The following is a 138,309-nucleotide window of genomic DNA, read 5'->3' as shown; positions in this document are numbered from 1 at the left end:
TACAGCTCCCGAAAGGCACTGCGCGCGCGTGCGCGTGGGGGAAGAGGGGCTTGTGTTTCCCATAAGGCATCGCGCCAGCAGGTAGTCAAGCCGCGTAGACGTTGCCGCTCTCTTAAGTAGACTCAGGTGTACGGAGCGGCACTACAGATCCCACGGGGCAACGCGGTCTGAGGCGCCTATCAAACGAGGAGCGAAACCCAAAGGGGGTTCGGTCGTGATGGTTGTTTGCATAAATTTCTGGTTCCCGATTGCAGGTGGCAAGAACCTCGGTGTAAGAGGCAATACCGGTGGAAATAGACGCGAACGTGGAAAGCTCGGACCAGGCAGGGACAGGTGTTCCCTTTCGCTTGCTTAAAAATGATGTCCTCTGTTAAGTTGTGGGTAGACATAGCAGACGACGCAGCGATTTCTCCAAAGCACCTCTTTATTTGTAAGCTGGAACAGAGCTGAACAACAAACAGCTCAGCCGGCCTGCTTTTATAGGCAGCCAGCTATCAACATTGTAGCAACAACAACCCAGGGTTTCCCGCCTAAAGTAACTGACATAGACCTGAGTGAAAACTATGTACATGATACTCCTGGTGGCCAGTGTGAGAACTTCAATACATAACATCCTCCATCCCCAAAACATATTTAGCGTGGTGGGGCTACTTTTTATTTTATTTTTTTTAAAAAAAATATTTATTAAGCTTTTTGAATACAATGCATAAATAATAAACAACATTACTTATATCATGACATAGTTTCATCACTTCTTTGAACTCCCTCACGTCTCCCACTCCCACTTACATCTTTATAAAAAAATTTCAAGCAAATTATCATCTTGTTTGGAACCTTATATATATATTTAACCATTTCGTCTTGTGTGTTCCATTTCAACAGCAAGTTATACATTCTTGAAAGTACCTTAGTCTTAGGTTCTAACAGTTCTGTTTCCAACTTCAATTTCTCCACCTGGAACCCTAACTTTTTATCGTTTTTAAATACTTTTTAAAGGCTGAAGGAATAGCATAGATCCGTGTGGTGCAGCTCTCCCCGACATTCAGATGTAGGGAGCACTACACCTGTTGAACCGTGTTTCACATTCCAATCCTATGCAGATTTAAGCAAGGCTAAAAGTTCATTGATTTTCATGGGTTTACCTCCCCTCAACATTCCTGCCAACCTAGGAGTTCGAAAGCACACAGTGGAAGTAGATAAATAGGTACTGCTCTGGCGGGAAGGTAAACGGCATTTCCGTGCACTGCTCTGGTTTGCCAGAAGCAACTTAGTCAGCCGGCCACATGACCCGGAAGCTGTATGCCGGCTCCCTCGGCCAATAAAGCGAGATGAGCGCCGCAACCCCAGAGTCGGTCACGACTGGACCTAATGGTCAGGGGTCCCCTTTACCTTTACCTCCCCTCAACATAAGATTATGTAACTAAAACCCTCAACAAGGAATCTTTGCTGTAGAAACATACTACTAGGTGTGCTGTTGAACCATCATTTTATATATAGAGAGAGGCACTGTAGGAAATCTTCAGGTGTTGGCAAGGCAGATTTTAACTTTTTATATGGTTTTTAGCACATGGTTTTATGTGCAATTGTTGTAAACTGCTCCAATTTTTTTTATGGGTGTTTGCTGTTGTGCCACACCTACTGGAGTGAGTAAAATTTAGTGCAGCGTGCCAATATATTGGTCAAATGCCACAGTTCAGGACTGTCAGAAAATGGGGCAGAAGTTCTAGCATTATACTGTAATCAGGAAAACTCACACAATACTGTCCTATCTAAATGCACCCTTCAAATCTGGGGCGCCCCACCCTTTTTTGTCCCCATGACTGTTGTCTGCCAGGTGCTCAAAAAGATGAGTGGGACCATTTCCTAAGCAATCCAAAGTTCACAGGTGGAGTCGTATCACCAAATCTTAACAGGTACTTCTAAATTTTATGTAAGTCTGGTTACATATTACATACCTGGAAGGGAGCCAAGTGGGCTCTGCCTGTTGAGAAATGTGGATTTTCTACTTGAAGACTGCCAGAGAAAATGAGGCAATCCTTGTCAAAAAACGCAAGGAAGTAGGAATTGTTGTCCACCTTCCTCCATCATGGCCTTATCCTCCAGCAACAGACTGTCTTGCCATTTAGAGGGTTAAAGTGCAGAGAAACAGGCTCTGGGCCTCCATATGACGTTGGACTCCAATTCCTATCAACCCTAGGCAGCATTGCCAATGGTGAAGGATGATGGGAGTTGTAGTCCAACAACATCGGGGGGGGGGGCAGGTTCCCCATCCCTGCCCTAAGGCAAGCAGAACAGCCAGAACTCCAGCCTATGGTCTCTCTTTTGGAAATGAGGATTTCCGACCAATGCAAATAGCACTTTCAGAGGAGGGGTTACAGTATTTGTGTTCTGTAAGGGCTTATTCTCTGAACATGAGAAGAGCAAGCATGGCAATAGAGCAAACCTGTTTGTTTATTTACTTTGCAAAAGCAAACAAAGGACAGCCACAAATTCTAAAATGGAACAGGAACTGTTAAGTTGTGGGTGAACATTCATTTTAGGTAGGCCTTGCTTGTGGCATCAGTCCTGTATTGTACTGAATGCAGGTCTAGTCAGGACTCCAGGCCTGTTGTTGTGAAAATCCTGATGTGGAGCATAGAGGTGAGTTTATATCTCTGTGCGAAAGTTCAGGCCGCTGCCCTTCAGTAACTGAGCGCAGGTGTCATCTAGCCATTCACTCTGAGCCACTGTGAAGTGTTTCTTCCAGTTTCCAACAGTGCCTGCAGGTGGGAAACCAGGTCAGAAAAGAAAAACATTGACAGCCTGGTTTTGCCAGGCACCTTTCCTAGCAGTCTTGTGTTTCATACTCTGTCTTTATGGGACCCTGAACTTCTGCCACAATTGCAGTTCACTGCAGAGCACCTGGGAAATGTTCCAAAGCAAACACAGCCTACTGAGTCTTACTGTTACCCTCTTAGCAAGAGCAGAACCACTAGGTAATTTCAGATCCTGGTAATTTAATTGTCTTACAGGGCGGCCTTATATGTTTGACCTCACCTAACAAATAACATTTCTCATCTCCCCAGCCCCCTGTTCGCTTCTACACTTCTGATATTGTTGAACAAGAAGCCAAAACCAGTTCCTAACCCCAATAAAAAGAAATAACTTCTGGACTTTGCTTTTGCCCCATTTAGAATGTGACAACACTCCCTCCCCCTCCTGCATTCTGCAGATTCTCCAGACGGTCCCCTAAGACCTGTTTTCTCTCACCTTTTCTCATGAAGGGTGACACACTATGGTCCACGAGAAAGGAGGGCAGGGTGCTGTAATTAGCCATCGGGTTTGCTTTCATGCTCTCAAACTTTGTGTGCTCCACAATCTGGTTCAGAACTGATTCTGGGAGTTCTAGGCCCATAAATTGGATCACTTTTCGGATTTCCCGGGCTGGGTTCTAAGGAGAGAAAGACAACATGGGAAGGAGGATTCGGCCTGTTAGTGATAGAAAGTTTACCTTAAGGCACCTCCCTGGCTTTAAGGAGGCTGTGTCTCCTACTTAACAGAGGGCAGTCCTCTAGCCGAAAGGCTGTCTGGCCCAAGTCCAGGTGGAAGATGGAGAAGCACAAGAAAGGAGAGCGGGGGCCTTGAAGATGCCCATCAACAGCATCAGAACAGCAGACTAAGCAAACACACAGGCCGCCCGATTACAGTCTTCCTCGCAATGGTGAGTTATAACTGTGTTGCTATTTAAATTACAGTAATTGTTTAAATATTTGCAGCTATGCATATACATCAGCATGTCCACATTGTATGCAAATCAATGTCCTCTTTTTTGTGATGCATGTCGTTTTTTGGAAACGCCTAAGTGCCCCCCTCACATTTGTTTCTTGCTAGACTGCGGCACTGCCGTCAGAAAGTACCGTCTTTGAGATGTGTGTGTGTGAGAGAGAGAGAGGGAGAGAGAGAGAGAGAGAGAGAGAGAGAGAGAGAGAGAGAGAGAGACCTTCTTACCTCTTTCATATCTTCATAAAAGAGGTAGAGGACTGGGTGACGGTCCTTGGCCTCCCACCAGCCACGAACATGGTCAGACCAAGAGCCCCAGGCAACTGCAAAAAAAATGGACCAGTAGAAAGTGAACATGGCACCCTCCCTGTGTCCTGATGCACAGACTATATTTTAGTTATTTATTATTTTTTAACATTATATTTCTACATCACCCTTCACCCGGGGATCACACAAAAATGCATAACATAGTACCTAATATCAAGGTAGGAAAGAATATAGTGAGGGGCTTTGTGGATTCACGTAATTTTCTCCTTCTGCGCTACATTTATGTTTCTGTTTATTTTTAAATTTAAAAACTGATCTTCATCCAAAAGGATTGTAGCATAGAGTGCAATAACCACCACTGCACAGGTATCTCAGTAGGCCCGTTCTCATCACATCACTGAAAACTGAGCCCAGGGATCCTGGCCTCTTTCCCTGGCCTTAGGAAGGCTCTTGAGGGTAATGTCTTCTTTCCTCCCACCTCTTCGCCTCCTCCACTCACCCTTCCCAGCAACAAAATTCTCCAGAAACTCATTCCAGGTTCCAGTCTCTGGCATTATCTTGCTCATGTGGTGGAAATGGAAATAGGAGACCACATTGTCCTTGGCATTTCTGGCCACATAAATGACCTGCAGAAATACATCCGAAAGAAAAGATGACAGGGAAGTCCGAGCGCCAGGCCTCTTGCTCACCCTCTCAGCTCCAATCTGTACTCCTCTCATTTTGCCAGCAGTTATCTATGCCTTGCTTTTAAATATTAAATGAAGTGATGGTTCTTAAATGGAAGCCCATGTGATGCAATTTTTATTAAGAATATTATTTGGGTTGGGTTGGAGTGTGTGTGTGTTAGTTCGTTCGTTCATTGCTCAGTGGAATGAAACAAGAAGCAGCCATACCACCAACCCACCAACCACCTCATGTGGATTGTGCTGGTGTTTAATTCCTTTTAGTGGAAAGAGGTTATGAAGGCTCAAAGCTGGTCTGGAAGGACAAATTCACACAAGGCCAGCCCATTACTCAAAATATCGAAGTCTAGAAGCTAAAATTATTCCGTGATAAAAGCAAAAGCAAGACAATGATGAGGGCAAAAAGAAGAGACCCGTGCTCTTGAAACATCCTCTCTTTTGGTGACAATTCCACATGATCATGGCTTCATGCCAGAATATCAAAACAACAGAACTGAGAGATTAGCATTGGTTTAGATTAAACCTTGCCCTTTCATCAACCTCACCCTGGTGAATTATCCTGACCTTGCATTTCTGTTCCCAAAAAGAAGCAGGAAGGAGCTGAACCGGGAGGTGACTTTTGAGTATACGTGGAGAGGGCATTAGGTCTGCCTGTTCAACACCTGAAAGAACAGAGGGCACAATCCAGCCTCATGATGATAAGCCCTTCACTCTACCCTCACCGCTCTCTTCCCAAAAGTTAAACAGTACCCACTACTCACCAGAAACAAAAGGTTTCATAGGAGGCATGTCTATGAAGGGCATCCGCTCATAGATGGGTTTCTGATTACATTTCTCCAGGTCACCTCTATGCTGAACCATGCTCACTATTTGCTGGATCCAGGTGGTCCCTGCCAGAGGAAAGTGGGAAAGCTTAGTAGTTAGTAGTGGAGTGGGAAGAGGAAGCTCTAGGGGGTTAATGGGGGGATGGCAGGGGGTTGGCGAGCAAGCAAGCAGGGGCACAGCCCCTAGTATATTTGCAGGTAGGTATGTTATAGGACCCATGATAGTCTTGTGATTGAAATTTGTTTTGAACTGTCTTTTATGCTGCTGCTCAAATTAAGCACCACCACCATTCATCCAGTGTCCCACCATCCCTTATGTTCCCTTAATATCTCCCCTCTGCCATGCTCAGTTTTCCTTATTTCTCTCTTTATGAACCCCTTTACCTGCTTTGGGGTAAGTGCAGATGAGAAGATCGTCAGGTCGGGCTTTAAAGCCCTGTATGGTACCCCAGTGCTCGTGTAATGTATTGGGGAAAAGGACCCCTTCAATCTCCTCCAGGGTTGCTCGCTTGGGGTGCATGGGGTCAAAATCTCCTGGCCCTGATTCACGATCCATCACCTGGAAGCAAAATATATTGTAGTCAAATATGACCCACTCCTTGTCCCCCCCCCCCAAAGAGCTGCTGCTGCTTCCTTTACTTCCTTTTGGGCCAAATCCTAGTAGGGGAGTAAAACTTCATGGCCACCTACCAGCTCTCCTCTCCTTTCAGACAGCTGCACTTCTCTCCTTTCTTCTGTCTTCCTCTTGTTTCCTGAAGTTAGTTCTTGACCCAGGAATTGCAAATTGAGAGAGCAGGGTGTGTACTTCCCCAGTTGAAGTCTCCTGTATGCTTTGGCTGGGCATCCAGCCAGGACCTTCCCCTAAATTGGCAGTAATTCCCCTAGTTGGCTAAAATTGTGTGAGATAACTCTCTCTCTCTCTCTCTCTCTCTCTCTCTCTCTCTCTCTCTCTCTCTGTGTGTGTGTGTGTGTGTCCCATGATACTTTATCAAAGGCACTGGTATGGAACCTCAGTCTCCACCCTAGCTAATTTAACCCCTTAGCATGTGTACACAGGTAGCAAACCCAGGTGTTTCCTGACCAGCCCATGATAAGCTTAGTCCTACCATATTCCTTCATACCAAGGGAAGGGCCTTCAACCTTTGATCTGCAGTTACTGTACTCAGTTCACGGCAAGGAATCCTGCAGGTCTAGATAACAAACGTTTACAAATTAGTACTTCCCTGTCTCAAGTCGTGGCTCTCTGGAAGGAATGGGGCAGGAGATGGACCTGGAGGTGATATTTGAGCATGCAGGAAAAGGACATTGCCTCCACTTGTTCCACAACTGCAACTCCAGAGGGTGAACATCCAACCTGGTCCTAAGAAGCCTTTCACACACTCAAACTCTCACCCATTATATCATTGAATCGATACCTATTATTCACCCGAGGGATGGATTTTGGAAGGCACATCTCTGTGAAGGGCATCTGAGCGCATTTATGTAGATCTCTTCCTTGTCCTATCAAGTCTACCATTTCCTGAAATCAAGTAGTCCCTGGCATGAGGGTGGTCAGAAGAGGCATAGAGAGGGCGTAATAGTCAGCCAGTGGCCTTATCTCAGTATCCCCCTCCAACTGCTGTCTCTCCCAGAGGGAAGGACTAGACCACGTGAAAAATGAACATAATATTTTAGCTGCAGTCCACTCATTTTCAGCTTTGTATTCTTGTTATTTAAAAAGTGTGCCTAGACATTCCATTGTTGTGCCCATAACCTAGGTTTAAGGTGCCATTTAGCTCCTAGCTTTCATATCTCAGTTTCTAATACTGCCTGTAAACCATATTTTCTTACAAAGAATCCAGGTGTCCTGCCTGATAGTTTGACCTTTGCCCCAGGGGCGCAGCGTGAGGGGGTCAGGGGGCCGTAGCCCCAGGCATACAATTTTGAGGGGGCATGAACTAGGCACCCCCATGCAGGGATCCCTGTCCCGCCCTGCCTTCCGCCTGGGGTCTCTGGACCCCAAAGCCCAGCCTGGCCTCACTACCACATCCCCTGCTCCCTCACTGAATGGCTACCTGGCCAGTGTCTGGGGGGAGCGGGATTCACACACCAAGGGTTGTGTCGGCTAGCTGGGCTCCCCCCTGCATGGGTGGGCCGGTGGTGCAGCACAGACCCACTTGGCTCTGGTGGTGAGAGCTGGGCTGGTGCAGCGGGTTCTTTTCACCCTCTGCCCCCTCCCCCCCCCCGGTGGCAGGCGCCCTGGGCACCAGCAAACCATGCAGTGCCACTGGTTTCCCCCACTACATGCCACAATAGAAAAGGCTCAACCTTTGTTTGTTCAATTTAGAGCAACACTTAAATATCATTTGCTACTGCCCACCCCATGGTGTTTTATTGTGGACATGTTCTTGACACAACAATTGTACATTCCTGGTGGTCTTATTCTGCTTTGTTAGTTGTTCTGTGTTGCTTTCCTGACGATACCACATTATTGCTGTCTGGAGGGGTGACGTATAAGCAGGTGGTGGCGACAAGGGAGAAATACGACAGGTCACCCATTGTTAGTCGGTTGACGCTGCAAAAACCCCACAGCACTGCCCTGGAAATGTTTCGTTGCTCAGAGAAGAGAGGAGCATGCAACAGAAATACGTTTGTTTTTCATAAACAAAGACCCACTCAAGCACAAACTATGCAGGAAAATGTGGGACCCATTTGCAACTGCCCCATTTAAGACCAGAACAAAGCGGGGTACAATTTAAAACACCCAAATGTCATGCGGTGAGGTGGTGATCAATCTCTCCTGCCGCAGCACTGCCTTCCCCCAGCCAGAATCACTTCTAGCATCAGCCGGTGAGGAAAGGACTTTATAGGACCATGTAGATATGGCGAATGGTGGAGGACAGGTGCCAACAAACCCTTTCCTTGTGATCCTCTGGCATTTGACCCATTCAATTTAGATCTGATGAGGAAAAGCCCCTGCTATTTTTAAGGCTGTGCTCATATTGCTGCCTTAGAACTCAGTGCTTGTCTTCATCAGTGCTTTTCACAGATCCTTCCCCCACCTCAAGCTGTTCACATCAGCACTGTTTCGTTAGTTTCAGATTCGTTTCTGTTTGTGTACACACCAAGGGAGGTTGGGAAGTGGGTAGGAAGGCTCTAGGACCCCATCGGAGCCTCGAGCCCCCTTCCCAAAGTCCTAGCAGGCACCTTGAGGGCTGTGGCCAGGGTGTCAAATGGCCTCACACAGGGTGGCATATTACCAAGGTCCACCCCTGTTCACACGTTTGCTGGACATGAATTAGGAATGGCTTAAGGACTTCCAATCGGTGTGGAGCTGGTTTAATTATTTATTTCATTAAATTTATACACTGCTTGATTGTAAAATAACAACAACAACTGAAAAGCTGTCTGAGAAACAACACCTCAATCAGTAGTATTGTATAACAAAGAGATTTTCCCTTTATCAATATGGATCTTTTATTCAGCTCCTCTTCAGTTGAAAGAGTGAAAGTCTCTCTGTGAGGCATGGAGAGATGCTTACAGCTGTGTGCGGAAGGTCAGGTCGCTGCCCTTTAATAACTGGGCACAGACATGATCTAGCTGTTCACTTTGAGCCACTGTGAAGTGTTCCTTCCAGTTTCCTACGGTTCCTGCAGGTGGGGAAGACAATCCAGAAAAAATTAAGCTGTTTAACATCCCTTCAACCATCTGTTTTCCTATCTTCTTTTCTTTTTCTTTTAACTCAGCAGATTTCAAACTTTCTCCGTTTAGGGAGCCCTTCCTCAACTTAGTAAATCTGCTCAGGAACTCTTGCACAGGATTCTGGGAAGTAAAGGTAAAGGTAAAGGTACCCCTGCCCGTACGGGCGAGTCTTGCCAGACTCTGGGGTTGTGCGCCCATCTCACTCAAGAGGCCAGGGGCCAGCGCTGTCCGAAGACACTTCCGGGTCACGTGGCCAGCGTGACATCGCTGCTCTGGCGAGCCAGAGCTGCACACGGAAACGCCGTTTACCTTCCCGCTAGAAAGCGGTCCCTATTTATCTACTTGCACCCAAGGGTGCTTTCGAACTGCTAGGTTGGCAGGCGCTGGGACTGAGCAACGGGAGTGCACCCCGCCGCGGGGGTTCGAACCGCCGACCTTTCGATCGGCAAGCCCTAGGTGCTGAGGCATTTACCCACAGCGCCACCCGCGTCCCTCCTCATTCTGGGAAGTAGTCTAGGGCAAACCTTTGGCTGATGTGAGGGACTACTGGCCCAATAGTTTCTCTGCCTGAAGTAAAAATCTCCCTCCTGCAAGCTGTACATTTCATTTTGGAGCCAGTGTGTCATTCCTACTTCGGTTATGAATTCACTGTTTGGCCTTGAGCCTTTCACCATCTCTCAGCTCTGGTACTCCAACTGGAAATTAGGAGTGATAAATACTGACCCACCTTACAGGGTTGTTGTGTGGAGGCAAACATGTTGAAGATTTTACAATCTTAAACGCACGGTCCTTGTTACCCACTTATATCTGAAAGCAAATTCCTGGCTCTTACTTTTTGAGGCAGATTGAGCATCATGGGACAGAACAGTGGTGAGTGATGGGAGGGCTACAATTATCTCCCAACCGTTAGTTTCTACCAGCTGACTGGCTAAGGGACAGGATCAACATCCCCCCCAAAAAATGAAGCACAATCCTCATCTCCCTTCTCAACATTCCCGAGTTCAAAATGACTCCCAAAATCTCTGAAGGTAGTCACTTCCAATAGCTATTTCATAATATTGCTGAACTACCCTGAATGCAGGGCACCAAGTAGGCCCCCCCGGGGGGGGGGTCAGCCAACGAAGGGCCACATCCCCAAAGTCTGATGGGCACTGCCATTCAAAGTGTGCGTGTGTGCCGTGCCATGCAATCAATTATGTGAGGCAGGACTTACCTGCCCCCCAAATATTTTATTCAAGTTGGCACCTAAATAAGAATATTGAGGGGTCCCTACAAGGGGTTCAACATTTTAAGGAAGACTGGACCTTTGGAGACAGCGTACCTTTTAAGGCTCAAACTGGTTAGGAAATTTGAGACCAGACCAGGATATACGACAGCAAAGTGGCTATAAGCCTGATCTTTATTAAAGCTGTTGCAACAGGGTGCTCACCCCACACGCAGGAGAGAGGAGGAGGACCCCAGACAAAGGTGTGCAAGCCCTTATATAGACTGTGAAATTGCCCACCCTGTAGCTCAAGACCACCCCCCAGATACATCATACCTACAGCACACAAGGGGTGTAGCCCAAGACCACCCCCTTAATACATCAGAGAAGGGGCGGACTACAACAGAAATCTGAGTGCATTGTTTTTTCTCCTGTCTGCTAGGTTACTTGATTGGATTACCTGGGCATCCTGGCCACTCTTTTGTTATGATAACTACTCCTGAATCCAGGTCACAGGGCACAGGCTCACCCTTTTCACATCTTAAATGTGCCCTTGAGACAGGATTTGTGAGCAAAGAGACAATGGGAAGGCTCCCCATTTCCTTTGACCTTGCAGAGAAATATTTGAGGTCAATTTGGAAGAGAGAAAATGGTTTCAGGGCTTTTCTGTGGGTTTCAGACATGTGGTTTACATATTTGTATGTGTTTGTATGTATAAAATATATATATATATTATATATAAGACCTTAAAATTCTTATAACACACCCCTGACTGAAAGTGATTGTGCACTGCTTGCTTTCACTGTTGCCCCTATCAGTCCCCTCCCCCCCTCCTGTCAGATGGGTCTTTGGTTCCCACCTTTTCTCATGAAGGGCGAGATGCTTTGGTCCAGGAAGGCAGAAGAGAAGGTGGTATAATTTGTCATTGGGTTTGTTTTCATGTTCTCAAAATCTGTGTGCTGCACAATCTGGTTGAGAACAAATTCTGGGAGCTCTATTCCCAGAAACCGGGCTACCTTCTGAATTTCCCGGGCCGGATCCTATAGAAAAAGAAAGGCAACTGGGAATTATGTTCACATGTGGTGGGGGTGTAAATATGATTTTTTTTTCTGGCAAAGGGTGTTGAAGGAGATAACACAAATCACTGGTTTAAAGCTGACCAAAAGTCCAGAGATAGCATTATTATCAATTTATGATGGGGTGGAAGGTTTGCAGGCTATGAAGGACTTGCTTACAAATTTATTGACAGCTGCACAAATTATAATAGCTAGGAAATGGAAGGGGCAAGCAGAATATAAAATGGGGGAATGGTATAAAGAGGTGTGGAATATAGCTATTAATGATAAATTAACATGTGTCATTAAGGTAAGACAGGGAATATGCAGGAGTAATGATTTCAAGGAAATTTTGGGAGGTTGGATAATTACAATGGAATGGTCTTGGTGGTGTGGTGCACATTTTTATTCTTATATTTTTATGATCATTCCTTTGTCATGATCATCATCATCATCATGAAAAAAGAAGAAGCAACAGCAGTTAAAGGAAGGAAGGAAGGAAGGAAGGAAGGAAGGAAGGAAGGAAGGAAGGAAGAAAGAAAGAAAAGAGTTGTCATGGGTAGTGTGGCAAATCAGGTTGTGTTCATCTAGAAATCTAGTATTCCTAAATCATCATCAACAGCATCATCATTAAATTTAGTGACTACTACTAATAATAATCCCACTTTAAGCCAAAGGAGCCCAGGGTGGCAAAAACATCAATTTTATTTTTTTTTTAAAAAGCGTTCTCCAAACAGTTAAAAATGTTCTCAAAGCAGTGATTTCAGAACACGCTGTGTTTTAGACTTGCTGTTTGATGTTCTGTAGCTGGTACTACCAGAGAAGAAGCCAATAAAGCCTGGTAACCCATTCAGTCCCTGTGTGTGATTGATTAGAAGCTTGGAGGGAGGACTTGGGAAAGTGACCCCTTCCTTGACGGTCTCTAGCAGCAGCACCACCAGCACAACATTTCCCTGATGAAAATAGGGACATCCTATTCCTATTCCTATTATTTACTTCTCTATGATTCTGTGAATTCTCCTCACCCCCAGGGATTGCCTGCGAGATGAAATACATTTTACCACATGATGGAATCTGGCTCCTTATGACTTGGAGTCTGTTATGTTATGCTCACTGAATTTGTTTCTGGCTCTTTTGGGGCCCTGCTGCCAGAAGCCCACGGCGTCAGAATATTTCTTCAAAGCATTTCTAGTGCAAATAATCTCCTTAGTGGAACCTACAGCCTTATGTGTATGTTGCCTCTTACCTCTTTCACGTCTTCGTAAAAAACGTACAGAATTGGGTGACGTTCTTTGGCCTCCCACCATCCACGAACATGGTTGGCCCATGAGCCGTAGGTCACTAAAAAATAGACCGAAGGGTTAGAGCAGGGGTCAGCAACCTTTTTCAGCCATGGGCCAGTCCACCACCCCTTAGACCATGTGGTGGGCTGGACTAGATATATATTTCTGGAGGGTGGGGAATGAACAAATTCCAATGCCCCACAAATAAAAGCACATATTTGAAATGAAAGCACTCATTCCACTCATGTAAAAACACGCAGGTTCCTGGACCATCCGTGGGCTGTATTGAGAAGGCGATTGGGCTGCATCTGGCCCCCGGGCCTTAGGTTGCCTACCCCTGGGTTAGAGAGTGAAGCATGGTGCCCATACCTGTGTCCGCCTCTTCCCCATAGTGTAACTTTCCCCATGGCTGGAAAAACAACAGCAAATAACTTTGCAGGTTCACATGACTTGCCCACTTGCTTCAGAGGATTTTTCTGACTCTCCATCCTTTGCACTAACCAATAATCTCATTTCTCTTCCTGTATTAGAAGACTTAACCTATGTACACTTTAGCAGCTTAAAATGCAGCAAAGTCTTTTACCCCCCGCTGCATTTCAAGGTGCATTTCTTACCTTGCTATACAGACCAGAGACTGGGCAGGAATGTCTTTGTCCAATGTGCATTACCTATCTGGGCTCTCCTTGGCTTCACCCTCCACCAAATCCTGTTCAATGAAGCTGTCGTACGTACATGTGCAATAGCTGTCACGAATGGTCACACTTCAGCTTAAAGGTGCCTTACATTTTCAAATTAGGTGAAAATGCAGTATTTCTCAAGAATCTACAAGATAGTTATGAATTGTGGCTAATGTCATGTGTATACAGCTTCAGACGCCACAGACACTGAGAACAAAGCCGTAGCTGGGGGGTGGGGAGGTCTAGCCAGGGTTTCTGCCCTGGGTGAAGCCTCCAGAGGGTCGCCATTGAGGCTCCCAGCATGTCTGGGCTTCAGTCAGAGAGAAAGATGAAAAGGCTGATTTACAACAAGATGCAGGGAGAGTTGGAAGATCTGGAGAGGTTGCGTGGCTCTCCCCAGTGAAGCATAAGATAGGATTCCCTGTGGGTTTGCTACTGTGTGAGAAGGAAATTCTGGAGTGACTGAGGGAGGGGTGGGAAACTGAGGAAGAGAATCCAACTGATGATCCTTGGGGTCTCTTCCAACTCTACAATTCTATGAATCTATGATCCCTTCAGAACCTGGACTGTGCTTATATACTGTATTTTTCGCGCTCTATAAGACACACCAGACCACAAGACGCACCTAGTTTTTGGAGGAAGAAAACAAGAAAAAAAATATTTTGAATCTCAGAAGCCAGAACAGCAAGAGGGATCGCTGCGCAGTGAAAGCAGCAATCTCTCTTGCTGTTCTGGCTTCTGGGATAGCTGCACAGCCTGCATTCGCTCCATAAGATGCACACACATTTCCCCTTACTTTTTAGGAGGGAAAAAGTGAGTCTTATAGAGCAAAAAATACGGTAGCTAAGGTTGAGTCATTTTACAGGCTATACATGATCTACACACAGGAAAGTAAGGGGTGTGTGAGCATTTTTCCTGCCAGAGGCAGTTCCCTGGCAAGTTCTGGTCAGCTCGGCTGTGTTAGGCTTGTAATGGAAGGGCACTTTCTACTTTAGTCTCACAAAAAGCATTTCTTCACTTTACAGGGAACCTAAAATGACTACAAAATGATCATTTCCTGAAATGAGTAATCAAACAAAAATAGAATGGAAAGGAATGTTGTTGAATCTTACTTGGGAGTAAATTTACATGTCAAAACTCCTTGAAAGGGTTTGCACAGAACCAAGAAGAGGGGTGTGTGGCAAAAAGCCTCAAAGAGACAAAATTATTTTTTAAAGAAAACCAGAGGGTCTTGGCTGATCTTTTCAAGAAGTGTCAGGAAATGCAGTCTTTCAATGATCCTGTGACTCTGGAAGTTCTATTTTTGACAAACAATTTGCTTTTATTGGAAGGGATGCTCTTTTTTCCCTTTGGTCATACTGTACAGTCATAATACTTCTTAGGATTCATTTGTATTCAAATGATACCGGTATATTGCCGACATTTTATGCCCTTTATGATTAAATGTGTTGAGGGGTGTGGGTGGGTGGGTGGGTGGGTGTCTGCATGCATCCAGGCGGAGGGGTGGCAAACTGGGTCTTTGACCCGGGTGACAGAAAGCCCAGATTCAGCCCTGACTGGGAGCATGCTGGAGCTGGAGTAAACAGTAGTATTTACACAGATATAACTCTGCTAGAACAGGCAGGCCTCCTGAAAAGGAGTGTCTGTTCTTCTATTCTTGTCCTCTAGTCTCCACTTACCTCCCCCTGCAATGTATTTCTCAATAAACTCTTCCCACGTTCCAGGTTCTGGAAGGAATTTGTTCATGCGGTGAAAGTGAAAGTAGGAGACTGCATTGTCCTTGGCATTCCTGGCCACATAAATGATCTGTGGGTCAAGAGAGAACCCAGGAGTCCTAGTCACAAGCCTTTTACTCTGCGCTGTTCCAGTCCATATGAATCACCTCGCCTTCCCGCTTTTTGTAGTGCTCAGTTCTTTCGCAAAACAGTTCTAGGCGTGTCTACTCAGAAATAAGTCCCCGTGAACTGAATGAGAATTATAGCTAGATAAGTATGTTTAAATCTACAACAAAGCCATATTGAAGACACAAACTCAGCTTGGCCACACCACTATGAGTGAGGAGCAGGAGTTGCACTGATGGCACTCTGCTAATGCTCAGAGGCACTCCTTCACTTCTATCTCGCATATTCTGAAGCAGAATCTAGCACTGCAAACAGGCTTAATGCAGGATCAGATTAAGCTTGCAGTCTGAACATGTTTAGAGGCATCCTCTTTTTATTTTAGCTTTACATTTTCCAGGCAGTGGTGCAGGTAGGTAATTTAGACCCTAGACATAATGATCTAACGAAGCTCCTTAAGATGCTCATGTGTATCACTTCAGTTGCAATGCATACAATTGAGCATTTCTCCCCATGACAACTACCATTCCATGCTTCACATTTTCTGTACTGTTTTCCTGATAACGTTAGCAGACAAAAACAGCTTGCCAACCTTCAGATTGGCTGCTCCCTAGGCTGCATCACTGGTCCCAAGGCAGAAGGGGTGTAGCTCAGCAGTGGAACATCTTCCTTGCGTGCAAGTTTCAATTCCTGGCATCTCCAGGTAGGTCTGGGAGTGACCACTATTTGAAACCCTGGATATAGGCTGCTAGTCAGTGTGGATTGTCACAGAAAAAATATATCGCCATGGACAAGTGCTCCACAATAAGGAGTATAGGCAAGCAGATAAATATAGACATAGACTTTTTCTTTACAATCACTTGTGTATTTGACAGAAGTAACATCAACTCCTACATCAAGACCCGGACGCTGTTGTACAGCTCAATGATTAAGCCCCTTTGTGGAAAGAAATGCTGAGTTTACCGGAACAGCATTTGTCTGCTTGTCTATACTGTACTCCTTCTTGTAGAGCACTTGTCCTTGGTGATATATTTTTCTGCGACTTTGCATTGTGCTATAATATCACCACCCTTTGTATTGTCTGTCGAAGTCAGTGTGGACAGCAACTGGACTTGGTAGACCAATGGTCTGAATAAGGCAGCTTCCTACATTTCTAAGGTTGAGCCCGGAAATTGAAATTGAAACCCAGGGTGGAATCTCAGCTCCTATTAAGCCATCTACATTGCCCAACTTCTTCTGACCTTGCAATTTTGTTTCCAGAAGGAAGGCGGCAGGAGCTGGACTGGGAGGTGGGATTTGATCGTGCGTGGAGAGGGCATTCCCGCCGCCACTTCCAAGCCTGCAAAAGCAGAGGGTGACTTACGACCTTGTGCTGAGAGAGTCTTTGGCCTTCCTATCCTCTCCCTGAATCAGTGCCTGTTACTCACCTGAGGGTACGGGCTCTGGGGGAAACAGGTCTATGAAGGGGTTCCGCAGGTAGATTGGCACCTGAGCGTATTTCTGGGGGTCTCCTCCTTGCTGGATCATGTACACAATTTCCTGCATCCATGTAGTCCCTGCCAGTGAGGTGTGGATAGTAACAAAGAAAATCTGCTTAGGCTGAAGCCAGTAGCCCTTGGTCTCCCCTTGCTCATCCCCATGTGATTTCTCTCCATTTACCTGCTTTGGGGTAAGTGCAGATGAGAAGATCGTCAGGGCGCGCTTGGAAGCCTTTCAGTTGATCCCAGTTCTCTTCCATTTCTCTGAGCATAGGGACTCCCTCAACTTCCACCAGCATTGGACGACGCTCGGACTTCAGGTCAAGACCTTCCAGCTCACATTCGAGACCCATCGCCTGCTAGTGGAGCAACAGGAATAATATAGTGTGGTCATTTCAAGAGGGGCCTGTTCCCCACAGCAGTGCAGCCCTGGAATCAAAGGCATCTCTCCTAGCCAGACTTCAGCCAGCCTGCCTAAGATGCATCCCAGCCTTTTTCACCCCCTTCTTCTTCCTAGGACACCTTGCTCTCAATACAGTGGTACCTCGGGTTACAGACACTTCAGGTTACAGACTCTGCTAACCCAGAAATAGTACCTCGGGTTAAGAACTTTGCTTCAGGATGAGAACAGAACTTGCGTGGGGCAGAGGGAGGCCCCATTAGCTAAAGTGGTACCTCAGGTTAAGAACAGTTTCAGGTTAAGAACGGACCTCCAGAACGAATTAAGTTCTTAACCCAAGGTACCACTGTACTCTCTTTTCCTGACACCTCAAACACAAACCCCATCACCATGGCAACCTCTGACTGTCCAGGTCCAAGAATTCCTCTCAGGTGGGCCATCAACACCTTTTCTCATGTCTAATATCCCAGGTGAAGCCCTGCCTTGGAAAGGAAGCTTAGCCTGTATTTTTCCACTGGCCTGCAAACTTCCCTTCAAATAATCAAAAATCCTACCATTGTTAATGTATGGGGTTTAGCTACTGCTTATCCCCACTCTCCTTCAGCACCTGCTCTCCTTCAGCACCACTTGCTGACCCTGGAAGAACAAAACTTGCTTCACTCGTTACTCCAGTTACGAACCTTGGTCGTTCTTTACTTTCTTTACCCTGTCTCTCTTCTCTTGCCTCTGAAAGAAACTGCACTGTACAGGACCTGCCTGAGGTGTGTCTGCTTATATGACAGAGTCCAGAGGGGTGAGGAGGGAGGTGCTTCTGACTGCTGTTTTTCTCATGCTACACCCAGGCATCCAGCCAAGAGCCGTGACTATAGGAGAGTGTTGACTATAGGAGTGTGTCCTTGAGGATTAAAGTTGGGGGGGGGGGGGAATCAAAGCAGGACTTTGGGGCAGACACCCAGAACTGCACTGAGCAAAATGAGCCCCACCCCTTGGCTTCGGGTTCTTCAGATGCAGCTGGGTTGGCGTACCACGTTTTGAAGCACGTGGAAGCTTAGGCATGCCTTCTGAAAGGGGGCCTATTCCTGGTAAGACTCTTCAAGACGAAGTTAACCTTACCTATACGGAAACCAGCATGTGGGATAAATGTCCCTGCATATCCCTTGTGAAAAGCACAATCAGAGAACTCTGACCTGCACCCTGCATCATTTAAGTCCTTAAAGGTTGGGCCCTTCTAGAGATTTGTTTTGGACTACAATTCCCATCATCCTTGACCATTGGTCCTGCCAGCTAGGGATGATGGGAGTTGTAGTCCAAAAGCAGCTGGATACCCAAGTTTGGGAAACCATGGTCTAACCGATCTCCACAGGGCTGTGGTAAGGATAAAATGGGGAGGACCATGTATATACTGCCTTGAGCTCCTTAAAGGAAAAGTGTGATATGACTGTAATAAAAAAATACAAATAAAAAAATAAATAAGCCGTGTAGGGCTTTGTAAGTTAAAATCTGCACTTTAAATTGGGCCAGGACTTGAGACTGGGAAGTGCTGGCAGGATGTGATTAAAAATCCCCACTCCCAGCTAATAATCTTGCAGCTCTAGTTTGACACAACAGCAGTTTCCAGACCATTTTTAACAGCAGCCCCAGGTGCAACACATTGCTGTTGTCTAAGCAGGAGGTTACCTGAGCACTAGCACTGTAGCTCAGCTGTCCCTATCCAGGTATGGTCACAGCTAGCATGTTGGCCCAAAAGCTGATAAAAGACACTTTGAGGCCACTTAGAAAATACTTGAGCTCCTGTCACCTGTGGGAAGAACTCTGGCAGGAGCTGGCCTTCCTCCTGGCCTGGCCATTGTGCCCAGTTCTGCCCTTGGCTCTGATCCGAGGGGAACGGTGCTTGTGGGGAGGGCAAGATGTCCAGGATTGCCACTAATACTGATGTGGGAGGAGGGAATTCCACCAAGCCCTCTCCTGTGAGGAGCCCAACTGCCAATATGCCAGCTGTCTGTGTGCGAGTGTGGCAGGAGTGTGGCTTTGCCCTCCAGGTCTGGGTGTTGCCACTAGCTCTGCTTTTAGATCTGACCTGCGGGTGGAAACAGTGCTTCAGAGGAGGGACTGCTCATGATCCCAGGTAAAGAGAGCCAAAACCAACATTGAAATGGGTTGAAACTTGAGCTTACTCCCCCCCCTCCTCTCATTCATTTTTCCTCTTGTGCCATGTCTCTGTGAGCCTGAGGGTAGAGGGTCTTAGAGCCGACTCCTGGCGGCCAAGATCCCTTCACACACACCCCAATAAAACATTTGAGGAGGCCAGCTCCACGCCCCACTCCAATGGATAGCTGTTGCAATTCAAATGGATGGCAAACTGGAACATTCAAACTGGAACTTCAAATGGAAGTTCAAACTGGAACATGTCCAGAGGAAGGCAACCAAAATGGTCAAAGGCCTGGAAACGATGCCTTATGAGGAACGGCTAAGGGAGCTGGGCATGTTTAGCCTGGAGAAGAGGAGGTTAAGGAGTGATATGATAGCCATGTTCAAATATATAAAAGGATGTCACATAGAGGAGGGAGAAAGGTTGTTTTCTGCTGCTCCAGAGAAGCGGACACAGAGCAATGGATCCAAACTACAAGAAAGAAGATTCCACCTAAACATTAGGAAGAACTTCCTGACAGTAAGAGTTGTTCGACAGTGGAATTTGCTGCCAAGGAGTGTGGTGGAGTCTCCTTCTTTGGAGGTCTTTAAGCAAAGGCTTGACAACCATATGTCAGGAGTGCTCTGATGGTGTTTCCTGCTTGGCAGGGGGTTGGACTCGATGGCCCTTGTGGTCTCTTCCAACTCTATGATTCTATGTGTGTGTATGACACATCTTGTGAAAGATTATGTGAGGCGGGGCTTAAACACACACCCCTCATATTTTGTTCAAGTTGGTCTTAGAAATGATTTTTGTAAGTTGCTCTTTAAGCCTTTTGAGGTTAAAGGGCTTGGCATAAATGCTGAAAATAAGGAATTATGAGCTCAATTCCGCTGTCCCTCTGGCCCTACTTACTGGCAAGGAAATAAAAATGGTACAATCGCCTACCAACTTCCCTCCCTTCCCCAGTTAGCAGAAAGCGCCTTTTTGTTCCCCTGTACTGCTGTTTGTCTGTACGGTGGTACCTCGGGTTAAGTACTTAATTCATTCCAGAGGTCTGTTCTTAACCTGAAACTGTTCTTATCCTGAAGCACCACTTTAGCTCATGGGGCCTCCCGCTGCTGCCACGCCGCTGGAGCACGATTTCTGTTTTAATCCTGAAGTACTATTTCTGGGTTAGCGGAGTCTGTAACCTGAAGCGTATGTAACCCGAGGTACCACTGTACTGTACTGTTTGTCTTGATACGGAGGGGGGGGGCATGTCTTCTTCACCTTCTTCTTCGCTACAATATATCAATTTATTTCCAATTGTCAATGTCAAAAGGGACTAAAATCTATAAAATCCATAGAAAATCAACGTGCCAATTTGCTCAATTTCTCTAGGACTCCATCACACCTCCCCTGTCCTCCATAATCCCTCAAGTAAGGTGTCAAGACCCTAATCCTGTCAAATCACTCTGCCAAGCCTTTCCTCCGGGCAATGCCAGGTGGCAGACTATGCATACATGGACCATTGTCTTCCCATCACCGGCACTCAGGAAGCGCTTATCTGCGCATATCTCCAGCTCTGCATATTCCCCCCTCCCTCCTCCATATGTTAATCCGGTGTAACCCAACCTCTCCTTAATGTATTCATGATGTAATCTGTGTAACCCAACCTTTCCTTAATATATTCATGATGTAACTGGGATGTATTTTGCACTGTATTCTGGGACATGGAGGGAGTTTCAAAAGTTCATGTTACCCCTTTCTCGCTGTTCAATCTCGCCTTGAACCTGTTGCGCAATAAACTTGGATCTTCTGCAGTTTGCTCCTGTGCCCGGCTGAGCTCATTTTCTTCCGCAGGGACCCGCGGACTTAGTCCGACGAGCTGGGTGGCAGAGCAGCCTCGCACCCAGATTTTAGCCGTAACAGTCTGTACTATACTGTTTGTCTGTACTGCTTGTTCTAGTCAGGTCTGGCTAGAATGCCTGTGTTTTTTGGTGAGGTATTTTCTCCTGCCTCCGGTTTCTTGTGCTCCAGGGCTGGGTTCCGTCTGCTGCTTCCTGGCTTTGCTGTGCAGATTTCACCATGGCCATATATTTTGTGGAGGTTAATGTGGGCTTGAGTAGTGATACCCTACGACATCTGCAAACGGAGAACACTGATTCCAACCTCACGCCACTACCTTAAAATGCCTAAATCAGCTGGCTGTTGTGATACCCTCTGATCTTCCGCTCACGCCAGCAATCTGTGCTGGAATGTAAACAGACATGTGACATGTAACAATCCACAAATCTGCAGCAAAGGGTGGAATGGAATTCCCAACAGGCACCACCATTATCCTGTTCTGCTGGGGAAAGTTGCAGTGATTACCAGAGCCTCTTTGAGCCGCAGAATTACACCGGCTACCAATTCAGCTACTGAGCGTAAGAAGGGCCTGCTGGATCAGGCCAATGGCCCATCTAATCCAGCATCCTGTTCTCACAGTGGCCAACCAGATGCCTGTGGGAAACCAGAGCAGGATCTGAGCACTAGAGCCCTCTCCCTTCCTGCGCTTTCCAGAACTGGTAGTCCGAAGCACTGCTGCCTCTGACTGTGTCTGCAGAGCAGAGCCATTGAGGATAGCAGCTGTTGCTGAAAACCCCAACACGGCCTCTTGGTTTGAGATTGAGGAATTAAAAGAGGGGAGACTCACAAAGGCTTTTGCAGGGCTCTTCCCTTTTCAGTCCCCATCCTATTCTGATTTTTATAGGGGTGGGAGAATACAAGAGAAAACCTGCTGTTGAGTTTGCTTGCAAAATTCAGCTTTCTTTCTCCCTTCCTGGTCAAGTGGCATTGAAAGGAGAAAAATAAAAGAGCATAGGCAGCAGATCCTGTCCTAGAGGGCTTGGCTAAAGTGTGTTTGAATCAGCCCTCTTTTAAGGAGACAAATAAAATGATCATGGGTTGTGGCCAATTAAAACCAATTCAGAATAAGTCTGTTTGAAACCATTGGACCTAATTTAGCCATGGCTATCCATTTAAATGACTCTACTTTGCATAGAACTAACCTCATAGTTTCATAGTTTCTCAAACAAAATTCCCTTTGGTCCTTCCATTTGGTTTCATTGCTTATTTTATTGAAATCAGCCAAAATGTCCACTCCAGGAATGTTATGGAGAAAATATCAATGGGTAGCAGAAGGATGTTCTTACAACTCTGTGCGGAAGACCAAGCTGCTGTCCCCTAACAACCGTAGACAGGCATCATCAAACCGCTCACTTTGTGCCGCTGTGAAGTGCTCTTTCCAGTCTCCTACGGTGCCTATAAACAGGAGACACAATTCAGACAAAACTTCCAGTTTACTAGTCACCTTTCCTCCTACTCTAATCTAGTGTGTTCCTATTTTCATGGAACCCTCTCTACCATATTAGCTTGTCTATCATTTCCTTCTACGTCTCCCACACAATCTCAACTGGATTGCAGAGGTTTCCGGGAAGTTTCCTAGGGTAAACACTCATTTTTTATCAGGCATCATCACTGTCTTCCTAAAACAGATATTATGATCTGTCTACAGCACACACTGCATGACAATCTTGGGTTTCATCTCCATGTCAGTGCTGCTAAAGCATTACTTTCCTCCAGTCCTCTGGAAGCTGACAAAAACAGGTTTTCCCACAGCACTGCTTATAGTGTATTGTCCATCAGTGTCCATCCACATGACCAATATCATACTATAGGAAGCAAGTCCAATTCAGAAAAGTCTCTTGCACCTTTAATTAGAAGCTTCCTCACAGTGGAGATGCAAGTTTATTGAACTGACCCTTAATTATTCTATTATTATGTGGTACATCTATAACACTGCTGCAATTCTGAAACTGAAAGTGTTTGCTCCCTGAACGCTTTCACCATCATCCCAGTACCACAATTCCCCTCTTCTCTCCGATGTGAGCTGGAACTCAGCATCTAATCCCCACCACCAATAACAACAACATACCTTTTCGCATGAAGGGTGACACAGTTTGGTCAAAGATCAAAGACGGGATGGAGCTGTAGTTAGTCATTGGGTTTACTTTCATGTTCTCAAACATTGTATGCTGCACAATCTGGTTCACCACTTGATCAGGGAGTTGTAGGCCCAGAAATTGGGCTACTTTCCGGATTTCCCGGGCCGGATCCTAAGGAAGAGATGAAACTGTTGTCAGGGAAGATTTGGGCTGTGATTGTGCTTCTTGATTGATTGGGGCCCACAACTGCAAGCTTACAATATCAGACTCATTGGCCACATTCTCACAGGGAAATTAAACAGATTTCCTGGTTTTTTGTGCTTTACTGTGATTGAGCAGCATAAGATACAATAACTCACCATTCCCTAATTCTTTGACAGAGATAAATAAATGTGTGAGCCTTGGCTTTCCATTATGGCTAAAGCAGGCACTGTGATTTTTTTGCTCCATAACTGGGCACATGACCAGCAAGCCAACGGTGGCTGGTGATCATAGCTTGGCAGGGAGCTACAAACCATGATCACAGTAGGCCTCCTGCTTTGGTTTTCTCACTTGTGCTAGGAAAGCAGAAATAGCTGGGCAGTATGTGTGGGATACCCAGCCTCATATAAACAACATGCTTAACTAATTAATGCATGAAAGGGTTAAGACCATAGAGTAAGCAGTCCTGCCAAGCTTAGCTAGGTCACCAAACTCTTTGTTGTTCCGTTCTACCATGTGAACCCTACCAGTAAGGAGGTCTAAGCTGGATGCTCCAAGCTTAGACCGTGTTTCTATACAAATGATTTGTGTTTCTATACATATGTGTTTCTATTTGTGTTTCTATACAAATGATTTGGAAACATTTACTATTTGGGACCCTGAGTTATACTTTCTGTCTTTTTCTTGCTGCTGAATGGAAAAGCACATGACTCAGACCTTTGAAGAGTTTGTCCCAAACCTGGATCTAGGCATCCAGGAATTCTTCTTCTTTAAAATTATACCCTATATCTATCTATTCTTTTCCCAAAGCCAACGGTCTGAACCAGCAGACTGCTCAAGCATGCCAAACCACAATAAATCAGGAGCTGTGCTCTGCAAATGCGGCAATTGCTTGGAGCAGTTTAGCAGCAGAGTGCTTTCATGGCTGAAAACACTACATACTTTGAGGGAATGCCCAGGGAGCATATCTAACTAGATGAGCAGCCTTCTAGATGAAGTACCTTCTAACACTGAAATGTTATTATTGTCTTCCAAGGCCAGCAGCTGACTAATCCTTCTCCTCACCTGCCTTACCCTCCAACCCTCAATTCTACGTTGGTTGGGTGGGTTCTTATCCTTCAGTTTCTCTTCATTTCCTTTATTGAAATGCTTTGTGTTTATTTCTGAAGCTCTTTGTGACTGCCTGGTTTGCGTTATAGCCAGACATGCATGCTAATTAGAAATTGGGGCCCTCAGAAATTACTTTTTAGATGGAGCCTGGGATCTAGTAACAGCTGTTCTTTTCACACGGGGACCAGAGGCCTAGTTTTAAAGCACTTTGGGATCCTATTTCATGGAACTGTGTGAAGTTCTGAAATGACAATAAGAAACTGGGGCTGCTTAATTCTCCGAGGGCGGGGAGGAATGTGTGGTGAGTTTAAGCCAAGCTGGCTGCAGATTCAGATAGTTAATTTCCTCCAGTCTTCTTCAAGGTCCTCGGCTCGGATTGCATTGCTGAGAGGGGGAAGTGAATCAGGTCAGCCCTGGGTCACTTCTTGTTTTATCCCCACAGAGTTCTGCAGAAGAAGAAAGTTCTGCTGCCTAGAGCTATCGGGGATACTGGAGTGGGGAGAAATAGCCGGAAGTGGCATGGGGCAGGAAAGGCCCTTGTTGCCTCTTGCTTCCTGCCCCCCCCCCCACCTCACATCCCAGGCAATTTCCCAAATACCAAATTAGACTCTTAGTTTGGAAAAAGAACATACAATGGATTTGATTCTACTCAACCCTTGCTGCCTCTTGCCCGCCCGCCTCAAATCTCTCCAATGCTGGAGTGCAAGAGACTCTTGAAGAGGTTTGGAGAAAAAAACAGCAAGAAGAGCTTCAGGGGGCTAATTTGATTCAGCTCTCTTTTCTCAGCAACTAGGCTGGCTCACAAGGTTCTTCCCTCGTGACATCAGTTAGGGGGAGATGGGAGAAAGTAATTTTCTTGATCTACACAAAGCACATGCACCCACCCCGACACACACAGAGCAGGCCTATGTCCCAGTCTGTTCTTATGGTTACAGGTCCTGCGCAGTTCTGTTAAATCAGGGTTGTACGAAAAGAACAAAAACAGCCTCCCACAAAGCAAACTGTAATTTAATACTGTGCCAGCTAATTAAGGGAAGGGGGTGATTAAGCGGAGAGCCAAACAAGCATACCCAGGGTATTTTCTGCCAAATTCTGCCCAGTGGTTGGGACAGCAAGTAGAAGGACAGCAATGAATATGTTGAGTAAGAAAAAGAGGTGGGTGGCAGTTGCAAACAGAGGAAAATCAGGTCAGCATGACCTGGCTGCAAGATAATGCTCCCATCTGGACACAGCCTAACTCTCGGGGACCAGTCTCTTTTTCTGAATGCTGTAAGGTAAAGCAGGTGAATCTGACCTTTGGAGAGTTTGTAAGTAAACTATTTTAAAGCTACCAAGCATGTGGTCTTTTTCTACACTAGGGGAAGAGGGAATTTTGAAACTCAAGAGCATATTTTTGAAGGTCTGGCAACCTATATTTCCATGCTTTAGTTTGCTGCGTATTTTGTGATTTTAAATCTCTGCTGGGATTCTTTCACCAAAGAGTACTTGCCTCAATCCAGGAAGTCTCCTTTCTATATAACTTTTTTTTTTCTTGAACCAATTTGGAAGACACCATGTTGGGGGTGGCATAATTTACCCTCCATCTCCCCACCCCACATTTCAATAAGCTTGCAATTTGAGTTAGATGTCCCTTGACTCCCTGGCCCCAGGAAAGGGCATCTTTCCTGCCCAACTTCATGCTTAGGCTCCATCTGGACCGTGTGTGTGGGTGTGTGTAAATTGCTTACCTCTTTCATGTCTTCATAAAAGAGGTACAGGATTCGGTAACGTTCTTTGGCCTCCCACCATCCACGGACATGATCAAACCATGAGCCCCAGGCAACTGCAAGGAGATGCAAAAGGAGAAGAAATGCTGACACACACACACACATAAATCAGCACATCAAAATGTTCTGCAAACTGGCGCTACTTTTTGCCCTCTTCTTTTCAGAACTAATTAATTGAAACAGAAATGCAATAGAGCCCCAATGTAGTGGGGGAATCTGTCCCCACATGATCTGCTCCATGTCTTCTCGGTCACTGTCCAGGTGTTAAATGTAGGTGAACTACCTGAAGTCTCCTCCTGCATATAGCCACCCTAGAGCCTGGATAGCTCAACTGGTTAGAGCATGGTGCTGATAATGCCAAGGTTGCTGGTTTGATCCCTGTATGGGACAGCCACATATTCCTGCATGGCAGGGGATTGAATGAGATATTATTATTATTTTATTTATACCCTGCCCATCTGGCTGGGTTTCCCCAGCCACTCTGGGCGGCTTCCAACCAAATATTAAAAACAATACAGCATCAAACACTAAAAATTTCCCTAAACAGGGCCGCCTTCAGTTGTCTTTTAAAAGTAAAATAGTTGCTTATTGCATTGACATCTGCTGGGAGGGCGTTCCACAGGGCGGGTGCCACTACCGAGAAGGCCCTCTGCCTGGTTCCCTGTAACCTCATATGATGGGATAGTGAGCTGCTTGTGCGTAAAAGCTTGATCCCTCTGGGGTTTGGCTGGTCATCCAAACCGAGGCACTAACGGAGCCCCCAAAACATGACTCCGTCAGTCGCTGGTAGAATCTGACAGTGGGCGTCTACGGAATTTACGCCAACATAAAAGCTGTTTGACGGACATGCGCCTTCGTGACTCTCTGCGTGACAGTTTCCGGCGAAGGGTGGGAGTTCCTAATGGGGGTTTTGTTACCTCTTCGCTATTCTCACTAGAAGTATCCCAGAGCCTCCCCTCCGCTGTGACTCCTGCACTCCCCCTGCTGGTTCCTTCCTCTGCTGCAGATTCTCTCCTATTCTCCTGGAGCCTGTCCACCACCTGTCCCTCCGATGGCAGTTCCCTGACATCCACCTCCCCCCCAGGGCCCCCTTCACCCCCTCCCGCCTCCTCTCCCACTGGCGGTGAGGGCGGAAAGCCCCTGAAGGAACTCTCCTCGTCATCCGAGGATTCAAACACTTCTAGCCACGGCGTACCGTCTCTCTCCCCGTCTTCCTCTTCTTCGTCGGAGTCGGCTTCCTCACCCACCCCTGACTCTGGGAACCCTTCAAACTCTCCTTCCTCATCGGTGGTCCCAAAGTGTTCCCTTCTAAATCGTGCTACGGGTTGCGGTTTTCTTGGGAAACGCTGATGAAATGTTTCTATTAAGACCTCGTCATTGACTACCTCTGCTGGTACCCAAGTGTTTTCCGACTCTACTTCCCCCTCCCATTCTACCAGATATTCCACCTGATTCCCCTTCCACCTGGAATCAATGATTCCTGCCACGTTCATGTCGCGCTCTCTCTCTTCTATCACGGGCGTTTGGGTGGCCTCTCTCGCACGCTCCCCCCACTCACGTCCCTCTCGGTACGGCGACAGTAATGACCTGTGAAATACTGGGTGTAATTTCATGTGACTGGGCAGCCTGAGTTTGAATGCTACTGGGTTGACCTGCTGTATGACCTCAAAGGGTCCCAATCTTTTGGGTCTCAATTTCTTACTCCCGCCCTTGAACGGTAGTCCTTGGGTGGATAACCACACCCGGTCTCCCACCCTTATAGTTTCACCTTCCCTCCTATTTCTGTCTGCTTGCTTCTTATATTCTTCCTTGGCTTTCTCTAAGTTAAGTTGAAGCTGACGGTGGATCGCTTCCATCTCTTCAAAAAAATATTCCGCCGCCGGCACGCTCCACCTCTCCCCTCCCTCTCCTGGGAATGCCCGGGGGTGACACCCATAATTTGCCAGAAAGGGACTCATCCCTGTGGACACGTTCTCCGCGTTGTTGTAGGCAAATTCTGCTAGAGGTAACTTATCCACCCAATCATTTTCTCTGTCTTTTACATAACACCTCAGGTATTGTTGTAAAATCCCGTTTGCCCTTTCCGCTTGCCCATTTGTTTCTGGGTGCCGGGCAGTTGAGAAATTGAGTTCTACGTGCAGTAAGCTCATAAGTTTCCTCCAGAACCTGGAAGTAAATTGTTTCCCTCTGTCGCTCAAAACCCTCAAGGGGGCGCCATGCAACCTAAAAATATGTTCTACAAACAACTTGGCGGTTTCCTCCGCTGTGACCGCATGTGAACAAGCTATAAAATGACACATCTTGGTTAATAGATCTACCACCACCATGACAGCTGTTTTGCCTTTGGATTTTGGCAGGTCCGTCATAAAATCTATGGATACTGCCTCCCATGGCCTTTCTGGCGTGGGTAAGGGTTGTAATAGCCCCGCTGGCGCCACCCTCTCTCCTTTCGCTCGCTGGCACCTGTCGCAACCCCTGACATATTCCCGTACGTCCTCCCTCACCTTGGGCCACCAAAACTCCCTGGTAACCAACCACATGGTTTTGTGCTGTCCAAAATGTCCCGCTGTGGGGCTGTCATGCAACTGCTTGAGTACTCTGCCCCTCAGTTCCCCATCGGGTATGTACAGTGCCCCTTTGTAATACAATGCCCCGTTCTTTTCTTCAAACCCCCCTGTGTTCTCCTCTGTCCTCCTGAGCTCTCTGAGTTTCTCTTGGGCGTATTCATCATTCTCAGTACCCTCTATCAGTTCCCTCTGCCCCACCAATGCCGCCCCACACACCCAGCGGTCTTCAGGGATTACATGCCTTGCCTCAGGCGCTCCCTCCCCCTCTAAGTACTCAGGTTTCCTGGAAAGAGCGTCCGCCCTCACGTTCTCGGAGCCGGGCACGTAACGAATCTCAAAGTGGAATTTGGAGAACTCCTGGGCCCATCGCACTTGTCTCTGGTTCAGCACTCGGGCTGTTCTCCAGTATTCCAGATTTTTGTGGTCAGTTCGGACTTGAACCTTGTGCTGCGCCCCAATCAGCAAGTGCCGCTGTCAGGGGTTCAGAAGGAGAGACACAGGAGGGGGAGCAAATGGAGAGTGAGGAGGAGGAGTACGAGGGGGGCGCAGGCAGTGACAGTGGCCAGAGTTATTCCACAAGCCTCTCTAGCGAATCGGAGGACTCACAGAAGGGAGCGCCGGTGGCCAGAGCAAGGGAGATTCCAAGGGAGAAACCTCAAGAGGGAGGGGCCAGCGGGGAGTCCCTGAACAGCAGCTGGAGATCAGGGCCAGCGTCTCCACCAGAGCGCAGTGGGGAGGGGGAGTCCCAGGAGTCGGGACCAGTGTCCTCACCACCAGAGGGAGGAGAGGAGTCAGGTTTGGCAACACCCACATCAGGAAGCGGGGAAACGGTCAGAAGGAAAGTCACCGGCTGGGCGCGCACGCCAAGTTCAAATGTACAGGAGCGCGGCACAGCGGGGAGCCCGGGAAGGGAGCCAGGTCCTAAAGCCCGCCGGAGGGAGGGGCAAGACTCAGGAGGCTCCGCGTCAGAGGAGTCCAGGAAGGAGGGAACCCCAGAGGGCAGAAGGACCCAACGCAGGAAAGAGCAGCGCAAGAGGTGGAGCCGGGCTAGAATCTTAAACTGGTGTGGGTGGAGCAGTGAGTCAGAGGGGACTTAGCCGGTCTAGCGTTAAGACGTGGGCCTGCGCGCCCAGAGCTTGGAAATGGAAACTAAACTTCAATAAAGACTTTTGTATATAATATCCACTGGGCGTTGGTCCTCTGTGAGCTGGGACCTAGCGGCAGTCCTGACAGTAAGTCCCCTCTCCATTTTCACCAATTTTGCAACCTCGTGGAGTGCGGGAAAGCAGCGAGGGGTGAAGATTGGTGCTTCGCGAGCTCACGAAAAACAGGGAAATGACTACCGAAGAGAGGATAGCGAGTTTGCAAAACGCAGTGACGCAGTTGACTGCAGAAATTGCGGCTTCCAGAAAGAAAGAACAGGAAGCAGCTGCTGCCTGCCAGGATCTGCGAACCAGGTTAGAAGTGCTAAGTACACAGAGGCTACCCGCCACCAGACCAGAAGGGATTGGGCTGGGAAACAGAGGAGGGAGCCTGGTATCTCACTTCAATGGGGACCTGCAGGAGTATCCTAACTTCAGAGCAGATGTGATTTATGCATTGCAGCTGCTTGACAAAGACTTTAAAAATGAGGAAGAGAGAGTGGGATTTATTATTTCGCATTTACGGGGGGAGGCAAAATCGTGGCTGCGCAATCTATGGAGAGACAAGGATCCAGCCCTCCAAAATGCGACTGCCTTCATTAAAGTGATGGATGCGTGTTTTTTATCTGAGATTGATGTGGATATCGCTAGGAGGGAGATTCACGGACTAAGACAAGGTAAAGCCACTGTGAGGCAATATCATTCACGTTTTTTTGGATTGGTGAATGTACTAGCCTGGGAGAAAGAATCGCCTGCCGTCAGAGACCTGTTCTGGGAGGGGTTGAGCGGAGCTGTGAAAGACGAGATCGCAAGGGGGGGAAGACCCCAAACCACCAAGGAAGTGGTGGAACGGGCACTCTCCATTGGGGTTCGGTTGGAAGGACGCCCTTGGGGCAGGGAGGAAGGGCATTTGGGACGCACGCCAGCGAGAGGACTGCCTCCCTTCCCCAAGGAGGCGGCGCGCGCTCGATCCATGCCTCCGCTGGGAGGGGGAGAGGAGCCGATGGAGATAGGTGGTGCTAAGGCTCACTCCACAGTCGGAGCCCTAACTCCGGGAGCAGTCAAGATGAAGCCTCCTAGAGGAACCAGGAAGTGCTACATCTGCGACAGTGCTCAGCATATGGCAAAAGAGTGTCCCCAGCGGTTTCACAAGCATACTGCAGCCGCAGCGACAGTAACAGACGCAATTCAGCAGAGGGAGTCGCAGCAGGAAAACTCCACTGTCTGGCTGGAGATGGCGTCTCTGGGGACCAGCCAGACAAGTCAGTGAAGCAATCCCCAGGGATCTTACAGCCCACCGACCCCCTCCCACCCAAACCAGTAGTGCAGCTCACCGCATCCCTTCAGCTCCCCAATGGGCTACTTGTGGAAATTCCCATCACCATCGACTCGGGGAGCAATGCAGATTTTATAGACATGCAGTTCCTCCAGCAACATGGCATAGCCCTTCTGCCAGCGGCGGTACCTCTGAAAGTCGTCACAGTGGACGGCAGGGAGCTACTGGGAGGGCAAGTGCTACAGCAGACGCCGCCAATGGTGATGCGCATTGGAAACCACCGTGAGGTCATCAGCTTCAACGTCACCCGCCTGTCAGACACGCCCATAGTGTTGGGAATGAGTTGGCTGGATAGGCACAGCCCAGCATTAGCTTGGTACCAGCGGCAACTGACCTTCGGCTCCTCTTACTGCGCAGAACACTGCATCCTGGCGGACTTGGAAGATGAGGGGTACGAGGATGGACCACAGCTGAACTTGGGCATGTTGCAAGCGGTGCCTAACAAATACAAGGAGTTTTTGGAGGTCTTCTGCGAGAAAGAGGCGGATAAGCTGCCACCCCACAGACCCTACGACTGCAAGATCGACCTCCTGCCCGGGGCGACGCTCCCGACGGGGAAACTGTACTCCATGTCTGAGGATGAATTGCAAGAGCTCAGGGAGTTCATAGATCACAACCTGAAGCGGGGATTCATCCGGGAGTCCAAGGCGGCAGGAGGCAGTCCAGTGTTCTTTGTAAAGAAGCGGGACACGCCCCAAAAGAGGCTGGTTGTTGATTTCCGCTTCTTGAACCTCAAGACCAAGCCCTCAGCCTTCCCTATGCCCAAGATCGATGACCTGCTGGCGACGGTGAGGAAGGGTCGCATCTTTACCAAGTTGGATCTGCGCGGAGCGTACAATCTCATTCGCGTACGGGAAGGCAACGAGTGGAAAACAACCATGTTTACGCCGCTGGGCACTTATGAATACAGAGTTATGCCTTTTGGATTAAAAAATGGTTCTCACTGCTTTCAAGCCTTCATGCATCATGTCTTGGCGGGTCTCCTCTACAAGAAGTGCGTCTGCTTCCTGGATGACATCCTAATCTTCTCGGAATCGCCGGAGGCTCACGAGAGAGATGTTAGGGAAGTTCTGCAGAGGCTGCGGGAGCACAGGCTGTACGCCAAGCTGGAGAAGTGCCAGTTCGACAAGACGGAGGTGGATTTCTTGGGCTACAAACTGTCCGACAAGGGACTGGCTATGGACGGTGCCAAGGTACGTGCAGTACTGGATTGGAAGAGCCCACGCAATAGGAAGGAAGTACAGAGGTTTGTCGGTTTTGCCAACTTTTATCGCAAGTTCATCAAGGGTTTCGCCATGCAGACAGCGGCCATCACCGACACCCTCAGTTCCAAGAAGAAGAGGTTCATCTGGACGGAGCAGGCAGAGCAGTCCTTTCAGAAGCTCAAGCAGCTCTTCGCTTCCGAAGAGAACCTACTGCACGTAAATCCCAGCAGGCCCATGAGAGTGGAGACGGACGCCTCAGACAGGGCCGTGGGAGCCGTTCTGTTGCAGCAAGACCACCAGGGGGACTGGAGGCCGTGCGCTTTCTACTCCAGAAAACTCAGCAAAGCGGAGCAGAACTACACCATTTGGGACAGGGAGTTGCTGGCCATACATGCAGCCTTCAAGGCGTGGCGGCACTTCCTCGTCGGAGCCAAGCACACGGTGCAGGTCCGCACAGACCATAAGAACTTGGAGTACTGGCGCACGGCGAGGTTCCTGAACCAGCGACACATCCGCTGGGCGGAGTTCTTTGCAGATTTCGACTTCAGAATTGAGTACATCCCAGGAAACAGCAACGTCTTGGCGGACGCGCTGTCCAGAAAGCCGCAGTATCTGGAGGCAGAGGCACCGGCGGCGGCCAAGCACATTTTCACACCACAGGCGTGGGCATGCGCGTCAGCCACGGTGGACCTGGACGCGGTGCGCCGCGCGCTGCAAACGGACTCGTTCGCCCGAGCCAAGATGGAGGAGGTGTGCAGTGGCAAGGCGAGGGGCGACGAATTCCAAGTGCGCGACGGCCTGCTCCTACGCAAGGGAGTCCTCTACGTACCAGGAGACAGCCTCCGCGCGAAGGTCCTGCAACAGCTGCACGACGCGCCCAGCGCGGGGCACTTCGGCAAGGAGAAGACGGTGGACTTAGTAGCCAGAGTCTTTTGGTGGCCTAAGATGCGGGGGGATGTCGCGGACTATGTCAATAGGTGCGACACCTGCCAAAGGGCTAAGCCTGTGCACCAGCCGCCGGCGGGCCTGTTGGAACCGCTACAGACACCGTTCGTACCGTGGGAGAGGGTGGCCCTGGACTTTGTCACAGATCTACCCAGCTCAAGGGGCAAGACGGCAGTGCTCGTGGTAGTGGACCTGTTCACCAAGATGGCCCACTTCATTCCGTGCGCGAAGGTGGCCACGGCCGAGCAGACCGCTAAGATGTTCATAGACCACGTGTTCAAGGTGCACGGCCTACCACGGTCTATTTTGTCCGACCGGGGGCGCCAGTTCATCTCCAACTTCTGGCAAAAGCTGATGGGATTCCTGAACGTCAAGGTCAGCCTGGCGTCGGCGAGACACCCGCAAACTAACGGGCAGGCGGAAAGGGTCAACGCCATCATGCAGCAGTACCTGAGATGCTACGCGAACCAGCAGCCATCGACCTGGGTGGACTATCTACCGTTGGCCGAGTTTGCCTACAACAACACGAAGCACGGGTCCACGGGGGTGACCCCATTTTTCGCCAACTACGGGAGGCATCCCAGAACCTTCCCGGGTCTGGACACAGTGCGGGAGGGGGAGCCACAGGGAGCAGAGGAAGTGGCAGCGGAGTTGCAGGAGATCCACGAGCAGCTCAGGAGGCAGTTAGAGTTGGCAAAACAGGCTTACAAAGTGCAGGCAGATCGACACAGGAGGGTTGGGGAGGACATCCAGGTGGGAGACTGGGTCTGGTTGGCAGCACAAGCAGTTCCAGCCAGATCGTTAGCCAAGAAGAAACTAGGGCACAAGCAGCTAGGGCCTTACCAAGTAGAGGCGCAGATCAACCCAGTGGCCTTCCGGTTGACACTCCCGGAGGGTTCCAGAATGCACCCGGTCTTTCATAGATCAGTGCTCACGCCCTACAGAGAGCCCCACAGGTTTCAAGCACCGGGGAAGGCGCCAGACCCGCTCAGAGAAGCGCCCAAAAAAGGGGGGTCGCCGAAAGGGGAGCCACTTAATGAAGCCACTGAGATTTTAGACTCAAGGTGGGGGGAGGACGGGATTGAATATCTTCTCGCCACAGAGGACACCCCGGCCAGTGCCAACAGGTGGGTGCCGGATTACGCAGTGGAAGAGCAGTTGCTCAAGGAAGAATTCCACACGCTTTTCCCGCACAAGCCTATGCCGGCGGGCTTTTTCGAGGATTGTTTGTTCACACCCACACTCTCGGCCAGCACTTTCCGGGGTTTCTCGTCAGCTGAGGACTCGGCTCCGGGAGGCAGCTCTCCGGAGGGATCACTTTCAGGTTTTGGCACGGGGGGATCTTATTGGTGGGAGGACCAACCCGAAGTGGGCTGGCGCAGAGACATGCCGAAGGGGCCCTGGGAGGTGGACCCCCATCAAGCAACAGGGGGAGGAGGGCTCTTGGGTGATTTGGGGTCGAGCGCAGATTTCAAGCACACCGCGCAGGAGATGGAAGCGGAGGAGGTCGTCGTCGACGAGCCCATGGGGGACTTCCCGGACTTATCTCGATGGTTGCAAGCCTCAGGGGACGAGCTGTATCCTGGACTCACCCCTACAACAATGGAGCACCCGGAACCCGCACCGGAAGAGGGGGAGGGGGGAAGGGGGGGCTTCGAGGGGGGGATGGATGTCAGGGGTTCAGAAGGAGAGACACAGGAGGGGGAGCAAATGGAGAGTGAGGAGGAGGAGTACGAGGGGGGCGCAGGCAGTGACAGTGGCCAGAGTTATTCCACAAGCCTCTCTAGCGAATCGGAGGACTCACAGAAGGGAGCGCCGGTGGCCAGAGCAAGGGAGATTCCAAGGGAGAAACCTCAAGAGGGAGGGGCCAGCGGGGAGTCCCTGAACAGCAGCTGGAGATCAGGGCCAGCGTCTCCACCAGAGCGCAGTGGGGAGGGGGAGTCCCAGGAGTCGGGACCAGTGTCCTCACCACCAGAGGGAGGAGAGGAGTCAGGTTTGGCAACACCCACATCAGGAAGCGGGGAAACGGTCAGAAGGAAAGTCACCGGCTGGGCGCGCGCGCCAAGTTCAAATGTACAGGAGCGCGGCACAGCGGGGAGCCCGGGAAGGGAGCCAGGTCCTAAAGCCCGCCGGAGGGAGGGGCAAGACTCAGGAGGCTCCGCGTCAGAGGAGTCCAGGAAGGAGGGAACCCCAGAGGGCAGAAGGACCCAACGCAGGAAAGAGCAGCGCAAGAGGTGGAGCCGGGCTAGAATCTTAAACTGGTGTGGGTGGAGCAGTGAGTCAGAGGGGACTTAGCCGGTCTAGCGTTAAGACGTGGGCCTGCGCGCCCAGAGCTTGGAAATGGAAACTAAACTTCAATAAAGACTTTTGTATATAATATCCACTGGGCGTTGGTCCTCTGTGAGCTGGGACCTAGCGGCAGTCCTGACAGCCGCCATTTCCGGAATGCTTCATGAATGGCGAGCAGTTCTCGGTCGTATACTGTGTAGTTCCTCTCGGATTTGTTCAACTTCCGCGAGAAGAATGCACACGGTCTCCATTCAGACGTATCTTTTCCCGGCTGGAGAAGAACGGCCCCCACCGCTCGGTCTGACGCGTCAGTCTCTACTCTCATTGGTTGTTGTAGATCCACGTGCAAAAGTTGCTCTTCCGACGCAAACGCCTGCTTTAAACGTTCGAACGCCCGCTGCGCTTCTTCCGTCCAAACAAATTTCTTTTTGCTACTAAGACAATCCGTGATGGGCGCTGTTAAATGGGCAAAGTTTTTGATGAACTTCCTATAGAAGTTTCCGAAGCCCAGGAACCTTTGCACGTCCTTCTTGGTCTTTGGTGTTTTCCATTCCAGTACCGCTTGAACCTTGCTGGGATCCATGGCCAATCCCTTGTCAGACAACCGGTACCCCAGGAATTCCACCTCCCTGGTATGAAACTGACACTTCTCCAGTTTCACCCACAGCCGGTTTTCTCGCAGCTTGCTCAGTACCTCTCTTACATCTCGCACATGCTGCTCCTCATTCTCTGAGTACACCAGGACGTCATCTAAGAACGCTACGCAGTTCTTGTAGAGCAGTGGACCCAGGACGTGATTCATGAATGATTGAAAGCAGGCGGAGCCCGCTTGTAATCCGAAAGGCATAACCCGGTACTCAAAAGCCCCCAAGGGGGTGAACATAGTGGTCTTCCACTCATCCCCCTTTCTCACACGTATCAAGTTATATGCCCCCCTAAGGTCCAGCTTGGTAAAAATTTTCCCTTTTCTCACCCGTGTTAGAATGTCATCAATTCTAGGCATAGGGAAAGTCACTGGTTCTGACACTGCATTTAGGGCCCTGAAATCACATACAAGCCTGGGCCTGCCCGTGTTTTTTTTGTCCACAAAGAACACTGGGCTGCCCCCCACCGCTCGTGACTCTCTGATGAAACCTCGCTTGAGGTTCTTGTCAATGAACTCCCTTAACTCCTGCATCTCACTGTCTGACATTGCATACAGCTTGCCCACTGGCAATTGTGCTCCTGGGAGTAAGTTAATTTGACAGTCAAAGGGTCTGTGCGGGGGCAGTTTGTCTGCTTCTTTTTCGCTGAATACGTCAATCAAGTCAGCGTATTGTGGTGGCACCCTCCCCTTGTCCATCACTTCCATCCCTGCTAGAGTGGCCCTGGCCCCTGCCTGAGCCTCTCCCTCCTTGCAGTGTTCTAGGCAATGTGCTGATCCAAAGGAAACCACTCTCTGATGCCAGCCTACTAGCGGATCGTGTAGTGCCAGCCAGCTCATTCCCAAGATAATAGGAGCTCCTCCCAAGGTGGCTACGTTAAACGCTATCAGTTCTGTGTGTCTTGCCACCCTCATTATCATTGGTACAGTTTGTTGGTTCACTTCTCCTCCCAACAGCTCCCTCCCATCAATCGTGGTAACCTGCAAAGGCTTACTTAATGGGATAGTCTGTATCTGGTGTTCAGCTGCAAACTCCTTACTCATGAAATTACATGAGCTACCTGAATCCAATAGCGCTTTTATCTTCAGTGGGTGTCCGTTTGCCAGTTCCAGCAACACCTCTATCACAAGCGCTGGTCTTGGAGGTTCCGGCGTGGGCACATTCACTACTCCCTGGCCTGGCTGCTGTGCCCTGATGTTGGCAACCAGGCGTTGGCTTTTACTTGCTCCGTGATTTCTTCTTCCTCCTTCCCCCCAACAGTTCCCGCCATCCCTTGCCATTCCTTCCTTTGCGGACAGACTCTGGCAAAGTGACCTGGCTGTTGGCAGAGATAGCATCTCTTGCCGCTCTTTCCCTCCTTCTTCCGCCCTTCACTGGTGTTTGAAACTGCGCGCGCGCGCGCTGTTCCAAGTTCCATCGGCTCTGCTGGCGGGAAAGGCTGCTCCGGAATCTCTGGAATGCGGAAGTCCTTCCAACGTTCCCCCTTTCCTTCCCGCTTTTCCATAGCTCTAGCCTCCTGGCGTGCTCCTATGGACAGCGCTGATTTAGTCAGCTGATCCATAGACTCCGCCCTAGGCGCCCGGGAAAGTTCATCTTTCACTGCCGGAGAGAGACCTTCTTCAAACAGCATTTGAATAGGTTCACTAGCAAGGTCCCACCCTAGTCTATGAATCAGCATGGTGAACTCAGTCCAGTACTCACGTACAGATCGGCTCCCCTGTTTACACGCCATTAACTGTCTGCGCACCACCCCCTGCTCGATCTCGCTGGAAAACATCAAGTCCATGGCGCGAAAAAACTTCATAGTGTCCTTTAAGATTTCATTATTGGCTGCCATCAGGGGCCGAACCCAGTCCTTCGCCCCTCCCTCTAGATGGCCAATCACGTACGCCACTCTAGAGTTCTCATCGGGGAAGTCATCAAACAGTAGATTGAGAGCATATTGCATCTCTGTCCTAAAGGCTTGATAGTTCCTGGGATCCCCCCCAAATTTCTGCACCAATCCAGGCACCCGTCTGGCAAGTGGGGTGGTTTTCCCTTTATCCGCATCTTGAGCCCTCCTCTCCTCGAGCCTCGCCGTTTGCAGCGCCAGCTGGACCTCCAACGCCCTGTACCTTTCTTCCAGGCTTGGACCTGCTCCAGCTCCTCCGGTTCCGGCTGGTTCGCTCATGATGCCCTCTGCTTGCACAAGCTGCTTTCAATGACTGTCAGATTGCTATGATGGGATAGTGAGCTGCTTGTGCGTAAAAGCTTGATCCCTCTGGGGTTTGGCTGGTCATCCAAACCGAGGCACTAACGAAGCCCCCAAAACATGACTCCGTCAGTCGCTGGTAGAATCTGACAGTGGGCGTCTACGGAATTTACGCCAACATAAAAGCTGTTTGACGGACATGCGCCTTCGTGACTCTCTGCGTGACAGTTTCCGGCGAAGGGTGGGAGTTCCTAATGGGGGTTTTGTTACCTCTTCTCTATTCTCACTAGAAGTATCCCAGAGCCTCCCCTCCGCTGTGACTCCTGCACTCCCCCTGCTGGTTCCTTCCTCTGCTGCAGATTCTCTCCTATTCTCCTGGAGCCTGTCCACCACCTGTCCCTCCGATGGCAGTTCCCTGACACCTCACTACTCGCAGGGAGGGAACCGCCAGAAGGCCCTCAATGCTGGACGTACTGGGAGCCTTGGGGTCCCTTCCAACTATACAATTCTAAGATTTCCCTTTGATAGCTCTTTGTTTTTAAACCAGACAATGAGCGGATACCCCTTCAATCATAGGTTTATTTGAAACAGAGGACAGGCCTCTTAATCTGGTTTGCACATAACCTTCCCTATATATAACTTATAACAGTGCAGAGTTTTGCAGGTGAACAAGAGTAATTCCCTCCTTCTGCTAATGTGTATCTCGTGTGGGGACCAGTAGCTTTCATCCCTCTCTAATACGGCAGAGGAGATCAAACAAGGTCTTGACCTGACTGAAAGCTTGCTCAGACTGATGTACACTTTATTTTTCCCTGTTTTGTATTTATGTATCCTCCACTCACTCTTTCCCATTAGGAAGTTCTCCAGAAACTCATCCCAGTTTCCTGGCTCTGGCATCCCCTTGTTCATGCGGTGGAAATGGAAGTAGGAGATTGCGTTGTCCTTGGCGTTCCTGGCAACGTAGATGATCTGCAGAAAGAAGGGAGTCTGAATGCGAAGCCTTCCACTCACATCCCTTGTTCCACCTTGTGAACTTTCTGCCCCCTCCTTTTTATTTTTTTGGAGCAGTGCCCTTCAAGGAAAAAGGGGTCCCAACCTTTTTGAAACCTGACTGGTCCATAATATTGAACCTCTTCACCTGCTCATAGGCCCCCCTCTCCTCTCCTTTGCGTTTCACACAGCCCAAGGGCTGAGCACGGAAACAGAGAGAGGTTCCAGGACTAAACTTTGTCTTATATTAAACCCATTGACCCCAACGGACCTTGCAGTTCTGTTCCCAGAAGGAAGGTGGCAACAGCGGGACTGGAAGGTGAGATTTGAGCGTTCGTGGAGAGGGCATTACCTCTGCGTCGTCCAAGCCTGAAACAGAAGAGGGTGACATTCAGCCTAGAAGTGAGGATGAAACACTTCCCCCCCCCACACACACCCATTGTTTCTCTGAAGCGGCACCCATTACTCACCATGAGGGAAAGGTTTTGGAGGGAACAGGTCTATGAAGGGAATCCGTTGATGGATGGGGGCCTGGTCACATTTCTGAGGGTCTCCTCTATGCTGGATCATGCTCACAATTTCCTGTATCCAGGTAGTCCCTGGCAGGAAGGGTTGGAGGAGAAATATGGAGATCCAATCATTCACCCATTGGCCTCCAGTTGTCCAGGCTCTACATCTCCCCCCACATTGTTGTCTCCTCACCACCAGGACAAAGCCTCTTGTTTCTCGTCTCCTCATTTACCTGCTTTGGGGTAAGTGCAGATGAGAAGGTCATCGGGCCGAGCTTTGAAGGCCCAAAGGCGCTGCCAGTTATCTGCCGTGTCTTTGAGGCAAGGGATGCCGTCAACGTCCACCAGCTCTGTGCGCTTGATGGGCTCCATATCTTCCCACCCAGTTTTGTGATCCATCACCTGGTGGAGCATGAAAAAATAATAATTAGATAAGTCAAACCTGCATCAAAATGTTGCAGAGTGGCCTCCCCATCTTCAGGGTCACCCCCCTTTTCCTGGATACACCGTCCCAGTTTCCCTTCCCCTCCTCCTTCTCCTCCTCCTTTTTTATCCTTCCCACCTTGAATTCAGCCAGTGCTTTGCTGCTGCTGAGCCTGCTCAGACCTTACTGGACTGTTGGAGGTTCCCTGAAGCTTACAGATACCTCTTTCGTGGGCACAGGCAGTACCACTGGTGAACGAGACTGCTCTTAGCGTACAGGATCCTTGTGCTTTCCACCCCAACACAGCCGTGCCCGTTGGCAGGCAGCCACATGTTTGCCTACTGCTCTCTTGTGCCATCTATCTGAAGGAAGCCAAATGAAATGCCCACCTGACAGTTTCACTCCTGTGAAGCAGCTTCTTGTGAGCAGCTTCTTCCTCCTTTCTGCCTCTCTCTTGCTCTCTGCGCAACTGGAGAGGGTGTTTTTCGGAGAGAGCAAAGTCCCTGACTGAACTTCCTGGCGTGCGAGTTGCGGGCGCTCTGCCAGTACTTTTCTGAGGTTACAGTTTAGATTTTGTAATAGTGTGGTGATCTAATGTGTGTGCGGCTGTTCATATGTGAGGATATCGTGTTGCATCTACTGCCACAGGGCCTGATTTTCCACCCAATGTTATTTAACCCTCTATAGCAAGTATCCCTGCAGAGAGGCCAGGTGACCCCCTGGTAATATACTCCGGCATTTCCTCTAGGGGGCAGGGCCCTTTAGCGATTCATATTACGGCAAGGGACCTTGGTTCCTGTTTTACTACAGAAACACACATTTTTAGGAGTTAATACAGATTTTTTAAAAAATTTTAATTTAAATTTTATTAACATATAAAACACATACATTTACACAATTACACAATACAGTTTAGTGAATAGAAGATCCAAGCACTGCATCCCATAATCCCCCAAGATAGATTGTGGCAACTTGACATTTTGTCCTAGCATCAGTTGAGGCTTGCGTACTTGGTTTTCTACCTACTGCACACGTAATATAGATCTATTGCATATATATTTTTGCCTTTGAAATGTGCTTCCTGATCAACCTCAAACCAGCCAAGGTGTTATTGTGTGTTGTTATTTGTAATTGTAGAAATGTATCAGGTAGGATCTAGGTTCCGTGGCAATGTTCTGGAAAACATCAACAAGATTTGGGGCATTGCTCATAAAAAGCTGAGTGGTCATATATTTGCTATGCAGCATTTCTTTGATATCACTGCTCGGTCTATGAGGCCATTTCAGTCATTTCATGCCTAGCATTCATCCAGACTTCTCTCCGCCCCCTTTTTACACCATGGTTGTTGGTTTATATCATGGATGTATGTTCTGTATAATATTGCTATGAACTTGGCTAGAATAATAAACTTATGACTGACTGAAAAGCACACCTTTCTTTATCCCTTCCTGGTCAATTGACATGGAAGGGAGAAAGAAAGGAGCCAAGACAGCTGATCCCACTTTACAGGGCTTGGCAAAGCAGCCTCCCCCCAACCACCCCCCCCCACTTTAAAGGAAGCAAAGAAAACTGAATCAAATGAAAGAAGGTTCAGTCTAGCAGGTTTTATCCAGCTTCTACTCAGAGTAGGCCTACTGAAGTCAGTGGACCTAACTTAGTTGTGTGCACGAAATTCAGAGGGTGTACTGAGGGTAGAAATAACAAAGGGTAGAACCCCATAGTGTCAGCTTGTTCCTTCCTTATTTTATTGAACACAGGTAAAATGTCCGCTTCAGGAATGTTAGGGAGGAAGTCTCAACTGGTAGCAGAGAGATGTTCTTATATCTGTGTGCGGAAGATCAGGTTGCTGCCCCCCAATAACCGTTCACAGGCATCATCAAACCGCTCACTTTGTGCCACTGTGAAGTGCTCCTTCCAGTCTCCTACGGTGCCTATAAATAGGAGACATGATCCAGAAAAAAATTAGTTTCCTATCTGCCTTTCCTCCTACTCTAATCTAGTGTATTCCTGTCTACATGGGACCCTCTCTTCCTATCATTTGTCTATCATTTCCTTCAACATATCCCCACAGAATCCCAACTGGATTGCAGAGGATTCTGGGAAGTTTCCTAGGGTAAACACTCATTTTTATCAGGCATCATCACTGTCTTCCTAAAACAGATATTATGATCTGCCTAGAGCACACACTGCATGACAATTTTGGATTCCATCACCATGCCAGTGCTGTTGAAGCATTACTTTCCTGCAGTTGTCTGGAAGCTGATTAAAAGCTAGTTTTCTCACATCACTTAATATAGTGCTATACTGTCTGACAATATCAATCGTACTACGGGAAACAAGATCCTCTCCAACTTTAATTAGAAGCTTCTTCACAAGGGACATGCAGCATTAATGAACTGACCTTTAACTTTACCATTCTGAAGGGGTACTTCTACAGTGCTTCTAAAAAATTCCCTATGAGCTGGAACTCAGCACCGTTCCTGTCCCTCACCCCAACACACCTTTTCGCATGAAGGGTGACACAGTTTGGTCAAAGATCAAAGAAGGTACGGAGCTGTAGTTAGTCATTGGGTTTAGTTTCATGTTCTCAAACATTGTATGGTGCACAATCTGGTTCACAACTGGATCAGGGAGTTGTAGGCCCAGAAATTGGGCTACTTTCCGGATTTCCCGGGCCGGATCCTAAGGAAGAGATTAAACTGTTGTCAGGGAAGATTTGGGCTGTGATTGTGCTTCTTGATTGATTCGGGCCCTGAAGTCGCAAGCTTACAACACCAGACTCATTGGCCACATTCTCACATGATGATAAACCGGACCTCCTGGCCATAGGACCAAACTCCTGTGACGAGCTCCCTTTGGCCACCCCAATAAAATGTTTGAAGTCACACACACACCCCAAAGTTGATGGGCATTATCATTCAAATAGTGTTTGTGCTTGTGATCAATTGTGTGGGGCAATGCTTACCTGTCCCACCCTCCAACTATTTTATTAAAGTGGGGACCTTTGTTCCAGGCTTATTGTGGTTTACTGTGAATGAACAACATGGGATGCACTGTCCACTTGCTCCCAGTGTTAGAGCACAACACGCAGTTCTCTCCTCCTGCAATAACATTTCAGCCAAGGGGTCAAATCTCCTTTGGCCCCAGGAAAGAGTGTCTTTCCTGCCCCATCTCATACTTGGTTCCCACTCGATGCATACATGCATGCATGTAAACTGCTTACCTCTTTCATGTCTTCATAAAAGAGGTACAGAATTGGGTGTCGGTCCTTGGCCTCCCACCAGCCACAAACATTGTCAAACCAAGAGCCCCAGGCAACTGCAAAGAAAGAGAAGAGCAGGAGGAAAGGATGATCACACTGCCCAAAACGAGGGACTGAATCACAAATGCAAAAGAGAGAGAGAGCAGAAAATATGGCACTGATCTGCATGAAATTTTGATATGGTGACTAATGTGCATCAGAACTAATTCCTTTAAACAGAAGTACAATCAGTTTATTACTGTGATAGACCAGCAGTATCTCACTGAACTAGGGAAGGCAGTGGCCAGGTGACCTGCTATGTGCCTGCAAAGTCTGCCCTCCAGGTGCCAGCTGTTGAATAGCAACCTAAAGTCCTCTCCTACTCTCTCTTTTGATGGGTCTTAATATTTAAACAAAACAGGGCTTTTTCAGGGGGAACTTGCTGGAACTCAGTTCTGGCACCTCTTAGGTAGGTTCCGGAAACTCTCAGGTGGGCGCCATTGCTATTCTAAGAGAAAGAGGGAGGTGTTCATGGTGAGTTCTGGCACCTATTTTTCTAGAAAAAAAGGAAGGAAACCAAGCTTATTTCTTATTTATTACATTGTCACTACCTTTTCCTCCAAGGAGTGCAAACTGGTGTACATGACCCTCCCCTGAACATTATATACTCACAGCAACTCTGTGAGGTAGGTTGGGCTGAGGGACAGTGATGGAGTGGACAGCCCTTCAGAAATAGGGTGCTTTCAAACAGAGGGCTGTCTTCTGTAAAATTGGCCACATGACTACCCTATGCATGTTAATCTGCCTTGCACTCTTCTCCCCTAAATAAAATATATCCCATAACATTTCAGGCTTGGAAGAAAAATGGTACAGAGCTTTGCAGATTCACAAAAGATACCCCATTCCTCTGGTAGGCTCCAAACCCCTCCAAAACTGCTGGGGGTGAGAACTTGACACCCTGGACCTGGACCCAGAGAGTGCTCTGACTGACCCAAATTTTCTTTCCTCCTATTTTGTATTTCTGTAGCTACCTGTACTCACGTTTTCCTGCAAGGAAGTTCTCCAGAAACTCGTCCCAGTTTCCTGGCTCTGGCATCCCCTTGCTCATGTGGTAGAAATGGAAGTAGGAGACTGCGTTGTCCTTGGCATTCCTGGCAACGTAGATGATCTGCAGGAAAGAGGGAGGAAACCCAGGAGTCTGAACATCAAGCTTTTCACTCACTCACTCACCTTGTTCCACCTGGTGCCCTTTGAGGAAATAGAGGACACCAACCCGCCTGAAAACACCCAAATGAAACCTGGCTGGTCCATAATATTGAGCCTCTTCACCTGCTCATAGGCCCCTTCTCCTCTCTTTTGTGTTTCACATTGCGGGGGACTGAGCCAACGATTTACTAGACCTCGATTTAGATTAAATTCATTGACCCCATTGACCCTGCCCCACTTGCTCTGACCTTACAATTCTGTTCCCAGAAGGAAGGAGACAGCAGCTGGACTGGGAGGTGAGATCTGAGTGTGCGCGGAGAAGGTATTGTCTCTGCTTGTTCCAAGCCTGAAACACCAGAGGGTGGCAACTGGCCTAGAGGTAAGAATAAGAAACCCTTCACGTGAATTTTGGAAACTAAGGATACATATTAGATAGATTATAGTAAAAGATGCAGGAATAAGATACAGAAATATAAAAACAGAACCCATGGAGGGATGCAGAAAGGTCCGAAGGTTCAAGGAACCGTTCATTTATTTTATTTTTATTTGAACAGATATGTTTGTTATGTATAAAAATTATGAAAAATCAAAAGAAAAAAGAAAAAAAGAAACCCTTCTCATCCATTGTCTCTCTGAAACAGCACCCGTTACTCACCTCGGGGAAAATGTTTTGGAGGGAACTGGTCTATGAGGGGAATCCGTTGATGGATGGGGACCTGGTCACATTTCTGAGGGTCTCCTCTATGCTGGATCATGCTCACAATTTCCTGTATCCAGGTAGTCCCTGGCAGGAAGGGTTGGAGGAGAAATATGGAGATCCAATCATTCACTCATTGGTCCCCAATTGACCAAGCTCTACAGCTCCCCCCCCCCCCATGTTGTTGTCTCCTCACCACCAGGACAAAACCCCTTGTTTCTCATCTCCCCATTTACCTGATTTGGGGTAAGTGCAAATGAGAAGGTCATCGGGCCGAGCTCTGAAGGCCCAAAGGCGCTGCCAGTTATCTGCTGTGTTTTTGAGAAAAGGAATGCCATCAACATCCACCAGCTCTGTGCGCTTGATGGACTCCATACCTTCCTGCCCAGTTTTGTGATCCATCACCTGGTGGAGCATGAAAAGAAATGATATAAGTCAAGCATGCAACAAAATGTTGTGGAGTCACCTGCCCCACTTCAAGTTTCTATCCCTTTCCCAGGACACACCGTTCCAGTTTCCCTCCTCCCAGTTTTTTATCCCTCTCCACCTTGAAGTCAGTCACTGAGCATACTTAGACCTTATTGCGCTGTTTTAGGTTCCCCTCCTTAGTATCCCTCCCACCCTGAAAGGACTTTTGCTAACTTGGAGGTTCCCTGAAATCTACAGATACTTCTTTCTGCATGGATGGTACCACTGGTAGATGAGTCTGCACTTCGTATATAGGATCACTGTGTTCCCCACCCCTATACAGCCATGTCCCTTGGCAAGCAGCCATGTATGGGTGCCTCCTGCTCTCCTGTGCCATCAACCTGAAAGAAGGCTACCTGTCAGTTTCACTCCCGTCTTGATCCTTTCTTCCTTCTGCCTCTCTCTTGCTTTATGTGCAGCCCGGGAACCTGATAGTGTGTATTTTTCTGAGAGAACAAAGTTCCTGGCTGTGTTTGCTTAAATGCTGGAGGTGGGCATTCTGCCAGGACTTTCCTGAAGTTACTGTTTAGAGAGCCCTTGATGGCCATGGGCAACTCAAGAGAATTGTCCTTTCTTTTGACCCAGAGGTGTGAACGAAGACAGGGATTTAGAAGGTTGCCAAGGGAATTGGAAGTGATGTACCACAAAGAGTTTTTGGCTCTTTGGCATGAGGCTTGGGATAGCTGAGGAAGGGGCAGAATGATCTTGGCTGGCTGCCTGAAGGCCGGTGGGGAGAGCTGCTTTGGACTGCAGTACTGCTGTGCTTCAAGCTAACATATGTAGAGTGGGTGGCACCCATGTTGTGGCAGGCTTCGCTCTATATACATTCATGAAAATAATGGGAAACCTCCGCACAAGTCTTAAAAAGGGGCCATTGATTCTGGGTACAGGGAAGCCTGCTTTTGTAAACATCCTCAAGCATCAGCTACATGTTTTGGTCTCTGTTTCCCCCTCCCCTCCATGTTTATGGGCTTCTCATCCATCTCTCACCTGAGCTCCTGGGCCTCAGTAAATAGGACCCATTCGAATTCACAAAAGTAGTGTATGGAAGGAGTGGGCGTTCACCAGCCCCAATAAGGTCCTCTTAATAGCATGCCGTATTAGGAGAGAATTAGTGCACAATATAGCATTCTCAGGGGTCATGGAACAAACTTCCCTCAGCAGGCTGTAAAAAGTTCCCTTTTCCAGAAGTGCTGTGTTTCTTGTTTGGATCAGCTTTTACTTTGGTGGTTAAACCACCATGGGAGAATATTAATCTAGTGCAGGGTGGATGATGCAATAGGTTGATATAGAGGAGTGTGATTTCATGGGATTATTTATCCAACTCTTTCCTGAAAGAGGGTGTCTCTTTGCTCCTCCAGTGTCTCCGATGTCACCTTTGGTAGACCATCACTTGTTTCACAAGTTATGCAAAATGTTTGACAGCAGGAAACCGGGGTTTACCATTAAATATTTTTATAGAGGAGCAACTCCTTTATCAGATGCCATCCAGAGAAACGTTCTGCCTATTCCACCTAATTGGTTCTTTATACACCAGGTTCTTCATTTAGTAAATCATCCTGAGATTAAGTCACACAACTGAAACTCTCCTCTTCATTTTTAACAATGAGAGCTTTCCAAACTGTGTGTTGCAACATGTTAGTGTCACGCGAATGTTCCCCACGCTCCTCCTGGGGCTGGAAAGGAGTTTAATTCCCGGTTTCCTAGTAAAACTAAATTATGGTGCAAAACTGAATTACCATTTTGCAAAGCGATACATGTCTAAAACGTGTGTCACCAACATGAGAAGTTTGGCAAGCTCTGCTCTAAACCATGCAAGATTCTGTCTTACACCACTGGTGACTTGAGGAAATGCTGGGAGGCTGATTTAAACATTATTGATTGGGGGGTGGGGAGGTATGTTATGTGGGTATCTCCAATTGTGAAACCAATATTTTTATTCATAAAAGAAATTATGCTGAAACTTATTCATATGTGGCATACTGTGCAGAATTTTGGGAAGAAGAAGTAATAAAAGGGATGGAAGGGATGTGCAAACCCAGGCCAATACTGCCCATATATGGTGGGAATGTCCTTATGCTTTTTAAAATTCTTTTTTGACATTGTTAATATTGCAAAATATGACATATCACTTGATCCAAAACAAGCTGCTCAGGCTCAATTCAACTGTTATAAACACCTTCCAAGACTCTTGTTGTGCACTTTGTGACTGCAGCCAGACTGGTCATTTCTGAGAACTGGAAATCCTTTACTAGAAAGCTATTCACAGAATGGATCTTGCAGGCTAGAAGGAAAACAAGACTAGAGACAATGTGAAGAATTATCTGAATTTTTTATTTCTTACATAATGACCAAAAAAACACAACATGTTATCATCTGCCTTCAATGCATATGCATCAACAGAGCATCTATTCTGGAATGAAAATATTTTGGCAACTCCTTGTCTTTTTGTAATCTATGTTGTTTCTCTCTCTCCCCCCCCCCCCCAGCATATTTCATTTTTTTCTTGTTTTTGTATTTTCCCATGTTTATGAAAATCAATAAATACACTATAAAAAAAGAGAAAGAATGGCTTTGTGAAGACCAAAGCTGATCTTTGCCCTGCAAGAAACAGAGAGAAGAGACTGATGAAGTGAGTGCAATGCAGTTGTACAATAAAGCCATGGGGGTTTCACTCAAATCCAGGGCAAGTTTTTAATCTGTAAGTAAACAGAACAAGGGGGAGAACTGAACAAGATAAATTGAAATAAAATTCTGCTCTAGGCTCAGGAAAAGAAAGGGCATCCAAGTAGTCTTCAGCGCCATTTTCAACATATCTTAGGCAACTTTCCAAACCTAAGAAAACAAAGAGGATTCTGTTAAGAAGTGGGACTTTGCTCCCATCACACCAATCTCCTGCAGAAAAACACCTAAATGGGGATTTCGGGTGGATCCCTGAAAGCAGACGGGGAAACAGCTTTTCAACCTACTCAGAACTGGTGGAACAAGGGGAAAGAGTTAAAACTTGGCAAAAGTTTGTGAAGGACATCAGTGCAATTAGGCACTATTGAGTGCTGAGAGGTGACTGGGCCTAGAAGCTTGTGGAAAAGTCTGGGCATGCATTGGTTTGCAGCTGTCTGAAGTCAGGGGTGGTGCCTTGCTTCTGCTCAGGCTGCTGGCTAGACTCTCCACCAGATCTTTTACAGCCAGCATGCCTCTACTCCATGCCTGCCATCATTTTCCTTGGGCTCTTCCAGCATAGTTTCCCCCATATGAAAGCTCCTGCAGAAGTGCAACAGAAACACGCTGCTGCGGCAGAGACATATTAAATAACTGTGCCTCTTTGCTGTTCCTTCATAGAAATCTGGGACTGTGGGCCCAACCTCCCCCCCCCCCCCACAAAAGGCACAATGCTCCAAGACCTTCTCCTGTACAAGAACCATTGAAATGGTCAGGAGAAGATGAGAGCAGGGGTGGGTGGGTGTGCTTGCACACCTCCCTTTATTTTGGTGGGCTTTGACAGGAGAGCACAGCACTGGAAATAGAAGGCAATGAGGGTTTCTGACTTTGTTTACTCTGAGAGAACTAGAGCTGCCTGGCCAGTACAATTTCTTATTTTTTGTTCTTTTGACAAAGTAATGATCATAAATAAATAAAAACGTGCACCCCACCACCCAGACCATTCCATTGTAACTACACAACCTCCCAAAATTTCAACACCTCTTGCGATGGTTTGACCCCTTTCTGTTTTAACAGTAAAAATTCTACTAACACCTTCCATATCTCCTCAAAATAATTTCTCCTGCGTATTCCCCATCTTATCTTAATGATGCATGTTAATTTATCATTAAAAGCTATATCTCACACCTCTTTATACTGTTCTCCCATTTTATATTCTGCTTGCCCCTTCCACTTCTTAGCTATAATTCATGAAGCTGTCAATAAATTTGAGCTAGTCCTTCGTAGCCTGCGAACCTTCCACCCCATCGTAAATTGATAATAATGCTACCTCCGACTTTCAGCCAGCTTTAACACAGTGATTTCTGTTACCTCCTTAAACACCCTTTGCCAGAAAAACTGTAGTATTTACACCCCCGCCACATGTGACCATAATTCCCAGTTTCCTGGCACCCCCTCCAACATACCACCAAATATTCCTTGTTTATTTGATTTAATCTGACTGCCAAACAACCATTTCTCAGCTCCCCTCTTACCCAGAGAGTGCAGATCAAGGGGCACTGGTGGACTTCTGTATCTGCTCTTTCAGGATCAGGATGCTCTGCCTTTGCTCTGGAGGCAACATAGCTATCTGGTCTGCCGTCAGCTGGAGGACCTGCATGATGAGTGCGGCCTATGAAGAGATGAGAAAAACTGAAAAGGGTGTATTCAGACCAATTGTTGTTTTTTTCCTAGAAAGGACTTGGCAATTGAATTACACTAAAAAATAAAAAAAAATACTAATAACCACACACGGGCAGCATATTACATGCCAAAAGCTAGTTTGAAAAGACCTGCAAAGCACATTGTGTTGTAAGTTGAGGGATGCACTCTACAACAATTTCTCATTCCAGAGCCTTGAAGCCACCACTGAAAACACCTTGCTCCTACTGCCACAAATTTTGCCTCCAGCAGTGGCCAGCGGCACTTTCCTGGCCTCTTGCCACTGGTGCTACTGGGGAGTCCTAGGAGGAAGGGGTGATGAGGTGGAGGCACACTGGTGGGAGTGCTGGATTGGCTCCACCAGTGCATCTGAACTACGCTGACCTCCCCTGTGATGGGAGGTCATGTAAGCGCTGCCACCCTGTCCTGCTGACCGCTACTGCTTGCCTCTTTAATGGAGAACTCAAAGAAGGCAACAATGTTTGGCTTACCTTTTCATGATCCTGGGGTGTTACCTGGTTTTGGCCAGGACTGAACCCCCCAGGCTGGCCAGCTGCTTGTACGCTTGGTCCTGGCATGCCTCCGGCCTGCATTGCTGCGGCAGGCATGTTAGGCACCTGTGAACACAAAGAATGATTTCTGAAAATGTATTGCCCCCTCTTTGGTCACATGGATGCAAATGGATAACATTCACAGGGTCTCTGAAAGCAGCTCCAGGTCCTACTAGCTGCACTAGCTCTGAACACTGAGCTGGGGGGGGGGGGGAACCATGGGAAAAGTAAGACGGGAAGCCTTTGATTAGAAAAGCACATGGGGACGTGGCCGGTAGCAATTCACTAACCACAGCCAATATAATTTCCGACCACAACTTCAAAAGAAATAAATCACCACTCCTGCTCCCTTCCCCAATGCATGGATTTTCCAGCCAACGACTTAGAAAGGATTAAGTATAACTGTTAGGAAAAGCTTGGTAGAGTATTAGGAGAGAATCCCTAATTTCCACAGTCAGCTCCCCAGCTAAGACTCAGCTCTCTCTAATGATCTCTCATACTGCTGGGTTCTGAGCTTTGCACTAGGAATTGTTCTCTGCTGCAAAGGCACAGGGCCGGCCAGAGTGTTTGCCTTTCCATCCAGCACAGGGGTTGGGAACCTGTGACACAACTCCCCACCTTCAAATGTTGCTGGACTATGAATCTAGTAATCACCAATCAAACTTTGCTGGGGCTGATGAGAGCTGGAGTCCAGCAATCTCAGGAGGGGTGCAAGTTCCCCGTCCTTGCTCTAGAGCACGGTTTCCCAAACTTGGGTCTCCAGCTGTTTATGGACTACATTTCCCATCAGCCTTGACTGCTGGTCCTGCTAGCTAGGGGTGATGGGAGTTGTAGTCAAAAAACAGCTGGCAACCCAAGTTTGGAAAACCCTGATCTAGAATTTTATCTAAGCGATCAGTCAACCCTGAAGCCACTTCCAGTCATGGTCAGGAACCAACTGGGGGGAACATTCAGGATGAAGATTCCTCCCTCCCTCCCTCTCCCACCTCCATTTGGAGATTGGATTGTTATGCCAATCGGCTGGCGTGACCAAGTGAGGCTGTCCTTGCACTGGCAACAAGGACCTCTCAGTGAAAATGCAACAGACCATGATGTCCCACATACCTGCCGAGGCCCCTGCGAGACAGTGGATGCCATGTTAAGAGGTCCAGGGCCTTGAATGCCTCCAGTCATTGGACCCCTTGGATTGGGACCAGGGCCCCTGGAGTCCATGCCTCTGGGTTCCATCCCCCTGGGTGGCTCCATTCCCCTGGGTGGCTCCATGCCTCTGGGGGGCTCCATCCCCCTGGGTGGCTCCATGCCCCGAGGAGGTTCCATGCCTCTGGGCTCCATGCCACGAGGCTCCATGCCACGTGATTCCATTCCTCTGGGCTCCATGCCCCGCATTTCCATCACTCTGGGCTCCATTCCTCTGGGCTCCATTCCTCTGGGCTCCATCCCTCGGGGTTCCATGCCCCTGGCATCCATCACTCTGGGCTCCATTCCCCTGGGCTCCATTCCTCTGGGCTCCATGCCCCTGCCATCCATGCCTCGGGGCTCCATTCCCCTTGGATCTCTTCCACCTGCATTGAAGACCATCAAACTTAACACATCTGATAGACGGAGAAGCAAACCTGGGAGTTACTTGCCCAAGTTAGGGAGAATTAAATAACTGATTGTACCAGTTCGATTTTTAACATTTTCGTGGCTTGATTTTGTGCGTGTTTGTAGCCGGGGAAGTTTTGCTTTGGGGCGAGGATATAATTTGATCCTCTAGAGCAGTGTTTCCCAACCTTGTGCCTCCAGATGTTTTTGGCCTACAACTCCCATCATCCCTGACCACTGGTCTTGCTAGCTAGGGATGATGGGAGTTGTAGGCCAAAAACATCTGGAGGCACAAGGTTGGGAAACACTGCTCTAGAACATGGTATACCTTGTATAATTATTTCTATTCGTTATTGTGTGGTTTATTGTACAAGTTATTTTATTATCTGCATCTGTTACAAAGGGGAACAAAACACTTAACTGCTATTCATCTCATAAATCACTCCCCTGAGGGATCCTTTACTGTGCTGGGATTTATACCGCTAGCATTAAATAAACGTCCCTTTTCATTTGACCATGAAACCGTCTCTCACCTCGGGTGTCCATCATGGGACCTCGTGGCTCTCCCATCAAAGGCCTTGGTTCTCCCATTGGCCCACCTCTCATTTCGTGGGGGGGCGGCCCACGATTGTCATGACCAGCCATGTGGTGCATGGGGGGGCCCTGGTGAGGAGGCCCCTGGTGCGATGGCCCAAGGTAACCCCTGCAGAAGAGGATGGGAAGGGAGGGGGGTGGAGAAGGAGGAGAAAAGACATCAAAACCCTGTTTCCATTCTTCTCACACAGCAAACAAGGTGAGACAATCTCTGCCTGGACTTCACCCCCTTCCAAGAGGCAAGTAGGAGGCTCAAACGTTATTGCATTACAAAAAAAATAAAATATGCACTGCAACAAAACAACATTCTGCACACATAAAAGATGGCCGGTAGAAGAGTTCCAGCCTCGCTACCTTCCTGTTTCTTTTGTGAGAGTTCCCACTTGCAATACAGTGGCACAACTCAGACACATCTGCAACAAACCACCAGGACTACAGCTTCGTCTTGTGGCAAGTCCCCAGGACTCCAGAGGAAGAGACACAGTTGCTTCCTACCTGTATTTTTAGAATTAATGCACACAGTCCAGGCTGCCAATAGCCTACCATTATTATTATTAACACCCACTTAGAAGTTCCAGGCCCTTCTGCCTACCTGGGTTCCACTTCTCCAGTGACTGACAGCAGAGTTCCCCCACGCGGATCATTTGGGGCGTCTCCCAGAAGGCCTCGGGGTGGTGGACCACTAGCTGGCATTGGCCCACGCTGCATGGGGGCCCGTGGATCTGGCATGGGCACTGTTGGGAAGGCAGATGGGAGGGGGAATTAAAATCATGGGAGAGAAGCGTGATTCCACTTTGTGAGCATCAGCCTCACTTTGACAAGGAAGAGGGGGGAAAGTCAGGCTTCACAGAGGGCAGGTATGCACAGATGCAGTTGCAGAGAGATGGGCTAATTTTATAAGCTCCAGGCTTTGAATTGGCTGCCACATACTCAACACTTGTGTTGCAACCCCAAGTCTTTGTTAACAACTGGAGGAGGCCAGGTGACCAAACAAGCCTGCAACAGGGAGCCTCCTTGCACAAAGATGGCGTTTCTCCCTCTCCCCACGACAGCATGTCCCACACTACTCTCTGAGCCATGTGGCCCACACCCCCAAAGTAAGCAGAGGCCTTGCCTTGCATACTCCCCCCCCCCCCAGGGCATGCAACGAGCAAGGGGAGCCAACCGCAACTCCAGGTACCTTGTACTCGCTCAATAGAGGAAGGCCTGGCAGGTCCCACGGGAGAGAGCTGCAGGTTCCCTGGCCCGGCAGCAGGAAGAGAGGGAGAAAGAGCAGACACATCAACAGGAGGTGCACTTGCTGCATCTGCGTGTGCATAGACGCACACCTGCCTAGCGTGCCCCTTACTCTTCTTCTGGAACAGCTCTGGAGACACTTCCCTTTAAATGAAAGGAGGGACCACCCCCTCAGAATATGATTCCATAGTGTGGCAGTGCCTACACTTTGGAATTCCCTGCCTATTGATGTCAAGCCAATAGGCCTTCACTGTCCTCTTTTCCGCGCCTGCTAAAACCTTCTTGTTTAGACAAGCCTATGACTAAGAAAGTTGAGGCAATTTTAATCTGTTTTAGTATTTTAACTTTAGCAAGTTTTACAGTACGGTTGTAAATGTTTTCCTGATTACAGCAGCCAACGTAATGCTTTGTGTTTCTGTTTCTTGAAAGTCTTCATGCATGGTAGCTTTTAATTCCAATTGCAAAGTAGACTTTTGTGTATTTCCCCCCTGGTCATTTTATGTTGATCTTTGGACTCGGAATAACTATACGTAAAAGTTTGATATAGTTCTCAGTGCTACTGACATTAGGGGCCACATAGCTGCAAACAGTAACAAGACTCTTGCTTGTAGCCAAGCCTTCTTAGGAGCAGCACATAAAAGAAACTGTCCCATTCTCTCCCCTGACTGGGGGCATCCATTGATCCTTCAGTGTTTATCTGGACCTCCTTTTTGGTGGTGATCTGCATCAGCTGCCCAGGAGGAAGCGTGCTGGGTTCATACATAATACCAAGTCATAGTTTAAAACAAACCATAGCTCCAGATAGTGGTTTGCTGACAGTGAAGAAACTATCGCTCAGCTTCTGGACAGGGTTCACACACAACACACACAGTAAACTATGGCTTAGCATTATGTGTGAATCAGGCCAAAAAAAGGCTATATAACAAATATGAATGGGGACTCTTAAAGCATGAGAAACACAGGTACAAACCCCGTCCCCCCACTTAGCAACAAAGCTCACTAAAGATGCCATCCTTTGCATGGCTTATTGAGAATAAGCTCCACTGAACTCAGAGCTGGGCTATTGGTCTCTCCTTCTCAGCCAGTTATTACTGAGAATAATACCACAACTTGCCCCTGGGACCTGACAGGAAAAAGTAATAAATAAATGCAAAAAAAAACTTGTTTCTTTATGTCCATCAGCTTCATGAGCTTCTGGGAGCACCTGGAGGTTGGAGCCTCAGGGCTAAAATGGGATTTGCAGGCTGGCTCAAAAAGGCAATTCCAAAAGGATGTTTTGTTACTTGCTGCAGAACCAGAGGTACATTTCAGTGCAACCAGGTGGAATAACAAACATGCAGCAACATCTACACACACACACAAACCCCTTGGCCTCCACTACCAGAACAAAGCAAGCCCATTAACTTTGTATGAAAGAAAAAGGAAGGAGTGGGAAGCATTTCAAGGAGTGACGCCCTCTGCTGGCTAAGTGACAGAAGGCAGCCATATGCTTTACCTTGACCACGTTCCAAGAGCATCGGGCCACCTCCTGGCATGCCACCTGGGGAGAAAAAGAGCCGTGTTAAGCAAAGGAGGCACTGGGTTGATTATGGGGGTGTGCTGGGAGACTCAGGGATGCAAAACCAGTCTTGTAAACAAGCCAACAAGTACCCTGCAATTTATTTAAGTTTTCTAGTCCACTATCAGACCAGAAGCCTGTGTTTCCATGCTGGATGTGGAAAGAAGGAAAGCCTCATCTTCCTAGAAGGCCACTGAAAGAAGAGAAGGAAAAAAGCATTCTACCATGCCTCTTCCTCCAGCATTCTCCACTGAGAAAGAGGCTTTCCTTCTCCCATACCTAGCACAGAAGTGGGCTGCAGGAGGGAGGATGTGAGCAACCCATCCCTCCTCCTCTAGCTCTCTTGCTCCCTCGCGTGGAATTCTTGAATACCTGCGTTGTCAGATGAGTTGTTAAATAAAAAGCTGATTTAAAACAGCAAAGTGAAAGTCCAGCAAGGCATGCAAAAGACAAAGATAAATAAAATAAAACCAAGAAAGAAGGGGTTTTTTAAATGTTAGAAAATGAAAATAAACAAATTGTACTGCTATCCTCCACATCAGATCACTAAATATCATCAACACCAATTATCTCAATTTTCATCCTGGCTAAACCACTTAACCCTATGCATGTTTCTTAAGAAAGATGTTCTACATTCACTGGTGCTGACGCAGAGTTATGTGTGCACAGGATTATAGTCTTCCAATGTTGCCATCCTTGATTCCACTTCTCGCCATGTGTGGCCAAATTCAGCCCTTTCCTGCCCTGAGGTTTCCTATATCTCCTTATCCCTGGAACCCAGAGACCCTGAGTCAAAAATTATGACTGCCAAATCAATTACAGATGCTGGGAAAGACACACCCACACCCATACCCACAGAGAAGAACTCACCTCCAGGAGCCAAGGGGCCAGGGCCAGAGCTTGGCATTTGCCCTGGGGCTGGCACTCCTCCCTGCATGGGTGGCTGCATCATAGGGGGGGCTCCATTGACATGCATACCCCCCTGCTTGGAAAGAGGGAACGAAAACAGATTGTGAGGCCTTATTCTGACTCAGGTGGGCAATTGATTTCTGGTCCTAAGTTTGTCCCTACTTTATTAACCCATTTAAATGCTAATACAACAAATATAGCTACTAATAAAGGACTAATAAAAACTCTATGAAATTTATCAAATTATTTATAACAGATATATTCATGTTCAATAAAGGTTTAACTAAAACCATCATAAAAACAACAAATAGGAAAGGACATGAACAGATTGTGACATAGACAACTAGCGTATCATTTACAACTGGGAAATAAGACTCAGCCCACAGATTCTACTCAAAGCAACGAACTCTTACTATTGGTTGTGGCTGGGAGGAGGGGACGTTTGGCTGGTTCATCTGTGCATTTGGACCAGGACCAGGACCAGGACCAGGCCCTGGTCCGGGTCCAGGTCCAGGCCCGGGACCTTGCCCAGGCCCAGGCCCTTGTCCTGGACCCGCTTGCAGGCCGCTTGGAATCAGAGCTGGGACGGTCGTCTGCCGATGCAAGATTTTCTAGGGAAGGGAAATGGCAGAGTAAAGCCTATTGCAGAAACACATGGCCCCACCTTGGGGGCAACATCCCACCCCCCACCCCGCTTCCCCAAGGCAAGAGATGTCGCAAGCATACCAGAGCGATCTCCGGATCCACAATCCGCATCACCACCTGGGCCTGCAGCAGGGCATAGGCGAGCTGAGGGTTCTGCAGCAGCATGCTCCGAGCCTCCTGAGGACTGTTCTGGACACAGAGCTGGAGAGAGGAAGAGAGAGGATGGGAAAGCACACAGGGCAGCTGGATTGAAACCCCCCAGCATTTAAAGCAGCTGTGGAGAACATTTGGCCCTCCCAATGTGGCTAAACTGCAACTCCCATTAGCCCTAGCAAGCACAGCCAATGGGCAGGGATGATGGAGAGCTGTAGTTCAGCAATACTGGGGGGGGGGGGCCATAGAGCATTTCTCCCCGGTCCAGGCTATTATTATTATTATTATCATCATCAATAAACTGCTCTTCATCAAAAGATCTCAGGGCAGTTCACAATCTGTAACACAGAGATAAACTCCATTAGCAAGATGTGGAAAACCATTTCAGATCTCTGGTAGCCACAGGGAAGTCTTCTCTGCAACCAGTATGAAAATGCAAGCTATGGGTGAGCCTCTCAGCAGAGCAGTTAAAACCAACCAACCATTTTTTATCAAGCGGAAGGTTGGAGGCGATATGGAGTGCTGCACCATGCCCACGTAAGACTGTTTTGGCTTCTGTGCTAGTCGTGGTGAAATAAGCTTTATTCTCTTTGCAGCTAGAGTGAGACATGGGTGTGGACTGGAGAGGAAAGACTAGCCTACATGAACTTCCTAGCCACTTACGGCTGCCACCAGGTGAGCTGTTAAACACTTGGCTTGACTGCTCTCTGCCATACTGTCCACTGACCTTCATCTGCTTCATCAGTTCAAACATCTGCTCTGGTGGGAGGCTGGCAACAGCCCTGCTGATGGACTCGGGAGCATCTTCAGGGTTCACAGCGTCTCCGTAGGGCGACTCAATGATGGGGGCCCCAGTGCCCAGGCCTAGTAGAGAAGATTGGGTTAGAACCAGAGATCTTCACCTTGTCATGCACACCTTGAGTGGCAGCACATGGCAGCTGCTGCCCCCCCCCCTTCCACAAGGCCTTCAGACTCACTCTTCAGCTCTTCTTTGTTCTTCTCGCTGGCTGCATTGTCCACACGCAGGGCTCTCCCACTGAACTCACGTCCATTCAGATTCCGCATGGCACTGAGTGCCGTCTCCTGGTCTTGATATTCACAAAAGCCATAACCTTTTGGTTTGCCCGTCTCTCGGTCATACACCAATCTAGCCAACAAGCACAGAAAACAAACTATAATGAGCAGAAAGGCAAGAGAGGGAGGGGAAAGGGTTTCGTGAAAACTGGGGATCAGGGGCTAACTGGCTATATACTGTCCTATTATATAGGAAGCTACCTTAAGTCAGGTTAGTTTATTTGTCTATCCAGTTCAGTATTATTTACTGGCAGCATCTTTCCAGGGTCTCAAAGAGACAAAAGCTTTCCCCCGCATATGATATCTCAAGGATAAGGAACCTGTTGCCCTCTGGATGTTCTTGGACTGCAATGTTCATCATCTCTGACCACTGGGATTGTGGCAAATGGGAGATACGAGTCCAATGACTTCTGGAGCACCACAGATTCCTCATCCCTGTGCTACCTTAACATTTTATTGGAGGTTTGTAAAATTTATATTCCACCTTTCTTTCAAGGAGTTCAAGTTGGTATACATAGCTACCCCACCCATTTTATCTTCACAACAACTATGTGAGGCAGGTTGGACTGAGAAGTGCAAGAGACTGAAGGTGGGACCTTCTGCATACAAAGTGCTTAATACTTCTCAGTTAAATTTCTCAGCCAAGATTCCCCACCCCTGTCTTAAGATCCCCTAGTATCTACCACCACCACCACCCATGCCACATCCTCATCCAACTTTCTCAGCCCTTCAGACTCAGCTTCTCTGATTCAGGAAATCCTAACAAGCATATGTCTCACCGGAAACTGACGACAGGCCCAACCTCTGAGAAAATGTCCTTTAACTGCTCTTCCGTGGCTTCATATGGGATGTTCCCCACTATTGGAGAGATGGGAGCAGATTGTGAGCACCAGCAGCATTACTGGAATAAGTGGGACATCTTTTCAAACATAGGTCAAGGCATACATCTTCCATCAGGAATTTGGAAATGGAAAATGGTTTTAGTGTTGGTTATTTGTTTCCCAGTCTCAATTACTGAAGGCACTGATTAAGCAGAGTTTTGAAGTATTTTATTTGGAACCAATCCTCCAGCAAAGAGTAAGAAACCCAAATTAGGCCCTGAGCGTTAGATCATCTTGTGTTACTGCCCAGCTTTTACAAAGTTTACTCTCAATTTTAGGCAAGAGGCGTTAGAATATGTATGCATTTGAAGGCAATGACCTAGCAAGCAAACGGTAGGCCATCCCAACACATATATTTGCTAAGCACATGGAGAACAGCATACGTGAGGGAATGATAATCAACAACAAGGAACTTAGTTCTACTGTTTCTTTCAATAGCAGTGTGCAAGGGAAACTTAAGAGAGTCTTTGGAAGCATCCTTGGAAGAAAGATTGCCCATGACTACTGATCTCCCACTGCAATGCACAGCTTGAAATGGCAGGTTGGGTAGTCTTTTCAGGTTGCACAACTTTGGCAAAACCATGTGCTATGAGGCAAACACAGTTTCCCTTATAATGCCTAGGGATTTGTATTGGGAGCTAATGCCCAAAATGTTTGAAAGGCACCAACTCTGGCAAAGCTGGACTAGAGTTGACAGAACAGCGCTGTGCACGGAGTCTCTCCATGGAGTCGGAGGTAAAGGGGAGGTGGGAAAGAGTCAGAGCAGCCACTGCTCTTCCCACCCCAAACTTCCTCCCTACACCTCCTAATCTCCCTCTCCCATCCCTCCCTCCCTCTCCCATCCCTACCTTCCTCCACTTCTACCTTTCCTTCCCCTTCCCCCGCCCCCTTTCCGCCTTCTCTCTCTCTCTCCTACCCTTTCCTCCCCCCCCCCCCCACCTACTTTCCCCTGCCTTTCCCAAAGTGGGGGTTGAGCGGCGTGCTCTTCCCGCGCCCGCTCCGCCCTCACCGAAAACGGAGCGCAGGGACCGGTCCACGGCGGGATCCCGCACGGAGAGCCCCGCCATCTTCCTCCCGCTCCAACTTGCTAACGCCTCCTCCTTTCTTCTTGTGGAGTCCCTTTCTTTCCCTCCGCCCAGCAACACAACCCATGAACGTTCGTTCCGCCTCTCAAGCCGCTTCAAGACCAGCGCCTGACGTTAATGTTTTAATATAACGTTTTCCCGTTCTCTTCCCTCCCACACGCGCCCCGGCGCTTTGATGCGGGGGGCGGGAGGAGGCAGGCCGATTTCCGCAGCTGCTTGTTTCTATGGCGGGGGGGGGCGGGTGGAGAGGTGCAGGTTTTTTCTATTTTTACTTTGGGAATAGCTTCTGAAATAGCTTCCGTGTGTTTTGACTTTCAGGCGCTCCCCGGAATGACTTAAAATGTGGGGTTATTAACGTCGCAGTCTGGACCAGGCAGTCTTTCATCGCGTGTGTGCAACATTAAATGAGGCTCGGGTAGTTTGCCCCCAACAAACATGGCGGCTTTAGGGCCTCGCTAAAGGGCGGTGGCCATAGCAACCAGACAACGAGTCCGAAAAGATGGAAGGGCTCCTGTCTCCTTTTGCAACTCCTCGAGACTGTGCCAGGGCCGCGCGAGAGAGAGCGGCGCGCAGGCGAGGCTTGTGGCAGGGGAAGAATTTGGGTGTTGCTCTGCTTTATTAACGGAGGTTTTATCTGCCCCATGTGACAGTGGGACTCAAAAGACACGAGTGAAATTCCTCTGCAGCTGCTATAGCTGCAGGAGCCTTTTCTTCACCGCGGGGTCGTCTGGGGCATGAATGGAGCCCTGCGCCATCAGGGCGACGGGGCAGCCGCTGCCCTGCTTTAGAACCATAGAATGGTAGAGTCGGAAGGGACCCCCAGAGTCATCTAGTCCAGCCCTCAGCAACAGTGCAGGGGATCTTTTTGCTCAACGTGGGGCTCAAACCCACGACCCTGCGATTAAGAGTCTCGTGCTATACTGACTGAGCTAGGCCAGAAACCATACATTTCAAGCCCCTGATGGTTTTCCATATGGAGCCTTGGGGACTGTAGTTCGCTGAGGGTGCTGAAAACTGTGGCTCTGTGAAGGGAATGCGGCAGCACCACGGGGTGATGTGTATTGGGTGCGTGATGTGGGTCCACCCTCCCTTTAACACTCAATCCGGGCCATTCTCCGGATGGCCCGGATTGGCTTCCTTCTCCGTATTGGCAAGTACCAGAATCGGGACAAAACCATACTGTATTTAGTTGGCTCTGCCTGTCTTTGGCTCCACCTGCTGCTGGGCTCCCTGTCTTCCTCTAGCAGCCTCCATGGCAACCAAGGATGGAGGCACCCAGGAGGAGCTCAGTAGGCTGAGGGACCTTGAGTAGACTGTCCATATAAAAAGAGAGAATATTGGCAGGTGTAGCTTCTCATTAGAGAGGATCACTGTCCTTTCTTCCTCTTTTCTTCACCTGGCTATGCTTCTAGCACAGTGTCTATTAGGAAATGTGCAGTCTGCTCCTCTGCATGTCTCCTTAGAAATATGTCCACTAAAACTTACTCCTGAGTCAAGAATACATAGGATCACAATGATTGAGGGGTCAGGATGAGACCTTAATGCAAAGGTATGTTTTTGAACAACTTGAGCTCTTTAAGAAATAAATAAAAATGTAAAGGTATTGTTTGTAAACACTGAATGAGCTTCATGGGCGAGTGGGGATTTGAATCCTGATCTCCCAGGTCCCAATCCAGTACACTCACCACTCCACCACACTAGTTCTCAAGACCAGGTTACCTGAAAATGGTCTCCTCCTCCTGCATATTCCTATCCTAAATGCTAGTGCCCTGTACATCATGACCAGTCAACTGTAGCTCTCTTGCACTTTCTCTCTCTCACAAAGCACAGAACAGTGTGGGAACCACATCTTCAAACGTGAAAGCAAATTCCTGCTGTCAAACACAAGCCTGTTCCAAACACACTTAAAAATAAGAGTACAGTCTGAAAGATCAATGGGTCATGGTGGCAGGGAGTGAACACGACCTTTGCCCCTCCCTCCAGTAAGGGAAAGCCTGTTCCTCTCTTTTTCTCTTTGGGGCAAATCCTAACCAAGGGGGAGAGGATTTGCAGGGTGGCTAGTGAGGTGACGAACAGGGAATAGTTCAGGACACCTTGGTCTTGGTACTTTTAATGGCACTCCAAACCACCAATATCACTGCCTGGGACACCCAGGTCAGAAGATCTGCTGGCTGCAGGCCTTAAACGTTTATTTCTTTCAACATTTTTTTAAAGGTTTATGGAGAAAATTACTAAACATACTATCTTGTCCCTTTTTTAACCAAAACAAGTCTTTTAAATAGATACAATAAAAGCAAATGTAGGGAGAAAAATAGAGTAGGAAAAAGAAAAAAAGAAGAAACAGTACAGAAAAGAGATTAAAAGCAAAAGATAGAAAAAATATGATTCAGAAAATAAAGAACTTCCGATTCTTTATCTATCCGCTATATAAAAGCAATACTCACTTCATCTAATCCAATATAACACCCCACAAAGCTACTTCTATAAACAAAACTTATATTAAACCTCTCTTTCCACTCTCTTCAGTACTACAGCCTGCCTCAGGGCTCAGGATAGAGTTGCTGCAAAGTTAAAATGGTTAAACCCTAAATCTGTCCTCTGGGGTTAATTGGAAAGGAGGTGGAACACATATAATAATGCAAGACTAGTTATTTTCTTCGCTCTCAGTGTGGAATTAATAAAGAGCAAGCACAATCATTTTATTTCACAAATCGTTGATTTTTTTTATAAAAAAGGTAAATTTCAAAACAAACATGCACACCCTATGTGGTCCTTGCTTGTGGCTACATGGTCTATTTTGTTTAATGCAGGCCCAAGCTCCGGGCATGGGATTGATGAAGAGCACAGAGGGGTGCTTATAGCTGAGTGCAGAAGGTGAGGCCACTGCCCTTTAATAATTGGGCACACAAATCATCAAGCCGTTCACTTTGAGCCACTGTGAAGTAGTCTTTCCAGTCTCCTACGGTGCCTGCAGGAAAGGCAAACAGTTTAGAAAACCCCCCTCAATGCATGCTGTTTCCCTTCTGCTACTACACAACATACTTTAAAGGTATAATAACAGTCAAGGCTTTCCCCCAAGAATCCTGGGAACTGTAGTTTACCCCTTACAGAGCTCCAAGTCCCAGCACCCTTACCAAACTACAGTTCCCAGTGTTTTGGGGAAGTGGAGATGTGCTTTAAATGTATGTTCTGTACATAGCTCTCCTCCCATATCACTTGTGGCTGGAAAATGTCATTTTCACTCCTACCTTTTCGCATGAAGGGTGACAAAGCGTGGTTGTAAGTTGGCATTGTGCTGTAATTAGCCATGGGATTCACTTTCATGCTGTTGAACTCTGTGTGCTGCATGATCCGGTTCAAAGCTGGCTCAGAAAGCTCTTGGCTCAGGAACTGAGCTATTTTCCGAATTGCTAAGGCTGGGTGCTAGGAAGGAAAAGATGGAGACGATTCTGCCCGGAAAGCTGCCATAACAAAGCTCACTGTGTTTATCACTTGTTTGGGACACTGATTTTCAGAAGCTCACTGTATGCAGGTGGTTGCTTAGAACATTTATCGCGGATAAATTCCTTCCTGGTTGAAATTACTGAAAGGAAGGAGTGCATATGTAAACTGCTCACCTCTTTCATGTCTTCATAAAAAAGATAGAGAATTGGGTGAGAATCCTTAGCCTTCCACCAGCCACAAACGTGGTCAAACCAGGAGCCCCAGGGAACTGCAAAGAGAGGTAAAGAGGTAGAGAATCAGTTATGATTATTAAGCTCATTTTCATCAGAATTCAAAGGCAAACAAAACAACAACTCAACAACCCCTTTGAAGGTTCACAAAGAGCAATATCTTGTTGCCAAGGTGGTGCTAACAATTAGGGCACACTTCCTGCAGCTACTACTGTATAAGGACTCATTGTCCCCTTGCTCTTTGCTGGAGCTACTTCAGATTTCTGTGCTCCCCAGACCACAGCCCCACTGTGTCTCTACCTTGAACCCTACCACACCTTTGCCTTGCAGCCAGCCTGAGCCTTACATTGCCTTGCATCCTGTCTGAACTTGGTCCTGCCTTGCCACACATGCTAGTGGGCCTTGCTCAGCTGAGACAGGCTACCGTATTTTTCGCACTATAGGACACACTTTTTCCCCTCCAAAAATGAAGGGGAAATGTGTGTGCGTCCTATGGTGCGAATGCAGGCTTTCGCTGAAGCCTGGAGAGCGAGAGGGGTCGGTGCACACCGACCCCTCTCGCTCTCCAGGCTTCAGGAGAGCCCCACTGCCAGCCCCACAAGCTCGGGGGACAGCGGGGAGGCGGAACGCCGCCATCCCGCTGTCCCCCGACTTGGTTAGAAGGCTGGCGGGGGGGAGAAGCCTGCTCCTCCCCGTCGCCAGCCCCGCAAACTCGGGGGACAGCGAGAGAGGCGCAGCGCGCCCTCCCGCTGTCTCCCGACATGGTTTGGAGGCTGGCGGAGGGCTTCCTCCTCCCCCAGCCCCGCAAGCTCCCAGAGCGATGCCAAAGCTGCACACAGCTTCGGCATGGCTCTGGGTCCCGTTCTGGGGGAGGGGGAAGCTCGCCCCAGCCCCACGCCTGGGGGGGGGGAATAATTTTTTTCCCTCCCCCCCCAAATCTAGGTGCATCCTATGGACCGGTGCATCTTATAGTGCGAAAAATACGGTAGATTGTTAGATAAGAAGTGTCCTTGTGTGGTGTAAAGTAACACATGCATTAACTAGAAGTATTTATAGTTTAATGTAAATGTATAGGTAATGCAAATTAAAATAAATCTATTTACTTTTCTCCAAGACTTGCTAACCTGCTCTGTTGTGCCTCTCTGGTCTGAAGAGAGAGGATGTTGTTACTCTAGTTGGACTCTACCCCACCTCACAATCCCTAATGGAACTGCAGCCTCTCCAGCTCCTTTAGATTTCTGTCAAAGCAGCCTGGCCTCCTTTAAATGGGAGGGGTCCTCTCACTAAAGACAGTCTAGCTACTCAGTTAGAGGCACAGCTTCTGTTTAAAGTTCAGTCTCAGCTTGACTGGTGCCAAAACAATGAGTGCCACATGGAGCTGACTGTCACATCCACAGAGCATCCATTTGTCTTGCTCTGCCTGCTCAAACCAGGTGGCCTTGTGTAAGAACCCTCATACTGCCGAGACTGTTGCTCGGAGCAGGAGGTCAACAGCCAGTGGGCTCCACTCTCCTCCCATATGTACAGAGCTTGAGCGTGGGGGTGGGCCGCACTATTTTCTCCGGGTCCAGTGTCATCTCCTCTATCCCATCTTTTGCCTCTACTCACGTTTCCCCACAATGAACTTCTCCAGATACTCGTCCCATGTTCCCGGGTCTGGCATCCTCCCGTTCATACGTTGGAAGTGGAAGTAGGAGATGGCGTTATCCTTGGCATTTCTGGCCACATAAATTATCTTCAGAAATAGATCATGAAGAAGAGTGAGCCCAGGAGTCTCAGCTCCATGCATGCTGTTTTTGCTCATCCATCTGTGTGTGTGTGTGTGTGTGTGTGTGTGTGTGTGTGTATAATTTTATTAAAGATTTTCTTGTTTTACAGAAGTATGTGTAATGTCTCTCGTATTTTTTCCATGTAACATTTTTACAAATCAGTTTCATTTGTTGAGACATTGGGGGGGGAGATGGGGGGGTCGGGTGGCGATGTTTCTATTTTGCTTACTGTATGTAGGGTTACGTGTCAGCGTTGCTCGTGCAGGTTCTCTGCTGTTCATTTGTGTTTCTTTGGTGGTGAGAGAGGTTGGGGTTGACCTATCGTGTGGTTGTTTGTTTGTGATTGGCTGTGGTGATCTTGCTCATTTATATATTTAAAAAACATGTCAGTACTGTCCTTCAGCCTCAAAGGGCTCCCAAAACGATTCACAACAATAAGAACCTTAATACAATAAACGTTACCCACAAAATTAAAAATGCAATAGAGAACAAGCAGTGTTGATCCTCGGCTCAGATTAACCCCTAAGCAACCTCCCTCCAGTTGTCCCCCTGTAATGACCTTGCAATTCTGTTCCCAAAAGGAGGGCGGCAGGAGCTGGACCGGGAGGTGAGACTTAAGTGTGCGTGGAGAGGGCATCAGCTCCGCCTCTTCCAAGCCTGAGATACCAAAGAAAAACATTCAGAGCTGAGATAAACCCTTCACCCCACCCTCAACCATCACCTCCCATAAGCAGTTCCCTTTCCTACTCACGTGAGAACAAGGGACTGTGCATCTCTAGGAAGGGCATCCGTTTGTAAATGGGGACTTGAGCACATTTCTGAGGGTCCCCTCCATGCTGGATCAGGTCTACAATTTCCTGCGTCCAAGTGGTCCCTGGCAGGAGGTGTTGAGAGAAGACCTGAGAAGACCTCATCATTCAGCCAATAGTCCTCGACTTCCCAGCACCATTCCTGACCCCGCCCTCTGTGCTAATGCCCCACATCTCTCTTTTATTCCCATTTACCTGCTTTGGGGTATGTGCAAATGAGAAGGTCGTCCACCCAGGCTTTAAAGGTTGATATGCGACCCCATCTTTCTGCAGCACCACTGAGCAAAGGGATTCCGTCTACCTCCACCAGCTCAGAGCGCTGGGATAGCTTATGGTCTAAACCTTCCATGTCAGATTCAAGATTTGTCATCTGGCAATGCAGGAAAACAAGTATAGCACCTGCTTTTAAGTAGCCAGCCTGCTTCCTTTCTACATCTGCTGTCAGCAGCCGCTGGTCAGTTTTACTTTTCTTCCCTGACTCACAGTTTCTTTTATCTTTTCCCCCTTCTCTCTCAATCTCACTTCCTGAAATTGTTTTGGGTTCCTCCAGATGACCTCAAAACCCTCCTGATTTTTCTGGTGTAAAACGTATGCAGAGGTTAGATTATAGTCTTCATTTAGTATTTGGTCTGTTTTGTCTGCTGGGTGAGTATTCATGCAGATTAGCTTGTGGGGTACTTATATACAAATTGCTGTTAATCATTTGTTCATCTCACTTTTCCAATGCCATTCTTTTAAAAATTGATGAGTTATGCAACAGAGTACTTTAATCCACTTTAATTGCCCATGTTTAAGTTTCCCAGCAGGCGCATGAATTCCTCCAGCAAAATGCTGGCATTCTAGAGGCCCCTTTGATGACCCGGGAACGGGATTGGATGTCTGTGCAGGTGCGGATGGAGAGAGGGGAGTGTGAGGTTTTGGCTGAGTTTCCTCACATGCCTTGGCCTGGGGGTTTTATCGGCACCTTCAACTGAAGTCACTGTACAGCTTTTAAACCTTTGTGGGGATATCTGCACCCTGATTTCCACTCCACTTCCTTTAGGTAAAGGTAAAGGGACCCCTGACCATTAGGTCCAGTCCTGACCGACTCTGGGGTTGCGGTGCTCATCTTGCTTTATTGGCCAAGGGAGCCGGCGTACAGCTTCCGGGTCATGTGGCCATCATAAAAAAGCCGCTTCTGGTGAACCAGAGCAGCGCATGGAAACGCCGTTTACCTTCCCACCGGAGCGGTACCTATTTATCTACTTGCACTGGTGTGCTTTCGAACTGCTAGATGGGCAGGAGCTGGGACCGAACAACAGGAGCTCACCCTGTCGCGGGGATTCAAACCGCCGACCTTCTGATCAGCAAGTCCTAGGCTCTGTGGTTTAACCCACAGTGCCACCCGCATCCCTGTACATCCACTTCCTTTACACACCTCCATTTGGGTGGGGTGAGCAGAAATTACATCAGGATCTAGAGATCTCTGATTGATTCATAGTAGATGGTCACAGGTTTCTGGCTCCCAAATGGCCATCAAAATGACTTTTCTCACCCATATAAATTCGCTAGCAGAAATCGAAGGAAGTTGACCAGAAATGGACTTTTGTTTGAAAGCTGGGGAATAAACAAATCAAACTTTTGAATTCTATCAGTTTCTCATTTCTGCAAGCTTACATTCAGTTCTCCATATTTCTCCAACAATTTGCAAAGAAATTAAAAAAATCTCATGAAAAATCATCAGAATTAAATATGAATTTCTCCTAATATGCAGTTTTGACTAAAATACACATTTTTTATGCATTTCCCCTGCACACAATACATTTTTGTATGCTCTTCTCACTAATACATGCATTTTACAAATACTTTATCCTAATGCAGGAGTTTCCAGTCCATGGCCTGCAAGCTTCGTTGAGGTTGTCAGTGGTGTGTCTGTAAAAATATAAATAAAAATCATACCACATCAAGCACAGCACAATTTCTTCAACAGGCAGACAAATCAGTAAGTAGTCTAAGACCCTTGCAATTTTCAAGTGGTCTGTGAGGGGAAGGTTTTCAGAATTACTACCCTTGTACATATATTTTTGGATAGAGAACTAGAGAAGTGCAAATGTGGAAGGTTTGCAGTTTGCTTTGATTTGCATATTGTTTCACAAAGTACAGATTGGAAGGCTCAGCTTTCAATGCAAACTGAATCCAACTCCCCCCACCCCACCATCTTTAGTGAACGTTCAGTTCAGTTCTTCTGTTCCTGAAAGCAAACTTCTAGGCTCCAGATGTGCTCAGCAGCACTCCCGTTTATTTATTGTCTAGGGACACTTCTATTCCAGATAACCTGTTTCTAGAACATTCATCCTGCTTTGTTTGTGGGGTTGTCATACAACATCAGCTGTTCATTGAGGAGACATTTATTTGTGCAAATGTTATCCCATGCTTTCTAGTGAATTTTCTTTACTGCAAGACGTCCAAGTTTTTTTGAAGTGGTTTGTTGCCCACGAGTGCCAAAGCCACTTCAGTTGTACACCCCATAGTGTATCAAAATAAAGGATGATGAATCTGTGGCCTTGCAGATATTCTGGGACTCCATCCCCATCAAGCCCCAGTCAGGGATGACGATGGCAACAGGAGTATAGATAGGGTTGCCATACTGTATGTCTGGTTTCTCCTGGACATGTCCTCTTTTTCAAGGTTAAGATTTCTGTCCGGGAAGATTTTTTAAATTAGGCAAAATGTCCAGGTTTTTTTGTTTGTTTGGCACCATTAGTAGGTGGCAATGCTACTAAACAGAAAGAAAACAGAAAGTCGCCGCTGCTTCTCCTCCGCATCAACAGACTATGGCCACTCTTGCAATTTTCCTAACCCTATGGTGACTTGCGGAGTGGCCGGCACCTCTGGCTTCTTCCACATCTGGGTCAAAAGATTCCGCTTTGTTAATTCCCTTTCAGCCGCTCAGGGAGCCTTGTGAGGCGAGACGTGATGCTACGCAGGGAGGAGCAAACTTGAACCTCTTCCTTTCATGTGGTGGGCCCAGGGTGAGAGCGAAGCGTGTGTCTGGCCATTGGGAGCCGAGAGAGGGGGGCAGAGGACTTGCCTGCCCACCTCCCCCTTTCACAGGATCCAGCCAGGATGAGGGTGAGAGGCCCTTCCTCCTATCCTGCACCCCCCCAATTCACTGCTGCTCACGTTTTGCAGCTCCCCACCCAGCCGTGTTAGTAATGTATGGAAGTGAAAGCTGGACCATAAAGAAGGCTGATCGCCGAAGAATTGATGCTTTTGAATTCTGGTGCTGGAGGAGACTCTTGAGAGTCCCATGGACTGCAAGAAGATCAAACCTATCCATTCTGAAGGAAATCAGTCCTGAGTGCTCACTGGAAGGACAGACCGTGAAGCTGAGGATCCACTACTTTGGCCACCTCATGAGAAGAGAAGACTCCCTGGGAAAGACCCTGATGCTGGGAAAGATGGAGGGCACAAGGAGAAGGGGACGACAGAGGACGAGATGGTTGGACAGTGTTCTCGAAGCTACAAACATGAGTTTGACCAAACTGCGGGAGGCAGTGGAAGACAGGAGTGCCTGGAGTGCTCTGGTCCATGAGGTCACGAAGAGTCAGACATGACTAAACGACTAAACAACAACAACCCAGCCGTGTGCTCAGCACTGTACAAGAGGCCGAAGCGATAAACCTGGAGTTGGGCTCCCTCTATCTTGAGGTGTTTTATAGTGACTCGGGTATAAAACACCTGAGCTTTTCTTGCCCCTCACCCTGCTTGCTATCTATCCCAGAGATTCAAACAGAGAAAAGGACTTTCTTGTCACCTGCTACCTGAAGCCTTTAGCTGGAATTTGAACTTTGGGCCTCTGCAGCGCATGTGCTTGAACACTAGGCTTTAGCCCAGGGGTGGGGGCTCTGTGTCCTCTTTTTTGCTCTTCAGAATATGGCAACCCTTGTGTAGCAACACCTGGAGGGCCATAAGGTCCCCCACACTTGATCTAAACAGATCCAAAAAGCCTGATGTCTGCCGACTGCTGCTCTGTACCATGTACAATGGTTGCAAACAATCACAACACAGATTCATCTTTGGCTTATTATGTAGGAATGATGCCATTGTCCCCTCTTCAGTGTCCCGCAATGGTTCAGATCTCACGTCCCGGAGTACATTCACTGGAATTTTGCCCAGCCCTTTCACAATAAAAACGAAAGAATGAAAGCAACTAATGACTCATTTTGTTCCTTACCCATTTGAGGAACTAGAAACAGATACGGTAGGCCTGATTGTCTACTGAGCAGAGGGGGTGGAAACTGGGATTAAATTTTAAATCCACTTGGTCGGGTCGATTGTAATGTGTTGGCTGTTTACATGGAAGCTGCTAGAAATAATTTGGAGGCATGGTAGTATATCTGCCATTGAAAATGAACCTCTGGGATAACAACAGGGTGAGAGATGTTACATAACTAAGGAGGTTAAGCAAAACTCTGTTGGGGGGGGCAGCTTGATAATATAGTTCCTGAAATTGAGTAACATGATCAGAATAAAAAGTAACATGATCAGAATAAAAATATTAGGGGTGAAGAGAAGAGTTAGCAATTGAAGGAGAACACCCCTCTATAATGGTTGTTGGTTGTTTACTCATTTTTCTCCATCTTATATTTGCTGTAGGGGGAACAATTAGAGAGGGCATTTTCCAGGCATTTGATGACACTCTCAACAAACATTGTTTGTTACTGTTATTGTTAAAATGCAATTTAGAAATTGTGCTTCTGCATATTTGCTTGTGTCATGAGAAGCCATGATCAGAGCGGGGAGTTAATAAATTAAGCTCTCAGTGTTACGTATTTCTATGCTAACAAAAGAATGTATCTTTTACTTCTGTATCGCTGTAAAACGACTAAAGAACGTAGCTGAGGAATGCAACTGTTGACTCTACCAAATGTATCACCTTTTGTATCTTTCAAAAAAGTGTTTTTTACACTAGAAAATGTAACTAGAATAGAAAAATGTAACTGGAAGAATGTAGCCAAAATATTTTATATTCTATGTGACTTTCCATTGCTGTATACTTGATCTGTCAATATTCTGATGTTCACAAACTGTCAAAATACCTTCAAGCACCACAGCGCCACCTACTGGGTCTACAAATGACATCGTGAATACACCCAAAATGCAACATAAAATCAGTTTAATTAATAAAAGTATGCAGAGAGGAAACTTCACACCAGCAATGATAAACATGCAGAAACAGGACTTCACACCAAGACTGATAACCGTTTCCCAAATATCCAGCCATTTAATCTGCATACCAATCATCCCAAAACCTCCGGAATTTCTTCCTGAAAATGAAGCAAAAACAGAACTGTGAGTCAAGATCCGCTTTTGTTCCCAACCTCAAAGCAGACATCTTCATTAACAACACCCAAGATCTTAAAACATCCCACTTACCTTATGTTAATCCTCTCTTCACGCCATTTCTGTCATTTTTCTGTATCATTGATCTGTATGGAAATGAAAAGTAAAGGCAGTTCCTTTGTTCAAGGTTCTCACTCCGTCCTTCTATTACACGAGTGGGAACCCTGTTGCAACAGTCTTCTGTTCTTTGAAAATAAAGATCAGACTTTGCTTTTTCGCCAATCCTGATGTGGTCTCTGTCATTTTCCGACCGGTTCGGAGCCACCACAACACTCCGGTCCTCCTTCCGAGGCTAGGACCCCCTTGGGGAAGCAATAATATTTATTTCACTTGTGTTTGCATTACAGCTGAAAGCTTTCTTACGCTTGCTATGTGCTATAGTCCTGCAAGAAGGTCCAGTATAATAATTAAAAACTAGATGACTACAGGAGGCCAGAGCTTTGTGCTGTTCTTTTGCCTCAGTCCTTCTTGTAAGCAACCTTCTGCATAGGAGAGCATCCCAGCTTGTTTGTGCAGCTGGCCATTCCTCTATTTCCCTAAAGACCCATCTCGCTCTAGGAGATTGAACTCACACAAGGCAAGAGCCTTGGGAGGCTTCCAAGAGAATCATGTTCACAAAGAATTATTCCTCTGTTAATAATAATTTATTACTTCTACCCCGCCCATCTGGCTGGGTTTCCCCAGCCACTCTGGGTGGCTTCCAACCAAACACTAAAATACAATAACCTATTAAACATTAAAAGCTTCCCTAAACAGGGCTGCCTTCAGATGTCTTCTGAAGGCAGCCCTGATTAGGGAAATTTCACAAAGCAAGCCCGGTTAATTTGCTAATATATAAGCCTGCGGAGCAACATGTTTTTACAGAAGCTGTCTCATCCAAAATGAAGATCATGCTTTATGCTAAGAAGCAAGCCAGCTTCACAAACCATGGCTTGAAGTTGGGCTGTTTGAAACTGACCATAGGTAGCATTAAATCAAAATCCCCTCTTCAGACAAAGCGAGAAGGCATGGTTAACAAAAAATGGAAAAGAACGCTTCTGCAAGCCTCTTTTTGGCAACGCAAAAGGAAGAGAAGGGACTGTTTGAGTCTGGAAAGACACCAAACTCATTCTTGCAGTGCTAAGCCACAGTTCAGCAATATCTCCAAAAAGTCCCCACAGCTTTTGTATCAATAAAATGTTAATTAAAGTCAAATAACAGTTCATGTTAAACCTGTGATTGCAATATTGTTTTGGGGGGAGGGGCTGGTTTTTTTCGAAGCCCATTGTTTTTTGTTGGGCCCTGCTGGACACACTGGACTTGGCTGAACTTGCTGGACCGTACTGAACTGGTTGACTAAGCTGGACATATTGGACTCAACTTGTTAGATCTTGCTGAATTTATTTGACCTTGGTGAACTTTGGTGGGCCTGGCTGGACCGTTTTGAATCTTATTGGACCTTGCTGGACCTTGCTACATTTTGTTGAGACTTGTTGGCTTTCAGCTGAATAAAGTGGCCAGTGATGGCTGGCTGGTGCCCATTGGGGTAGAAGGCAGGGAGATCAGCAATAAGTGGAGCAAGAGCAGGTGCCTGGAGGAGAGACAACAAATTACTGTATAGTTTTGTCCCCATCCTCCTCCCTGCTGAGTTGCACAAGGCGGTGTTGAGACTAAGGAGGAAAAAGGTGTCCTGTGACACAGGCACAGGAAGACAAGCAGATGGTGGCTGATGAGACCAGGCTGAGTTCAGAGGGGCAGTGCCCCATTTGCCCCTCCTGGGCCACTGGCTAGTCTCCTCTGCAAGTAACAGAATTTAGGAACCTTTATATCTTATCTTGTTGGGATTTGAATGATATTAGAAATAAATAGATGGGTGTTTCTTCTCTTCTTACTTACTATGGAAAGTATACCGTACTTCAATGCCATGATCATACAAGAGCTAGTTTTGAACATGAATGGGGACAGGATCTCGGCATATCAATCACTACAAAAAAAGTGGAATTACTGTAGTTAAGAAATGTGATGCTAGTAACTCTTGAAGAATAGTTTAATTTTTGATAGCTCACCAACCTTTAAAGAACTGTATTGGATGCCAATTTGCTACTGAGGCAAATTTTAAGGTGCTTTTGTTGACTTATACAGTTGTAAACAACTCAGGGCCTGGATATCTGAAGAAACCCCTGACTATACATTAATATTTTATTGTGCAGCAATTTGCAATTGTTTTTATTAAAGATTGTGCATCTGTATATATGTGCACTGGCCTGGTATCATTTTGTAGGAAGGGCAGTATAAATATTAAATTTCCACAGTCACATCTAGTTTGGCCCTTAGAAGATTATAAGCTTAGTTACAGACCAATTTACCTTTCTTCATATACTTTGATTACCTGGGGCCAAAGAGTCTGATGCCAATTTGCACATCGTACTGTGATGCAACACTGACAAGCTTAGAGCTGGAATTTTCTGTAATAATTTCCCCTTCCTCTCCACTTTTCATTACATTAGGCTTAGCAACTGATGAGAGAAAGCATCCCAGCCTCAATTGCTCCCCTACCTTTATGAGCAGCTTGAGCTTCAGAAATTAACAAGTTGAACATGAACAGAAGCAAGTTGCTGTCAAAGGCATTGGGAGAAAGTCCTGTGAACCCTACTGAGGGCACAATGGTATACTGTACACAAGAACTTCTGGATTTCATAGAAGCTTCCCTTTACTAAAGCCAGAACTTGAGATTTGCAGCTGTCATTCATTTATTACATTAACCTCTTGCCCTTCCTTCTAAAAGAGGCCAGGATGCTATGGTTCCTGTTTTCACAAGCTCATTGGTTCGATCAGCGCATTAGGTGGATGTTGTTCCCAGCCCAATCCCTGATCGGTTGCCACTGGTGCCATTTCCAGGGATGCTGTGGGTGGGCCTGTCTGTTCTTTCTGTCCCATTTTCATTTTATCTGGTTGTGTCTTTAACTTTCCCCCCGGCCATGCCAAAGCAGAGCAACCACTGAATAGGACAGCATACTGCTACAGCCAACGTCTGAATCTCAGACAGATCTGCCGAGCTCCTAGTTCAACCTCCTATCACCCAAAGAACCCAGGTTCCTTTCTGTCCACTCCCACCGACTCATCTCCTTTTGTCGCACACGCACACTGTGTCCACAATCATTCTTAATGGTGCCTACATTTATTACAAGCAAAGCTGAATGGCAAAAGAACCTGTTGTGTGCCTTGATGGAAACGGTTCCAAGAGGGGCAGTTTTCTTCTTTCTTTTCCTATTTATTAGTTTGGTTTCACTTATTAAAAATTACAGTCATATCACAACACATTCCAACAGTTCAAGATTCCCACAAATCTCTCTGGACTTCCCACCTCTCTTTCCGTGGGTCCCATTGTCAAACCCTTTCTGCTGCATCATTTATATTCATCCAGATTTTTGTAGCACCATTATATCCATAGTTCTTGTTACATTACAAGTGTTATTACAATCCCGCTAACTACTTTAACTGTTTACAGTGGTCTCCAAGGTATGTTATAACCCCCCCCCCAATTCCTTATTAAAGTTCCTGGTTTCTGATTTTTCCAGTCATCTTTGTCATTTTGGCATAGTCCATCAACTTGATCTGCCATTCTGCTCTGGTAGGGACTTTGTCTTCTTTCCATCTCTGGGTTATCAACATCCACACAGCTGTTGTTGCGTACATGAGCAGTCTTCTCTGGTCCTTTAGGATTTCAGCACCTACAATTCCTTATAAAAAAAGCCTCTGTGGGTTTTTTTTTTTTAAGTTATTTTAAACATTCCCCCCCCAATTAATTATATATCATTTCCCAGAATGCTTTTATTACCTTGCACGTCCACCACATATGATAAAAGGTGCCTTCTTTTTCTTTAAATTTCCAACCAATATTTGTACCTTTCTTATACATTTTTGCTAACTTACTAGAAGTTAAATACCAACGGTATATCATTTTCATATAATTTTCTTTCAATGTATAACATGCCATAAATTTCAAATCAGTTCTCTATAACTTCTTCCATGATGAAAGCTGAATATTATATGCCAGATCTCTCGCCCAGTGTATCATTGCTGATTTAACCTTTTCATCTTTTGTATACCATTCCAAAAGCAGTCTATAAGTTTTAGAAAGTAATTTTACAGTGTTGTCCAACAATTATTTTCTAAACCTTGAAGTTTCATTACTAAAACCCTTCCTTTTATCTATCTTAAAAAAATCATTTAATTGACCAGTCAGTTAATAAATCTCATATCCTCAAAATCCTTCAATTTCAACTGGTGTTCTCCGTATATGTTGCCCATTTCATTTCTCATATTTACGTTTTTAAAGGATATTGCTTCCAGTGGGGAAAGCCACCATGGCGTTTTCTGTTCTAGTAAATTATATTTCTCCCATACCACATAAATGGATTTTCTTACAAATTGATTCAAGAATCTTTTGTGCACTTTTGCCTTTTCATACCATAGATATGCATGCCAACCAAACCTATTATCATGACTCTGAAGGTCTAAAATATTTGTATTTTTTCAAATTATCCATTCCCAAAGCCAGCGCAGGCAGGATGATGCATAATATAATCTTAGGTCTGGTAGGGAGAAGCCACCGCTTTCTTTCCAATATATTAATAATTTGTATTTTTTTCTTGGCCAAGAATAAAATAAAAGGGGGGTGGTTTTCTGAGTCTATAATACATCCCGGAAATGCAGGGTCGTTCCTTCCATCTTGCGCCGGTAATCTGCATCAAACTCCTCCCTTTGAGCCACTGTGAAATAATTCTTCCAGTCGCCAACTTCACCTGAAGAAATTCAGAAACAGAAAGGGAGAGCTTCACCCTGTGACCATTTTGAAAGATGCTATCCTCTCTCCTAACATAGGGGGTTTCTGTGATAACTATTACTTGCCTTTCCTTTTCTTTATAATTATAAAGGACCTTTATATTTACAAAGGTCCTCCTTTGGGTGTCCAGCACAGTGCATTTAGGTTTTGTACATATTACCCAGGTTGTGCCTGAGCACATATGTTGTATTACTCTACCTACTGTATTTTTCGCTCTATAAGACGCACCAGACCACAAGACGCACCTAGTTTTTGGAGGAGGAAAACAAGAAAAAAAATATTCTGAATATCAGAAGCCAGAACAGCAAGAGGGATCGCTGCGCAGTGAAAGCAGAAATCCCTCTTGCTATTTTGGCTACTGGGATAGCTGTGCAGCCTGCATTCGCTCCATAAGATGCACACACATTTCCCCTTACTTTTTAGGAGGGAAAAAGTGAGTCTTATAGAGCAAAAAGTACGGTATGTGTATCTGCTCAGAAGTAAACTACATTGAGTTTGGTGGGACTTCCATGTAGATATATCTAAGATAGCAGCCTAAAGCTCTTAGGACAGATAGCAGCCTAAAGCTCTTAGGACAGTCTTTACCAAAGGTGTCATGGACTTTGAAGAAGCACCAACTCAGGGTGAAAAGGAGAAACGGGCTAAGAGGAAGACACAGTTGGTAAACCCTCACCGTGATCAACTCCCACCCAGAAACCGATGTCCCCACTGTGGAAGGATGTGTGGATCCAGAATTGGCCTCCACAGTCACTTATGGACTCACTGTTAAGACCGTTTTCATGGAAGACAATCTTACTCGGCTACAAGTGATTGTCAAATAAGAAAGCACTTGGTGACTACACACTTTGATCCCCTATAAAGTTAGCGAAACGCACTTCAGACCACTGGAACATTCTCTGGGCAATACATTGGGCCCAGACAGCATAAAAGATTACTCTCCCCAGTTAAACTTCACTCCACTTCCCAATTTCACCCTTCTTTGTGGGGAAAGGGGGAGCAAATGAACTTGTGTAGCCGGGAACAACGTCTTTTGAGGTCTTAAAAGACTAGCATCACTTACTCACCTTTCCTCATAAATCTGCCTTTTGTCTTGTCAAAGATGGCATTGGGGACAGTCTCATAATTTGTCATTGGGTTCTTCTTCATGATCTGGAATGATGCGTGGTGAACAATCTTTTGAAGGGCGTCCTCAGACAGATCAACCTCCAGGAAATCTTTCACACGACGGACCTCGCGAGCCAAGTCCTGGCGGAGACATACAGATGGGTGTGAATGGGAGTGAGGTCACAACAGAGCAACTTGGTACTGCAATTTGCCTGTAAGCTCCAGAAGGCCTCTGAGATTCCTGAGAGTGTGGGAAGGAAACACTAACTATCTGGCTGGTTCTTTTTCAAGAAGCAAAACCCAATGGTCTCTGGATCCCTTCCACATTTCTGCACTTGATAAATTTACTTTTGCATCACATGCCTCTCTGTTTCGAACACACTTCTTTTCAAGTTGTGCCTCACACAGCCTTGACCTGGAGGCAGTAGTGTTAAAATCTCACATTTCTGAGAGCAACCTGAGTGAGGAATGTGCCCTCTGCACATGCTGGGAGATTTGTATTACTTCCAGGGATGGGAAATCAACTCGGTTGAGTTCACATTTTAATGCAATTCTACCTAATTTGGCTTCTTGAAACAATAAGCGAACTGAAATGCAGCTCTGAAATTCAGACTTCTCTGAATTTTGCAGGAAAGCGAGCCAACGAAAAAAGGTGTACAAGAAATGCATATGTTAGGGGAAAGTATACATAAATGGCTCAGGACCGCAATACCTTAAGGACTGCCTCTGCATTCATCGTCTGAGGCCCTTGTTTGTGTGCCTCCTCCACATGAAGTCTGGAGGGTGGCAACACGAGATCGAGCCTTTTCTGTGGTGGCTCCTCATTGGTGGAATGCTCTCAGTGGCAAAGCTTCATGCTCCGGCACCGGGGGTGGGGCTGGTGTGCGCCCCGGTGTTGTGGTGCATCACCCACAGGGGCGGGGCACCCAGCGGGGATCGTGCTCCCGGGGGCAGTGTGCTCCCCCCCACTCCTCTTCCTCTGCCAGTGAATGCTCTCCCCAGGGAAGCTCATCTGGATCCTTCTATATATCTTTAGGCACCCGGTGAAAACATTTCTCTTCAACCAGGCCTTTGGCTGATTAATATTCTACACCCACCTCTTTCATGTCCTCGTAGAAGAGGTACAGGATACGGTGCTTTCCTTTCTCATCCCAGTAACGCCGGACATGGTCATACCAAGAGCCCCAGGCAACTGAGAGACAAGGGAGATAAGATGTAACAAGGATTAAGTCTGTCACCTAGTTAAAGGAATCAATTAATCCAATGCAATCCCACAGTACTCTCCCATTCATGTGTACTTAGAAGAAGTAAGTACCACTCCATACAGGGGTACCTGTTTCCAGGTACGTAGCAGAGCTGGGAAACCGGTGGCCCTCCAGATGTTGGGGGACTCAGCTCCAGCCAGAATGACCAATGGCCAGGGACGATGGGAGGTAAAGGCTGCATTGTTCAGTTTTCCTGACATTTCCCTAACCTTTAATTTGCACATTATATTAAAAGTTTCAAATGGCGTTAAAGGCACTTCTAGAAATCTAGCTGGGTAAAGCACAAGATATTTGCTTCTGGAAAATCTGTTTGTAAGCCAGGAATCCTCTCGTAAACCCGGAAGTTTCTTACAGGAAAGGGGCTTTGTGTGAGACGGAAAATGCGTGCGGGCCAATGAAAAAACCAAGGGAACCTGCTTTACATGAATCTATAAATTCCAGGACTCCCTGGATTATTTCCCCTCTATCTCAGTGGCCTTCAACTGCTGTGGGTTGTGGCAGCACCCTGATAGAAGGGGGATCGCAATGCTGTTGAGGTTCAAGGAGGGTCTCAGAAAATTCAGTCGCTGCTGTTCTGATTCATTAGACACCCCCTTCATCATGGAGGGCATCTTCTGTACCCCACCCTCCCCAGGCCCAACAAGTACTAATTATTCAAGATGAGCTCCTTCTCCTAGAACTCACGTTTGCCCTCCATGAATTTCTTCACATAGCCATCCCACGGCCCAGGGTCTGGCTGCGTCACGTTCATCTGGTCAAAGAAGAAGTAGGAGACCAGGTTGTCCTTAGCATTGCGAGCAACATAGATTACCTGCAAGGGACCAGAAGGGAGAATGGTATGACGTGGCCTAGGGCAGGATTGAGGGGTGTCAGGATGAGGCAAGCAACACTTACTTTGCATTTCTTGTCCCAAAAGCTTTTAGGAACAAGCTGGAAGGGGAGGTGGGTTTTGATCACACGAGGAGATGGGGTATCTACCAGAATGCTGACCCCTAAGGAAGAATCAGAGAAAGGCTTGGATGAGTTAGTTCGCTGCCTGTGGGGTTGTTGTTTTTTACAAGTGGGGCTGCGTGCCTGGGGTCTCTGGGCTCACCTGAAGGCACCGGGGGTGGAGAGCAAATTTCTAGAAATGGGATCCGGATGTACACAGGAGCTCGACGAGCTTTTTCCACATCGCCGCCGGTAAGGACCAGGTCAACAATCTCTTGAATCCACGTGGTACCTGAAAGCCCAGAGGAACAGTAAATATAGAGATCTACTAGAACCTAAAAGCCCTTGGTGGATCTCACCTGTAGAAGTATTAGCTGTGAAACAGAAAAACATGAAAGAAAATTGGGCAACATACAAAATGTTATTAGAGGAGAAAAATAATAAATTGGGATTTATTGAGTCCTCACAAAATTGACGTTGGTGTGAATTTCTCCTAATACATAAACATACTTTGGCATGCAATTTTAACTAACATAAACATTTTTGCAGATTTCCCCAACTACAATGCATTTTGGGTATGTTATTTCCACTAATATTGGCATTTTGAGGTGAACTTTGCCCTAGCACAGGCGTTTTTCCACATGTTATTTGGTTGGAGACCTACACTGCAAAATTTAAAGAAGTGTGAATTTGGAAGTGAAATATACTCGGAGTCGAGTGTGGATTTCATGCTCTTTATTCAGCTCAAGAGTAGTGAGGAATGGAAATTCCCCCGAAATGTCTGCTTTATATTCATTATTTACACAATGGGCCCCACGTGATTGGCTAATTCTGGGATTCCCCTGTAGGCCAATCAGGTTGCAGATTCACTTCCACCCGGAGTTGGATTGGGTGGCTCCTGCGGATCAATCAGACTGCTGCATTCTGGATCCTATTGTTCTAGGACCAATCAGACTGCTGCATTCTGAATCCTATTGTTCTAGGACCAATCAGACTGCTGCATTTTAGATCCTATTCAACTCAGTACGTAACAGGAAGGCTTATGTTATCAGCCCCACAAGTGCTGTTGGGATACAATTTGGCCCAGACAGAGGAGAAGGAAGAAGTGGGGGACTATACCAAGGGAACCAGGGGTGGAGGAAGGGCATCTCCCCTTCCCACTCTGGCTCCAGCCATTTCGGAGGGGAAATAGGGATGCCAGCTCTTGCCTCCGACCCTTCAGTGGAGCAGAGTATGTCCGTGGAAGCTGGGGAGAGCTTTTATACGCCAAGGGGAAAGGCTGAACAGGAGGAGGCAGCCTTGTTACCCACAAAAGCTCATGCTCAGCATTCCTGCAAGGCAAGAGAGTCTTCCGAGTGAGTGCGTCACACCTCAACTTTTAAAACTTGGCGGGAGGAGTGGGGAAGCTTGTTGGGACGTATTTGTTGCTCAGCCCATTTTGGAACTCCCTGCCCTGCTGCGAATTTGCAGCTCCAGAGGAGCGCTGCATCTGAATAAAGATTTCTTTAAATAAGTAAGAGCAGGAACCAGGACAAGGTGTCTGTGTTTTGCTTCACCTATTGTTTCCAAAAGTGCTGACTAGGCAGGTATACCTTGAATGTGAACTGCATGGACTTTCTCCTCATCCATAGTTCAAACAAACGCAAAAGCATTTGCCTACATTGCCACCCCCTCTAATGTATAACTCTCTCTAACTACTGGCCATGCTAGTTTGACCTGTCCAACAGCATCTGCAGGGCCATAGCCTTGGTTCACTATCTCTGCTGTTGTCCCCCTCATGCCTCTATTACATTTTTTTTGAGCAGGTACAAAAAAACTAAGCAACAACATGTCTGCTACTTGCTTGTTCCGCTTATTTAATATCCTTCTCCTCAGTCCTGAGGGATTACAACACTCTTGCAGTAACTTAAAATACAAATAAATGCTATACACATTGCACAATGAAACGAAATTTTTGGAAAAACAACAACAGCTTATGCATATGTTTATGAAATAATGTAGCTTCCTTTCGGAAAGAACATGTTTACTTTTTGGTGCTTTTAAAGCCATTTCCTCTGCCAAGACATATATTTATGTAACTCCCTGAGAGACAATTTAGCAACCCTACAGCAAAACAAATACATGAAACCAACCTAACGATATTAACCTCAATTTCTGCTTCCTTTCTCCTGATTTATTGAGCCCAGTGCATTTCTTCACCAGAGCAGCAGTCACCAGGATGGGCAAATCTGTGAATTTTGGTTTCTCTCCATTTCTTATCTTTCCAGTCTTTCAGTTCTCCCATGTCAGTTTGCTGTGTGGTTGTCATTTTAAAGTCACCATGAAAGTTCACCAGCATTTTAGTGTGAAATTCCTCCGTGTTTTTGTATAGAATTTTGCCTAACATGCACATTTTTGCATAGCAATTTCTCCCAGAACAATGCATTTTTCTACGCTGTTTTCACTCACACATGCATTTTGATGCATATTTTACCTTTCGTATATTCATTTTTGTACACATCAGCTGGCTGGATAATTCTCTTCCAAAATTTGAAGAGTGCCAAATAGGTTGGTTCAGCTTTAAAGGTGACCCAAATATAATTTCTCCCTAACAGTTCCTCCTTATTTCCTGGATAACAAGAGAACTTTGAGGGTGCTTTGAGGTTTGTCTCCTTAGTCTTCCAACCCCACCCATTTTCTTGGAGGGGTGGCACCTGTGATTGCTATGGCCCTCCTCCTTCTGTTTTTCCTCCTGCAGTCGTACACCCCGCCTGCTCCCCTTTCTGGTGTCTCACCTGCTTTGGGGTAAGTTGAGAGAAGCAAGTCATCTGGCCGCGCCTGGAAGTTTTCAATTGGAGCCCATTGTTGAGCAATGGGCTCCATCAGGGGGATCCCATGGACCAGCTCCAGCGGAAACCTCCGGAAGACATCCCTGTGCTTGTGCAAGAAGTCATTGTAGTCTGTTTGGTTGGCCATGGTCTGAGGTGCAAGGGCTGTGTAGCCCTTCACAAAGAAAGCAGCAGCCTCCTGGGTGTACCCTCTGGAGTTATTCTCTAAGAGGGTTCTTCACTTCCACTCCACAACTGTGTTTCTCTTCCTGCTTCCAGGCACAGTTGTGTCACAGCCTGTTTTATTTCATCACTCTTATGCAATCTAAAGGGCAACAGGCGAGTTCCTCATTCAGGAAAGTCCAACCCCAGTAAACAGCGTTGATTTTATCATTTCAATCCAGCCCATTGTTTTACCAGCCAACAGAATGGCTGCAGGGGGTGGATGGGTGGAGTATCGGCAGACTGAATACTGTGCTTTTTCTCCCAGAACCTCCAATTTGTTCATTTTGTCCGCTGTTTGCCTAGATCTCAAGATTCCTCTGCAAGTAATCCAAGAATCTTGGCTTCTTCTTCTACCCTCAGCCTGAAAAGCCTCTTTTTCCCTCGCAGGAAATCCAGACCTCACACAAGTTCTTTCAAAACACAACTAACCTCTTCCCATTGCCTGGTGGAGGGATTTTATCGGAGTCATTGGCTTTCCTGTGTTGAAATTCTTTGGCTCAGCACCAGAGTGTGTTAAAAAAATAATAATAAGAGATAATAGCAAGTAATAGCTAATGGAGGAATGACATAAGAGTCCCTCGGGGTATATAAACAACAAATATACAGGGTAGCTGTGTTTGTCAGTGAGGGAAAACTCCAAAATCCACAGTTTACTGGGACCAAGGAAAACATAACAAATTAGCATGCGAGTTCTGCAGAATTCATTCATAGGCGTAGTATCTGAGTGGTTCACGTTAGCAAAGTGGCTGGGATAATGCAGACAGAGTCAAGAGGGAAAATAAACAGATCAAATTTACCAAGGAGAACAGATCCAGGTGAACATATCCTGGTCTCAAAAACAAATCAAGAGGCAATAGAGGCCTAGTGTTACTCTGTCAGGCCTAGAGAACGAACCCTGGGATCTTGTACATGGCAGTCAGAAAGTCCACAATTTCCACCTCCCATCTTCATGTTGGGAAATATTTCCCAGGTTAAAATTCTTGTGTCAGCGGCGCAAGAGACCTGCCAGAAAAGAAAACATCGCACCCCCTATCTAGAATACTCAAAGTCCCAGATCTCCTACTCTAAATGCAATACAGCTGCAATTCTGTGCACACTTACTTGGGAATATGCATTATTGATCTGGAGCATCGCGATGTATATTTCCATAGAGATGTGAACATTTAAAGCATGGGCGTAGCAGGGGGTGGGCAGGGGGAAGCTGCCCCCCCCCATAAAGTAAATAAATAGAAATACTTAACCAACAGCTTAGTTCTACTCCCCCTAATATAAATCCTGGCTATGCCCATGATTTAAAGGAATTTCGAGGACAGCCTCGAAATATGTCTCCTGTCCCTTTTACGGTTCAGTAAAAAGTATATTCAGTGAATAGTTTCAAAACAGAAGGGACAAGGATCAATTTCGCGTGGGGTACCAAACGCTTGAAAGGCATGAAAGTCAGGAGGTCCGTGATCTTGCCCTTTCTCAAATACGACTAGAAAGGCGCTTTGCACATATCTCAGAAGCACTCTCAACAGAGCCGATTCCGAACGCCCGATTGGAGCGCGACCCCTAGTGGACATTTCTGTCCAATGCAACCCTCAGCGTCCCGTCATTCCCCGGCTTCCCTGTGGTGTCAATCAAGAGCACCGAACGCCCCCCCCCCTTCGACCTGCTCCTCCCCAACGTGGCCGGCCTTTGCTCCCGCCAGCGCAGGCGAAGCCCAAGTGAGGGCGGAAGTGGCGTCGTCGCGGGCAGGTGCGGGCGAGCGGGCGCTAGAGTGAGGGCGGAAGTGGCGTCAATGGCCGGGGTAGGGGGGAAGAGGAAGAAAAGGGCTGGTGCATTTGGCGTGCTGGGTGCCGGAGGGACGGGAGGATGGTGCTGATCAAAGAGTTGTGAGTACTGGGAGGGGTGTGGGGGGCGCCAGCGTGGGTGGGGCAGGACATGGGAAGGGTTAACTAGGCAGTGGGGAGGGGGCTTCCCTAAAAATGGCTGGGCGATAGACAAGGGACCCGTCTACATATGGCTGCCCCTTTCTACGGCTCTTCCTTCTGTATTTTGCTGGGGGTTTTTAGAGCGCCTAATAATGTGCGCTGGGTGAGATCTGATATTTTGGATGAATGGGACCTTTTGTTTCTGCAATGTAACGGGCGGCGCTTTCTCATATTCCTCTGAAAAGCAGAAGTGGGGGGTCGCCTTGGCCCATTCGGCTTACCCTGCCAGGAGGTTTCTCGCACACCCAGTCCTGGAATCCATCTAGGGTCCCTGACCCGGCATGTTTTCCCGACAGGAGGCGGCCTGGCTGCCTCCACACTTGGCTTGCTTTATAGTTTATACCGTTATTCTCCATTTCGATGTATTTTTTCCCCACCCTCCACCCATGTTTTTTTCACCAAAGCTCAATAGAATAATCAGTGAGGGAGGAGAACAAATGAGAAGGGCCACCCTCGGATCCCTGAATCCGTCATGATTTTTGTGCACTGCTCGGCTCACTTTCTTTAAACTAAGGCCTGTTGATTTCCAGGAACTTCTTTCGGAGGAAACACAAAATGTTTGCAGTTTCAGAGTGTTACCGCAAATCACGCTGGGCACTGTTTCGGGGGAAGTTGGCAGCAGCAGATTTATCTTTGTTAAAGCTGGCTGAGGCATTCGCTGGAGGAGAATTGTAGGAGAAAAGACCTTGGGGGTGGGGAGATGACACTCCAACTTATTTCATCTGGCACATACAATAACATTGCCTCAAGGGATGCCGCACACTTCCAGGGAGAAAGCCCTTTTTAATTCAGTAAGGCTTACTTTTGTATAGGCCTGTTTAGGATTGCTCTGTGAGTTTAGGAAGGTTCTCCGTGCATATTCGTGTGCTCTTCTTCAGGGCAAAGAAGACAATCTGCTTTGTGTTTCGATTTCAGCGAAACTTCTGCAACACCTTTAAAGCACATCTCCCCCGCCTCCCTGGGATTCTGGGCACTGTAGTTTACCACTCACAGAGTTGCAATTCCCAACAACGCTCAATGGACTACAGTTCCCATAGTTTTTTGAAGGGAACGTGTGCTTCTAATGGTACTTTAAAGGTATACAATGTACACGGCCTTCAAGCTTTGAGATACCAGGGTCCTGCATATGTATGTTATTGCAATGTGCTGTATATGTGCTCACCGTAGCAGACTGTTTGGAAATTGCAGCGAGTGTTCAGTGCAGCTGCCAAACTGATAATAGGCACCAGACAACAAGTACCTATTACTCTCCTTTGCCCCAGCTGCAGTGGCTCCCAATGGGTTCCTGAGACCAATTCAAAGTTCTGATTTTAGCCTAGAAGGCTTATCCAATACCTAACAGAATGCCTCTGCCAACACATGCCCTGTGGTTGTCATCAGAGGCTTTCCTCTTCCTCCAGGAAAGGTTCTGTGACTGGCAACAAGGGAAAGGACATTTTGGCTTCTCTCTCCTCCCACCCCATCTATGGATTGGTCTCCCCGGTGAGGCCCACCTGGTGTCAGGTTTAATACCTTTTTGGCACCAGGTAAGGTCTTCCTCTACTTCCAGGCCTCTGGTGGTATTTGATAGGCTTGCTTATTTATTCAGTGTTATTTAAAGCTGCATTTTACATTGTGGCTTGTTCTTCGGTGTTTCTAAATTTTTGTACACTTTGATATATCATATTGTAAGTTGTTTTAAGACTAGTTTTAGTGGCAGTTTTCTAGAACTTAATAATAATAATAATAATAGTTCAGATGCAACAGTAGTGCTTTATAAATGGTCTTGGTTGAACGGTCTGTTAAATACATTCCAGGGTGAATAAAGTGTGTATGTGCTTGTTATCTGGTGCATGTGGCAGTGGAGTGTGAGGGCTTGGGCACTGGAGGATCCCCTCTCTAACTCTTGTTCTCTTTCCTCTCCCCCCCCCCCCCATGCTGCTTTAATCTCCATCCTCCAAAACCAGCCGGGTTGTGCTGCCTTGCTCCGTAGAGGAGGTAAGTTCCATTTACATGCAGTGGTATTAGGAAGTGTGCAACCTTGCTGACCCCCTAGTTAATCAATGGGAGGGGGGAATAATGGGTTGGCATAAATCAACAGAAAGTTTGGGGTGCTTTTCTTCCTGTTTTTCAGAGGTGGGGCCAGAACCAAAAACCAAAAGGGCATTGCCCTTTTCTGTCTCTCTTTCTGGCTCCCTGTTCTTTCGCTCTCCACCCAGCAGTAATTGGGGCAGGCAGGTCTTGCCAAGTGACTCCTATGGCCTTCCTTGTCCCCAAGACCTGTGCCCTATTTGAAGGCCAATGGGGCAGGAGTATTTCCCCTTCTCTTTCCCAGTGTTTGGAATGAGCTTAACAGACTTCATCAAATTAGTTCAAAAGTCTCTAAACTACATCTGAAAGTAGTTTCCAGAATTGCCAAGTGATCAAAACTTGAATTAAATTTGTTTCGGCTTAGAACTTTGAATGATTTCTAGTTTTATCTTCAAGTTCGTTCTCTCATCTGTGCTTTTCACTCTATGGACTCTCATCTTAAGTTTATTTTATACTTTTATTTTATACTTCAGCACAGGAACATTTTGAATACAGAAAAAAATTCTTGAGGATCATTTGGATCAACTTGGAACTGTGACCTGAAGGCAACTACTTTGTTTTGTAAAGGGACAAATTTGAACTGGGACGAGTCCCTTTTGGGACATGTCGAACTTGAATCTCCTGTTTAAAATGCCCATTTCCAACCTCTGTTCTTTCCCTCTTCAGTATCAGGTGGGGCAGTTATTCTCTGTTGCTGAAGCCAGCAAGAACAACACTGGCGGCGGCGAAGGGATTGAGGTGCTAAAAAATGAACCTTACGAACGTGAAGGGGAACGGGGGCAGTTCACCCACAAGATCTACCACCTCCAGAGGTAAGGTCTTTCCTGGGCACGGGCATCCAAAGGCATGGGCTTCCTCTGATGCCCTGTTTTTCTCTCTCTTGCAGCAAAGTTCCTGGATTCATTAAGATGTTCGCCCCTGAAGGGTCCCTAGTTGTTCACGAGAGAGCCTGGAATGCCTATCCCTATTGTCGAACGGGTGAGCCAGGGAGAGGGATGGGCGAAGGGGCTATGTCTGTAACTGGGACTCCCTAGGTCAGGGTTTCCCAAACTTGGGTCTCCAGATGTTTTTGGACTACAACCAATGGTCATACTAGCTTGGGGTGATAGGAGTTGTAGTCCAAAAACATCTGGAGACCCATGTTTGCGAAACCCTGTCCTACCTAGATGCTTTGGTAGGGGAACAAATTTGTCTGGAGTGTTGTCATTTTTTTCAAACTCTCCATCTTGAACGATCCTTTTGAACAATGGCTGAGTGGCAAAAATCCAGGGGTTGTTTGGCAGAGATTCTGGAAGTGCTGTACACTCCATTCACCACTGCTCTTCTTAAGCTGAGTATATAACCTAGAAATGCACCCAGCAGACTCCTACAACAAGCAGCCTATTGGGAAACTCTTTTCATACATTACTGCTCTTCTCATTGACACAGGCCAGAGGAACCTCAAGTTTCCACAGAACAGACTTTGAATAAACATTCATTTTGAGCAAGTGCTGGGAAAGTTTTCATAGGCCAAGGGCCACATTCTCATTTGGGCAACTTTCTTTGGACGGTGTTGGGTGTGTCCTGAGGCAAAAGTGGGAGAACCAACAAATGCAAATTTTACATTTGTACAGTTGGTTTCTACACAAGCTTGCACACCCCGTCCAGGCCAGCAGGAAATATTATCAGAGTTCAGGGACAGTCAAAACTGGTGTGGGAAACCTTTGGCCCTCTAGATGTTGCTAAACTACAATTCCCATCATCCGTGGTTTTGGCCATGTTTGCTGGGGCTGATGGGAGTTGCAGTTCAGCAACAACTGGAGGACCATAGCTTCTCCACACTTTGTCTAACCTGCTGGATATGTTGGGCTAAAACTGTCCTGTGTGATTTGGGTTACATAAATGGCAGCTGTGGCTAGAGAAGACTTATATCAAGCTGATTAGGGAAGGTTTTTCGTTTCATTTTCCTGCACTAACATGTTCTGTCTTTCTCTTTCTTGTGGTCCCGTCTGCTGCAGTTATTACGGTAAGTGACTTGGGGAAGGGACATCTGTGGGTGGGCAGACAGCGCTTCTCAGTGAACCCCAACTTCCTCAGATTCTCTGGGTACATCTGTGCCCTCGCCTATCTCCAGTAGGCAGCTATGGCACACCTCTTACCCCATGAAGTCCACTTCTCATGAGTCACACACCCACATCCCAGAATGTTGCAGAGCATTCTGGGTAATATGTCTGCTCAAGTCATGTGTGGCTTTAGGTCTGCGTGTGCTCTTGTTACCACAAAGTATTCTGGGTAACCATTCTTCTCTCTTCCCCACCCTTTCCTTTTTGGACAGAATGAATATATGAAGGATGATTTCTTCATCAAAATTGAAACCTGGCACAAACCAGATTTAGGTGACCAAGACAATGTAAGTGACGGGAATGAAACACCACGTTTTATCCACAGAACCAGGGGGCCCAAGCCCTGCTGAACTGTACTCTCTATTAATAGAAGGACCGTGGGCACAGATGCTCTGTTTTATTATTAAGGGGTGGGGAATGGTATTTGATTAACAAGCATTTTTTCTTTCTGCACAAAGAAGATATTTTGTATCCGGAATAGTTGTTGTTATTTATGTCACTTATGAGTTGCTTCCTGTGAGGCACCTTGAAGTGATTTACAATACAATGGCATATATAAAATAGTTGCATATGCAAAAACAACTGAATACAAAACAAACACAAAAAAATTAACATAAAAATGCCTTTAAAATAACACCACATACAGGGAATCAGTTCAGATCCAGGAAAGATACCAGCTAGGATAAATAATTTAGACTTTGTTAAGGTTCCATTGCATATATAATAAGCAATAAAGCACTTATTCTTGCAAAGATCTTGAAAGCACTTTAGAGGAGACTGTATGGAAGAGAAACATGCTTTATAATTAACTATTGGATGCAGTTTGGGGTTACAGAGCTCTTTTTCTCTTCTAAATGACTGAAATATTTGGCAGTATTGAGGGATGCAATCTTAAGGTATTAAACTTTTCTGTGATTTTTATTGAAGCAAATCTGGGTTACATATGTTATTATTTAGTTTTTATACAGTCATGAGAAAATTGAATTCTGTGGTTTTACATATGAAGACATAATCATCTGTTATTTAGCAGGTCTTAAAATTAGGTAAATACAACCTCAGGTGAAGAACAACACATGACATATTACTCTGTGTCATGATTTATTTAGCAAAAATAAAGCCATAATGGAGAAGCCATGTGTGCAAAACTAAGTACACCTTAGAGCTTTTAGAACCACATCTAGCAGCAATAGCTTGAAGTAATCATTTTCTGTATGACTATATCAATCTCTCACATCATTGTGGAGGAGTTTTGGCCAATTCTACAATTTTGCTTCAGTTCTTTGAGGTTTGCTGGCATTTGTTTATGCACAGCTCTCTTAAGGTCCCACCCAAATCTTGTGTGTTTTGATGTGAAATACATTATTATTATTAAATTGAACACATTGATTGCCTAACACTCGTTGTCTTTAGGCCAGTACAAAGCATATAACATAATACGGAAGCACATTAAAAAGTCAACAAAGCCCAATCAAACTTTCAGTGCTGGCGACTCCCATTTTTGTTTTGGGTGAGGACATAAAAACTCTTCTCTCTGCAGGTCCACAGCCTCGATGCGGAAACTTGGAAAGATGTTGAGGTGGTCCATATAGATGTCGCTGATCGGACGCAAGTGTCAGATGACGTAAGAGGCAACCTTGGTTTTTGTCTGGCAGTTGGAAGAGTGTTTGGCAAAGGTTAACATGACACAGAAGGCAGGGGAATTCTGGGAGGGAAAGCGCCCTACCAGCTGGCTGCTTTTGATAGGAAAGAAGGATCCCTTTGTGGCTCTGGAGTGTGAAAGCCGTGAGCACAAAGGGAATCTTTTTGATTATTGTAGCATCTGCAAACCCCCTACTTGGAACCATTTGTTCTTTCGAATCGCTCTAGATTGGGAGAGCTCAGGAGAACAGTACCTCAGCAATTCTAGGCTGCAGCTATCCTGCCCACCACTACCTGGCCTGAGGGGCCATCATTTCCACACACAACTCGCTCCTCTTCCTTCTCCCTCCTTTATCCCCCCAACATTGACAGAGAAAGGAAGTTTGCTTATATCTGGCCAGGCTCCACATTGTGATCTCATTTGTTCCTGCTGGCCCATGGCCTACAGAAGTGATGAAAGGAGATCCCCCGCTCTGAGTGAGGAGAGGCCCCTGGGTGGAGAGCTTGTCTCTGAGCATATGCTGAGCACTTTTTCTTCGCCTCCCAGTGACTAGTCCATTCTCTCTACATCCTTAGAGTGAAGGTAACAGTAGTGGTGGTGATGGCTGGTACCACTTAAACCACATTGTTGCTCAACTTTTTGCACTGCTCGTAGTATCCAAAATAGTACCCTTGTGCTTTCAGGGCTGGCTCTTGGCTTTTAGATGCTATCAGGCCCTGTTTTTGTGTCAGGGGGAATCTGCCCTTTCTGACTGCTTTTCTACCTGCTGAACAAAGATCTTTATGGCATTTATCCAGCTCTGTCCCCCTGTATCTCATACTGCTGACATTCTCATCTCTGCTCTCTTATCTTTCAGGACTACAAGCCAGATGAAGACCCGGCTCTTTTCAAATCACTGAAGACAGGCAGAGGGCCTCTTGGTCCTGACTGGAAGGTACGTCCAGTCCCCTGTCTTGTAATTTGTTTCAAGATGCCTTATGGGATGCAATTCATAAATGAAATAATAGATAAACGGATGATAGCAAAACTTGCGAACCAGCCCGTAAGTGTGTCCTGCTCCCTCCCATCCATACATCTCAGGCCTCTTCATTGTTTTGAAGACAGGCTTTGGCGGTGGTAGTGGGACCCCAGGGGTCTGCAGGTTTCATCTTAGTGAAGCAAAATGTGCGCTTGCTGTGGCACCAGACCCAAAAGATGGAGCCTTCTCTGTGACCTTTTAGTCATGGCAGGAAGAGAGAAAGCAAGTGTTGCAGTGGTCCCTGGGTGCACAAACTGGCTGTAGGATTTTTTGGAGCGAGGCTGGGTCTTATCAAAACTGGAAGGTGCTGCACCCAGCACCTTCCATAAATGCTGCCAGGGCTGGGGCTGTGAGAGACATAAACAGCAGTCACTCCATGCCCTTACCCATGTGGAATTAACACCCATCTGATTCTACGGCATGAAGAATCAGCTGCAGAATGACATTTGTAGGAACTCTGGAGAACAAGGGGAGGGGGAAAACTTACAATAATCAGGGCAAAGGTGTCTGTATCGCTGTCTGTTCTGTTGTGTTTTAAATACATTGCAAGCCGCCTCGAGAACTTTGGTTAGTAGGCATGGTCTAAATACTTCTAAATGAAAAATAAAAAAGGGGTAAATCTCTTTTTCATCCCCGCAAATCCCCCTCAGATGTTTCATCTATAAGAGAAATCTCCACAAGTTTGCTTTGAAACTTCAGCGGCAACTCCAGACCTAATCTTCCTGGCTTCTTCCTTTCTCCCCCTTCCCCTTTTCCCCTATCTCCCGTCCATTAGCGGGAACTAGCCAACAATGAAGATTGCCCCCACATGTGTGCCTACAAACTTGTGAGTGTGAAGTTCCGCTGGTGGGGTCTTCAGGGCCGAGTGGAAAAATTTATCCAAAAGGTAAGAACAGGCCGAGGCTGCTGGCTCTGATCTGCGTTGGAGCTTGCTTGGATAGTAACAGATGGCAGAGCAATATTAGCAAATGGGATTTGAGACTTTCTCTAGTGTTGTTGAGGTTTTTTTAGGGGCGGGAAGAGATGGGGGTAAAAAAACCCATCTTGAGCTTGCTCTGCAGAATGCAACCCAGGGACTTTCCCCCTCAAAGAGAGCGTGTAGACTATTATCCCCACTTCAAGGTCTCTTGTATTCTTGTCATCCTGTTTTCTTGAAGCCTTTCTTCTCTTCCTACAGCAAGAAAGACGCCTCTTTACCAACTTCCATAGGCAGCTATTTTGCTGGTTGGACAAGTGGGTGGATTTAACCATGGCTGACATTCGACGGATGGAGGAAGAGACACAGAGGGAGCTTGATGAGGTATTTTGGGGCAGAGAACCAGGTTTGCGGGTGCGAGGGGCACTTGGTTTGGGTTGTGAGAGTTTCCCTTACTTTTGTGCTTGAACTCTTGTGGGTGGAAGGCCAGAAGTACAGTGGTACCTCGGGTTACATACACTTCAGGTTACAGACGCTTCAGGTTACAGACTCCGCTAACCCAGAAATAGTACCTCGGGTTAAGTACTTTGCTTCAGGATGAGAACAGAAATTGCAGCAGCGTGAGGCCCCATGAGCTAAAGTGGTGCCTCAGGTTAAGAACAGTTTCAGGTTAAGAACGGACCTCCGGAATGAATTAAGTACATTACCAGAGGTACCACTCTACAACTTTCCCTGTCACTGGGTCTGAAAGGATGGCTGTGCCTATATAAGCCTGATCTCTGAGATCATTTACGGGTGGCCTGCTTCAGATGCCATTGCTGTCGGAGAGTAAGGCGGATGGGGTCAAGCAGCTAGGCCTTTTCTTTTCATGGCTTCCTTATTGTGAAACTCCCTTCCCAAAAAGGCCTTCCATGGTCAGCTCAGTTCCCACTTGTAGAAGCTTAGTTAAAACCCTTTCCTGTTTGTTTTCCCATGGCTAGTCTTGAGGCTTTGTTGATTTGAGTGAGCTGAGTTGCTACGCAGATCTGCCAGGACAAGATTTTTTAAAAAATCGCTGCCACTGTTCCATTGAGTGATGCTCGGTACTCCTATTTTATATTTGCTGCCCCTATGGCACACTTGTTGTTGTAGGTGCAGATCCCCTGACAAGAGAAGTTTCCAGCTAGGGCCAAAGGTTTCATTTAGTCAATGTGGTTTTGATCCACTAATATAGAAGCGGAAAACCCTGATTCGAATCCTGAAATGTGAAAATTGCCAATGGCGGACCCCATCTTGGGAGAGGCAATCCCTCTTCAGTCTCTCACAGAAGGGGTCTCCACTTCCAAGACATATGCCATATAAAACTTATAGATATCTATTCACCTTATACATATGCCATCTAAAATCGGGTATACTTTTTTTCCTTCTTCAAAAGCGTTTAGTCATATGCAGGTTTATGTAGATTCAGTTGTTTTAAAACTCAGTTGATCTGCTTAAAGGTGAGAGAAGCTTTGGCCCTTCATATGTTCTTGAACTACAACTCCCATCAGCTCCTGCAACCATCAGCAGTGGTAAGGAATGATGGGAGTTGTAGTTCAGCAGTATATGGAGCACCAAAAGTTCCCCACAGAGGCACTAAGATTTCCACAATTGGATGACAGTCCTATATGATATTAATGTGGAAGCAGATATTTTGATAGGCATGGGTTTTTTCCACTGCTGTAAGAGATGCACTGCAAAAATCCCCTCTTTTTAAAATATTTAACTGTTAATGTGCTTACCATTGTTTCCTCAATTTGTAGTTTTTTAATGTCTGTAAATGTATACTTACATAAATATGTTATGCTTCTGTAAACATATTTTATATATTTGTAAATATATACCTTTCTAGTTTTTGATGATTAAAACCTTTTCCTATACAACTTTTACAAAATATATAGGAGTCCTGCCCTTATTTGAATCTGTTCCTCCTTAAAAGAAAAGGGAGGTAAAACTGGTGCATACAAGTGTTTTGTTTATAGATAGATCCCATTTTGCACTTTGGGATTAAATGTGGTTCCTGTCTTGCCCAGAGAGTATTAAATATGCTTTGAACCCTCAAACCCTATAATGTTTGGTAATATGCTGATGCATTTAAATACAATTGTAATTTATTATTGATTTCTTTAAAAAACTTTTTAAAATTTATTGGCAAATCTTTCTGGAAAGGCCATGTGGAAGTAAACAGAGCCAGTACTACCACCACCATGTAAGACTTGGAAGTTACCCAGCTGCTGAAGGATCTTGTTTTGTTGCAGATACGCCAGAAGGGCACTGTGAGAGGAATGACTGCAGGGGATGAATGAGCGCCCCCTACTGCCTGGGCCGAGAAGTAACAAGGTAGAAGAAACTGGAGAGTGGAAAGCTTTACATAGTTATGGGTGGAAACTCTGGGTGAGGGTGGGAGGAGACAGTGATCATATCTTGGCCTCATCAAGCCATGATATGCATGTGCCTATGCCCACCCCAGCCAATTTGTGGCATGAGAAAACAAGCCTGGGTGCCTCTGATTAACCAAAGTTTCCCATATTATCAAAACTTGGGAGATACAGTTACCACATTTGGAACAAGCAACGATATTAAGGCAAGTTAGAACTATGGTTTTAATATATGGTTTTGTTTTGGAGCTGGTAACCACCGTTTCCTGGATCAAATGAAACCAGAAACTATGGTCAACTGGAGACTTTCTGGTTTGTTTGCTCCTGCCACGCAGAGAAGGCCAACTTGTCTTTTTAAAGAACATTAAATAAGAAAAGGAAAGCTGTTGCTTTTTGCTGCTAATACTTCCTTTTTGTCTTCTTTCTTTCCCAGGTGCAGTGCCCTTTCTGACCTGAGATTGGACCTCTCTTCGTGGGACTCCGCTCTCCCTCCCCTTGCCACCTTGGGAGGGGAAGATGGGTTCCCGTTCTTCTCCGTCCTTCTGGTCCGAAAATACTGTCTTCAAAACTGCCCCTGCTTCTGCCGGCACGGGAAACCCCAGGAAACTGCCCTTTACTTCTTACTGATCATGGATTAATAGGTGCCCCCCTCACCACAAGTGGGGCCTTAAAAGGGGGAGGCAAGGACCTTCCAGGGTGGGGTGGGGATGTCTCTCTTATTTTTGCCCTGCAGGAGCAGGGCTGCATGACTATTAATAAGATTAACCTTAACCTTATTTGAAATTCTATTGGGGAGGGGCTTTCTATAGGCCAAAGGGAAAGGAAGATCAGGAATGCCTAAATGGGGGTGGGGAGGAAGAGAACAAGTGAAACTATATAAGGAGCATCATTTTTGCCTTCACTGTGGATTTAAAATTGTCTTTTGGAGAGGCATGGAAGCGCTGCTTCAGCACCACATTCATCTCCTGGGATTGTGGGGAACAATGACCGCAGCAGTTTCACTCTCGGTTCTTCCCGTGCCATATGGTGGAGTTAAAACGTGCCACTAAACTGACTCATTTGTTTTAGGCAGCAAAGTTCGCCTGCCCTGTTTTCCAAAGAAGGCCACATGTGGCTACAATTTTCAGGGTCTGTTTCTTGACCCTTCATTTCCTCCTTTTTAAGTGGCACTGAACTCTACTCCTAGGTTGTTGGTTGGTTTTTTTATTTTAATCTTCTTTTCCCTGTCCCTCATTTCCCCGTTGTGTTGGTGGGAAGGGCATGTAATTTCCCCCCGCTTGGGAGAGTCACTCAGAAACATTTCAGCTGCCCCTTTGGGTCTTAAGTGAGGGGGAAGTGGAGGCATTTAAGGCCCAATAGTGCATTACTAAGGATCTGAACAGTATTTTTTTTAAGCAAGAAAAACACTGAAATCTTTTTTTAAAAAAGTAAAACAATAAATAAACTTGAAGTTGAGTTCTGGTCCTGTTTCCTTGTGGTGGGGTGGGTGGGAGACCCAGGGAGGGTTAGTGGCTGCTGTGGCTCATCTCATAGAGGAGGGTGAGATCTTGCAAGTCCCAACCCTATGTCAGTGGAGGAAATTTGCTGATCTGGATAACGTAGTTACCTGGCTTCTGCTTAATAAAAAACAACAGCAAGAACACCTCTAACCTTGGGAATATCCACCACCTTCTAAGGTAGCCTGCTCACACTCACAAACAGCTCATGCAGTCAGGAAGTTTATTCTTAAATGTTTCATCGAAAACCTGCTTGTCCTTAGACCCTGCAGTTCAGAGCCTTCCTTCTGTAGCAGCACAGAACAAATGTTCCCCATATGTGGCAACTTTTTCAGGAACTGAACAAGATGGCTACTTTTTCACCTGTTAATCAGCTTTTCTCCAGGTTAAACATACCCAACTTCCTCAAAGGTTTTGGTCTCCTATTTTGTTCCTTTCTTGCAGTATAAGATGGGCTAGAGAGAAGCTGGTGTGTGTGTGTGCTGGGTATTTTTTATTTACCTGATGCAGTTTCCAAAATAAATTACAAACCTGCTCAGTCCTCCTTCCTCACCTCTCTGTTCTTCCCTGTGGGGAAAGGCAAGAACTGACTTAATAATGCTGCTGCTTCCCCAGCAGGATGGAAGAGAAGCTCTCCTTCCTGTTCCAGCTGTGAGGAACCTCTGGCCCTCTAGATGTTGCTGAACTACATCTCCCACCATTTCAGCCCATTGGCTATGCTTGCAGAGGCCAGTGGGACTTCTTTATTCCTTTCCTAACCACACCCTAAAGATATAGGGCGAGAAACAGAATCCCACAAAAGGTGCATTGTCAAGGTCAGGCATCCCCAACCTGTGGCCCTCCAGATGTTTTGGCCTACAACTCCCATGATCCCTAGCTAACGGGACCAGTGGTCAGGGATGATGGGAATTGTAGTCCAAAACATCTGGAGGGCCGAAGGTTGGGGGTGCTTGGTCAAGGTTATGCATTGCAGCTTTTGACTGTTCCCTTCAAACCCCAAACATACGTGGATGGAGCTCAGAGCAAGCCAGTGAGAGACCAAAAGCTGAAGCCACAGTAGAACTAATTCATGCTCTTAAAATTTGTTTCAATTAAGGCTGCCATCTCATTAAAGGAAATATTGGTCCGTGCATCAAATGGGTTTGGACTGAGTGACCAAAACAACACTAATTTGCATAAGACAGTTGGTTTGTTTGGGTTTTTTTGAGGAGGGAATACTTTTGTTTTTAGATAGCGTGTGTATATGTCAGCCAATGCCATTTCGAAAAAAGCATTCTGAGAGTGAAAGGGGAATGACTCTAGTAACAGTTTTATAAGTACCGTAACTTGTATTTAACAATACTGTAAATTCTAAAAATGTGTTTCCCTCATGGATTGGGGATTCTTGTTTATAAGGCAGGTATAAACAAACTCGGCCCTCCAGATGTTTTTGGCCTACAACTCCCATGATCCCAAGCTAACAGGACCAGTGGCCAGGGATAATGGGAACTGTAGTCCCAAAACATTTGGAGGGCCGAGTTTGCCTATGCTTGTTATAAGGAATCATTAAAATAAGGCTGAAATCCTATACCTACTTACCTTGGTGTAAGTATCCTGAAATCAATAGGTCTTAGGTCTAAGGACAATGTATAGAGGGATAAGAGACCTTTGGTCCTCTGGATGTTTCTGAACTATAGTTCCCATCAGCTCCTGCAAGCATAGCCAATAGCCTCAGGTGATGCAAGCTGTAATTCAGCAACAACAGACAGTCCCTGCAACTGATGATGTTGTTGTTGTTTAGTCATGTCTGACTTCGTGACCCCATGGACCAGAGCATGCCAGGCACTCCTGTCTTCCACTGCTTCCTGCAGCTTGGTCAAACTCATGCTGGTAGCTTCGAGAACACTGTCCAACCATCTCGTCCTCTGTCGTCCCCTTCTCCTTGTGCCTCCATCTTTCCCAACATCAGGGTCTTTTCCAGGGAGCCTTCTCTTCTCATGAGGTGGCCAAAGGATTGGAGTCTCAGCTTCAGGATCTGTCCTTCCAGTGAGCACTCAGGGCTGATTTCCTTCAGAATAGATAGGTTTGATCTTCTTGCAGTCCATGGGACTCTCAAGAGTCTCCTCCAGCACCAGAATTCAAAAGCATCAATTCTTTGGCGATCGGCAACTGATGTATTACAATGTAAAAACTGTTGTGAGCACACATACAACGGCTACCTGATGGTTTTTTTGTGCTATTCCAATCAGGAATCCCACCCAGATCTTAGTTTGAACTGCTTAATGAACTTTTCACATGACAAAACAATTGTCTGAAGTAACAAGGAAAACAAGCCTTTTCTAGCTAGTTAGCCAGCTCCATCTTAAAAATAAGGTTTCCCTCCTGTGTGAGATTGGGGGGGGGGTGCCTCTTGGGTGTGTGATGCCTGTAGATTGCAGTTTAAGTGCTTAGATTTAAAGCACACACTTGTTTTACCCTACAGATAGGTAGCTGTGTTGGTCTGCCATAGTCAAAACAAAACAAAATCCTTCCAGTAGCACCTTAAAGACCAACTAAGTTAGTTCTTGGTATGAGCTTTCGTGTGCATGCACACTTCTTCAGATATCTCATACGAAAGCTCATACCAAGAACTAACTTAGTTGGTCTTTAAGGTGCTACTGGAAGGAATTTTTTTTTGTTTTACCCTATTTAAAAAGGCAATTTAATTGGTCGACCCAGCCAATAAAATTTTTGGGCAGCCCTAGTTCTAAGTGCTCTTCGGCCACGTTTTTCCCGTCTGCATCCCCATCTGTATCCTGATGCACAACTTTAGGTCATGCCTCCAGAACGGGCAAATTGCCAAACCAAACGCCACCCAACCACTCCTTGTATGGTGGCTTGCAAGGGGTTCAATTCTATATGCCCGGGGAGTCGGTGTGTACCAGCCAATGCATGGTGGGACGGCGCAAATTGTGCAATCCTGAATTTGATCAAACTCAATCTCGGAGCTGGTAGGGAGAACCCAGGAGGACTCCTAATTCCCCCTCGATGACTGATGGTAAGATCTTAGAGGGTGCTTGAAGGGACTATTTGCTTTGCTGCTCAGAAACAGTGGCTGCTCTAGGAAACAAGACATTTGAGCATCACTGATTTCACTTTCTGTTTCTTAGCATTTGAAAAGAAATGTCAAGACCCTGATGGGACTGGCTCCCTAGAAAGGCACCCCAGGCACATACACTCCCTTCCCAAATACAATCCTTGCCCTGTGGACAGCCGTTAGATGCAGCAAGCAAGGTGTGCTCCCTGTGAAAGGTGTCTTGTGATGGCAGGAGCTGTGTGTGCGAAAAAACAGAAGCATCTACGCACAGCCTCAGTATTGTGGGAAGGCAGTTCCACAGCCTTTCAGGTATGAGGAACTCGCTCTAGAGTAAAGTGATGACCTCATCCCGCTGCTGATGAGCTGAGCTGGCCATGAGTCAGCAGCATCTGAGGCCATAGGGACATCCACCCCCAGGTTTCTGCTCTGGCTGCCTGGGATTTTCCATTGGCATTAGTTAAAATCCCCTTTGCTGTTTTTCCTACTTGTCTCTCGCTCTCATGATTCAGCTCCCCGCTGAAACAGAAAGATGCACACACTCCGTCCTCTCTCGCAGAGCATCACAGTCTCACACACCCTCTGACATTTCTCCGATGAAAACAGGGACACCCTAAGGAAAAGAAGGACATTTTGGAATCCAATCAGAAACTGGGTAGGCTTCTGTAAATCCAGAACTGTCCCTGGAAAATAGGGATACTTGGAGGGTCTGGAGTAGTAGCTGTTAAAAGCAGTTGGCAGCTGAGGGGACACAGCTCACAGCAGCTGGATCCATCCCTCTGCTGGATCAGGCCAAAGGCCTACCTAGGCCAACATCCTGTTCTCCACAATGCCTATCCTATAGTAACAATTGTGGGAATCTCAATCCTTGACGCTCAGGGTGGCCATCTCCCAAAACAGAGGGCAAAATAGATTTTCCATAATTGCATATGGATACAAAGCTAGACACCATTCCTATAATTTCAGTAGAGATGTTGTACATCTCACCATAGTGTAAAGACTGACCAAGTGACCTGTAAGGCCTGCTTTGACTGCACTGTTGATGGGCAACTTTCAGGGCCCTTCCTGTTTCTTTCCTTTCCATTGGTTCTTTTATCTTGAAACCAGATTTGGACTGGACAATGTATCAAATAGAGGATTCCTTCAAGCAACTCCTCTGTGAAGCATGATATGTGGCTGCCCTACTTCTTCACGTAGGGCTGGATCTAGACACGTCAAAGAAGCGATTCAGTTAAACGCGTTGTAAACTCATACAGGGAAATCTGGTAGGGAAAGATAGGACTCCACAGCGCCATCTGGTGTCACAGTGTTATATCACATATACAACGCATATAAAATGCTTTTTCTTTACCGATCTAGCTCAGTTCTAGGACAACAGTCAGGATGTGACCGCTGCAGGCACTTCCCTATTCTTCTAACATTTTTACTTAAATAATGAAAGCTATTTTAGAAGTGGGGAACTTCTTGTTTGTTTGTTTGTTTTTTAAAAAAGCAATCCATGCCAGTTGGTGTCCAGAAGGGTAATATTTTTCCAAATTCCACCGAGTTCTGCCCGTCTAGAATTCCCCCGGTGGATTTTTCCACATCACTCTCACTCTTACACTTCCTCCCCTCGCCCCCCCTTTAAACACACTACTTGGGTTAATTAGCTGATCAGTGCCAGGAATCTGTTTCTTTCGAATGGTTCCCTGCTCCAGGACAAGTGCTAATACAGTGGTACCTCAAGTTAAGAACTTAATTCGTTCTGGAGGTCTGTTCTTAACCTGAAACCGTTCTTAACCTGAGGTACCACTGTAGCTAATGGGGCCTCCCACTGCCACCACACGATTTCTGTTCTCCTCCTGAAGCAATGTTCTTAACCCGAGGTACTATTTCTGGGTTACCGGAGTCTGTAACCTGAAGTGTATGTAACCCAAGGTACCACTGTATGATTGTTTGAGCAATTACCTTCAATCTGCTACTGTAAAATGTTACGGTAAAGGTAAAGGGACCCCTGACAGTTAAGTCCAGTCACGAACGACTCTGGGGTTGCAGCGCTCATCTCACTTTACAGGCCAAGAGAGCTGGTGTTTGTCCACTCCATAGTTTTTCTAGGTCATGTGGCCAGCATGGCTAAGCCACCTCTGGCGCAACAGAACACCGACACCAGAGCAGTGCACAGAAATGCCGTTTACCTTCCCTATTAATCTACTTGCACTTTTGGGCGTGCTTTCAAACTGCTAGGTTGGCAGGAGCAGGGACCGAGCAACAGGAGCTCACCCCTTCACGGAGATTTGAACCGCCAACCTTTTGAGCGGCAAGCCCTAGGTTCAGCGCCACCCACATCCCTAAAATGTTAAAGGGATGCTTATTTAACATATATTTAATTATCACGGACTGATTGGAGGTTTTGTTTTTGTTCTTTTGCATCTCATTGCCATTCATTCATTGCCATTCATCTCATTGCCATTCATTCATTGCGTAGCATACAATTTATATGGATACACACACAGACACACACCTTAGGAAAGCTGAGGAAGTGGTCATGAGTCTACAAAAGTTTATGCCATAATCCTCATAAACATAACCCTCAGAAGCAAACTTAGTTGAGACACAAGAGAGCCTTTTCTTCTCCAGTATTGTGCAACTCCCTCACAATAAAGGTTAGATTGGCTCCCTCTTTGTTATCCTTTTTTTTAAAAAAAATAACAACAATTATTTATTTGGCTTTTCAAATTAAGATTTTACCATCACAAACATACAACATATAACATAAAAACAAGATTCCAAAGAATCTCCTGGACTTCCCTCCTCCCCTTTGTAGGTCCTGTTGTTAATAATTTCCTCCTGCATCTTGCATAATAATCCAAATCTTTTACATCTCCATTATATCCAAAATTCACCATTAAACTACAACTGTTATTCAAATCCTATCAACAATTTAAACTGTTTACAATGGTTTTTAAGGTAAATTATAAATTTCCCCCATTCCCTATTGAAGTTTTGGTCTTCCTGATTTCTGATTCTTCCGGTCATTTTTGCCATTTCAGCATAATCCATCAACTTGATCTGCCATTCTTCTCTGGTCAGGACTGTCCTCTTTCCATCTCTGGTCCAATAATATCCATGCAGCTGTGGTTTCATACATAGTCTTTTCTGCTCCATTGGAATTTTGGCACCTTAAATAAAGGCTTTGGGTTCTTTTTTTAAAGAAAAAGTTATTTTAAACATTTTTAAAAATTCGTTCTCTCTTTGCTATCCTTCTGCCAGCAGGCCAAAAACCTTTCTGTTCAGATAAGCCATTGAAAACTAAGGGGCAGATGATGCTGATCACTGGGCTGGGTGGCCTGTGGTCAGCAATGCCATAGTCCCATCCTGCATTGGGGATTCTACATGGAGCAGCTGTTTGAACTATGGATGATCTCAAGGGTCACTATCCACTCTAAATTCACTGGGCTGGATCCAGTTGAATGAATGAAACTCTATTTGCGTCAGCCATCGGACCATAGCGACAAAAGAACATTGGGATGTACACAGAACAAAATAAAAAGTCAATTATTTAAAACACAGTTTAGGGTCATGAATCAGCAATCAAATAGTGGCCCTTATTCTGATTGCCCCAGCTAGAAACCTTGCAACCTTTACAGTCATCTGCTCCTCTTGATCTGCCAGGAGAAAAGACACTGTGGCAGAAGAAGAAGAGTTTGGATTTGATATCCCGCCTTTCACTCCCTTTAAGGAGTCTCAAAGCGGCTAGCATTCTCCTTTCCCTTCCTCCCCCACAGCAAACACTCTGTGAGGTGAGTGGGGCTGAGAGACTTCAGAGAAGTGTGACTGGCCCAAGGTCACCCAGCAGCTGCATGTGGAGGAGCGGAGACGCGAACCCAGTTCCCCAGATTACGAGACTACCGCTCTTAACCACTACACCACACTGGCAGTGGTTGGGTGACCCAGAATGGACAATAAGAGAGGGGTGATAATCTCGTTCCTCAGGTCTTTGTAAAGAGTGCATGCCAGGAGGATGGAAAATGGAACTTAACTGAACTTAGGCCCCACTGAAATCAATGGAGTAGGTTAGTCATGACTTAGTTTTAGTCCCATTGCTTTCAGTGGGAACTAAAGTTACCTGGTTAAGTTGATTTAGTTGTTTCCAGTCTAGTGGCTAGAGTCATGGGCACAGCCCAAGGAGACCCGGGTTCAAATGTCTGCTCATTCACAAAGCTCATGAGATCACATCATGCCAGCCTCTCATCCCAATCCATCTCCCAGGATAGAAGGGAATGTGGGGCATGCGTGTTTCTCTTTTGAGGAAGAGTGGGGCTCCAAATGTAACACAAATAGTCATAAAGAAACTGTGCCTGTTTTCAAGAAAACGTGACTAGCTAGGTATTTATCAGTGACTCTTACACTGTGACTCAGCAGAGATCAGGAACTGGTTTTTTGCTGCTTCAAAACCAAAAGCCACAAGTTATAAAAATAATCATTTTACACCTACAAGAGATGATTACAGCAAATCAACCTCCTCTGCGCTTATCATGTAAAAAAGGGTTATTTGTTAACAGCAGCCATCTCCAGGCCATAAGCTAAAACCATGAAAAAATATTATTATTATTTAGTGAATTTGTGTACCTCCCTTCATCTGAAGATCACAGAGCCGTTTACAACATAAAAATACAAAATGATAACACAGAATAATAATAAAAAAACCATGCTCCCACAAACACATTTAAAAGGACAGACCGGTATATTGCTTAATTAGCCAAAGGCCTGGTTATAGAGAAAAGTTTTCACCTGGTGCTTAAATATATGTAATGAAGGCTTCAGGCAAGCCTCCCTGTGGAGAGCATTCCACAAACTGGAAGCCACCACAGAAAAGGCCCGTTCTCATGTTGCCACTCCTCAGCGGCAATTTGCCTTACACTGAGAGAAGCTCCCACTGGCAATAGTGGAAGCCTCACTTCTGGCGCAAACAGCAGCTTCAAGGGGGCAAATATTGTTGGGACTGCAGTGGGAACGAAAATGCATAAACCAGGGGTCAGCAAACTTTTTCAGCAGGGGGCTGGTCCCCTGTCCCTCAGACCTTGTGGGACGGGGGCGGACTATATTTTGAAAAAAAGAAAAGAACGAATTCCTATGCCCCACAAATAACCCAGAGATGCATTTTAAATAAAAGGACACATTCTACTCATGTAAAATCACACTGATTCCCAGGCCGTCTGTAGGCCAGATTTAGAAGGTGATTGGGCTGGATCCGGCCCCCTGGCCTTAGTTTGCCTACCCATGGCATAAACTTGCCCACCCTGATTAAAAACTATCCCACTCTACCCCTGGTAGCAGCTGTAAAATACAAATGTAAATTCAAGTGACACATTTATTGTCACATGGAGACCGGTTCTCAGCCAGCTGCTACAAGTAGTGTAGTTGGTGGTACTATTGTTGCAATTGCTTGAGACATTTGATCCGCTTGCAGAGATGAATACCGTAACCTGGCCTCTGGGGGGTAGGAATCTCAACATGCAGTCCGCCATCCAATTTGGAACCATACCAGACCTTGCAAATGAGCTAGAAGTTTTGTTGCTGCACCACTTGTCTTCACAATGTAACAGAATACTTTTGAGAAACACAAATCCAATACTCTGCATGCTTATTCACGTACAACTTCCTCTTGTGGAATTCAGTTGCTGTCAGGCATGCCAACTCTAGGAGGCCGAGGTGTCTTAGGCCCCTTCAATATTTGCATGACGTCTCAGAAGGCTGCACCAGCCTACATGGCATCGGGGGATGTTTGTGTTGTCGTGTGCTGCGTGTGTGATGTCACATGTGTGCAATGCACACTGGGAGCCTCCCCAATCTTGGGGGCAACCTGGCACCTCTAGTTGCTGTTAATTTGATGTGAAATTTGCCTGATCCACACTTACCAGACTCATATGTAGATTGAAATATAGTTATCCTTTAAAATTTGTGTTTTACTGCACATTTCAAAAAAGGACCAATATGTATTAAAAATGCTTATAGGATAAACTTTTTCTTTTTCTTTTTAGAAATGTGCACATTGCCACAAAATATGTATTTAAAGACACATTTATATATATTTAAATGTGATTTTGGTGATTAATATTGAATCAGATTTTCAGATTATTGCAGAGTCAGGAGAGAACAGACATAGACTGGGAACAGACTGATCCATCCATCTCTAGGCTTACTGCCAACCAGGGATGTGTTCACATTCCTGGCTTAAAATGCAGCAAGGTCGTTGGATTTTGCTGTGTTTTGAATCACATATGCATGCTGTTGTACACATGAGTATGGTTGAATTTGTTTCTAAGTCACCTGCTATCTGTCCACATTAGTGGGCAAAGAGGGGCTGTAGTTGTCTTCTCATGGCTTACATTTTCAAACCAGATCAAAGGTCATTTGAACATATCCAAATGCAGCATTTTTCAACAAACGACAAGATATGTGTGGATAGTGGCCGACGTTGTGTGTACACGGCTTCACATACCAGTGATGGGAGTGCATTGGATGCAGAGTAAACTGGAGTGTGTACATGGCCAAAGTGTGCCTGGGGTTGCAGCCTGAATGACAGAACCTCTTGAGATGTGTGCAAAATATGTGAGATATATATGGCAGAGATTTATTATTATTTTTAAATAAGACACATAGTGAGTAGCTCAGAAATGGACCATGTGGTGAATTTGGATGTTTGGACAGGAGCAAGTTAATGGATTGTGATGTATGGAAGTGAGAGCTGGACCATCAAGAAGGCTGATTGCCGAAGAATTGATGCTTTTGAATTATGGTGCTGGAGGAGACTCTTGAGAGTCCCATGGACTGCAAGAAGATCAAACCTATCTATTCTGAAGGAAATCAGCCCTGAGTGCTCACTGGAAGGACAGATCGTGAAGCTAAGGCTCCAATCCTTTGGCCACCTCATGAGAAGAGAAGACTCCCTGGAAAAGACCCTGATGTTGGGAAAGATGGAGGGCACAAGGAGAAGGGGACGGCAGAGGACGAGATAGTTGGACAGTGTTCTCAAAGCTACAAACATGAGTTTGACCAAACTGCGGGAGGCAGTGGAAGACAGGAGTGCCTGGTGTGCTCTGGTCCATGGGGTCACAAAGAGTCGGACATGACTAAACGACTAAACAACAACAACAAGTTAATGGAGCCAAGACAGGACTACAACCACTTGCTGCCATAAAAGTAATCCTAGTACAGTTGCCTTCATTTTGCTTGAGAAGTTGGCCTAATACTCTCAATGGCTAGCCTTCTGAATACTCTCTCCACAACCACCTAAACTAGACGCTGATGGTGTGAGAGAGACACTGAACGAGAATAGAATTTGCATACAAGGGAAGACGTGCTTTGATTCTTCAGAGTTCCTATAAGTCAACTTCCTGGTCCTGTTTTTCTCATGGAACGAACATACTTCTTTCCGTTGTGGCCAGAACACCCACGTTTGTACACCAAGTCTTGGTCTGTGAGCAAATGTTTGGATTTCTGCATTTGCAACATTTGCAACACTCTTTTATGTAAATGCATTTGCAGAACTTTGGGACTTCTCCAGCAAAGGGGCGCTGGACCTCAGTGTCTGGGCTGAACATCAGGGGTGGAGACGCTCCTTCAGGTATACTGGGCCGAGGCCATTTAGGGCTTTAAACGTCAGCACCAACACTTTGAACTGTGCTCAGAAACGTACTGGGAGCCAATGTAGGTCTTTCAAGTTCTGTGTTATGTTGTTTCGGTGGCAGCTCCCACTCACCAGTCTGGTTGCTGTGTTCTGGATTAGTAGTAGTTTCTGGGTCACCTTCAAAGGTAGCCCCATGTAGAGGATAACTTAATAAAAGGATTAGACAAATTCATGGAGGACAAGGCTATCCATTACCACTAGTCTTTTGCTATTAGACCCTTGATATGAATACTTTTAGCACCCACCCTCAGGGGCAGCCTGTCCTGTTTCGCCACTGAAGCCCACCCACCCCACCTGAGCCTCTCTTACCTTGGTCGCATGGTACCACCTCATGGGGTTGTGCCACCCAAAGCAGCCTCCTCACTGTGCCTCGTGGCAGGCCGGCCTTGCGCAGCCCTATCATTGCGATTGTAATTTGTCTTTAACTGATTTTAATACAGTGGTACCTCAGGTTACAGACGCTTCAGGTTACAGACTCCACTAACCCAGAAGTAATACCTCAGGTTAAGAACTTTACCTCAGGATGAGAACAGAAATTGCGCAGCAGCAGTGGCATTGGGAGGCCCCATTAGCTAAAGTGGTACTTCAGGTTAAGAACTTTTCCAGGTTAAGGACAGACCTCCAGAACGAATTAGGTTCTTAACCCGAGGTACCACTGTATCGTATTTCAATTGGTTGCGACCTGCTCTGGAACCTTAGGGTGACAGGGCTGGGCGATATCTGGTTTTTAACATTGTGATATATCACCAACTAAACATCTCAATATACTGATATATAATGATTTCTGAAATAAGTATGGAGCTATGTAGAGGCATTGGTTGGCTTTATGGTTTTCCCCGCATTGGGATTTTTGCATAGCACATGGGCACACCATGATTCGTAATGTATTGCCCGGTCAAAAAATTATGAAACCGATATCACGACACGGACTTCAAACTGGTTTTGGATGATATATGGCCCAGCTTTAGCACACATCATGATTTGCAATATATTGCCAGGTCAAAAATTATGAAACCAATATAGACTTCAAAGCGGTTTTGTTCGATATATTGATATATCGCCCAGCCCTAGTGTCAAAATAGCAACAATGATAGTAATTACCTCCATTATCAATACCATGCCTCCGAAAAGCAACTGACGGAGGGCTATTGCACACACGTCTTGCTAGTGATCTGATTAGCCACTGTGGGAAAATAAGTTAGGCCTTTGGTCTGATTGAGCAGAACTCTTATTAGTCAGAGTAGACAGCACTGGGTACATGTACGAATGGCTGACCTCGCTGTCAAGCAGCCATCTTGAAGCCACTCCTGTGCCCTGCCTCACTCTTGTTCCTGGAAGACCAAGGAGAAGGAGGTGGCTGCTTGGTTATTGAACAGGAGCAGGAGGCCAATGATAGGGGGGATGTTGTCACCTTATTGTCTCACGCAAAATGGTTGTCAGTTGTCCAGGTGCTATCCCTGGAACCATAACCCCCACATAAGCGGAGAGTCACCTGTATAGTAAACTCTCTGACAACAGTGAAATGTGCAATACGAAGGCAGACCTTTGTCAAACAGAGATGGGCAAGGGTTTGCCAATGAGGGGCAGTGTATTCAATGTAACATGCAGAGCTAGCATTTGGGGATGACTTTCTATTCCCTTATTCCAAATACTGTGGTGTATTTTATGATGAGGCAATTTTTAATAGTGTTCTCTGCTTGGAGTTTGCTGGGAGGAGGGTGAGAAACATCAACAGAGACCAGAAATTGAGTACGTTTGGTGGCGTTGAAAAAGCCCCAGGCTGAATGAGAGGGTTCCCCAAGATGAGAGGGCATCCTGTGTCACATGGTCAGCTGAAGAAATCCTCTTTTCAAGCGGTTTCTCCCCCCACCCCCAAGAAAAGAGGAAGCTGAGCAAGCACCCTGGCCGCTCCAATCCCTTGCTACTCCCTCCCCCCGAAACTACAGCAGAGAGAAGCTACCATAGAGGTGAAAGACGCAGTTCCAGAAATCAGATTGTTTCGCCTCTTTGAAAAGAGCACCCTTTGTAATCTTGGACATTACAGGTCCAAATGAAAATGAAAGCCAGTGAACATAAAAAGGCCCCCAAGATGGGCTGTAGGATCAAACATTGCCTTCTTGGACAGACAGGCAGATACCCCACTAATCAGAGATTCTCAAGATGCGTCTGTGTGGTAAGAAATGAGAAATTATTTGTGATATTTCTTTATATTTCTTGCTTTTCCTTGCTTCGGTCTTGAAGATGGTCCAGGGTGAGATTTATTGGGGCACTGTGTAGTGCAGGCAAGGGATGAGACACGAAGGCTGGCTGTGTCAATGGCAGGAAGAGGCTTGCCAGGGCCGGCTCTAGCATTAGCTAGGGTGAGGCAACGCAGCTCAGGTGGCAGGTTTTATAGTACTACTAACGGAGAAGCCTCCACTTTGAGACCCTTTGCCTTGGAGCCTGAAGGCAAATGGCTATGTAACTTGGATGTGGGTCACAGCCGCACCATACCTTTAAAGCAGTTTCGTACCACTTCGACTATCATATATTCTCCAAAGAATCTTGGGGAACTGTAGTTTGTTAAGGATTCTGGACACTATAGCTCTGTGAAGGGTAAATTACAGTTCTCAAGATTCTTGGGGGAAGCCATGACTCTTAAAGCAGTACTAATGTCCTTTAAATGGCTAGTGTGTGGCCGTGTTAAGGAAATTTGAGTTTGGCTCCCCCTTGGGTGTAAAACTGCTCAAGAGGCATTCATGAATATCAATTCTCAAGTTTCACGGCAGAGAGGGAAGGGGGCATAAGCAGTCATAACAAAACAAACGGCTTATATTTTACTCTGGAACAGAGGTTCCTAAAGTGGATAGTATTACCTGGGGTGCTAAGAGACAAGGAGACAGCAGGGGGGTGCTGGAGGTGTGAGGGGAGCAGGTGGTGCTGTGGTCTAAACCACTGACCCTTTTGGGTCAAATCTGTGGAACGGGGTGAGCTCCCATTGCTCTGTCCCAGCTCTTGCCAACCTAGCCGTTCAAAAGCATACCAGTGCAAGCAGATAAATAGGTACCATTGTGGCAGGAAGGTAAATGGCGTTTTAATGCGCTCTAGCTCCCATCACGGTGTCCCATTGCACCAAAAGCGGTTTGGTCATGTTGGCCACATGACCCTGAAAGCTGTCTTAGGACAAATGCAGGCTCCCTCAGCCTGAAAGCAAGATAAGCGCCACAACCCCATTGTCGCCTTTGACTGGATTTAACCATCCAGGGGTCCTTTACCATTACCGTTAACTGACCGTGAAGCTTTGAGAAGCTGGTATCACTGGATCAAGCTCATCAGTTTTGTTGAATTAATTACATTAAATAGTTCTAACGGGATTTTTATTAAATGTGTAATTGTTTGTTACTGTTTTGAAGTTTATTGTGTTATGATCTTCCTTAGTGGGCCAAGCAAAGCACTATTGTGAATAATGCTTTTTTATAGGGTAGGGGGCAGTGGGGAGGAGTTTATGGAAGTAAGGAGGGTTCCTCAAAAAAGTTTGGGAACCACTGCTCTGAGGGATGAGGGGAGGGCCATTTGTAGGATAGCCATGTGTGTCCTACTTCGCAGTCCTCTATTTTGAAGGGCTGTCAGACAGTCCTCTGTTTGAAGGTATTCCATATTTGAGGACTGTCCAGCCTAAGTCCAGTTCTGTAACTATACATATAAATTACCATATGCAAATGTTAAGCAAATTGGTGTCACCTTTCACCCCTTTATTTTTGGCAATGCATTACTGGCCACCCCAGGCATTTGGATTTTCTACTTTAAGTACCAGCATGCCCTGGACCACTTCTAGACACCTTTGTTGATGGATTCAATACACTGTAGTCCAGGTTTGGGAATCCTGTGGCCCCTCAGACCTTGCTGGACTACAACTCCATCATCTCTGACTGTTGGCCAAAGGTTCCGCACCTGTACTCTAAAGGAGCCTGAGACGCTGTTCTATTTTGTCTGAGGTTGTTTAGGTCTGAGGGATCAATGGCTCGCCATTCCATGCTTTCCCTTACTGGTAAACATAACCTCCAAATCTACTGAAAAAAACTCAAAGTGGCCAGCGAAATTCCCCTCACATGGGTTTCCCCTCTCCAGATGGTGAGGTCACGCTGTGTGAGAGGCCTGCAAACCAAATTTGGGAGCACGTGTGTTTGCTAAGGTCCTGTGACAGGAATCGTAGGAGCCAAAATGGTGTTGTTTTAATCAGTGGTACTGTTGGGTCATTTTTGACTCTGGGTTAAATGGTTGAGTGGGGCAGGACTCTTTCGATGGTACTGCTGTGTATTCAAAACATGGTAAGCTGCACTGCATTTGTAGACTTTCCTGCTCATTCTGCCAAAGTGGCTCTAGATATTGTGGGATGTGAAACACAAGAGCAGTCAAGTACAACATTCCTGAGTGTACATGTTTATACATGGGGAGGGATGTTTGTCCAGCCAGCAGGTAAACTTCCTGTTTCCCTCTGGGCTGGGACAGATTTCCTCCACATGTGACTAGAGGTGGGTGTGGCCTCACCTGTGCAGGTAATGATAAAACCACAGGACAGGGCAGCCATCTCTCTCTCTTTCACCACATGCATCGAAGGAACAACATCTCCTGAGTGCAAGATGTCCTCTTGGCTCCCAGCCAAGAGAGGACAAAGGGACTATCTTCTTAAGAGATAGACTCCAAATGTATATTACTTCACTAAGGTTAAGTCTGCCTTCTGGGATCTGATTGTAAACAGAATGTAAGTAAACTCTTTTTATACTTTTGTAAAGGACTGTGTTGTGTCTTCTATTTTAAGAGGGAATAAGGGGAAATTACCAGAGTAGTTATTATAGAGACTTAAGCGAGCCTGAGCAAACGCTGCCATTGCAAACCTAAGATAAAGGGGAATGTTTTACTCTGCAGAAATTGAGAACTTGTTAGCACAAGTTGGATAAGGATATAATCAGACAATACATCCTCTCCTGCATCCCTGAACATTCCCACAGATATCTGCCTCAAAGTTGTACCCTGATGGTACTACCCATTGCTCCCTATGGACAAACTGAGGCTTATCCCACCACAACCCTAGCTCTGAATATTTGTCCCAAGATCAACAGGTATCCAGCTCAACAAATTTGCTGCCTTTCCCATGTAATGGCACCACCTTTCCCTTCTCCCCACAACTGTCTAGGTGCAACACTCCTTCTCCAAGCGGTCCTCAATGTTGACCTTTTCATTGCTGCCACCACGGCTGGGCTTCAGGGAGAGAATGGCTCCAGTCTCATCCCACAGTGGCGGCTGACTCTGCAGAAAGAATTTGGCATTAGCTTAAGACACTCCCGGCAACTTCTCTGCAAAATACAGAATATTTCACGTCGCTTCGTAAGTCTACTCGTCTTTCTAACTCCTCTGCGCACACAGTGTGACGGGCCTTGGGATAGGAACTGGCTGGTTTCTGGAAGGGAAAGCTAACAGCTTTTTAGTTCATTAGTTCTTTCCCCTTTCGCTGTTTATCCAATTAATCATGCAATGGTTGATGGGGATATCTGAAGGTTCTGACACATGAATAGTAGTGGAAAACTGAAAACCTGGAAAATTCTGTGTCCTTAGTTATTGCTGATGGGATCAAACAATAATCAATCTGTTATTTATGAAGGCGCAGTATAAAATTAGTAACTTTATGAGCAATAGTTAAATTTATTTTCGGTAGTTCCTGCTAACATTATAATGGACTATTTTTTTACAACTCTCAGCAAATTTGGAGGAAAAGTGGAAATAACATAATAAATAAATTTGAATAACTTGCTTCTGTCTCTTCCCCCATCTCAAGTAAGGTATATTTCTTAAGGCACATTCGCAGCAGCTGGTTGAAAAGTTGGCAACCCCACCTAGAGTCTTGGTGTTTTCTTTCTTTCTTTCCAGCTCTCTGAACGTCTGTCTGGAGTGCAGCCCACTTCTGTACGAAGCTCAGGGCAGCTTCCCTCGGTCAGCCTTGATCTCCGCACGTGGCTTTCTCTTCCAGTAAGAATAATTATTTATTTGAAAAATTCCTATCCCGCTTTTCATGGCCTCAGAGTATGGCTTAAAATGATGATAGAAAGCAAGTAACAACATAAATTGTGTTTAACAATATTGTCAGTCTCTACAAGAGGCGGTAAAAGCCCTTGTGAACTACTCAATGCCACCAAAAGCCTGATAAAGTAAACAAAATGTTTTGCTACCTGGTGCCTAAAAGATATGAAATGTTGGCTTTGGGTGAGCTGATAAGGAGAGGGGATTCCGTCACTGAGGTGTCACCATTGAAAAGGCCCTCTCCCTCCAGGACCCACTGACCTTGCCTCTGAAGGTGAGGTCACCTGGAGGCAGATTCGCAGTCGTGGCTTCCCCCACAGAATCTTGGAAAGTAAGGTTACAGGGAACCAGGCAGAGGGCCTTCTCGGTAGTGGCACCCACCCTGTGGAACACCTTCCCATCAGAGGGCAAACAAATAAACAACTATATGGCTTTCTGAAGACAATCTGAAAGCAGCGCTGTATCAAGAAGTTTTTATTGCTTGATGTTTAGTTGTGTTTTTATATTATGATGGATGCCACCCAGAGTGGCTGGACAACTCAGTCAGATGGGCAGGGTATAAATAATGTTGTTGTTGTTGTTGATCAACTTGAGTGGGGGCAATATAGATTGGGGAACTGGTGTTAGGAAGAAGGTTAAACACCCTTACCCTAAGTTATCTCCTTGACCAGATTAATTAGCCCCCTCTTTCTGTAGGCTGCGGTTTGTTATTTGTTTTGAAGTGGGCTATCCATTATCAATTTCCCAGATTAGCATGTAGTTTGGGCCTTAACCAATGATTAGTATTTTGGATGGGAAGTTTTGGCAGAGCTTTGGGACACTCCATAGCTGCCTGCTTTCGCCAGGGTTTCTTTCCACATCTCAAGGGCAGGGAGGGAAGAGGCAGGGCACCTGGGTGCTCTTGACTGGTTTGATTCCTAATCCTGCCATTTTCCCAGGATGCCAAGCACCTGACCTACATGTCCAAGATGCTGCCATTTTATCAGGGTTTGGCACAACAGCTGAGGGACCACGAGGCCACCAAAGAAGACTCTAAATTCCTATCTAACTTTGAAGACATCAGTCTTTCCCTCCGAGACCTGGACCATCACGTGAGTTATCAGGTAGGTCTTCCTGCCCTTTGGGACACAGCTAGGTGGGGCAAAGGAGTCCTTTATCTTTTGTGCTGTTTTAACACCTTTCCTTGATTCTCCCTGTAGATTTTGGTTTGGGGCCTGCCGATTGAAAACGAGCCTGAGCCAACACTCAAGCCCCTTCGAATTCTTCAGCACCGGAGTTGGTGGAGGAATCGCCAGGAAGTGTATGTCATCTTGCGCTCCCTCAACAGTTTCCTGTGCCGGGTCACAAGGGAATTCTCGCTGCTGAGGACTCGGGTGGCTAAAGACACTTCCTTTTCCAAGGCTTCCAAATCTCCACCACTCCCAGCCTAGATCCCCAGTCTGCTGTCAGAGAATGCTGGCATCCTGCCAACTAGACCTCCCCTACTGTAATTTATGGATTTACCAATTATCTTAAAATATTTTATTTATAAGTATTTATTTTTTTCTAAATGTTTATATTTTGTATTTTTAACTTATTTTTTTCAATAAAACCAACACTGCTGTGACCATTTATGGAAACTGTTGTTTCAGTTCAGCAAAGGCGCTTTTCTTGGGAAAGAGATAAGAAAGAGTGAAAGAGAAAGCAAAGCTAGGAATGTTTGACAGGCAGTATATGCACCACACTTTTAAATCACATGGTGGCTTCTCTGCAAAGAATACTGTGCCTCCTTGCCACAGCCAGGTGCATGTGGCTGCAGCGGGGGGTGGGGGCAGAGGGTGGGGGGCGAATGCAGCAGTGGAGGAGCAGGAAGAAATGGCGAGCTCCCAACACTGCAAGGAGCAGGAGCGGGTGGCAGGGAAAGATTCTTCTCTGAAAGTCCGAAGAGGCACTGATAAACAATATAACTCAGTTGGTTAGAGCATGGTGCTGATAATGCCAAGGTTGCAGGTTCGATCCCCAGTTGCATAGGAGGTAGGACTAGATCAGGGGTAAAAGGTAAAGGGACCCCTGACCATTAGGTCCAGTCACGGACGACTCTGGGGTTGCGGCGCTCATCTCGCTTTAGTGGCTGAGGGAGCTGGCGTTTGTCCGCAGACAGCTTCCGGGTCATGTGGCCAGCGTGACAAAGCGGCTTCTGGCGAACCAGAGCAGCGTACGGAAACACCGTTTACCTTCCCGCCGGAGTGGTACCTATTTATCTACTTGCCCTTTGACATACTTTCGAACTGCTAGGTTGGCAGAAGATCAGGGGTAGTCAACCTTTTTATACCTACTGCCCACTAATACATCTTTCTTGATGGTAAAATTTCCTTACTCCCCACCAGTGCTCAATGGAACGAGGATTCAGCTTGTGCCATAGAACTCCCTACCATTCACCTAGAATCCTGAAACGCCCCCTAGTGGGTGGTAGGGACCAGGTTGACAACCCCTGGACTAGATGATCCTCCTGGTCCCTTCCAATTCTACTGTATGATTCTATGAACATAGACATCTAGATGGACCAAATGTTCTGCCTCATGATTAACACTAGGCACTGTTATAAGAATTCTAAGGTCTCAAATATAGAAAAAAAATGTTCATAAATGTAAAAGCAAACACATACGTAAGTGTATAAACCACGTGTCTGAAACAGTATAGGAGAGCAATCCTGAAGCCATTTTGACTCTCCAAATTGACCTCAAATATTTCTCTGCAAGGAAGAAGGAAATGGGAAAAGCTTTCCAAATGTCTTTGGACTGTAGGGGCTTACACCTCCCTGCAAATACAGTCTGGCAAGTATCTGTTAAGCTGAGTAAACCATCAATATGTGTAAGAGATTCAAGAACTAAAGTACCATACTCTGGGCAATCACCCCCCCCCCATTTTCTTAATTTTGAGTCCCCCAAAATAGGGGGTGTCGTATACTTGTGGGCGTGTTATACACGGAAAAATATGGTATTTACCATCTCAAAGGAATGGCCAGGCTACCCAGAAAATGCAGTCAAGTAAGGCATTATCAGGTATCCTGGCAGACAGAAGAGAAGCAACACTCTCAGAATTCTGCTGGAGTCTGCCTCCTTTTGTGATGTATGTATGATGTTTTGGGGGGTGGTCTTGGATTACAGGGTGGGCAATTTCAAAAGTCTTTATAGGAGCTTGTGCACCATTGTTCTGGGTCTCTCCTACCTCTTGTAAGGAGGGGAGGGAACTCTGTTGCAACAGAAAAATAAAGATATGCATTACTTTCTATGGATCTTGCCTCCATCCATTCATCTCTGATCATGGATTTACGGGACTCAGTCCCCTGGGGAGTTGGGCAGCAAAAGCCAACCCCCCCTATTCCCCCCCATAACAGCACCCTTGCTATAGATGTTTGCCAAAAATGTCTTCATTTTAACAAATCTATCCTGATTTTGTAATTAAATATTTGTTTTAAATTTTGCTGATCTTCTCTGCATATTGTTGATACAGTGGTACCTCAGGTTAGACGCTTCAGGTTACAGACTCCGCTAACCCAGAAATAGTGCTTCAGGTTAAGAACTTTGCTTCAGGATGAGAACAAAAATTGTGCTCCGGCGGCATGGCAGCAGCAGGAGGCCCCATTAGCTAAAGTGGTGCTTCAGGTTAAGAACAGTTTCAGGTTAAGTATGGACCTCCGGAACGAATTAAGTACTTAACCTGAGGTACCACAGTAATTATTTTCTATCATTTTTATACCACTTGATGCAACTTGGCAGGGAGGTAATTCCGCAGTTTATGTATGGGCTGTGGAATTAAGTGTTGCACGTGCATACTCTCTCTCTCTCTCTCTCTCTCTCTGTGTGTGTGTGTGTGTGTGTGTGTGTGTGTGTTTGTGTGTGTTTATATAGATATAAATAAAAAATACATAACATGCATGTCATAACTGAAGGAGACATTCACTCAGATTTATTTTTTTAAAAACCTATTACCGGTACTGTGATGGAGACTGATCTGGTAAGAGAGATGCCAGCTAGCTGGAGGTACAGGGTCCCTGTATCTTCCACATCTGCTGACAGGCAAAGAGCCAAAAATGATGCAGTCCCCCTCCCCCGCAAGAGAACGCAGCTCTTCCATCCACTTTATGCATTTGATGTAGCAGACTTGCTGACAAAACGGGCTGAAATAATTCGATTGTTGCTCTCTCAGAGAAGGCCTGAACCTTGTGCAATTCTGGAAACACACAATCAAATGTCCAAACATTGTTTTTAAAGCTTAAACGCAGCGGCAGCCTGCAGGAGAGGGGAAGATTGGGTCAGAGCAGTGAGACAGAAGCAGGCGGTGTTCGACTAAACAGATGGGCAACAGAAGTGGGTTTTGTGATGAGTTCTAAGAGGCTTATAGTACAGAGCTGGAAAGACAAATTCCACCGTCTATCACCCAGTGGTTAGAAGATCTCACTGCTCTTTCCACGTTTGAGCATATGGTTTGTAATCATCAATTTAATCCAGGCACCTATTGGGAAATTTGGACTCCCTATATAAATGTATATGCTTAAAACTGGATTGAGGAAATATTGTGTCAAGGTCGTGTGGCAATGGATTGCTTTTTCCAATTATATATTATTAGTATTTTTTCTCCTGTTACAATTCCAAATTAAAACCTCAAGGGGTGGGGGGGAATTGGGAATGTTTAATCCTCTTCTCTGCACCATTTCCCCAGTAAAAAAACCCTCTCTTTTTAAAAGGTGTGGGCCACATAATCCCTTTCATCCTCTGCCTAAAAAATGTCAACAGAGAGAGTGAAACCACCTGATCAACAGCCAAAGCAAATGGGCATTTATTGGTTCAATAACCATGCTCATGCAAAGCAAACTAAGTACCTCAAGGTATTTGCCTATCCTGTGAGAAGGCTTTGGATCAAAAACTCTGCTCCTGGAATTGGCCGCCGCTTCTGTAGATAGATATTCCAACAACAAATCCACAGAAATCTAGATAATGCAGATTACCAGTGCTAACACCATAGAGCTCTTGAAGGCCATTTTCTAAATTAATGAGTGGTAACTTTGAGAAGGAAACCAGAAAGAAACACTCCCCACCCACCCGCTTCCTTATTGTGAAACATTTTTTTTCCTGGTTACATGAACATAAATGTTTCGTGCTATCCCACATGCTATTTGTCACTTTCCGCATTCAGCTTCATGGGAAGTACCGTATTTTTCCATGTATAAGTCTAGATTATTTTTTTTAAAAAAAGGTTAGGCACCAGTTTAGTTTTTTATCTTCTTTTGTTTGGTGCTTAATGAGCATCAGGGGTGGGATAGCCAAAACAAACATGGGCTGTGTACATTGCTGTTCCCTTGGCATCCACTACACTCCCACTGCTATTTTGGGAAGCAGTCTACGCACAATGTTAGCCACAATCCATATCTTTCCTGTGTCTACCCTGTTGTTTTTAATGAAATATTGCATTTTGATGCATTCCCCCCCCCAGCCAGCTTTAATCCAAATTGGGGGGAAAGAAGAACCTAGCTGGATTTTAAGATGGTAATGAGTAAGCAGCCATGGTTAAGAAAGGGTGCTAGGTTTGCACATAACACCAAGCCATAGTTTAAACAACCCAACATACATAAGTCATCAACAAACAATGGCTTAAAATTGTGGTTTGCTGGGAGAGCTCTGATGTGGGAGCATCTGCCTATCTTTTGGCGAGATTTCATTTTGTATTTTTATATTGTGGACCGCCCTGTGAACTCTGGCTTAAAATTGTGTGTGTCTGTGTGTGTGTGTGTGTAAATGAACGTAATTATTACAAAGCATCAATAAGTCACTCTAGTGACCTCTTTCCAAAGGAAATCAAACCCCCAGAACTTCTCACTGCTCAGAGAACTGGAGTGAGTGTAACTGTTTGTTACAGAGGATTCTGGGTATTTTCTAGGGAGCACGCACCATTCCTGACTGGTACTGGCCTGGCTAATGTATCTCACTGTTGCCTTAGGTGAACAATGTACACTACCAAACTCTCCAGTAGCTGCATGTTGCAGTGGAAGACTGGCAGCAGCAGGCAAGTCGTTTTAGCTCGCCTGCCTATAAGCTCCCTGTGAAACAGTATGGCAACCACCAATATGGATTTATGGATTCATTTGAAAGATTTCTTGTCTACCTCTCAACGGAAGCTTTTGAAACACAGCAAAAGACAGTGCAATTAAACAATTTTTAATACCAACATTTTGACATTTTAAACCAGCCAGAAACTGCACATCTGACGGTGAAAATAGCAACTAAAAACAAAAGTAGAAATAACAATTAAACGTGAATAAATGAACTACATTAACTAAATTTAGTTAAATGAATTAAAGCTGTTAAAAAGCCAGAAAGAAAAACATCCTCTGAAAAGGCTCTCTCACATTTGAAAGTGGTGGCACCCTCGATAGAGCTTCTGATGTAGATACTGTTACAGGGGTAGCCAGTGATGTCCACTGCATGCTACTGGATTACAAATGCGATCTGACCCAGCCAACATAGCAAGTGGTCAAGGGGGACAGGATCTGTTATCCATTGACATCTGAGGGCACCATGTTGGTTATCCCTGTCTTAATGGATTGAGCAGGAAGGAATTTTTAGGGAGGAAAGAGCTATATGAAGTATTACGTGGAGTATTAATTCCACTTCCAGATGATTGTGGAAAAGCAGTGGCTCAGCAGCGCTACAAGGCTCTAATGCAGAAGGAGCCATTGATATGAATGGCAACCAGTATCATTAGCCCCATTGTCTAGTCTTGCTCCCCCAACACACACACCCTATGCCTCAGCCTATCACAGGGGTGTGTTCAGACATGAGAATTTTGTGGTGGTTTTCCTGATTAGAACACTAGCGCTCCTGCCCTGTTTTCTAACGTCGCTTTCACACTGCTGTACCTGTTGTAGCTTTCCGATCAATACGCTGGCATGCTGCACTAATTCTTTTTCACACCAGCGGGTGCGGTGTGATACAACAACAAATGTCATTGGACATGTGGCTGCTTCCCCACCCTTTCCGCACCTGCGCACTTCTGTCCCCCCATGATTCACGCATGAAAATGGCACGAGAGAACTGTATGCCGGTAGAGTACCCCAAATTTCATTGCTCATCTCCCACAATTTTCTGCATTAACAGGGTTGCAAATGGATATCCCCCACCCCGAAAGCAATTAACATGGAAATGAGTGCTAAAGTGCCCCTAGATTTCCAGAGGTGGCTTTTACGTCCCGTGAAAGCTCAAATATAATGCAGAAATCAGCCCTTGGGTCACTGGGGCTTGCGCAGGCGGGTCTGAAGTTCAGCCATCATGTTGGGGTGCATAGGCCCAAACCTGGGGAGACAAAGAGAATGAATGGGCAGAGTGAGGCAGAACTCCAAGGTTAACTCCTAGGGTGGTGGTGGTGATAGGATATTCATATTTACCCAGAAAGCCTTGGGTTCTGCCTGCGCGGTGTTTGTGGTTGAGCTGGAACCTCCTCAGCTACGCTTATCGTCTCTGGCTGGGTCTCCACTGGCTGTCTCTTTGTGCTGGGCGCTCGCCGGATAGAGCTCTTGCGGCGAAGCAGCACCCGCTCCATTTGGTGACTTGTGTCCAGGGCCGCGACCTGCACAGGAGAAGTGGACTGGTTAACTCCAGAGTCCTGACTCCCATCATGCTCCATTTTTATTTTAGTTTTGCTTACCTTAACTGGGAACGTCCCAGCGATGGAGGAAGTGCACACCATGGGTTCTTGCTGCCGGCTGCTGTCGGTCTCTTCCGTTTGCTTTGTCTGGACTCCAGCTGCTTCCAGCACCTCTTTGTCAAGAAGACCACTAGCTTCTACCGGCCTCTCTGATTCACCCTCCTGGTCACTCTCCTCCAGCCATTCTTCTCCTGTAAGTTCCACTTCTTCTTCTGCTGCTGCCTCCTTTCTCACAGGTTCCTCTACCTCCCTCTGCTGGGCCCCTTCTGTCTCTTCTGCCCCTGCCACTTCTTCCCACTGACCACCCCTGTTCTCTGCTATTCCCTTTGGCTCCCCATCCTGCTCTTCCAAAGTCACAGCAGTTTCCCTTGGCTCCCACTGGTGGCATCTCCCAGCCTCTTCTTCCTCGTCTAGCTCCTCCTCCTGCCCTCCCTCAGTTTCTGCAGTGCCCAGCATTGTTTGCTGAATTTCTTCTTCTTCGGCTACATCTAACTCCTCCTGCAGGTTCTCTTCCACCTCTGGTTCTTCTTCCTGTTCCTGCTTGACCTCCAGCTGTTGACCATTTGCCATCTTGACCTCTTCTTCCTCCTTCTCCAGCCCCCTGGGGTGAAATCCCACAGCCCATGTCTCTCCCTCCTGCCCTTCTGCTGCTGGATCTTCTTTGTGTTCCTGCTCGATTCCCAGTTGCTCATCTTCTGCCATCTTGGTTGCCTCCTCCAGCCCTCGCTGTTGTACCTCCACAAACTGTGACCAATCTGGTACCCTTTCCTGAATCCCCGCATACCATAAAGTTTCTCCCAGTTCCTTTTCCTGACCACAATCAGTCTCTCTTGTGCCTTCTACTTCCTCCTTTGGCTCCCACAGATGGCTTCTGCCAGCTTCAGCTTCTCCTCTGAGCAACTCCTCCTGGTCTTCTTCAGTCTCTGCCCTGCCTGGCACTGCTTGTGGAATTCCTTCCTTTGCAACCACCATATTGGTTTCCTCCAGCAGGTCCTTTTCCATCTCTGCTTCGTTTTCCTGTTGTCTCTCAGCCTCTAGCTGTTGTCCCTCCACCATCTTGACCTCCTCCTCCACCCCCGCACTGAGCTGAAACCCCACAGCCCTCACCATCCCCTCCAGCCCTCTCTGCTCTTCTCCCACAGATGGTGCCCAATCTGGTGCAGTTTGCTGGATCCTGTCATACCACACAGCTCCTACTTGTTTTTCCTCCCTCTCCTCTGAAGTCTCTTCTCCCTGTCCTTGTTCCTCCGGCTGTTTGCCTTTGGGCTTCTCTGCTTCCCCATGCTGATGCTGTTCTGTATCTGCCTCTTCCTCTAGTGCCCCCTGCTGCTGAACTCCTCCTATCCAGCTGGTTCCTTCTAGCTCCCACTGATGGAGTCCCTCAGTAGCAGTTGGTCCCTCCACATCTTTCTGTTTGATGCTGCTGATCACAGCTGCTGTGGGGCTTGACTTTGGAGCATCAGCTGGGAATTGAGAGGACTCTGTGGGGGAGAAATTAGGAGGGTCACATTTACAGTATTTATGTATTTGGATTATATATTTGAATTATATAGCTCCCTTTGCACAAGCCACAGGGCAGCTTACAACAAAGCAAATAGATAAAAATGCATACACGTAGCAGTTATCACCGAATAACAATTGCTAATAGCATTCAGGTCTCTCCTCTAAACACCCACCAGAAAAGAGGAGTCTTAACTAACTGCCTGACACACAGCTCAGTTATGATGGAGTTGCAAATACTAGGAGTTACTACTGAAGGGGTTCTTTCCTGGGTCCCACACTATGAATCTCATATTGTGGTGACACAGATCTTGGTCTCTTCAGCTCTGCATTTGAGCACCCCAGAACCTAAAGATATTGGTTTCTCCCCACAAATTCCTATATTATTGTTCCACCCTGAAATTAAGGATGTTTTCTTATTGTAAAATATTTTTATTATCGTACTTTCTTGTAAACTGCAACAAGGTTAACAAATAATAATAATAATAATAATAATAATAATAATAATAATAATAAAATAGTGCAAGATCTCAGAATAAAACATCATCCCCAGTAACAAAGCACCAAAAACCCTGAAGTTATACAGTACCATTGAACGTTCAGTGTCACTATCAATAAAAACAATAGCAGAGAAACATCAGTGCATGCACAGTGCCCAATATAAATATATTGATTTCTCTTTCCAGGATGAGCCATGGGTCAGTAGTCCCAGTTCTGGAACCTTATTCAAATGGCATAAATTAGGCCAGGAACGTGTCAGTGGCAAAGATGGAGGTTTCTCTGCTCATATGCAGAAAGGGTTTTATCCTCAAGACTGAGTAACCACAATCGCTTCCTACACAAAACAAACCAGATAGCAGCCCACGCCTCCTAGAAATGCCCTCCACAGTGTGGCTTTGGCACATTCTAAAATTTTCCATCACCTGAGAGCTTTTCCTCAGCCTTTTCCTGTCCCTCAGATCTGTTGGGGAACTTGGAAGGTTTGTGAACAGACTCTGTCGCCTGAGCATCGTGATCTGCTGCTTCTGATGCTACCTGGATTTCCTGGTTGGCTGGGGTTATCTGAAAAAGGAAGGACCATGGTGAAGGAGAGGCGGAGCTTAAATGACTCTTTCCCCGCCTCCTCTTTTCCAGCACCTACCTCTGCGGTGAGCGAACCTTCAAAGACCTCCAGATGTCTCCTTGGAGGAATGTCCCTGCAGGGAAGAGGGGGAAAGGGTGAATCCAGCTGCTGTGGAGATCCTTCCACTCAAGAGTAGCAAGCTCCAAGCATAAATAGCTCCCCCACTCCCACCTCAACCAGCGGCTTCATTACCCAGAGTGTGCTGTCTCCACTTCCCCGTCATGGCTGCTGCCACGGCTGCTCCTATCCCTTCTGTTTCCTGACTCTTCTGCTCCTGGGTAAGTTTCATCTCCAAGCAGGTAAGTGGTGAAGGACGAAACATAATCCTGAAGATGGGGTGGAGCAAGGGAGACACTGAATGCAGACGGTCTGTTGAGCAAGCCAGCAGACGCACCCACCTCCCTCTACGTAAGTCATGGGCCCTGGAGCCCACCCCAGCTTGGCTGACGACAAAAGAGGGTTTCTTTACCAGAGCCCTTTGCAGGGTCCCCAGCAGTCGTTGAAGGTGCTCCATCGGACATCTGGGTCAGGTGGAGAGGAGGTACAGCAGCTTCTCCTTTCTCCCCAGGGAGGGAAGTAACGCCGCCTTCAAAGCTTCTGACCACATCCTCCTCCTCCCCTTTGCAACTCATTGCCACAGTCCGTTCTGGCTTTGCACAACTGTTAAAAGCAGCACACCACAAACTTGATGGAAAGAAGAAGCGTTGAGAGACAGTCAGTGTCAAATGCTGACTAAATCAGCCTCCAACTCAGGGGAGTGCAGAACCATAGTTGGAAAATTCAGTCCATCTTGTTCATTAACCCTCCCTTTTTTACTTTCACCCACATATCAACCCTTCTAAAAAAGAGAAAGATTCGCTCTCTCTCTTGACAATTTAGTGGCAACTTGACCTGAACCCTGTGCAATGAACTTCGACCAAAACACACCCAGGTTCTTTCCCAACTTGTGGAACAACCCACAGCAAATTTCAGGGTGGGGTTCTGATTAATTACAAAATAGAGCAGAGATTAGCGGGCCATTAACACGATTACAAGTAAGGCTGCTATTTATTCACTCATCTGTTTATTAGACCATTGTGATCATGCCTTCCCATCCCAGAAAAAATACCTTTAAGGTAGCTAGCCATTGTTGCAATCATAAAAATTCAGGAGGTTTGAAGGGGGGGGGGAGAGAGAGAGAGAGAGAGAGAGAGAAACCAACCAACCAAAGGAGCATTAACAAATCAGTTTCCAAATGCCAAATGATGACAGAATGATCCAAGGCCATAGCAGCCAAATTCAGTAGGCCTGCACGAACACTGTACATTTAAAGCTGTAGCTTTATCCTCGCAGAGCTACAGTCCTCAGCAAGCTACAGTTCCCAGGAGATGTGGGGTGTGTATGTGTGTGCGTGCTTTAAATGTATGGTGTGTATGCAGCCCCAGGTGAGGCATCTACATTTCTAGGTAAGAAAGAAATGAATGGGAAATCAGGTCAGCTTCCGGACTGTTGCTGTTTTGCAGGTGGGATTTAATCCCATACCGGCAAATTCAGGTTGCGTGATTAAAGTTGAGCTAACGCTCTTTCTCAAGAAGCTCATCCGCTCCGCCAATCAAAAAGGAAGGTGATGGGGAAATGCACTCAAAAGTGTGGGATTAAAACTTGCTTGAAGCAACACTGTATAATCTCCCTCCAAAGGAATCGGAGCGAATGCTCAGTCTTTGTGCAAACAGATCGGGGTGAATGCTCCATAAATAGCTCACCTGGAAGTGACCTTCGGTTATTTCCTCAGAAATATGGCTCCAACATAGGATTAGACAAATAAATGGAAAAGAAGAGACTGAGAGGAAATATGATAGCTATCTTCAAATATCTTAAGGGATGTCACATGGAAGACAGAGCAAGCTTCTTTTCTCCTGCTCTGGAGGGTAGGACTCGAACCAGTGACTTCAAGTTTCAAGAAAGGAGATTCCGACTAAAGAGGCAGAAAAACTCTGACAGTAAGAGCTGTCTCCCCTAGGGCGGTGGTGGACTCTCCTTCCTTGGAGGTTTCTAAGCAGAGGTTGGATGGCCATCTGTCATGGATGCTTTAGCTGAGATTCCTGTATTGCAGGGGGTTGGACTAGATGATCCTTGGGTCCCTTCCAGTTCTATGATTCCATGTTTCAAAATGCAGGATAAGGCTATCAAAGGCTACTAGCCACAATGGCTATGTTCTGCCTCCACAGCTGGACATTGTGTGAAGCTTGGGCTACATACACACAGCACACTTTTAATGCACACGACTTTCTCCAAAGAATCCAGGGAATTGTAGTTTGCTAAGGGTGCTGGGAATTGTAGCTTGGTGAGGGGTAAACTACAGTTCCAAGAATTATTGGGGGAGTCATGTGCTTTAAATGTACGGTGGGTGTGCAGCCTAGAATGCCTGGAGTACTAATAGTTACAGCTTCAAATCGCTCGCATATATCTTCTGCAGGGTTGTGTTTCCTGAGAGGAACCAGTTAAGAATAACATCTATTTCCTCTGGCCTGAGTGCAGAGAGAGAGGTCACAGATCAAGGAAGTTCCGTAAACGTAAAGTCCTTAAAATAAAACTCATTGTTGGTTTGTACAATATAAAGATCCTTCGAGAGAAGACTTCTTCAATCCAGAATCTTTAAACAACTTGTAAAGGGCCATTTTCTTTAGGAATGCAGGAAGGATTCCAGCATCTAAATTAAAAAGTGGGACTTCCTTTGCAGTTGATCTGGAAAAATATGGGTGGTACAGAGATCCACAGAGCTGTAGTCTGGGAATGCCGCACTGTCCCTCAGAGAGCAACCAAAATCCCAAATTCTGAACATAGTAGGGGATAATATTTTTTCTCTCTTTCAGAAATTTACCATGTGGAGCAAAGCTCGTCCCCTCATCAGAATATGGCCCCCTATTTATTTATTTTTTGCCCTGGTCTGCATGAATTGCATGTGCATGAAAGGTCATGTATTTAAGCTCAGGGTAGCAAAGCACAGACAGATTTATAAATTCATGTGTATGTGACAAATTCCAGAGGGGCCATCAGGTTTGGCTGCAATATATTGTAATGGATTGTTCTGAAGTAATTTCAGCACCAGATTAAAAACAAAATTTCCCCAACTCCCCCTGCCCGCCCGCCTGCCATCCTGTCCTGTATTTTGTCAGAACAAAGTTGGCAACCCTGCTTGGGATGACTGGGCCCCCCACGCTTTTACTTACTTTTTTAAATGTTTCTGTTCTGGAAGGTACTAAGGAGTCTGTTTTGTTTCCGGTTTACTTTGTGATTTTTCTCTGGTGCTGTGGTTTCTGCTATAATTTTAAATATATACATTCTACCGTAATTCAAGTGTTTTGAATGGTCAGGATAGAGGGATGCAAATGTTTCAAAATAAAAGACATGGCAAAACTCCGCAATTGGTCACTCCATTAAAAACATGCATGCTTTTAACAGAGCTCGTGTAGAATGCCTAATTTAAAATTATAACGAAACGATACAATACGATAATCTTTATTCTCGTTGTCCCATACAGAATAACGAAATTGAAAAAATCTACATCAGACATTTTAAAACCAACAAGCCTGCTATCCCAACTATCCCAGCCTGGTTAACTCCCTTAAAACTCTGATACCCCATAATTAAATACAATATACTCCCACAGAGACTACTTTACACTGCGTTTAAAACCAAAATCGCATTTGGATAAAAACTGTTTCTCAGGCGGCTAGTTCTAGTCTTTATAACCTGTACCTTCTTCCAGAAGGCAGAAGCTGAAAGAGATCATTACCGAACCTGTTCATACTCATTTGCAGCTACCCGATGAATAGCGTTATTGCAATAAATTTCTGACAATCACGCTCTCCCGGCAGAGGAGATTGTTGTTGTAAAGCAGCCATGTATATTGAGGGCAAATCTAGCTTCATTACACCGGCTAGTTTGCCAGCGTGTGCTTGCGTTAATGGATGGCTTTATCGGCAGGGCACACAAGTGAGGGCACTGGGAGCAGGAAATGGCATCAAACCCGGAAGCAAAGTCAGGCGGCAACTTCAGCTTCACATGACAGCCGCTTAAGAGGAAGCTTCTTGGATCTGTTACGCCTAGATATACAAAGAGGGGCGGTGATGACCTAAAGCTACGCGGTGATGGTCTAAGGCTCCGATTTCTTAAAGGTACAGAAAGAGAGACTGGTGTGTGCAAGAGGGAGAGGATATCTCAGTGTAGTTAAGAGGTTTCTAGGGCAGCTATGGTTTCTGTTTTTATCTATGCCCCCCCCCCCATTTTTGTTATAGGTAGTCGCCCCCACTACCCCATTCTGCCCTGCCTGCCATGGGACCTGCTGGGAGTCTGTGGCATCACATCCCGAGTGATTCTGAAGGTGAGTCTTCTTTGCTCCCATCTCTCACCCCCCCTTCCCATTCAACACCCCCACCCCGTTTTCTTATCTGACTCTGCTTCTCTTCCACCCCCTCAAGAAACAGGGGAAGATGAAGATGCCTCACCCTCTGCCGAGCCTGAGACCACCCTGGATGCCTGTAGCCAGTGGAGGAACAACGTGGGCTTCTGGTGAGGCACTCTTTTTTATTTCCAGTTTTTCTAGGCTACGTAGCATGAACAAAAGCAGAACCTCCTTTCTTATTTTATTTAAAGCAGCTTCTTTGTGGCGTTATTTCTTGAACAATGACAGCTCGATTAAACTCAGGTTTCTCTTTCTATGCGTTGGTGCATTTTGCTGTATGCTCTGCTGACACTAAACGGATCAGATTTCCTTTTCTTTTGATCTCTTCCCTTGTTGCATCCTCCACATCTGAGCATATTGCAACATACTGGAGGGCTGTGTGGGGCTTGCTGTAGCCAGATTTGTACGAACTCTCACACACACCCCCCAAGGGAACTGAGGGTGTGGGGATGCCATTCTGGGCTTTCAAAAGGGACTATAGTCGAAAGCAGGGGTCAGCAAAAATTTTCAGCAGGGGGCCAGTCCACTGTCCCTCAGACTTTGTTGGGGGGCCAGACTATTTTTTTTGGGGGGGGGGAAATAACCCAGAGATGCATTTTAAATAAAAGGACACATTATAATCATCTAAAAGCATGCTGATTCTTGGACCATCTATGGGCCAGATTTAGAAGGCGATTGGGCTGGATCTGGCCCCCGGGCCTTAGTTTGCCTACCCATGGTCTAAAGGCACGATGCAGCAACCTTGCTGAAGCTAGACAGAACTGAATCTGGATGAGAGGCTGCTTGGGAGCAGGGAACCTTATCTATGCCCCCTTGAACTCTGGCCTGGAAAAAAGGCAGAATAGAAATTAAAGAAATGCTATGATAACCCTGACTCTCCTGTCTTGCATTTTTGGGTGCTCTGACTTGCCTGCTTTCCCCTCCACAGGTTGCTGGGACTCTGCAACAACTTTGCCTATGTGGTAATGCTGAGTGCTGCCCATGATATTCTCAGCCATCAGAAGGTGCCAGCAGGCAATGGGACTGAACCAGTGAGTATTCAAAGGAGAGGAGTACTTGAGTGTTTGTGTATAAAACAGAGCAAGAAACAGATTGTACTCGGTGCAGGAGAAAGCAAGAGAAAGTATCTGAGCCTGGATGAGAGAGATGAATAGAAAAACATCTGTATGCCAGATCTGGTGCATTAGAGCAGTGTTTCCCAACCTTGTGCCTCCAGCTGTTTTTGGACTACAATTCCCATGATCCCTTGCCACTGGTCTTGCTAGTCAGGGATGATGGGAGTTGTAGTTCAAAAACAGCTGGAGGCACAAGGTTGGGAAACACTGCGATTAGAGCCTACACATGCACAGGACTGTGGACTGTGGCAGAGGGTGCATCACATGTGTGTTCGAAAGATGAAAAAGGATTATTTGGATGTTGGTACTCCACTAAGGCTGGCTCTAGCACTTGGTTAGCCAGGGCCTTTGGATATTTGAAAGGCCTCTTAAGATCAAACTACTCTAAGCAGAGGGGAAATTTCAGGCAAACGTGAAGGCAAACATCTCAGAGCGTTGGATCTGACTACAAACAGATTTGCTCTGTAAATTAGTGGACTAGTAAGTGGGGGAAATACAGAGCCATTCAGATATTGTACGTGGCAAAGAAGGCATTGGCATGCCATTACGCTGCTAGTGAGCACATGCACTAATCGAGAAGATTGTGACATTACCCAGTGCTAGCTAAGATGGCAGCAGTACGTAATGGCACTCTCCACCTGGGCCTTGCAACATGACCAGGGAGCCCTATACAAACCAGCCATGCTGGTTGCTGATATTGGTCATAAATATGAGCAGTATGTTTGACAATGCCGTTTAGTGGTGCTAATATTGTACTGTTTAGTGTTTAGAATAGGACCAGGGAGATCTGGGTTCAAATTTCCACACAGCCATGAAGCTCACTGGGTGATCTGGAGTTAGCCTAACCTACCTCCCAGAGTTGCTGTGGAGATAAATGGTGGGGGGAGGGTAAAATCATGTTACACTGTCTCTAAACTCCCATTGATGGAAAGTTGGACTAAAAGCATAATAAAAAGTGTCTGAAAATCTGCAAAGGTCAAACTAGACATGACTTCTAACTGCATTTTTTGAATCCTTCAGACTTCAGACTGGTCATGTATCTTTCTTTGCAAAAAGCAGCTCCAGGGGCCCCCTAATCTTTCCCCCCTCTCCCCGTTCCAACCCCCCCCCCCAGCTGATATTTGCCCCTATTCTAAAAATCAAGAAAATGGCAAGGGAGAGAAGGGTTAAAGCTGGGTTGAGGAACCTGGGACCCTCCAGTGACCATGGTGTCTGGGGCTGCTGGGAGTTGGAGTCCAACAGCATCTGGAAGGCCATAGGTTCCCATCCGTGGATTAAACCCTGCCTCCCCTCATACTGCAGCCCTGATTGGGATTGTGACCCAAGTATGGAACCCCAAAGTGGGTCTTGAGTCCATGGAATGCCCGATTGAATAAGTTATACTTTCATACTGGAATGAGGAAAATCTTGGAAAACAGATGGTGAAATGATGGCTGATGAAATTATTCTCTCCTACATTTAACCTCTTGTACCCAATTGCTCCCTCAGACTCCCCCCAGCGTTCCTGCAAACGCTTCTCGGTACGACTGCAATGCCATCTCCACCGGGGTAAGTGTCGGGTACGGGGAGATGACAGGGGCAGGTTTGAGTGTGGCACTACCTACTGGCTCACTCCCATCTCTTTGCTGCCCCCTATAGGCCGTGCTGTTGGCTGACATTCTGCCCACCCTTCTCATCAAATTCAGCGCACCTTTTTGTATCCACTTGCTCCCATATGGGTGAGTTGGCTCAGATCGCTGGAAGCGTCGTCTGGGTAGATACCAAATTCCCTCGTAACGCAAGACGGAATGTGCATGTGCGATGGACATACAATTTGGCAAAGTGTATTTGGAACAAAATCGTATAATCCATGGAAAAGATAAGATGTTAAATTACATTATGTACTTGCGGCCTTTCTGTTACCGTATACAGAAAAATATCTTGCCTTGTTATTGTGAAGTAATATCCAAGCCAAGAGTTGCTGGGAATTGTAACTCTGTGAGGGTCAAACCACAGAGCCCAGAATTATTTGAAGGAAGAATGAGCTATGAATGTGCTTTAAAGGTATTATGTATAAACAGCCCTAGTAGTCACGAGGGGTTGTTTTTGTATGTGACATATGGGCAAGAGGCATAGCTGTCAACTTTCAGATTTGAAAATAAGGGATCAGCAGCCTCACCTGTCCCAGGGACAGTCTACGGGATGTCTAACAATCCGGGATAGCTGCGGGAAGCAGCGGGAAACGGCGCTGGAATAAGGGAATTTCCCGCAAAAAAGGGAAGGTTGAAGCTATGGCAAGAGGCTTTATGGTTAGTTCAGGCCTCATCCATTTGCCTATCTTATATCTCACCCCCCCTTCCCTCACCCCACCCCTCACAGCTTGCGTGTCATCATCTGCGTCATCACGGCCTGGGGTAGTTTCCTCGTGGTGGCTTTCTCCACAGGCACAGTCCAAAGCCTTGCAGGTAAGAAGCATCTTCACGGGAGATGGGGTTGGCGGGGTGGGGGGCAGGCAGGTAGTCCACAAATTATGGCGGGGAAACCCAGGGAGCTTGTCACCCTTCTTATTTATTGTTACAGCCTCTGCAGCTGTTTCTTCTCATTCTTCGAAGGCACGATTTTACCAAAATTGTGGGGAGCAAGAGCATGAGGCTTACGAGTTTTATATTGCACCACCCATATCTTTCAAGCTGTGACTTGAGCATATATGATCTCTTGCTTTAGAATCGCTGCCTCTTAATAGCGTGCTCCAGCGGTGAGGGCCAACAGAAAAGAAGAGGGAAGCATCAGCATGTTTTGTATTGACTGGGTCTTTCTCCACCTTCTAATTGCTGCAGGTGTCGTGCTGGCCAGTATTTCATCTGGCCTGGGTGAAATAACATTCCTTGCGCTCACGTCTTTCTTCGACAGGTAACTAAAAGGACACAGTGGCTGCAGGGTGGAGATTTGGTAGTGGGGTCAGATGCATTACTTGCTCAATGGGTGCGGTCTGTTTCTTTAGATTAGGGATGGGGAACCTGTGGCCCTCCAGATGTTGATGGACTACAGTTCTCATCATCCCTGACCATTGACCATGCTGCCTGGGTTGATGGGAGTCCGAGTCCAACAACATATAGAAAAACCACAGGTTCCCCAACCCACAAGGCCTTCCTTCCTTCCTTCCTTCCAGCCATAGGGCTTTGAAAGAGGAAGGCAGATATAACATTTTTTTACAGCCACAGGTTCTGTTTCAAAGCATCCTTGTTTTGCCTTTGATCTGAAGAAACAGGCTCCACAACCTTCCAGCTTAGTTGCTTTGTACCACCCCAGCAACTTTAGAAAAAGATACTTTGTTGGCCTGTTTTTTTGTTTTTGTTTCATTTTCACAGTGAAGGGTGGATATATATTTAACTAAACAAACATGCATACCTATCTGATAATGATAATAAAAATCAGAAAGGCCTGGTGTATAAGGGGAGGGACAAGATTGACAGCTGGGCCAGTGTTTGGTTTGAATAAATTTGTGCAGTATTTGTCAGTTAGGTACTGACACTAGGTCTGGGGGTGCTTTCTGGTACCCAGATATCACCCCCATTATGACTCATGTTCTTTCTGCTTCTCTCCCCACCCTTCTCAGTGCCGTGGTGTCTGCCTGGTCTTCTGGAACAGGTGGGGCTGGCCTGCTAGGGGCGCTTTCATACCTTGGGCTGACAGAGGCAGGCTTGAGCCCCCAGCACACCCTCCTCCTCATGACCATTGTTCCGGTCATCATGCAGGCCAGGTGAGGACTAACTCTCTCATATTAGGTATCTGCTTATAGCAGTAGAAGTTTAAATGATTATTCAAGGCCCCTGGGCTCCTTGACCATTTTCTTCTTCCTCCCCACTTTCTCTATAGTTATTCTTTTGTGCTGGCTCCACCCCCCGGGGCCCCTCGCTGCGGCTGGGGCAATCGTCCACAGAAGTCTCTACGTTCTCCTTCCTCAACTCAGCAGCCGCTCCTTGAGAATAAAGCTACACTTCAAAACAGTAAGCAATCCCTTTACTGGCGGGTTCACCTTCCTGTGGTGCCACCTATTGCATATAAGGGACAGGTTAAGTATTTATACCCACAATGCACCTTGTTTATCTTAAGACTTTATCCCTGGGAAGAAATGCTGTCACAGCTTCTTTACCCATGACGCACTGTGCTCATGCCAAGCACAAGAGAGAGTTGCTCACAGATATTGCTGTAACTCTTCATGTAATGTCCTTGGCACTTGACTATGTACAGATTTTTTTCACAATTATTCCAATAAGGTTGTTTTATGCTGTCTCGTTTCAACCGTCCTTTTCTTCCTCCAGAGACACAAAGCCCTCAGCTCAGCCTGCAAGAAAAGGGGCAGGTGGTCAAGGTAGGAATCAGGCTCAGTATGTGGTTTTTTGGTTTTTAATATGAGAGAGGGCGTAGGATATTTCGGAGCACATGTTTAAAGGTGTCCATATCACAGATCGTATCAATATAAGTTTGCGTGTAAATATGTCCCTATTCTAGAGGAAATCAGGGTTATAATGCGTAAAATGGATGCGGGGAGAATGCTATTCAATTGCTAAACAAAGGCCAGGTCTTGGTTCTTCATGGAATTTATCTGGAAGCCCTTCTCACTAATCCCAGATGTAAAAGACCTCATTGTGAGTTTACCCCTCACCTTCCCAGCACCCTTAACAAACCACGGTTTCCAGGATTCTTTGGGGGGGAAGCCTTGTTCTTTAAATGTATGGTGCAAATGTGACCCCAGTAGTAAAGGGTGCTGTTTGTGAAGCCTGCATTACTCAAGGCGACCATATACCTCTGATTGACTCATGGTTTCATGGCCTTCTCATGATGCACTAACATGTGCCTTCTCTGTTACTAGGGTCTCTTAAAATACCTCATCCCTTTGGCTGTTGTGTATTTTGCTGAATACTTCATCAACCAGGGCCTGGTGAGTAGTGTGAAAGTTGGGGATGGGTGGAGACTTCTTTACCAGGGAGGTGGAGCTAAATCTTCTGATCCATCGCCATTAATGGTCCTCCCCCCCCTTTTGTCTTCTCCTTCCTTAGTTTGAACTGCTGTACTTCCATAAAGCTCCGTTTACTCACGCGCAACAATATCGTTGGTGAGTGAAAGGTTGGGAGGTGAGACGAGATGGGATTTTGGAACCTCAGTCTGGCTTGGGTTGGTAGGTTAGACTAGAAAAGTGCTGGGAGCTAAAACTCCTGATTCCCCCCTCCCCCGCCTCCTATAGGTACCAGATGCTCTACCAGGCTGGGGTCTTTGTCTCTCGTTCCTCCGCCAGCTGCATACGGATTCGGCACATATGGCTCCTTGCAGTGTTACAGGTAAAACATTCCCCTCGCCAACAGACACCTGCATGAATGATTCCTTTCTGCTCTTCTGAGACATGTTCATCCCCCCATTTCTGTTATAATGCTGATGTTGCAATCCAAGTATTGTGATCCTTCTCTGCCAGTGAACGAATGAGGTTGTCTTATACGGAGTCACATCCTTGGTCTATCTAGCCCAGTTTTGTAGAGTCTGCAGGGAAGCCTTGCTATCTGAGCTCTTTTCAGCTGGGGATGCCAGGGACTGAACTTGGGCCTTTGTGTTTTGCTTCTGAGGTGGAGGAATGGGGTCACTCCTCCCACCTGCTTCATAGGTGGGGCTATGCAAATGACTTGGTGTTTGGTCTGCTTCAGTGGGAGGAGATTCCACCAACTGGGAGGAGATTCCACCAGTTTGTCCCACCTGCTTTAGAAGCAAGAGAAACTAGACTTCTGTGAACCTTTTGGAGCATGACCACACATTTATTGCACTGCAAATTGTCCTTCTGGATAGGCTGGCTTAGTCTCCTGTTGTGCCTTTAAGAACTGCCTGAGCAGCAGGAAGGAGCAGGCTAATGTCCGTAGAGCAGTGCTGAGTCTCTTATTTTGATCTGTTTTGAAGTCTCCTACCCTTGTAATGTGGGACGCGGGTGGCGCTATGGGTTAAACCACAGAGCCTAGGACTTGCTGATCAGAAGGTTAGTGGTTCAAATCCCAGCGATGGGGTGAGCTCCCGTTGCTCAGTCCCTGCTCCTGCCAACCTAGCAGTTCGAAAGCACGTCAAGTGCAAGTAGATAAATAGGTACCGCTCCAGTGGGAAGGTAAATGGCGTTTCCGTCCGCTGCTCTGGTTCGCCAGAAGTGGCTTAGTCATGCTGGCCACATGACCCGGAAGCTGTACGCCGGCTCCCTCGGCCAATAAAGCGAGATGAGCGCCGCAACCCCAGAGTCGGCCACGACTGGACCTAATGGTCAGGGGTCCCTTTACCTTTACCCTTGTAATGTTTTCCTGTCCTGCTTATAACCCATCACTGCCACCTTTTGCTCCTTTTCCCACAACAGAACATTCTCCTCTACTTGTCAAGGTCTTGACATGTTATCTCTTTCTTCCCCTCTCCAACCTAGTGCCTGAACATGGTGTTCCTCTCGGTCGCTGTGTCCAAAATGTTTCTACCCAGCATCTATATAGTTTTCGCTCTGGTACTCTACGAGGGATTACTGGGAGGAGCTGGTTACGTGAACACTTTCCACTGCATCAGTGAAAAGGTGAGCTTGGCGGGGGTGGGGGGAGATGGTGGCCCAATGGGGAAGAATGTTAATGGAGCACCCAGGAGGGTGAGACTTCAGTCACATGACTGAGGGGGGTAGAGAAAGGCATATCACTCAGAGCTTCAGAGAGATGAGCATGAGGCCAGTTCCCTTATTAGGAGGGAGCAAGGAACAAGCAAGTGGACCTCTTTTAACCAGTTAGAGGTGTGTGTGTAAACACCTCCTTCCTCTTTCCCCTTCCCCTGCTCCAGCAAAGCCTTTTTGTGTTGCAGAAGACACTTGGGGGAGGGAAGCAGGAAGCAGGTGCCTGAGAAGCTCAAAAGAAAGGTTACAGTGACTAGGAATAGTACCTCCCATTTTCAGAAGACATAGCAGAGGATCACTGTCTAATATATATATGTGTATTCTCTCTCCTCCTTCCTCCCTCTAAATGCAGAGCAAGCCGGAGCACCGTGAGTTTGCTATGGGAGTTGCTTGTATAGCTGACACGTTGGGCATCTCGCTTTCAGGGGCTGTTGCTATCCCTATCCACAATCATTTCTGTCGCCTCCCTTGAGGCCCACTTCCCAGAGGGACCAACGGATGCCTTGACTTGCCACATGCTTGTTTCTGAATAGTACATTTCCCAGTATGGAGGAGGGAAAGACACTGGGATGCATGTGCTTATGCCCTCCTCCTCTGGCTGTCAAAAGAGGAGAAAGGAGGCACGCGGAATTGAGGTGTCAGCTTTTGGCATTAATTTCCTCGTCTGTTTTGATTTTGGAGGGCATTTTATTTTAACTGAGCCTGAATGGGAATCTACTTTTATCCCACGTTGCACAGCAGTGGGGGGGCTTAATCAGAGCACACAATTGCAGATGGATGGGAAATCATGTTCTGCAGTTTGTAGGGGGAAAACATGTGAATGTTGCATAAAATAGGTCACACAGCACATCCTTGTGTTGGGCAGGCGGAGCAGAGGAGGAATATTTAGAAGATCGTGCAGAAATGGGATGTGCAGCTGCATAAGTGCATTAATAACTATAGATAAATATGGAAGGAGGGAATGAAGATTGTTAGGGTGAGATGCACGCTCAATTCAGAAAGGGGCAAGGATAATAATTTTGCACAGTGATCAATTTCTGTCTCAAGCTCAATCAATAAACCAGTCATATTTCAATTATTGCTCTGTTGTTGCCCTTTTTCAAAGATATACCAATTATGGTACGGGCTGATATGTTTGGGGGATTTGTTGAGACAGTGGTTAGAAGTAGTGAGTGGAAGTAGCAAGGGTGCAGATTTTGGTTCAGAACATTATCCGAAAGCTTCCTAATGGGAAGAGCTTTTTGACAGTGGGAAATGCTGCCTGAGGAGGTAGTGGTGTCTTTTATTGGAAATATTTAAGTACAAGGTGGACACCCATCTGTCAGGAATGCTGAAGTTGTAAGATTCCCACACTGAGCACAGCTGGACTAGAGGATACCCAGAGACTCTTCTAGCTCTAAAATCCTCCCCAGCGTATACATATTTGTACAGAATGAAACATATTTTAAGTAAGGTTTTTAATTTTTGTCGCCGGGGTAGCTAACAAACAATAAAGCCACAATAATGTAGGAGTTAAAGAGTGTTGGAGATGCGAGTTCAAATTCCTGCTCACGTGCAAAGCTTACTGGTGACACTGTGTAAGTCACTCTTTCTCTGCCTAACCAAACAAATAGTGTGGTGGGGATACACAGAGAGGGCATGTGTTATTTATGTAATTAAAGGTATTTATAAACTGCTTTAAATTTCTATGCCACCCTTCATCCGAGCACAGGGCAGTTTACAATACAGTTGTACCTTGGAAATCGAAAGGAATCCGTTCCGGAAGTCCATTTGACTTCCAAAACATTTGGAAACCAAAGTCCGGCTTCTGAT

The 138,309-nt window shown here is 46.5% G+C and overlaps 10 protein-coding genes and 2 long non-coding RNA genes across 20 annotated transcripts in view; 3 read left to right on the top strand and 9 right to left on the bottom strand.

Moving 5' to 3' along the window:
* LOC310829532 (uncharacterized protein) overlaps positions 1-140 on the bottom strand; it is a 7,887-nt gene extending 7,747 nt beyond the window's left edge. The window contains exon 1 of the mRNA XM_083708116.1: positions 1-140. This exon is cut by the window's left edge and continues 195 nt beyond it. Coding sequence (XP_083564242.1) covers positions 1-70 — 70 coding nt within the window. The 5' untranslated portion in view covers positions 71-140.
* A 2,294-nt stretch (positions 141-2,434) lies between these two features.
* Positions 2,435-6,476, bottom strand: LOC310829534 (sulfotransferase 1C2-like). The gene is made up of 8 exons (XM_083708119.1): positions 6,224-6,476; positions 5,918-6,092; positions 5,471-5,599; positions 5,274-5,371; positions 4,526-4,652; positions 3,988-4,082; positions 3,250-3,430; positions 2,435-2,759 (listed from the first exon to the last, which is right to left on the bottom strand). Exons 2-8 carry the CDS (start codon positions 6,087-6,089, stop codon positions 2,647-2,649), a joined length of 915 nt encoding a protein of 304 aa, XP_083564245.1. The 5' UTR covers positions 6,090-6,092; positions 6,224-6,476; the 3' UTR covers positions 2,435-2,646.
* Positions 6,477-8,835: 2,359 nt separating this feature from the next.
* Positions 8,836-40,569, bottom strand: LOC310830458 (uncharacterized protein). Its single transcript, XM_083710236.1, has 16 exons — positions 40,374-40,569; positions 40,102-40,230; positions 39,903-40,000; positions 39,484-39,610; positions 26,284-26,378; positions 23,236-23,416; positions 22,454-22,562; positions 21,499-21,512; positions 17,846-17,916; positions 16,931-17,108; positions 16,699-16,827; positions 16,513-16,610; positions 15,113-15,239; positions 12,720-12,814; positions 11,278-11,458; positions 8,836-9,162 (listed from the first exon to the last, which is right to left on the bottom strand). Exons 1-16 carry the CDS (start codon positions 40,552-40,554, stop codon positions 9,050-9,052), a joined length of 1,926 nt encoding a protein of 641 aa, XP_083566362.1. The 5' UTR covers positions 40,555-40,569; the 3' UTR covers positions 8,836-9,049.
* An 843-nt stretch (positions 40,570-41,412) lies between these two features.
* Positions 41,413-46,566, bottom strand: LOC310829533 (sulfotransferase 1C2-like; the record flags this gene model as incomplete). Of its 2 annotated transcripts, none has more annotated exons than XM_083708118.1 (7): positions 41,413-42,495; positions 43,066-43,246; positions 43,788-43,882; positions 44,847-44,973; positions 45,260-45,384; positions 45,945-46,113; positions 46,450-46,566. In XM_083708118.1, 6 exons carry the CDS (start codon positions 46,108-46,110, stop codon positions 42,383-42,385), a joined length of 807 nt encoding a protein of 268 aa, XP_083564244.1. In that variant the 3' UTR covers positions 41,413-42,382. The 2 variants fall into 2 exon arrangements, with proteins under 2 accessions (XP_083564244.1, XP_083564243.1); XM_083708117.1 differs by lacking the exon at positions 46,450-46,566 and adding an exon at positions 45,667-45,795 and having other exon boundaries at positions 45,945-46,125.
* A 1,923-nt stretch (positions 46,567-48,489) lies between these two features.
* LOC310829531 (cleavage stimulation factor subunit 2-like) lies at positions 48,490-60,888 on the bottom strand. 5 transcript variants are annotated; one of them, XM_083708113.1, is made up of 16 exons: positions 60,730-60,888; positions 59,619-59,697; positions 58,743-58,912; positions 58,493-58,629; positions 57,694-57,813; positions 57,381-57,578; positions 56,929-57,043; positions 55,996-56,040; positions 54,445-54,504; positions 53,857-53,998; positions 53,204-53,373; positions 52,524-52,648; positions 52,191-52,493; positions 51,027-51,152; positions 50,370-50,506; positions 48,490-49,011 (listed from the first exon to the last, which is right to left on the bottom strand). In XM_083708113.1, exons 1-15 carry the CDS (start codon positions 60,785-60,787, stop codon positions 50,384-50,386), a joined length of 1,971 nt encoding a protein of 656 aa, XP_083564239.1. In that variant the 5' UTR covers positions 60,788-60,888; the 3' UTR covers positions 48,490-49,011; positions 50,370-50,383. The 5 variants fall into 5 exon arrangements, with proteins under 5 accessions (XP_083564239.1, XP_083564237.1, XP_083564238.1 ...); XM_083708111.1 differs by having other exon boundaries at positions 52,191-52,648; XM_083708112.1 differs by having other exon boundaries at positions 52,191-52,648; positions 56,929-57,040.
* A 2,674-nt stretch (positions 60,889-63,562) lies between these two features.
* LOC310830457 (uncharacterized protein) lies at positions 63,563-84,101 on the bottom strand. Its single transcript, XM_083710235.1, has 14 exons — positions 83,341-84,101; positions 80,730-80,858; positions 80,531-80,628; positions 80,321-80,447; positions 79,469-79,563; positions 78,332-78,512; positions 77,123-77,226; positions 67,253-67,601; positions 67,000-67,122; positions 66,808-66,905; positions 66,088-66,214; positions 64,423-64,517; positions 64,054-64,228; positions 63,563-63,773 (listed from the first exon to the last, which is right to left on the bottom strand). The coding sequence occupies exons 1-14, from the start codon at positions 83,519-83,521 to the stop codon at positions 63,661-63,663; spliced, it is 1,995 nt and encodes a 664-aa protein (XP_083566361.1). The 5' UTR covers positions 83,522-84,101; the 3' UTR covers positions 63,563-63,660.
* Positions 72,199-73,076, bottom strand: LOC310829537. Its single transcript, XR_014557309.1, has 2 exons — positions 72,476-73,076; positions 72,199-72,366 (listed from the first exon to the last, which is right to left on the bottom strand). It is a non-coding gene; the product is annotated as an uncharacterized lncRNA (long non-coding RNA).
* Positions 84,102-85,344: 1,243 nt separating the features above from the next.
* LOC310830456 (phosphatidylinositol transfer protein beta isoform-like) lies at positions 85,345-97,167 on the top strand. The gene is made up of 12 exons (XM_083710234.1): positions 85,345-85,472; positions 87,518-87,548; positions 88,308-88,453; positions 88,528-88,669; positions 89,509-89,646; positions 89,956-90,030; positions 91,281-91,364; positions 92,239-92,316; positions 93,176-93,286; positions 93,578-93,700; positions 95,593-95,674; positions 96,146-97,167. The coding sequence occupies exons 1-11, from the start codon at positions 85,453-85,455 to the stop codon at positions 95,638-95,640; spliced, it is 996 nt and encodes a 331-aa protein (XP_083566360.1). The 5' UTR covers positions 85,345-85,452; the 3' UTR covers positions 95,641-95,674; positions 96,146-97,167.
* Positions 97,168-100,109: 2,942 nt separating this feature from the next.
* IL27 (interleukin 27) lies at positions 100,110-115,569 on the top strand. 3 transcript variants are annotated; one of them, XM_083708121.1, is made up of 5 exons: positions 100,110-100,224; positions 113,103-113,293; positions 113,834-113,932; positions 114,922-115,086; positions 115,183-115,569. In XM_083708121.1, the coding sequence occupies exons 1-5, from the start codon at positions 100,215-100,217 to the stop codon at positions 115,411-115,413; spliced, it is 696 nt and encodes a 231-aa protein (XP_083564247.1). In that variant the 5' UTR covers positions 100,110-100,214; the 3' UTR covers positions 115,414-115,569. The 3 variants fall into 3 exon arrangements, with proteins under 3 accessions (XP_083564247.1, XP_083564248.1, XP_083564246.1); XM_083708122.1 differs by lacking the exon at positions 100,110-100,224 and adding an exon at positions 109,845-110,102 and having other exon boundaries at positions 114,922-115,074; XM_083708120.1 differs by lacking the exon at positions 100,110-100,224 and adding an exon at positions 109,872-110,102.
* Positions 103,015-109,722, bottom strand: LOC310829538. The gene is made up of 3 exons (XR_014557310.1): positions 109,031-109,722; positions 104,735-104,822; positions 103,015-103,430 (listed from the first exon to the last, which is right to left on the bottom strand). It is a non-coding gene; the product is annotated as an uncharacterized lncRNA (long non-coding RNA).
* Positions 115,570-120,161: 4,592 nt separating the features above from the next.
* Positions 120,162-124,929, bottom strand: APOBR (apolipoprotein B receptor). Its single transcript, XM_083710392.1, has 7 exons — positions 124,756-124,929; positions 124,479-124,612; positions 124,305-124,359; positions 124,087-124,225; positions 121,664-123,144; positions 121,404-121,585; positions 120,162-121,311 (listed from the first exon to the last, which is right to left on the bottom strand). Exons 1-7 carry the CDS (start codon positions 124,798-124,800, stop codon positions 121,248-121,250), a joined length of 2,100 nt encoding a protein of 699 aa, XP_083566518.1. The 5' UTR covers positions 124,801-124,929; the 3' UTR covers positions 120,162-121,247.
* A 3,356-nt stretch (positions 124,930-128,285) lies between these two features.
* On the top strand, positions 128,286-137,572 carry CLN3 (CLN3 lysosomal/endosomal transmembrane protein, battenin). Of its 2 annotated transcripts, none has more exons than XM_083710393.1 (16): positions 128,286-128,443; positions 128,564-128,649; positions 128,747-128,837; positions 129,659-129,761; positions 131,334-131,393; positions 131,484-131,563; positions 132,204-132,289; positions 132,662-132,734; positions 133,441-133,584; positions 133,701-133,831; positions 134,147-134,196; positions 134,698-134,766; positions 134,885-134,940; positions 135,070-135,163; positions 136,270-136,410; positions 136,850-137,572. In XM_083710393.1, the coding sequence occupies exons 2-16, from the start codon at positions 128,601-128,603 to the stop codon at positions 136,967-136,969; spliced, it is 1,347 nt and encodes a 448-aa protein (XP_083566519.1). In that variant the 5' UTR covers positions 128,286-128,443; positions 128,564-128,600; the 3' UTR covers positions 136,970-137,572. The 2 variants fall into 2 exon arrangements, with proteins under 2 accessions (XP_083566519.1, XP_083566520.1); XM_083710394.1 differs by having other exon boundaries at positions 128,289-128,443; positions 128,753-128,837.
* Positions 137,573-138,309: the final 737 nt, after the last annotated feature.

This window comes from Podarcis gaigeae (genome assembly GCF_964106915.1).
Source record: "Podarcis gaigeae genome assembly, chromosome: 13".
Classification (NCBI taxonomy): domain Eukaryota; kingdom Metazoa; phylum Chordata; class Lepidosauria; order Squamata; family Lacertidae; genus Podarcis; species Podarcis gaigeae.
This window is presented reverse-complemented; position numbering and strand designations above follow the sequence as displayed.

Bases quoted from the DNA above. Each gene is read 5' to 3' on its own strand.
- IL27 (XM_083708120.1), top strand. The intron at 113,933-114,921 runs GTAAGAATAATT...CCATTTTCCCAG, and splicing joins GCACGTGGCTTTCTCTTCCA to GATGCCAAGCACCTGACCTA. The intron at 115,087-115,182 runs GTAGGTCTTCCT...TTCTCCCTGTAG, and splicing joins ACCATCACGTGAGTTATCAG to ATTTTGGTTTGGGGCCTGCC.
- CLN3 (XM_083710393.1), top strand. From the start codon at position 128,601: ATGGGACCTGCTGGGAGTCTGTGGCATCACATCCCGAGTGATTCTGAA. The intron at 133,585-133,700 runs GTGAGGACTAAC...CTTTCTCTATAG, and splicing joins CCGGTCATCATGCAGGCCAG to TTATTCTTTTGTGCTGGCTC. The intron at 134,197-134,697 runs GTAGGAATCAGG...CTCTGTTACTAG, and splicing joins AAAAGGGGCAGGTGGTCAAG to GGTCTCTTAAAATACCTCAT.
- LOC310830457 (XM_083710235.1), bottom strand. From the start codon at position 83,521: ATGGCCAACCAAACAGACTACAATGACTTCTTGCACAAGCACAGGGAT. The intron at 80,448-80,530 runs GTAAGTGTTGCT...GGTCCCTTGCAG, and splicing joins TTTGGGACAAGAAATGCAAA to GTAATCTATGTTGCTCGCAA. The intron at 78,513-79,468 runs GTGGGTGTAGAA...TGTCTCCGCCAG, and splicing joins TCTACGAGGACATGAAAGAG to GACTTGGCTCGCGAGGTCCG.
- APOBR (XM_083710392.1), bottom strand. From the start codon at position 124,800: ATGGAGCACCTTCAACGACTGCTGGGGACCCTGCAAAGGGCTCTG. The intron at 124,360-124,478 runs GTAATGAAGCCG...TCTTCCCTGCAG, and splicing joins GTGGAGACAGCACACTCTGG to GGACATTCCTCCAAGGAGAC. The intron at 124,226-124,304 runs GTAGGTGCTGGA...TTCCTTTTTCAG, and splicing joins AAGGTTCGCTCACCGCAGAG to ATAACCCCAGCCAACCAGGA.
- LOC310829534 (XM_083708119.1), bottom strand. From the start codon at position 6,089: ATGGATCGTGAATCAGGGCCAGGAGATTTTGACCCCATGCACCCCAAG. The intron at 4,083-4,525 runs GTGAGTGGAGGA...TTTTTTTTGCAG, and splicing joins GAATTTTGTTGCTGGGAAGG to TTGCCTGGGGCTCTTGGTCT. The intron at 2,760-3,249 runs GTGAGAGAAAAC...TCCCACCTGCAG, and splicing joins GTCACCCTTCATGAGAAAAG to GCACTGTTGGAAACTGGAAG.
- LOC310829531 (XM_083708111.1), bottom strand. From the start codon at position 60,787: ATGGCGGGGCTCTCCGTGCGGGATCCCGCCGTGGACCGGTCCCTGCGC. The intron at 59,698-60,729 runs GTGAGGGCGGAG...TCTCTCCAATAG, and splicing joins GTCCCTGCGCTCCGTTTTCG to TGGGGAACATCCCATATGAA. The intron at 52,649-53,203 runs GTGAGAGACGGT...TCTTCAATGCAG, and splicing joins TCCCATGATGGACACCCGAG to GTGGAAGAGATCCAAGGGGA.
- LOC310830456 (XM_083710234.1), top strand. From the start codon at position 85,453: ATGGTGCTGATCAAAGAGTT. The intron at 87,549-88,307 runs GTAAGTTCCATT...TTCCCTCTTCAG, and splicing joins TGCCTTGCTCCGTAGAGGAG to TATCAGGTGGGGCAGTTATT. The intron at 92,317-93,175 runs GTACGTCCAGTC...CCCGTCCATTAG, and splicing joins CTCTTGGTCCTGACTGGAAG to CGGGAACTAGCCAACAATGA.
- LOC310830458 (XM_083710236.1), bottom strand. From the start codon at position 40,554: ATGCTCCACCAGGTGATGGATCACAAAACTGGGTGGGAAGATATGGAG. The intron at 40,001-40,101 runs GTGAGTAATGGG...CTTCTGTTTCAG, and splicing joins TCCAAAACCTTTCCCTCATG to GCTTGGACGACGCAGAGGTA. The intron at 22,563-23,235 runs GTATGTTGTTGT...TCCTGTTTATAG, and splicing joins GTCACCCTTCATGCGAAAAG to GCACCGTAGGAGACTGGAAA.